The 122,947-nt window shown below is 41.6% G+C and overlaps 2 protein-coding genes across 2 annotated transcripts; one reads left to right on the forward strand and one right to left on the reverse strand.

Annotated features, from left to right (window-relative positions):
* The first annotated feature begins 54,603 nt into the window (after positions 1 to 54,603).
* Positions 54,604 to 65,592, forward strand: Ptger4 (prostaglandin E receptor 4). Its single transcript, XM_041631354.1, has 3 exons — positions 54,604 to 55,149; positions 55,599 to 56,518; positions 63,779 to 65,592. Exons 2-3 carry the CDS (start codon positions 55,646 to 55,648, stop codon positions 64,367 to 64,369), a joined length of 1,464 nt encoding a protein of 487 aa, XP_041487288.1. The 5' UTR covers positions 54,604 to 55,149; positions 55,599 to 55,645; the 3' UTR covers positions 64,370 to 65,592.
* A 14,951-nt stretch (positions 65,593 to 80,543) lies between these two features.
* On the reverse strand, positions 80,544 to 120,861 carry Ttc33 (tetratricopeptide repeat domain 33). The gene is made up of 5 exons (XM_041631208.1): positions 120,627 to 120,861; positions 117,170 to 117,391; positions 89,609 to 89,690; positions 85,029 to 85,160; positions 80,544 to 81,657 (listed from the first exon to the last, which is right to left on the reverse strand). Exons 2-5 carry the CDS (start codon positions 117,388 to 117,390, stop codon positions 81,304 to 81,306), a joined length of 789 nt encoding a protein of 262 aa, XP_041487142.1. The 5' UTR covers position 117,391; positions 120,627 to 120,861; the 3' UTR covers positions 80,544 to 81,303.
* Between the last annotated feature and the right edge of the window lie 2,086 nt (positions 120,862 to 122,947).

A 122,947-nucleotide genomic window follows, 5' to 3' on the forward strand; every position in this document is an offset into this window, starting at 1 on the left:
CTTAACATAACTAAAAGTAGTAATCTGTCCTCCACACGTTACAGATTTACTCTTAGCCTTCAGTTGTAAAAATCTTTAAAGGCTTCCAGGTTTCAAAATATAAAGGCAATTGTGGAAATGAAAGAGGAGTTAGATTAGACATGAGAGACTAAAACCAAGGCAGATATGACTGTCCTAGAACTTTCTTAGAACGTAAATACTAATATATTTCTGTTTCTACCTGTTTTAGACATTTCTCTTTGCAGATGGACGAGGACAGACAAGGTGAGCTGATCACAGAATGTGTTCTTTAACTCAAGACAAATACCAGTTTCCATTCCTATGATGACCCCGGTACTAAGCACCAGAGACCCTCATGGGAGAAAGTAATCCTCTTTCATCTCAAAATATTTTATCTTTTCTGACAATTAAAAATCATGCCCTACACAATAAATTGCCAGCAACATTCCTTAAAAAGAAGATATAGAGAGAGAAACAACTCAGCACAACAAGAGGCAATGGGTGTGGAAGGTAACAGTAGCGTCTGAATCCACAGCGCAACTGTTGAGGACTGAGGGTCTTAGTAGGTGTGAGGCAGATGAGGATAATATCTCTTCCCGCACTGGTCAGTTCTTAATCATTGTTGAAGTATTGATAACCTCTGATTTAAAAAAAACAAAAAACAAAAACTTGTTATTAACGAAGGAGGGGAGAACAGGAGTATGGAGGAGAACAGGAGGGATCAGAAAAGTCGAGTTGGGAGAAGGACATAGAAGGAGAGCAAGGAAAGAAATATCTTGATAGAAGGAGCCATTATGGGATTAATGAGAAACCTGGTACTAGGGAATATCCCAGGAATCCACAAAGGGGACCCCAGCCAAGAACCTAATTAATAGGGGGAAGGTTCTTGAACTGCCCTTCCCCTATAATCAGATTGAGGACTATCTTAGTTGACGTCATAGAACCCTCATCTAGAAAGTGATGGAAGCAGATGCAGAGATCCACAACTAATGACGTGGTCCAGATCCCAAAGTACAATCAAGGGAAGGGAGGAACCTCAATATGAACAAAGGGATCAAGACCACGATGGAGAAAACCATAGAATCATGTGACCCGAACTAGTGGGAGCTCACTGACTTCGATCTGACAACCGAGGAACCTGCATAGGACCGAAGTAGGCCCCCTGAAGCAGGGGACAATGCTGGAGCTTGGGCAGAATGTGGGGCCACTGACAGTGGGACCAGGGTCTCCCCTAGTGCATCAACTGACTTCATAGATCCAATTGTCTATGGAGAGATACCTTGCTCAGCCTAGGCACAGGGGCGGGAGTGTCCTGCCTCAAGGAGATGATGGAATAGACTTAGTTGACTTCCCAGGGGAGGCCTTACCCTCTCTGAGAAACAGATGGGGTGGAGTGGGAGGAAGAGGAAAAGAGGAGGGAGGCGGAACTGGGATTGGTTTGTAAAACAAATTCCTTATTTTATATCATAACCATTCCTTTTGTTGTCCGTTTTCCTGTAAATGAGCATCCTGCGCATGGTGTAAGCTGATTCTCTCATTAGCAACTATTGAACTCTTACTTGCTTCCTTGTCTGACCTGTGGGACTGGACTATTGGTACAAAAGCCAACCTAGCTACTTTAATACTAAAACTATCATTTTGGAATCTCCCATGCATGCCTTGAGACAAGTACACAAAAATTGCCCCTGGTGCAATCCTGAAGGTGCAGCTTCCAACGGGAATGTTTGTGGCCAAGTATACAGACTTTTTCTATCACACGTCTCAGAGAACCCTAGCTGACCTTACAACAATTTCTACCTTGATAAGAAAGGAAACACTTCCCCTGGTAGAGGGGCTACTGTGGTTGGAGCTAACGGAAAGACTGTGCTTTGTCCAAACATTTTCTGTTGCAACTGACGCTAAGAATGTCAAAATGAATGGCTGTTAGTAGGACCATTTCTTCTATAAAGTTGTTTTTGATGTTGATAGAATATCATACCAGAAAAGCAACTAAGATAGCATTTGCACTGGAAGAGGGATATTGCTGCAAAGAACCCAACCATGATGGTTTATGGAAGAATATAGAAGACTTTAGGGTTCCAGCTCAGTACTATAAGCAGAGCTTAAAGAGTTGTCCCAGTTATTTTAGTTGTTGCCTGGAGGACAACCATGCTGAGAGTTATGTGTCCTGTAGAAGATCAGCTAGTGAGATTTTGGAAAGAGCCAAGGACTTCAAAAGCAACTGGGCTAGAGGCCGTTTGTATATGGTGTTTTGGCAAAGAATTTAGCTGCTTTTTGCCCTTGTCCTAAGATCTTTCCTAAGATTGATCTGAATACCTCTTTTCAGGTTATGTAACAGTCTGCTAAGATTTACTCAAGAAATCTGCTGAAAGAGACACTCCTGGGCAACCTCCCATGGTGTTGCAAACTTAGGTCCAATAAAGGTTTCTTATAAGCTGTATTTCTTTACCAACTTTTAGTATGAAGGGATAAGTTCACTACACAAAGAAGTATCAGAGACAATAAACAGTGACGGTGACAGAGCACCATCCAGAATGATGGGAGCGGCTGCGGCAATGGCTTACACCCAGCTTCTAAGTTCTCAGCAGCCCACTGATATATATCCAGTGTCTCTTCTCAAAGCCTCAAGCCCCAGCTCCTGTGTGCAATCTGGGAGCAAGCACTTGTTGAGAGCTGAGGATACAGTGTGAGATAGCATGCTGCCATCAATCCCAACAGCCTACCAGTGGTCCTGTTTATACACTGGGATCCTACCCACAGAAACATCACCAAGACAGTAGATTCCCGGGCCTGGAAACTACTGACCATTCCTGATGCTCACCTTACACTTGTTCTGGTTTTAATGAGAAACGCCTCCCATGGGCTTATCTATTTGAACTGGTCCGCAGTCGGTGGCAATGTTAGGGGAGGTGGTGAAACATTAGACAGTGTTGCTGAAGGAAGGTCACTACTAACAGTGCACTCTGACAGTTTATATCCTTGCCTAACTTCCAGTTCAATCTCTCTTAGTGTTTGCACTTGAAGATAGGATCTCTGAACTTCATGCTCTGGCTGCCTGCTGAGTTCTTCCCCTGCAGTTATGGGCTGTCGCTGTTGAACTGCTAGTGAAAATAAACTCTTTTTTCATAAGTTGCTTTCTTGGGTGTTGGTACTATAGCACTACAGAAAAATAACTAATACAGAATTGGTACCAGAAGTGGGGCGTTATTGTAAAGAACCTGCCCATGTTGGTATATGGAGACTAATGTGTTAGAAGATGCCAGAGTCATGAGACACTAGCCAATAAGAGCTGAATGCCAGGAGGGTTCACTGAGGGGAACCATCCCAAGAGAAAGATTTATACTAAAGGCAGCCAAGCTGAAAGGGCAGAGCCATCTAAACTCTTTAAAACTAAAGTCCCATATAATGGAGTACAACACAGCAGAAAAAAATAACAACATCTTGAGTTTTGCAGGCAAATGGATGGAGCTAGAAAACATTATTTTGAGTGAGGTAACCCAGACCCAGAAAGACAATTATCACATATACTCATAAAAGGTTTTTAAACATAAAACAAAGAAAACCAGCCCACAAATCACAATCCCAGAGAACTTAGACAACAATGAGGACCCTAAGAGAGACTTACATAGATCTAATCTACATGGGAAGTAGAAAAAGAAAAGATCTCCTGAGTAAACTGGGAGCACGGGGACCTTGGGGGAAGGTTGAAGGGGAGGGAAGAGGCAGGGAGGGGAGCAAAGAAAAATGTAGAGCTCAATAAAAATCAATTAAAAAGAGAAAATTGAAAAGAAACTGGATGAAATGAGCTTTGCCATGAGGCCTATGAGCGGTGGGGAGCAAAAAGTTGTGGTTTAAATGAGAAAGTCCTCCAAAGATTTATGTATTTAAACACTTGGTCCCCCATTGGTGCTGCTGCTTGTGTGGCTGAAGAACCTTTGTAGGTATGGTCTTGCTGCAGGAACCATGTCAGTGTCATGGAATTTGGGTTTATAGCCTTCCCCACTCACAGTTCACTTCCTGCTTCAAGTTTTACAGGGACAATGTGATTCTTCAGATTCCTGTTCCAGCCAGCTGCTGACATGCTGCCCTTACTGTGAACTGTGGCTTCTACAACAGAAAAGTAACTTTACAACACTAGAGCTTCAGGACACAGTCTGAACAAGCCTCCCACAGTAGTCACTGCCCTCTGTGAGGGGTGGCTCTCTGACACCTGGAACGACAATTGAACAGTTTCAGAGGGGTCAGGGCAGGTAGAAGAAGGGAATAGAGAAAGAGACAATGAAGAGCCGAGAACTGACTGGAAAGGTTCCGCTATGTGCAAGGCTTTAAGGAAGAGAGTCTCTAGTCAGGGGGGGGGTGGGACCAAGGAGTTTTAGGAGTTTGTCAGGTTTTCAGTATCAAGGATTTCAGACTCTGAACTGTACTGTGACAGTGACCACTGTGCAGGCCTTAGAGCCCCAATCTCCAAGGCCTGCAGGGAACTGCAACACTTGGTGCTGCCAAACACTAAAGGAAAGGGGAAAACTACTAGAAACCATCATTTAAGTAGCTTCTCCTTGCCTGCCCATGATTTCTACACAGATAGAGAAAAGGGAGCCTCCACCATCTGATTGTTGATAAGCATCTACGAAAGCCTATTATTTGAAAGTTGATAAGTATAAAGGTTGGTATTGACTATCAGCTTGTGTGGACTGAGAAGTGCTTAGGGGGTTGACAAAGCACATCCCTCTGCATCCATAAGTGTATAAGTGTATATCCGTAGAGAATTAACTAAACGGATGGATTGTCACTGAATTGAGCAGCACCATTGCATCCTATTAGGGTTCTATTGCTGTGATAAAACACCACGACCATAAGAAACCTGTGGAAGAGAGAATTTGTTTTATCTTGTAGCCTGTAGTCTGAAATCTGGGTAATTCAGGGCAGGAACGTGAAGACAGGAACGAATATGATGGCTGTGGAGGTATGCTTCTCACTGGCTTGCTCTCTGAGGACTTCTTATGCCAGCCAGGACCACCAGCCAGAGGTGGCACTGCCCAAAGGGAACTGGGCCCTCCCACAGGCCAATCTGATGGACATATTTTATCCATTGAGGTTCCCTCTTCCAAAATGACTTTGGCTCGTGTCAAGTTGGCACAGATCTATTGAGCATACATGCCAATGCCAAGTATGATAGTTTTCTGGTTCTGCAATTTTAAGCAAATATAATATTATTTATCATTTTTATGTTACAAGTAGCACAGTGATTACTGAACCAAATGAAAGATTTGAAAAGCTAGGTCTAATTGCACCATTTGTTTAGTTCTTACTTGAACCCAATTAACTTCAGAAGAAAAAATCAGCTGGGAAAAACAATGCAGTTTTAGTTTGGAGGAAGAACACTCTGTTCTTGAAATAGTCAATTGAAATAGTCAAAAAGCAGAATGTTTGAATAATACATTTAAGAGAAACTGGTACTTGCGTCTTAGTGTAGCTTTTATCATAGCAAACCCTAGCATTAATTTTAATTCATTAATTTTTAGCATCACATGATAATATGATCAAGTCAATGATTACATTTGTTTTTTTTTTTTGACTTGGAAAATGTAAGTTTCTTTCATTTGTCCACATTTCACATCTGACTTTTTCAGTCATTTGGGACCCAGAATTATCTGCAGTCAAAACTGCACTTTTTGAACATTTTAAGTCATTGAAACCAGCCTGAGTTCAAGATAATTTAGTTGGCAGCTTGATCTTCTCATCCTACCTAGGCCATTCATTGTGTCTTTGCCAACTGTAAGATGGTTGCTGCTCTCTGAGAGGATAGCACTGAAATTTAACCTCTAGTAAAGGGGGAAACAAGGACCCAAAGTAGAGTGTTCAAGACGGAAATGAGAATTGTCCCTTTCTGCTCAGTTTAGCCAAACCAAAAGGACTGAGTCTCAGCTATTTTGCTAAGGTTGGTTCACGCTCTCAAGCTCACTCAGTTGCATGTAAGTAAAACAGGTTTCTAAAAGCACTATCTTAGCACAGGGGGACCTAGGGGACCTAAGGTACCTGGGGGACAGGCATAAGTAGAGATGATTCGTCCTTCAAGCTAAAAATGTTTAGAATTGTTCACATTTTCTCTCTGCCTCAAACCCTAAGAGGCCACTTTTCCTGTAGGCCACCCATAATTTTCTGTTGTTGACCACAGTAAAACATGTCTGAGAAAAGCTTCGTTCTAGAAACCATTCTGGGAAAGGGAAGAAGGATGAAAACAAAACACATTTACAGATACCGCAAATGACCGGGGACATCGCTGGCCAGAGGTGCCCTTTCCCATCGGAGTAAATGAGTTAAGAAACCATCTCATCAGATCAGCGGAACAAATGAAAAGCCACAATTATGAGCCAACAGGTATTGATTTACCTCCGCCGTGCTTTAATGACATCTCAGATGAAAATTTCTAGCTCAACAGAAGCACACAATCGCCAGAAGCTAGCTTTCGGGACAGACCCATCCAGAGTCCCTCACATGAATTGCCTAAAACTGACAGCAGGGATATTTTTGTTTACACTGAATTGAGATGGAAATCTAGTTTTTCATGATAGGGTTATGAAACCAAAGTATTTGGTCTCTTCAACTCATTAAGTAGTTAATATCTTAGTAATTCAATAAGTGAGCCAACTGAAGCATTGCCGAGAGTTGTGAAGGAGCCGGAAGGCCCATAAATCTTTCACAGCGAGAAACAAGCTAGACATTGAAAGGTTATTTTGCCCTAAAACACTTAAGATGCTTTAACTAGTCAGGAAACATTTAAAATTATTTAGTACCAAAGACAGGACATGTTTAATTAAATACGTGTTTTATATTCCTGCTGGATACACAAATTTTCTCCAAATAAATGAAGGAACTACAATTACATTATGTTGGTGAAAGAAAAAAAAAAGTGACTTTGACCAAGCAGTGGTGGTGCATGCTTTTAATCTCAGCACTCAGGAGGCAGAGGCAGTCGGGTCTCTGAGTTCAAGGCCAGCCTGGTCTACAGGGTGATACAAAGTGAGTGTCAGGACTGTTACACAGAGAAACTCTGCCTTGAAAAAACAAAATCAACAACAAAAACAAACTCCAGCATATTTAACAAAAGTGGTATGATTACTTTCAGTATAGCTACTGCAGGAAAAAATAATGGTTCAAGCCGTGGACCCCGAAGTGGTCAACAGGAACAGAAACTACAGCAACATACAGCAACCACAAAAGTCAGTGTTGGCATAACATGGAATGCCTTTTTTTTAGCTTCCTTTTATCAGCTGAAATTAATTTATCAGTTTCACAGTGACCTTCTTGGCACTTCCATGAGGACACAGTGAGGTATGTTGATGTCTCAAAACTTTCCCATCATTCTCAGCAAATGATGTTAAATCTCAAGCCATTAAATCTAAGCTTGCAAAGCCAACAACTAAGAATGACTACGAAATATGTTTCTGCAAATTCCGGGGCCAAAGGCCTGCAGGCCGGACTTCAAAAGGCACCATTTATGAAAAACATACACATGTCCACCGACTCCCATCTGAACATGCACTCTGAAAACAGCAAAGAGGATATTAACAACACAAGCAGGGGATCTCCTGTCGCTAAGCAAATACTCATTTCGCAGGAAAAGGGAAAAGGAATAGAAGTAAGGCACAACAAAGGTGGTTATTAGCCAACACATTATATCACAAGAGTGTGTGTACGTGTGTGTGTGTGTGTGTGTGTGTGTGTGTGTGTGTGTGTGTGTATGCCTTCTGGAGGTTTATATACCAAAAAGACACCTCTGGCCAGCGTTGTCCTTAGCCATTTTTTGTATCTATAAATTGGTCTTGTTACTTCATATTTTTTTGACCCAGATATTACATACACACACACACACACACACACACACACACACACACACACACACACCTTTTAGAGGACCCTGAATTCATGCAAAGAGAGGAAGACCATCTTTCATGGGAAAGCCAGGCATTCCTATGCTAACCATTAATCAGTTCATAGGAAAGTTGTTTTCCATTTTTAGTTACGTTGAAGCACTTCTTCCAAGAAGTCTTCACTCTGACTAAAAGGAAGACAACTGTAGTTAGGTCCATTGTAAAGTTCATTCTTTGGGAAAAGTGGAAAATCTGGTAAACTACGTTTATAGACTCTTCAATTCTTCCTCAATTCTCAGTTTGTTACAATACCTTATGCCTCCTGTGGACTGTACCAAGAACCTTACTAGCCCGACTATCCTGGATGTTCCCAGACTCTGACTATCTTCCTACTTTTACTCTCCTTTATAAAATGTATTCCATTTCCCTGTTCCTTTCTTTAACAAAAATCAAAATGAGTTTTCCATACAAATTATCCAGCCCATGTGTAACACCTCTCACCTAGAAAAACAATAATCTTGTTTAAATGCATGGACTAAATGATATTTGCTTGGACTGCTTGACATTCATATTCTCTGCACAGTCTGATATAACATTTGATGAGTAACACTGGCATAAATTTTTTAACTCTTCAACTAGGCAAGATTGGTAGCCTATCCTTTTGAAATTAGGCCCCTAGAAACTGGATCCTTTGTATTGGTATGGGGCATAAGCACATCACATTCATTGGTTGACCCTTAATTTACAAGTTTAATAGCAGTTCCTAAGGACTGTGAGTACATTCTGAATAAATTTTGTGTCCTGTGGTGAATTAACTTCAACTCCAACATTTTACCATTGCTTCTTGTTAGTGTTTCTGTTGTTTTGGAGAGACACTATGACCATGGCAACTCGTATACAGGAAAAACATTTAATTGGGGTGCTTTATATTTTCAGAGGTTTAGTCCATTGACATCGTGGTGAGACATGGTGGTGTGAGGGTAAGTATGGTGCTGGAGACAGAGCTGAGGGGCCTATGTGTTGACTTGCAGGCAACAGGAAGTGGTCTGAGACACTGAATGTGGCTTGAGCATATATGAAATCTCAAAGCCCGCCTCTACAGTGTGACACACTTCCTCCAACAAGGCCACACCCATTCCAACAAAGCTACACTTTCTGATAGTGACATTCCCCCTTAGGGACCATTTTCTTTCAAGCTACATAAACATCCTCTCTGTGTTACAGGAACCTCTGTGCAGATGGGCAAACATCCAGTTTACAGCTGTCGCAAACAACTCAACTGAAGTGACCAGAGTCTGAGTCAAACCACTGAAGACGACTTCAGCCATAGAACATCTCCAAATAACAGCAAACTATAAGGACAACACCAGTGAAAGCCAGAAGAACCATCCACCTGAGCTCAGGCCACAGAGGGCTGTTGTCATGGGTTACTAAGCTGGGGGGGTGCCTGTAATACTGCAGTCGATAGCTGATACACCCTTAACACCTGCTCTAGTCCTTTCTTTGAACAAGGTAACAAATAATAAGGAAAAATGTTTTAATGAAGTTTTTAGTTTATTTTCATCGTTTCACCCACCAGGATAGAGATTAATTAACATCTGTGGAGAAAAAAACCACTAGGGAATGGGAATGTGGGAGTTGAGATGGGGTCTCATGAAGGACAGGCTGGCCTCAAACTCACCCTACAGGTAAGGCTAGTCTTGCACTTATGATTCTCCTGCCTCAGCTTCTTATGTAGTGGGCTTATAACCATGTGTCAGCCTAGCTGACTTTAAAATTTCTTTTAATGCATTTGTCAGCTTAGGCATGGTGGCACACACCTGTAATTCCTGCACTTGGGAATCTAAGGTAGGCTCAAGGCTAATTCAAGCTGCAAAGCTTGAATTACTAGAAGGCCACCCTGACTTTAAAAAAAAAAAAAGTATTTTTTTTTCATTCTCACAAGAATGGTCATAGTATAAATCAAAAAACTGGGTGTGTCGTGAAGGTAGGAAGACTCATTACATATATCATAACAGACTGTAATCCTCATGTTTTAACAATTTATTTATAAATGTTCTACAATTACACTAAACCTTTTTCCTATGGCACTTCGTTAATCTTCACATCAGACAACCAACCAATGCCTGGATAAGGCAAGATGCCAGTGTTTCTTCCATAAATTATCTCTCAAAAATATCCCCTTGAAAATCAAAAGGCTACCTTCTACCCCAGAGCCCTTCTCTACTGCCTTCATCTCTACTTTTCTCGCGAAAGCAATTTTTCCAGTTGAGCTGTATGCCTTTTGTGGGCCTCTTCTAAATACAAACTGTGGTTCTTTAGGGAGTTGGTGAGTTAATATGTAAAAATCAGTGTTTGTGCCAGATTAAGCCACTATAATCAAGGCCAATCTCAAGTAACCTCGTTAAATAATGTTCCCAGTGATTGATTTTGTTTTCTCCATGGTGAGCTCACACCACCATTTATACAGTGATCACAGTTGCCTCTATAATGTGTTCAACACCCATGATCAAACGGATTTAGCAGGTAGCATTTGCCACATGCCTTTTCTAATGTATATACAACACTAAAACCTACAGTTTTCCTTTTTCATGGATCTGGAAACAGGTCCAGCAGCACAGGTGATTTACCGAAGCTCCCATGCTTCATAAAAAGCAAAGTCAGGGTTCTAAGCAGAGCTCCAGAAGCCACAGCCGTACACTCTCCTTCTTGTCCTGCTAATTCTTCTGGCCAATAGAGTGCTGGGCCGTGCTATACTTATGAAATCTGCTCCCTTCTGAGGGAAATTCTTCACAGCCATCTGCTTGCCTTCTCGGGCCACTTGTTTGCCTACCCAGACCGTCCCTGTCAATACCTCTCCTCAAGCTCTAGCCCTTAGCTCTACCACTGTCCTTTCCAATGCACCCTGGCTACTCTAACCTAATTATAGCTCTCAGAAGCCGCTCTAACTTACAAGATAATAAAAACATCCTGTTGAGCGCAAACAAAATATATTTTTAAGAACAAAGTTAATTGCACATCAAGGTGTTTATAATAATCAGGAGGATAATAGCCCTTTAAACACGTGGAGCGGATACGCTTCTTTCTCAAAGAGCTGTACAACCACTGACTAATTGGTGTTTCAAAGTAATAGTATCCTTTAACTTGGGGAAGCAAGAGGCAAGAGTAGCTTACAGAGAAGCAAGCCTGTGCCTCGCATGATAGCACAGGAGGGTCCGCCTCTCATTCCCTGGGGAGCAGTGTCCTGGACACAGGGCAGAGTGAGAACAAAGGCTGGGGTACATAGAGATCTTCCCGCCCACTCACCATGTCACTCACAGCACTTTCTTAGATTCCCTTAGCTGCATAATTTATTATTTTAGAACATGGCTTCCATCCACTATTATGTTGGGGAAAAACAAAGTCCTAGTGAATTATTAGACAAGAGCTGACTTCATGCAGATGAAGACAAAGCTGAGAGACGTGCATGAGTTTGCTCCCGGCAGCCATCTCCCACCTAGGGAAGTGCTTCATATGACTGACTGATAATGCCAACTTTCAAAAAGAACTGTGGGTATCCATCTTTTAGTATATCAAACGTCCTAATTGTTAGATCACGGCGTTTCTCTGTTACTCTGGCTATTATTTGAACACTGCCTTTAAGAAATTCCAAATGGGGTTATTTGTCATTTTGTTTTGTTTGGGGGTCTTGTTTGATTTTGGTTTTGTTTTGGGGGTGGTTTTTTGGGGGGACTTCTGTTTTTTGTTTGTTTGTTTGTTTTTGCATAAAAAACATGTCTCCAGCCGGGCGGTGGTGGCGCAAGCCTTTAATCCCAGCACTTGGGAGGCAGAGGCAGGCGGATCTCTGTGAGTTCAAGACCAGCCTGGTCTACAAGAGCTAGTTCCAGGACAGGCTCCAAAACCACAGAGAAACCCTGTCTCAAAAAAAAAAAAAAAAAAAAAAAAAAAAAAAAAAAAAAACATGTCTCCAAGATACAACCTTGAAAACGACGCTGGAGAAATCCATTCTCAGGTTCCCACATCTCAAAGATTCTCAAGAACAATACAAACTAAATGGAATATACCATCGGGAAACACTATGCAATGTTTCAGATACTAGCTGTCAATAATAATAAAGAAGAAAGGGACCAAATCCACCTACTAGCAAAGGGTAGACTTTTAAAATGAAAACACCTGAATTAGTTTCCTCAGACTCTCTCTCTCTCTCTCTCTCTCTCTCTCTCTCTCTCTCTCTCTCTCTGTGTGTGTGTGTGTGTGTGTGTGTGTGTGTGTGTGTGCTCACGTGCACACTCATGTAAGACAGAGGTGCAGGGAGGTAGAGAGAGATATGTGTGCGTGTACCAGAAGTCGTTCTTCAAGTACCCTCCACCTTGTTTGTCTGAGGCAGCATTCCCCCCACACACACACACACACTGGCCTCCAACTTGCTAAGGAAGCTAGGCTGGCCCTACAGTAAGCACCGGCAGTACATCTATCTCCACCTCCCCAAGGCTTAGACTACAAGGGCAAGCTACCAGAGCCAAGTTTTTTTTCTATGTGGGTTCTGGAGATCAAATTTAGGCCCATGCGTTTGCAAGGCGTATATGACTGAGCTGCTTTCCCCACCCAAAGACTGTTTTCAGTGTTCCGAAAAACGACATGGAAACCCAGACTGAGTCATGACTGCTGGTCTTTGGTCTCCTCCTAGGAGGGGTTCTCTGACACGAAATTATGAAGGAAAAGAAGTGCAGCGATTTCATGACAATCAGACAGCAAAAGAATAGTTGCTATTTAAAATCCTGCCAATGAGCTGCTTTTCATAGAATTCAGCTAAGTTTTCAAGGAAGAAATAGAAAACCTAGCACTGCATGACAACAAGGCAAACTTAAAAGTCTCCTCAAACATACTTGGTACATTTCATTTATTTCAATAGGACACAGATATAGCTGTCACACTCATCTACGGGTTTATATTCTTCAACATTCATAGCTTAAACAATCTATGGCTCCAGAAGAGAGCATCATCACTTCAAATACTATAACTTCATTTAAAACTAATGCATAAACAGAAACATATAAATATTATTTATGTATTCCTATGTGAATATCATTTTAAATGTTTTTTAAAAGCCATTGGGAGACATTAACATTTTAGTACAATTTTATGCTTGAATATTGCCTTCAACTAGTCTTCAAACTTTCAATAGAGCATACAGTACTGGCTGGATAATGAATCAGCAATTGAGTAAGGAGTATAAACACCAGTGTCTCCATAGGAGACAATTCCTAAACTCCTCCTATACCCTTAGTACTCCAGGGAAACGGGAGAAAGGAAGATACAATTTAGACTCTTACAGTGCTCCGAGTGCTGTTTTTCAATCAGGTTTCATCCAGAGTCTTACCTGTTACATAGGCTGTTTACTACTACCTATGGGCTGGGTTGATTGAGGATTCACACAGTTGTGCCATACCAAGTTTTATGGGCACCTAGACTGATAGTCCTGCTTTTTTGTTTGTTTTGGGGGGTTTTGGATTTTTGGTTGTTATTTTTGTGGTTGTTGTTTTGTCTACTTGATGTAAGATAGAATCACCTGGAGAGAAGAACCTCAGCTGAGAAGACGTCTCCATCCAATGGGCCTACAAGCAAGCCTGTGAGGCATTTTCTTAATTATTGACTGTCGTGGGAAGGCCCAGGCCACTCTAAGTGGTGCTGCCCCTGAGCAGGCTGTCCTGAGTGGTATGAAGACAGCAATCTGAGTGAGCCGTGGAGGGAAAGCCAGTAAACAGCACTTTGCTCTACTCTCTGCTCCCAAGTTCCTACCTTGAGTTCCTGTCCTCACTTCAGTGATGGGGGATGATAGAGAAATGAAGCCAAATAAACCCTTTCCTCCCCAAGTGTTTTCATAGCAACAGAAAGCAAACCAGAACAGTGAACACATGAAAGCAGGATAAGAAATAAGGATGTGGAGGGGAGCGTTGTCCCACTAATTAAGCACACTTGCCGCACTTGGGAAGGACCGAAGTTTGGTACCCTACCCTCACTGGCAGTTTACAAACCTCTGTACTACAATTCCAGAGGATCCAGTGTCCTCTTCTGATCTCTGCAGGCATCACGCATGCATGGGATGCACATACAGACGAGCCAACACAACACTCATACACATAAAAAATGAATTGTGGCTTTCAACTCTAATTAGAGAATAAGATCCATAATTTGATCTATAGTGACTTCCCACCATACACTCGCCACAATGTAATAAGTCATCAATGAAAAAGGTGCTAATTGAAACATTAATCTGGCACTAGATAAGTAAATACATACCCTGTCAATGGTACATTCACATCTTATTCCAAAACCAGGACAGCATCTTTCATCTTTCACCTCCTTCCTAATGACATGGAAGTCCCCAGTCACCAGAAGAGACTGAAGCCCACAGACCACAGAGGTTTGCAGGGCTGGGTCGCCTCAGCGCTGATGGTCTGAGTCCTAAACCATCTTCAGAGATGTCACTCACTAATTCTCAGAAGGTGAAGGTCTGTTTTGCTTTTTGTTGTCCCTGCTGTTTGTTGTATTGTTTTCTCATTTGGCTCTATGGTACCTTACCTCCCTGTTGTCTTTGAACAGGCTCTCTCATTGACCTCCGCTGGTGTGGCTTTGGAGGGGACAGAAAAAGAGAACAATTGACTTACCCTTTGTACTCTCGAAGAGTTAATAAAATCTTCATTTTCCGTCCTGACTCAGAAATGTGTCAAAGGTATGAACTGATTGATTTATATCCGGCCAACTTCTGGAATCTCCCTTGACTCAAAATATCTTCTTTGAAATGGCTAAAGGTGGCCTGTTGAGTGAAGTGTTTTAACCCTGTCTTCTACAAGACCTTGATTGGAGAGGAAAATAGTCATGCGATCGAGGAAGTGTTATTACTATCATGCAGGTGAAGGTCCAGGGGTTATAGGGAAAACATGCACAGCTATTAAAATGGCAAGAAAAGTTACACAAAAGATGCACATATGACCAATAACTTCAAAGATGGATACCTTTTTGTGTAAAGTACCTCAAACCGTCCCAACTTTAACAGAGTTTTCTGCCTTCATGATTCCTTACAGATGAGTGCTGTAATCAACACGGTCATGGCCCTAAATAACATTTGCCTCTGTCTACATAGCAGTGATCTAGTTGCCAGAAAAAGAAAAGGTTTCTTCCTTTGTTTTGGCCTGAGAAGGATCCACAAGATTCCATTGGAATATGAAGCTAGTCTAAATATACAGAGTCAATGCGTCCTCCAAAGGACCTCCAGCTCCTGCGTCTCAAAAGACACTCCAGTTTTTTAAAGGGGACTAGTGTAGAGGAGGAAAGGGGTCAGAAAGAATGGGAAGCAGACAAGAGAGGATGATGAGGGAGAGGATGATCAAAGCGCATCACATACCAGTATGAAACTGCTATTGTTTACAATTCACACATGCTAATAAAACATTTAAAAAGAAACTATGTTTAAGTGCCTTCTGGCCAGGATCTGATGCTACAGCCAGGGCTGTGTACTCGGACCGGTCTCTCTTGGCCCTGAAGCCAAACCGAGTAACCTGTTTGTACAGTTTGACAGCCGTATCAGGGCAGGTTTGGTGTGTAAAAGTTCACAAGTTGGTGTGACAATATGCTTAAGTACATGGAATAAAATATAAAGTAGACCACTCATGGGGATGTTTGATAAAAAGTGATATTTTATTTTTAAAAAATTTCTTAGGAGCTTATATTGATGTGTGTGTGTGTGTGTCTGCCTATATACATATATATGTATACATATATGTGTGTATGACAATATATATGTATCAGTTATATATATATACATATACATATATATCAGTATTTAAAGAAGAGGTCATAAATTTGAGAAGAGGACATGCAGGAAACTTTCATTAAAAAGTTTAGTTTTAAATAAATAAGTTCTCAAGGAGATAAGAGTCCCTGGCCATGGAGAAATACCCTGGGCTGGAGGATGGCCCAGAGGGGAAGAGCACTTGCTACTTCTGCAGAGGACCTGAGTCTGGGTCCCAGAAACCATATGAAGCAGCTCACAGTTGTTTATGACTCCAGAGCCAGACGTTCTAATACCTCAGACTGCTGTGGGCATCTACATGCATGTCCACATGCCCACACGCAGCCACATTCTCCGTAAATAATCAAAAAGAACAAAAATAAATATTAAAAAAAGAAGTGGGGACTACTCATGCATCCCTGGAAATTCAAGTATGAGAGTATTGCTTAATAAAACCACTGCACATGTACTAATTGATTTATTCAGTAGTGCTCTAGAAATTATTCATAAAGCACTGCAAGATCATTTATAATATCAAAGAATTACACAAAAATATATAATTAAATGCAGATTTTAGATTAAAACATGCATTTTTAAATGGATAGAGGAAAAGATTGGCAGAAATTATATAAGCATTTCCCAATGAGTGTCTTTTGTTGAAATAAGTTAATCAATATCTATGTTATTTTACTTTCTAATGTTTTTCAAAAGAGCCCATGCATTAAGTGTGATATCTTAGATTGTTCGTGCTTAGGCATGCTATTATCCATAGACAAATAGACAGCCAGACAGATCAACGGCTAGCAAAAGTCAAAGGTCCAAAGAGATGTTGGCAAAGTATAGAGCTCCAGTGAAAGGGAACAAGGGAGCTAAATTCTTAGAACACACAAGTAATAGATAAACGTGCCAGGCAGTGGCAGTGCACTCCTTTAATCCCAGCACTCAGGAGACAGAGGCAGGAGGATCTCTGTGAGTTAGAGGCTAGCTTGGTCTATAGAGTTCCAGGACAGTCAGGACTACACAGAACAATCCTGTTTTAAAAAACAAAAACACAGCAACAAAAAAAAAAGATAAATGTGTATAAAATAGTAATAGAAATGCGTGTGATTTTCAAAATCGCCAGCATGAGAAAGGACTTTATAAACTATCTATTAATGAAACAATTTAACCAGATAAGTAATTCAATTAATTCAATAAAGCTTTATTTGTAACCTACTATGTGCCAGGTACTTGTGCTTGAGATACAAAGATAAATATGGTAAGGTCTGTCTTCAAGAGGAAGTATATACTATGTCATGCTGTGACTTGATAATGCAGGGTCCGTAAAATCTATCCAAAGATTAAAATTTTTATGCTTCATGTTCCACTAGTGAAAAATGAAAGATTAAATTCCAAATACTTGGCTGAAGAAAAGGATGAAAATTTGCAGCTAGAGATTCAAGACTTCAAAAAGCAGTGACTCGTGTTGGTGTCCCACAGATGGCCAAACTGCACTAGGGTAGAGGAAGAGGTCAGCTTTGCAGAAGTGAGGCCGTTGGCCACGACCAGTGCTGCCCGTTGTGGTCAGAAGCAATGTAAAGCTCACCGTGAGACAAGAATAATAACAAAACCAGAACATGCCATCTCTTCCACGAGAAGCTTAGACACCAATGTAAAAAGCAAAATATACAAAAGGCATGGTTTTAGAAAGCTGTTTTTTTTTTTCTTCCAATCACCCTTGTCCAATAAGCTCAGATGATAAGATAGTACAGAGAACTAAAACAGGAAATGAACTGAACAAGGGGAAGAACACACTGTGGGCATCGTGGAAGGTTGACCCGAAGCTGCATTCTGAAGGTCACAGATGCTGAGAAAGGGATGGTGTGCTTGATGGATGGATGTGAAGCAAAATAAAGTAAGGACCAGCCAAGTTTGGGCTCACTTTAGCCCAATCCTGTGGCCCTTGGGAGGTTTTTAATTACACACAAATCCACAAATTCTGACTCAACTAAGGTTCTTGGGGCCCAGGGATTAGTATTTTGAAAAGAATTTTTCCAAATAGAGTTGATGTTCTGCCCACGTGACTCGTAGTTAGCAAACCACAGGACTGAACAACAGGAGATGATACCCTGAGCATGGTTATTTTAGACTTAAGGAATATTTCAAACGTCATAATTAATTTGGACGATTAGACTAAATTTAGAAGTAAGAATCATGCACTTTTCAAATCTGAGTCATACTGAGGAAATATGTAATGAATGAACGAATACAAAATGTAAATTTTTAAAACCACTTGAGCACTTCAGCCAATAGGAAAGGTGATGACGAAAGAAGTTGTTGCAACATCAAAACAGAAGAATGGCAAACATCAGCAAGCACCCTTCTGCCAAGTGCCTCACACACAGCGTGTCACCTCAGACACGAGCCTCACAAGCAGACACAATCATCCAAAATAGGTAGCTGAGGCCCAAGATCGCTAGCAAAGCTTGGAATCTGGATTTCTGAATACTCGTCGCTGTGGGTTGTATTGGTAGATGCTTAACTATGTATGAAGAGGCGCCATAGCAACCAACACCGGCTCAAATTTCTGAGAAGAATTCCAGCTTTGGATGCACTCTACTGGAAACTGAAATGACACGTGATTTAATTAAGATATTTACCTAACTACAAGATTAGAGCTCTGGGCAGTAATCAGACAGGTGGACAAACATCTGATGTTTCTGTAAAATCATTTGACTCTTCTCATGTAGGATCCCCTTAGAAATGAAACAGCAAAGAAAATATCCCCCCCCCCCATGTTTTATTTTGAAATAGGAAAGGCAATTAACTGCCTCTTAAAATCGGGGGGAATTTCTCAGTTTTTGTTATTTCTCTGTTTTCATCTGAGGTAACCTTTTGCTTTAATTTTATAAAGATTGTCCAAAAAGAAATATCTTTACATGATGTTATGTATCAGGCAGAACAGCAGATTGTGTCAGCTGATATTATAACAAATAAAGAGAACACGGCATCTCACATGGGATAGTCACTGTTATGATGAAAAGGAGGTTCTTTCTAGAAAACACCCTACTCAACACCACCAAAGAACCAAGCACCAAACCGTAAGTTTAAGAAGTAAAACAATGGTCCTGAGTTCCTTGCTCGTGCTCCGTCTCCTTCTGCTCCTGATTTGGACCTTGAGATTTCTAAGGGGTGCACCCACACACTAAGACAATGGGGATGTTCTATTGGGATCTCACCAAGGCCAGCTGGCCTAGGTCTGAAAAAGCATGGGATAAATCCGGACTAGCTGAACATAGCGGACAATGAGGAATACTGAGAATTCAAGAACAATTGCAGTGAGTTTTTGATCCTACTGCACTTACTGGCTTTGTGGGAGCCTAGGCAGTTTGGATGCTCACCTTACGAGACCTGGATAGAGGTGGGCAGTCCTTGGGCTTCCCACAGGTCAGGGAACCCTGATTGCTCTTCGAGCAGATGAGGGAGGGGGACTTGATCGGGGGAGGGGGAGGGAAATGGGAAGCGGTTGTGGGGACGAGGCAGAAATCCTTAATAAATAAATAAATTTAAATAAAAAAAAGAAAAGTGCATACATTTCTAACTTCATTGACTGATAATATATGACATTGTAATGTGAAAAAAAAAAGAAGTAAAACAATGGGGCTGGAGAGATGGCTCAGAGGTTAAGAGCACTGCCTGCTCTTCCAAAGGTCCTGAGTTCAATTCCCAGCAACCACATGGTGGCTCACAACCATCTGTAATGAGGTCTGGTGCCCTCTTCTGGCCTGCAGGCATACACACAGACAGAATATTGTATACATAATAAATAAATAAATATTTTTTTAAAAAAGAAGTAAAACAAGACAAATGATGATGCGTTCTCTCATATGCAAAATCTAGGTTTTATCAGAATAAAGCAGGGACGTGAAATGGGACAACAGCAAAGAGGACAAGAACAGGCAGGAGACGGAAGAAAGGGGCTGGCACGATGGCTCAGGGGGTGGAGATACCCGCCATCACAGCTGCTGACAAGGTTACAGGACCCTCGTGGTTGGAGGAAAGAACCAGCCTCCAAAAGTTGTCCTCTGACCTCCCTCCACACCAGCACGTGACTTTCTCTGTCCTGTGTGTGTTCATACGCACAGAGATAAAAATAAATGTAATTTATAGTTTTGAATTTGGAAAGGACTAAGGAACAAGTACGTAATTAGGGAGTAGATATGATCTAAGGACACGATACAAATGCTTGAAAATGTCAAGAAACCTACTACTTTATAAAATATAGAAGTATCAATGAAAAGTAAGACAGATGTAGAGGACATTTTATGTAATGTCGTCTCCTCTGGTGTTAGCAGAAGCCTTCAATTTAAAGAGGAACTGTTTAGCTGCCCCAAGGAGGAAATGGGGAGCCATCCTACCAATCCGAGTGATTTCGGAGTGAAAAACTGACAAAAATAAACGAGATTAGCATATTACTTGCCTTGTGGCTCCTTGGGAAACCAGAAATGAAATCTTTTGTGCTCTGTGTTTGAGTATAACCAAAGCCAATTCACTTAACAGTCTGCCATATATTGTGAACTGGAAACACAGCTGGATTATCTGACCCTTCCAACATATTTACTTTGTCATTTCAAGAACAAAAGCCTTATACCCTAGACACACTTCCCATTTTACCCCCGTTTTTCATCTGTGACCTTATTTCTTCAAGCCCCAAATGCACTGTCAGAATTTACTGTGCAAGCTCAAATCCAGCTGCTCTCTGAAATCCTTGCTCATTTACTAATTGTGCTGTGCCTGTGGTTTTAAAAAGCCAAAATTAATATCCCCCTCTCTTGGATCTCTGTATGCGGGTAGCACAAACGCCATGGTTTGTTCTGGGCATCCAGAGTTTTGCATCTGTCTGGCTATGTACCTGTGATGCTCAGGAAAGTTCCCACTTTAGTCTCTAGAGTGTTCTGAAACAAACAAACAGAGGAAAACAATCATCCACAACTATCTTCTAGCTGTCTTTAGATCTTTACGACTAGCTCACAGTTCTTTGACAGATCTCTTGGGGTATCTGAAAGAGCACTCGGTGATTTGGAAAGGTCCTTCTGCCTCATTCATAGAAAAACAAGCTGACAAAATCGCTCAGTAGTTCAGTATTTCTCTTATGTGCACAGGGCCCTGAGTTCAATACCCAGTGCTGTAGATGAGAGATACTTCTGCATGGGCCAGCCAGGAGGGCTGTTCTGAGGATGACAGAATGAAGGCAGGACTGTCTGGAGGAAACAGATGTCTTCCCTTATGTTATTAACACTTCATATAAAGATTTTCTTGCCGTTACTCTGTTTTCCTTCTTTGAGTCTCTTGGCACTTTACTCTGCAACTTATTCTAAATTTCAAAATGGAAGATAAAAGGGAAGTGAACAATGATAAAACAGTTCAAAGATTATGTAATCAAAGGCAGAACTCAGAATTTGAAACAAGTTTCTACAATAAAGCCCCAAACTCCTAACAGACTGCAAACACTACCAAAGAAGGCCAAGTCCTATGACAAAATCAATTCTTTGAAAGAAATCATTCTTCTTGGAATCAAGGCTGAATAAATGTGCTCGTCCAGAAAGGTGAAAGCAGCCCACCCCCAAAAGCCTAGAGAAGGCTAAGGGCAGCCCATAAAACACCCAACATATTGTCCAGATTTTTCTTTTCACAATCAGTTGAGCATACACAATGTTCTTACTCCATCCTTTTGTTTCTTTAATTGCTACTTCGAACATTTTAGTCATCTGTGTCCCTGCAACACAATGCTTCAGAGACATTTTCATTGAACTAACTAAAAGCCTTATCTGGAGGCTGCCCTATTAAATACAAATTTTCTAAAACATAGTGGAAAGACCTACTTAGATGAACACAGGTTAGTTGGAAAGCCTACTTCATAGGAGACAAATACAGTAAATTGTTATTTAAGGTATTTATCTTAAGTGTAATACTTTGTTTATGGTATTCTAAAAACAGATGCCAATGTATTATCCCTCAAACTTGTTATTTTTTAAGAGTTGTTTTACTCCACATCCTACCCTTGGCCATTTATGATTTATTTTATTTTAATTGTATGAGAGGGGTGTGTGCATGTTCAGGTGTCCATCGGTACATTGGATTTCCTGGAGTTGGAGTTACAGGCAATTGTAAGATACCCAAAATGGGTTCTGGGAATAATTAGGTCCTTTATAAGAGCAGTACACAGTTCTGATCCAGTCCATCTCCATTTTATTCTATACCAAGTAAAAAACTAAAGTCAGTGGGAAATAGTAATTATGCCTCTTATAATCAATACGCATGAAAATACTTTAATTCAGTACACATAAATATTGACATCTTTCACATTTGAAATTTTTAGTTAGAATTTCTACTTTAAGACTGAACAAGCCGGGCGGTGGTGGTGCACGCCTTTAATCCCAGCACTCGGGAGGCAGAGGCAGGCGGATCTCTGTGAGTTCGAGACCAGCCTGGTCTACAAGAGCTAGTTCCAGGACAGGCTCCAAAACCACAGAGAAACCCTGTCTCGAAAAAAAAAAAAAAAAGACTGAACAAACAGAAAATAATTCCTTTCATTTCCAAGCCAACCCAGACTGAGAAAAAAAAATCTAAATATATTTTTCCATAGTAGCTTCAGTTGGTAACCTTGTGTTTTTGAGTTATCTCTACATCCATTTTCCTAAAACAAAAAGAAAGGATTTGGGGGCCAAAAGCACAACGCTACAAATTCCATTGTTGTTATTTAAGAACTTCAAGTGAGAGAAAACATTTCCACACACAACCTTCTGCTTTCGCCTCCTTTGCACATGAGACCATGGTCCAAACACAGTGGTGATGATTAGAGCAATCAGAAGAGACGGCCAACAACCACGACGCCTGCCATCAGCGAGGAGAGACATCATTACGGAGCTCAGGTGAGGTGACTGCTGGACTGTAGCGCTTAAGAGGACCTTCCGAAAAGAACAAAATTACTTAATGTATAAGGGGAAAGAGACAAAATCGAACATCCTCAAAAACCTCCAGCAAACCTGAACCTCACACAAAATTATAACATTACCTGTAGACATTACTGGCTCGAATCCTTAACTAGAACAGCTAACTGTACGGTGCCCTGGCAACTGGTGTATATTTTTGATGCTTTTATATATCTTATTCTGTCAGGTAATCGCCAAGCAAACTGAGGAGAGTTTTCTGCTGCAAAAGTAGAATAACTATCAAAACTGAAGAGAGAGCCAAGCTACCGTCAGAGCAGCACCAGCTCATCAAATGATGTGCACTTGAGCCAGTTTGGAGATGAGTCAAAGAAGGAAGGCTGCAAAGGGGATCTTACTCCAGGCCAGGATGCTCGCTTTATGATTAGAGCAACCACACCAATTCCTAACCACACGCTCAAACAGCCAAGCATATCAAGAGTTGGTTCAAATGGCATGGACATTTGTAAATGATAGACCATCCCTGCCTACTTTGTCACTCCATAGAAACTAGAGTTCACAGCTGAACAACGGTGGATCTCACACAATACTTGTGCAAGTCTGAAACACGAGACTGCGCATCTCCATGCACAGTGAATTGCTTTCTAGAAATCGGCGCCTATTTCTCCCAGAAACTCCATTTTAATAACCCTGTCCTATCTACAGTCACAGTTTTGTCATTTTAATTCAGTGGCCCTTCTCCCATTGCTTCCAGAAGGTCAGGTAGGCTACCACTTGATGAATAGCTACCTAAATCCTATGTACCCAGTCATCTTGAAGGAGCCAAGCCATTGGGTGGACTTTAATTCTTTCTCCATGGACAAAGAAAGAAATGTATTTTGAAAGTAATGTATGTTTACATCTCTTCATATTGCTATATGGACAGGTATGCTTTCACACATCCATCTTGGCTTTAAAATTTCCAATGAACAATATATTTTAGTCTTGTACGAGAGCTCTTTCTCAATGATCAAAGTCCAGTGTGCTTGCTGGATAGATAGATCAGGGGTTAAGAGCCATGCTGCCTTTGCAGAGGACCCAGCATCTACACCCACAGCTGTCTCTAACTCTACTTCCACAGTACCTGACACCATCTTCTGGTTCTGCAGGCACCAGGTGCACACCAGGGGCACATACACATATGTAGACAAAACATACATACCAAAAAAAAGGATAAATCTTTTTTCATACAATGCACTTAGAGCACAGATTTTAAATATTTAAAATAGAGCTAAAAATATGGCTCAGGAGTTCAAAACACTGGTTACTCTTCCAGAGGACCTGGGTTCAGTTCCCAGCACTCACATGGAGGCTCACAACTGTCTGTAACTCAAGTCTCAAGGGATTGAACACCTTCTGACCTCTGAAGGCACTATGTACCTATGTGGTGCACAGATATACATTCAGACAAAACACATACGCATAAAAATATGTTTTAATCTTAATACTTAAAGTATGTCCAAGTCGTGGGGACCAACAAAATGCTGCAGCAGGTAATCACCTACGCCACCAATTCTGACAACCGCCCTTTGTTTCCCCAAACCAATGTAAAGATAAAAGAAGCACACAGATCACATAACCTCACTTTTGTGGGGAATCTGAAAACACTGACCTCGTATAGAATTGGAGGTCACAGGAGGCTGCAAAGAATGGTGAGAAGGTGGGGATGGGACAAGGTTGGTCAACGAGTATTAAGCTGCATTTAGATAGAAGACAGGCCAGGTAAGGTACCATGGCAAAGGAGCGTGCCCAAAGTTAACACTAACGCACTGCATAGTTGAGGAGCTAGAAAGGGCTCCAAACATTTACACCACAAAGAAATGCAAGGTCCTTAAGGAAACAGACACATTTAAAATGATTGCTTTGTACTGCATCACATACTTCAGAAACTAACCCACTTTACACCATCCTCCAATGGCTTCCTTTTATTTCAGAAGTTAGAGTCATGAAATTATCTTAATGGGTTATGAATAACACATCTTAAAATTAATAATGCTGATAATAAGTTAATATATTTCCTTTTGTTGCTCACATATCTTCATGTGGTGGTGATAGAAAACGTATTTCTTAGTGCAGCATCATCAAAAGGGCTTGAAAGCATTACTATAGCAACATTGGAAACTCCAATAATAGTGGCTAAGATAATTTTAAGTTTTTTTAGTATCTCTAAATTTTGGTCCAGCTCTTCAAAACTGAATTAGTATCAGCTTGGTAAGTTTTTCCTTCCTTTTAGCAAGGACAATATTGGAAATATCCTTGCAACCTCTGCTCACCTGTTGGCTTGCACCATCACAATCTAACATAACTCTGTTTAACAAAGAAAAAATATAATTAACTGTCTGTTGTGGGGAAACAGCCTCAGATTCTTTAATCAACAAGCCCATCTTCAAATCCATAAACCCAAACAATTTCAAAAAGACCCTAGGGGTAACGAGACCCAACCTCTCTAGAAAGTGGTTTGAGAACTATTTAATTGTAGTTTCTTGAACACACTCCTCAAAACATCACTTTTTAGGCACATGTCTTACTAAAAATATTTGTTCCGGACAAATTTGGTAGCCGTTTAGGAAGTACTTTCTTCTGTCTTGGTCATTTCTGGTAACAGGCAGCTTCTTGGAGAAATGATCTTTCCCAGAGCAGCCCAGCTGACTTATCACTTAGCCACCTGAGCCGAGCTCTTTGTTGTGAAAAGCTGATCTACAGCCAACAGCTGGGAATGTCTGTCCTTGCCTTGCAAAAAAAAAAAAAAAAACACACACACACACACACACACACACACACACACTTTGGGCATTTTATTTAGACTCCCTTTTCTTCATGTACAAACAAGAGGTGCTCCCTGCCTTTAGGGAATCCCATGCTTTTTCTAAATCTATAGCCCCTACCAAGAATGGTTTTCCCATGACCCCCAAAGAGTAGGTTAGTACTTATGAAGGGCAGAATATAGAACTCAAGACCATGCCATCCTCTCACCACTGATAAAAAGGTTCTATCATAGGGTGAGGAGTGTAGCTCGGGGGTACGTCACGTGTCTAGCATGTTCAGACCTTGGTTCTAAACCTTAGGAACATAAGAAAGGGAAGTGCTACCATGATTGTTTCATTCATTAAATGCTTATATTTCGTTAGGATTAAGGTTCCCTGGAAAGATAACAAATATAATAAGCAATCAATTTCTTTCACACACTTGTTGGGTAGCCTCTACATGTCTTTCATAGTACGGCATATGGCATTTTCTTATGAACAGTAAAGGGCCAGTTCCTACAACGCTGAGTTCTCCACTGAATAGTTACATGAAAGAAATTTGTGAACTTTAAAACATGATAAAAGGTCAATATGTGTACATACATTAACTGGACGCGATCTCATTTTTAAAACCTCTTAATTTACATCAAAGCATTCTTTCAAAACTAGGATTATTGGTAGGCGGTATTAAGAAAACCACAGCTGAAAATATCTATGTAGCTAACTGTAAAAAGAAAGACACTTGATGAAGATAGCTGAGTTTCTGTGAACTACATCTTACCAAACAAGATTAAGTGAAATATCACAGCGTTTCCTTTCGAAGAAGGAAGTTCTGAATATCCATGTCATTACAAGGTGAAAGTGTAACCAACTAAGAACAGGAAGAGGTATTGATCCTCTCCATAACAGCCTGCGATATTTCTGAGGGCAAGACACAGAGCTGTCACACATCACTGAACTCAGGGAGCTAACACTCCACTGTCCCCTCTGTGGTAAATAGAGTAGATGAACTGGTTTACGCTTAAAGTGATGGTGTCACTTAAGTCCTATTTACAAAGCAAGGAATCACAGGTTTGCCCAGTTGTAAGCCTCAGTCACAATCATTCTGCATTTTGGTTACTTTTTATTTGTTTATTAATTTTATTTCTTCTTTGAGTCTTTCACATCATGCTTCCCCATCCCATCCATCTCCTGTCCCACCCCAAAATAAAACAAAATCAAATTTAGGAGAAAATGTGGGGGAAGGAAGGAGGAGAAAATCTCATCATCGAAGTTCTAGTAGTGTGAGTCATATGATAAACCTTTTATCCATATATTTTTACATGCAGGCGTTTATCAAAAAGAACCATTGGTCTGGTTTGAGACCCTGGTATCTGCTGCACCATCACTGCTGGGCCCTCACTGGAACCCTTCCTGAACATCCCGTTGCTGCCCTGTGTCTTGCAGATCCTGCAGCCGTGGGTCCACAGAAATGACAGCCCCTTCCCATGCTCCAGCAGGTCACAGATGGGTCCGTGTTTGGGTGGTTCTGAGCCTGGGTAGCCGCTGGGTTGATCAGCCTACCAACTCTCCCCTGTCTTCCCCACCGGGATAGGCTCTTCAGCATTGCCCTGACTAATTCACCCCGTAGAGCAATGAGTAAGGCGTGGGGCCAGTTCTCTTGCTTTCACATCATCAGGGTCAGTTCTCCAACACCTATGCTTCCAGGGCCGGCTCTACTATGTTGTCCAGGCAAAGTGTAGGGGCCACTCTCCTGATTGCTGCAACCAATGAGGGACAAGGGACCGCTCTCCTGCTCTTAGGATCTCAGGGCCAACTCTTCTGCCTCAGGCATTGATGGGCTGTGAGGCATCTCTCCCCTACCCAGGCCACCACAAAGAGATGAGTAATGGGGACAACTCTCCCTTGCTCACAGCCTCAGAGCTGGAGCTCGCCCATGCAGCCACCAACAGGGTCAGTTCTACAATGTTGCCCAGGCAAGATGCAGGGCCTGCTGTCCTAAATGCTGCAACTGATGAGGGACAGGGACAGCTCTCCCTCCTGCCTCAGACATTGATGGGCAGGGAGATGAAGGAGATGGGAGGGGGTGTCAATTATTTTTAAGGTAAGAAATTCCAGGACCTTCTCACCTAAATGCCAGATTTCATTTTACTCTATGGAGACGCAGATTAAATATAATCGCTGAGAATATTTCCTGTTCAACCTCTTCACAGGATCTCGGGACAGCCGCAGTCCTTAGAGAAAGAAGATCTCTTTGAAAGACTGAGATACATTTCTTGCCCTATGAGGACAAAAACACCAACAAACTTGACTAACGGGCAAGTCCCAAGTTAACAGTATCATTTGGAGGGAACCTTTCACCTAAATCCTGATGATGCTGAAACTCTGGAGGCCGGATAAACCCTGCTGCCTGTCACATCCAGAGATTTAGGAAGATAATTGGATCACATCTGTTAATGACTTTGAGTTCCATAGAAACGGATGCCAGAGAAATTCCTGACATTGTTAGAAGAATGTCACAAAGGGCAGGAGGTAGAACAATTTCTCAACAGCTAAACTTTAGGGGACTTTCTCTTCACATGGGTTTCTGTTTCCACCACACACACACAGACACAGACACAGACACACACACACGCACACACACCCCACCCCACAGTGGCACTGTGATGTCTACCCACCTGTGACCTACCCACACAGCAGACCTGTGAAAATGAAGAGGAACAAAAGGTTGGTGACAATGGTGGTATGTGGCAATTATTTAAGGAAATTACTGGGTTGCTTTTTTGGGGGATTGGGGGGTTAATAGAGAGTAAACTTGAAGAAGAACAAAGCAAACGCAGACTACATCATCTGTATTTGCAAAACTGAAGCTCAGATGAGGGTGAGAGTCATGGACTTCTCGTGTCTAATCCTGGTTGGGCCTGAGAGTGGTTTCCACAGTTCTATGGCAGCACAACACATGCTGGATGCCCTTAAGAGAATGTCTAGCCTGTCTTCTTCCCAGGTAGTGCCCACAAAGCCCTAGAAATCCAGAATTAGATCCAAAGAAATCTAGGAATTTCAATATGACCATAGAGGAAATCTAAGGTAGATTCTCCCTCAAGGTACTCTCAAGGACAGAATCACCTGGACTTACATAATGGTACATACGCCTGGCTCAGTTCCCAGCACATAATGGCACGCTAATTGTCCTTCCTTCCTCTTTCCTTTGTGTTTCTTTATTACTATCTCGCTTTCTACTCAAAAGGGACGGGTCATTTACCTCTCCATACTTTCGCTTCTTCTCCACAAAAATTGACGGGGCCCTTAGGGATGGGGTCTGATCTGATCATACCATTGATGAGCCTTGAAGTTTCTTCATGGAACAAAAGGATGGCTCCCATCACTGCACCCCAGCCATCCTGGCAGAGCAGGAGACCAAGGTGAGGGGAGGCTGCAGCAGAAACATCAAAAGCCAGCTCCAGCTGTTGCTACAACAAAGAGTGGTTGTGGTATAATCAGAGCCATCCAGGCTCCATAAAATACTTCATTTACCCCATAATACTCATTCCTGTTCCTTCCCAGTTCCTCTCCTCTACCCTCCACTTGGAGATACAGGGGTCAAGGAGACTCGGCCATTTACTGCCCTTAAGCTATTGCTTCCATCCTTCACACCCACATAAGACGTAAGGTTAGAAGAATTCAAGCATCCTCCCAAACAGTAAGCAACCTGTGGCCTCCATGCCGTCATCAAACCCATACACTGAAGCTTTGGTCACTGTGAACATTAACACTCCTTCTGACTCTGGAACTAGCTCTAGTCTTCTAAAATGTCTGACTCCTTTACATCCCTTCCCTTCTGCTTTCCTATGATTCTGTGTCCCGAGCTCCTACATATGTAGTCACCAGGCAGAGGCAGAGGAGCCTAACACTAAGAAGGGAAAATCCACAGTCCTATTTCATACAGGCTCTGTGTAGGTGAGAACTAATTTTCACAATTTGCTAATCCGCAAAATGAGGTTGTGAGGATTACAGGAAACACCGCATGCCCAAGGCTCAACACATACGCATTCAGTTGCTCACGCCTTGGATATGTGATGGACTCTGAGAAGGAAGGGCTGAGCAAAGCAGAGCTGCTGCCAGCACAGGTTACCATCCGGTGAGCTGTCAGGCCCTGGAGCTAAAGCAGAGAGTGCTATATGATAAGGAGCTACAGCCATGAGCAATACAGTGTCGAAATAATTTTTGCTCATAATATAGAAGGAAAACTTTCTTTAAAGAAACTTTAAGTGGAATGAGGTCCAGAAAAAAAAAACTGAGAACAAATCCATGGCTGTGTTAGGAAAGGAGTATGAAAAGACTCTAAAGCAGTGGTTCTCAGCCTGTGGGCCGCGACCCCTTTGACAAACTTCTGTCTCCAAAAAATAGTTGCATTATGACTCATAACAAAGCAAGATTATAATAACTAAGTAGCAATGAAGACGATTTTATGGTTGGGGTCACCACAACATGAGGAACTGTATTAAAGGGTCACAGCATTAGGAAGGTTGGGAACCACTGTTCTAAATCTTTTATTTTTTTATTTTGATTTTTTGATTTTTGATTTCCTTTCAAGATGGGGTCTTTCTGTGTGTAGCCCTGGGATGTCCTGGAACTCATTCTGAAGACCTGGCTGGCCTCGAACTCCCAGAGATTCACCTGCCTCTGCCTCCCCAGTGCTGGGATTAAAGGCATATGCCACCACCACCCTGCTCTAGCTCTAAATCTTAAAGGGGTCGAAGTGGCCAGAAATCTTGAATAGAGGGAAGCAGGATAGAGAAAGGGCTGAAGTAAATGATCATGCAAATGTCAGTGGTTATGATTAGCTCTGCCATGTCAGTTTAATACATCCTAAACAGAAACTCTCTTTTCAATGTAAGTCCTCTCTCCTGCTTTTCCTTTTGTATTGTCATTAGTAATTCCCAATCTGATGACTAATATAATAATAATAGTTTCTGGGGGGACTTTTCTTTGCCTTCCATTTCTACCTTCTTGCTGAAGATACATAATGCAACATCTCAGGTCTTTAGACTCCCTTCCACCCTGTGTTCTCACTTCTTTTCCCACGGCTTCTACACAAACCCTCTGACCCCATGCCCAAGTTCTAGCAGGAACCTGTTTACTAAAGCCTTATCATCATGTTTTATCAACTCAAGGAAGCCCTGCCCTCACATTAAACATCCCAAAACATTACTTTGTGAATAACAATAGTAAGACTTTTTAAAAAATCAATGGCCTCTGATCGACTTTGAGCTGACACAAGGTTTATGAAGTTCTTCAAGACATTGCCTTCTGCCCATGAGCTGGCCTGAAGGTAGTGTGTGAAGAGAGATGAGCATTCTCACCAAAATGGCTGAGAATCCCCAAAAACTGAAGGCCCATTTGTAGTAATTGGAGCGGCGGGGCTAATTCTCACATATTAATTTAGCCCATTTCTAATCTTCTATGTGTAGCACCCCAAGGTGCGCTTACCAGGAAGATTCTAGCCTATGTCCATCCTGGGTCGGAGCTTCATCCCGGGAGCGGGACATGGCGTCTCTCTCAGGCGTCTGCTCCCGAGAGGAGAGCTGTCGAGACTGCTCACTTCCTCTTCCTCCCAGCGTCCTGTTCTACATACTCCTCCCACCTATCTTTCAACCAATAAAATGGGCCAAGGCAGTTCCTTTATTAGCCAATGACCTTCCTCCACCATTTCCCCTTTTTCGGTTTAAACAAACAAACAAAAAAAAGGCTTTAACTTTAACATAGCAAAATTACATATAACAAAACAGTTATCAAGTAAAAGTTACAATAATCTTTATCATAACTAAGGAAAACTATAACTAACTATTCTTAACTCCATCAAAGACTCCAGAAAGATACAATACTACCTAAGCAAACAAGAAAAAAGCAACTTTTAAAACTCTAGAAATGACAGAGACATCTCACTGCCTGGACAGTCACCCAAAGTTCCTCTGTACCGTTGGGGCATCCATCTTCAGCCTTCAGGCCCATGGTATCCAGCAGACATTTCCATAAAGCAGGAAAATTCAAAGTCAGTTCAGTCACTATCTGTTGTGTCCTGCAGAATGTCTCGCAGACTCTTTCATGAATCAGGAACCCCGAAAGATCATCTCACCTTAGGCAAGTTCAGTAGTCCTCTCTCTGCGGGTTCTCTGTGTCCAGTTTATGCAATAGTCCAGGCGAGAGCAGTTTCTTGCCCAAATGGCTATCAAACTCCATAAGGTGCCTCTTCGATGCCCATCTTCCTCTTGAAGTAGATTGGTGCTGCCAGGAGCAGAGTGTCTCATTGTCATGAAATGTCCTCAGTTATTAAAACATTAAATGTCCTATTCTGTAATCTTTGAAAGACATGAAGAATGTCTATCTAAAATATACCTCTATATATCTAGAAAATCTAACTAACATGACTACAAGCTTTACTATTTATGATTATCCATCAACAACCTATATTTCCTAATTATACATTACATATTTAAATGAACTACACAATCACAATACCTTAATCAAAATCAGAAACACTTATACATATAACAAAATTGACCTTCAATCTCTATCAATAAAGCAAAATCTATACTAATGCAAATTATTCATATCTATATCATATCCCCCTTTAAATGTAAAATAACATTTATAAACATTTTTTGGGAATATGGGCACAGTTATTTCTCTCCAAACTGCTTCCTGCTGAATGGGGGCGTCGTTAATTAGGTCTTTCATGGTATAACCTGTGTGCTAGTTTCATCTCAGTTGGCAGTTGAGTGAAGCAATTTTCTGAAGGTGTTCACACCAACCCTTTGGGAGGGCGTGGTCCATCATACCAAATCAGAATAGAAGAAATGAACAGGGTCTCATCCTCTGTGAAAACAAAATAAGAAATTCCTTTCCAAAGCATCATGTCCTTAGATCCAAATTTCAAAGTCAAGGCATCAAAATATCTATGTTGGATTAGTTCAGCAGCATTTATAAATAAATATCTTTTAGCATCTGTTGCTCCTTCCTCAGCATTTAAATAATTTAAAGAGAGCATAATAGCATACAGTATCAAAATTCTCTGTCTATTTTCCATCTTTGTACAGCTTTGTTTTAACCTCTATTTCGTTTATTTTTATTTTTAACTTTTTGCTTTTTGAGACAGGTTCTCCGTATCTTTGACCTGAAGTAACTCTGTAAACCAGGTTGTCTTTGAACTCTCAGAGATCCGCCTGTCTCTGCCTCCCAGGCATTCGGGATTAAAGGTGTACGCTACTACACCTTGAACTCACAGAGATCTGTTTGTCTCTGCCTTCTAGGCACTGGGATTAAAGGTGTAAGCTACTACACCTTGAACTCACAGAGATCTGTTTGCCTCTGCCTTCTAGGCACTGGGATTAAAGGTGTGTGCTACCACACACAACAACTCTCTTCCTTTTTTTGTTTTTTACTTTAAGAACTTCAACTTTTAGTCTGCATATATTTTTAACACACTTTAAACCATTCAGAAATTTTCTCTGTCTTTGAATCTCTCTTTACTGTATATCTCTCTTTTTCTGACCACATGAATCTTTAATTTACCAAGCAATATCAGTAGGACTGAAGGCGTGGCTTTGCCAGCTAGATCCAGTCCATTCCTTAGCTTTCAGCCTCATGGCGGATTTACAGGCTGTAGCCATGTTTACTGCAACAATGTATGGCATTTCAAGGTCCCTGCCAGCAAGTGAGCTACAACAGACAACACACAAGTCCTCTCTCGGTAGCCGGCCCTCCTGCCTCAAACAGTCAGAGTTTGCCCTGGCAGGATGGCCCAGAAAGTCGGCATTTTTAAACGGCTCAGCTTTTTTCCTGTGACGGCTGAAAACCGAAAAGCATGAGTTCAGCTTTTCGTCAACACTGTTTAAGTGTTTCGTGGCAGGACCTCTTAATGAGCTGCAGGCTTTGCAGCTAAAGCTGAGTCAGGAAGCCTCTCTTAGATGAGGCGCTTGCTTGCCTCTGGCAAGCAGAGTAGAACCGAGAAATTGCTGCTACCAAGAAACCAGGCACAATGCTTTCATTTTGTTTTAAAATTACTTCCCAAGCTGTCTCAGGCTTTATGTGGAAGCAGTTGTCCACGTGGGCGCCATATGTAGTAATTGGAGCGCGGGGCTAATTCTCACATATTAATTTAGCCCATTTCTAATCTTCTATGTGTAGCACCCCAAGGTGCGCTTACCAGGAAGATTCTAGCCTATGTCCATCCTGGGTCGGAGCTTCATCCCGGGAGCGGGACATGGCGTCTCTCTCAGGCATCTGCTCCCGAGAGGAGAGCTGTCGAGACTGCTCACTTCCTCTTCCTCCCATCATCCTGTTCTACATACTCCTCCCACCTATCTTTCAACCAATAAAATGGGCCAAGGCAGTTCCTTTATTAGCCAATGACCTTCCTCCACTACCCATTCCACACTCTGACCCCTTGTGTCTCACTGCCATCCCCTAAAAAAGAGTTTATGATTCTGGATACAAGATGGATATGGTCAGTACTTTTTGAACCCAATCAGAGTATTCAAATGTACTTGGAGTGTTGAAAGGCACTGTGTGATGTATTCTCTAAGGCATTTCACTAGGATGCCTGTTATGCTTCATCCCCCAATGCTAGCTCCTCTACCCTCTAGGTCCAACAGTTCTGTCTCTCTGTCTGCTCCTTTATTTCACCCTTCTCAAGAACTTTACAGTATTATCGGTTTGGATTTTTGTTTATGGCAATAAGGAAGCTAAACGGAAACTATAATTTGGGACCTTTGGTATATTTTGGATTAAATGACTAACATGGACCAGTCAAGGAAAACAACTACTACAAAATTCCATCAGTGGGAAGGCAAATCTGCTCCGACTGAAGACGCTAATGGCCATTAGAGAAATGAATTCAGATTTCCAATTTGGCCCACAAAGCACACATCCTTTCCCTTGATGCTCTATGGGAATGGAGCATTTTATTTCCACAGCCTCTTACAGACTGGCAGAAAAACAAAACCTTTGAGGCCCTGCTATTGGCTCCTATGCTCTGAGGCAGCTTCCACCCTACGGAGAACTTACCCCTTTGCTGAGCATGCAGGGCTGCAATCTCTTCTGGTCTTGGAACAAAGCGATTACTACAGATGTATTTTCTAAGAAGCCTATGGTTATCTGTCCTCATCTACAAAATAGTTAATCATTTTATTATGCTCTTTACTGAATAAAGTAAGTAGGTGGAAATTGATGGAGAAAGGTTATTGGTTAAGTAATAAAGAAACTGCTTGGCCTCATAGGTTAAAACGTAGGTGGGAAGAGTAAACAGAACAGAATGCTCGGAGGAAGAGGAAGTGAGCTCAGACTCCACAGCTCTCCTCTCGGGAGCAGACGCCTCAGAGAGACGCCATGCCCCGCTCCCGGGCAGGCACACGCAATGAAGCTCCGACCCAGGATGGACGTAGGCTAGAATCTTCCCGGTAAGCGCACCTTGGGGTGTTACACACAGATGATTAGAAATGGGCTAAATTAATATGTGAGAATTAGCCTAGAAGAGGCTAGATAGAAATGGGCCAAGCAGTGTTTAAATGAATACAGTTTGTGTGTTGTTATTTCGGGTAAAGCTAGCCAGTGGCCGGGGTGCTGGGGACGCAGTTCCGCCACTCCTATTACAACAGGAAATCGTTTTTGTCAGTGAAGGTCTTATCCTAAACTTACAAATGTATGTGCTATCATACACATCCCCGGAAAAGGTTTCACAGTATCTAAACTTTATCCTCAGGCATATTCAATTGACATATACAACCAACAGGAGGAAAAGTGTTAAAGTAATGACTGCCTGTCATCTGCCTGATCATTGCTGTGCATGCCCCACCCCCTGGCCAAAACAAAGCCTTGCTATGTCTATTCTGAAAGAAAGTCTGAGGGTGACTCCTTATCAGACTATGGTGGCAAATATTTTACTCCTTGCTTAGTGCTATTGCTTGGGAGATAGTTAGCTTTAAGAAGCCTAAACTGAAATGTATGTGAAGGAGGAATCTTCTTGTAGGGTGACAGGTGATTTCCTTGCATTGATTATGGAAGTGATTGAGGTTTTGAGGAGGAAAATGGCAGTGGCCTTCAAGTGAGTGAGAATTCCACAGCAGGCAAAACAGACAACATCTTCTCCTACCCTCGTCTAATGACAAAACATAAAAATCGAAGTTGCTTGCTATCAACTCAGCATGTTTAAAATGCTGTCGTCACCCCCAAATGCACAGCTATATCACTGAATATGTTTCATGAGCCCCAGATAACAAAGACTCACTATTGACTAGTTATACCCCTATATAGCTTCGGGGACTCTTTCAAAGGACACATCCCCAAATAAAATATGTTTCATATCTAATCCAAAGATAGCTCCCACATCTAGCAAATTATCAGGGACATCAATCATGATATTTATTTGTCCTAACTAATAATCTTTCTGGTTGCTGAACTTGTGGTATCGTAATGTATGTATTTTCTTCCTGCCTCTGCTATTGCTCTTCCTCAAAGAAAAACAAACGATTATAACAATAATCAAAGCTATTTCTATAGCTACACAGTTGGATGGCACCTTTCTAAGTGCACAGATACCCTTGTGGAATTTTTGCTGGGTCTCTCTCTCCTCACCCCATTGTTCAGGGACATTTGAAAAGAAAGTGATTCAGCAGGAGAAGCTGCTGCACTTAAGGCAATTTGTGATCTGGTTTATAATTCATGCATCAGGGCCTGAGGGAGCTTAAGTGCTTAACTCCTGCTTTAGGATAAAAGCATGAGTAACGGCATCTCTCACTTGCATCTGATTCGGCTTGTTCATTGGATCCAAATCTAACACCTTGAATAAGTTCTCACTCAACACTGATGTCACCAGCAGCATCTTAATCCTCAAGTGTGGTGCTACAATCAAATATTTGTGGTTATCCGAAAGGCCTTCTTTTTAGCTCCAAGGCAAATCATATCACGGTCTCTTTGAATAGTCTCAGAAGGCAGTACTCTGGTGTTAAACAGCTTTAGCCAACGTGATTGCTTATAAAGGAACTATGCAGGGGAAAGAAGGAAGCAGGAAGTAGGGCAGAATACAACAGGCACATGGCTGTGATCTTCTAGACTACTAGTCAACTATTTCCCAGATTTTCTATTTGTAGCTTTGAGATTGTCACATCTAATGAGATTGTCACATTCTCTCTATGGCTTTCCATTGGGGATATTAGCCATACTTAAGGGTATGCCCCATGCCCAGCAGTAAATGTCTAATACAAAATGAACTCAATGGTATTTTTTGTAGACTTTTCATCTCATAATGCTCTATTTAGACATTTTTTACTTAATGGTGGTTTTATATTATGATACGCAATTTTGTATATTTATAGGTTTGTATGTGTGCATGTGTGCACACATATGCAAGTGTGGATGTGCTTTTGTCTACGCATGTGAATGCGATGTGGGGTTGTATGCTAGTGTTTTTGGGTATGCACACATGTGTCTGTGTATGTGCTTCTTGTGTTTTCTCTCTTTTTTTCTTAATTCTTATTTGTTTGCCTGTTAGTTTTCCAAAGAAAGCAAAAGAGAACACAGGGAACTTGGTGTATGGGTGGACTCTGGAAGGAGTTGGGAGAATGGAAATTGTAATATATTGGGTGGGAAAAAAAATATTTTCAGTTAAAAAAAAAACACCTCTTTTCCCTCACTTATTCATTGGGAAGCTGAGGTCCAAAGAAGCTAAGCAATAAGTTTATAAGTCTGTAGAAGTCACATATTTTCAGAATCAATAATAAACTCTTGGTGGTCCAACCTAGCCATCAGAGGAGACAACCTCCACAGGCTAGCTCTGCTATCAGTCAAGACCCATGAGTGTAGGGATGTAATTTTTTAATTGCTGAGAATTGCCCCGAGGGTGCTGAGATGTTACCATGTCCATGCTAAGATGACCGGCAGCATCCAAGTTCAATAACTCACATGACGCACATCTATGGTCTGCTGAGAAAATTTCCTTCTGAACTACTCAGATGGTTAAAGTGATTCTTTCCTCGGAAATGACAACCAATCCTACCTAGATGTCACTGTCACCAGCTCAGTTTTCGAGAATTGACCGCACATAACACTTGCTGTTCACCATCTGGGGAGATGCCATGACTGGACTCGGAGATGCTCAGGTGAAGACATTTCTCAGATTCAATCTGGAGACCACGTCTTAATACCCCCAAATCACCAGCTTCATTTCTTATGTAATAAAATTTGTCATTGAAATTCTTCTTTGTTTGTTTGCTAACTGTGCAGCCGTACATTGCAGAGGGGTGGCAAAATGTATGTCCAAGTACTAAGAATTTTTTTTAATTTGAAATTAATAAAAGGCAAAAGTACTACAGAAGTTCTTGCACTTTTATTATAATTGTGGCAATACTGATTTTCAGATTTTAATAAAAATACCAGGTTAACAATGGGCGTGCATCCTTCTGAGCACTTTCGACAACGACTCCATTTAATCCTGAAGCGACACTAAAAGTAGGTGTTAGTGCAACCCCAGACAATTCCACAGACAAGGACTCGACACACAAGCACATTAGGTACCTTGCCGAGAGTTGTCACATCAAATAAATGTGAGACCAGAATTAAATGCCCAGCAGCTGCATGCATGTTTGCCGCTATATACCTAACAATACCTCTCTCTCTCTCTCTCTCTTTCCCTCTCTCTCTCTCTCTCTCTCTCTCTCTCTCTTCCTCCCTCCCTCCCTCCCTCCCTCCTTCCCTCCCTCCTTCTTCTTAATTTCAAGCTTAAGTATTTTGGAGTCTGAGGAAATTCTTTGGGTGACAAATTATATAAATAAAGACTGAGTCAACCGGCTCACAGTTTTTGGAGTTCAACTAACAGCTTTACAAAATCTGACCAGGCCCAGTTGAGTGTGTGAGAAATTTTCTCTTCCACACGACCTCAAAAGTAATCTAATTCACAAGCTCTTTATCATATGCTGAGCCCTAGAACAATGCCAGGTGTTAGATACGGTCATTCTGCCCTGGTGACAAAAACGAGAGCTAGACATTTTTTTAAAAATGTAATGTCTTTTTAAAGGGCAATGTATGGTATATGTCAAATTGACAAGCTGACAGTGAATACATTTTTTAAAAGTTCTTCTACAAGTATTTGAACAGTCAGCATTCCAAGTACTAAGACTTTTTTTTAATTTTAAATTAATAAAAGGCAAAAATCTACAAAAGCTTTTTGTAATTTTATTATAATTATGGCAATATTGATTTTCAGATTTTAATAAAATGAAAGAAGGATTTTACTAGATGCCTCCTTTAATTAAATATTTTGATTACATTTTTAAAAGATTATGAATTAGATACCAGGTAAATATTTCCTTAACAACTTCAATTAGAGCTTCATTTTGTTTAATGTTTACACTTTCTTTCCATGGCTGCTTTTCTTCCAAAAATAATAAAGGAAGTACCATAAATCCCTTTGACTATAAATTGTAGGAAGACTCCAAAACAAACCACGCAAACATGACAGATACAAGCAACTTCGACAAGTCCATTCTCCCGGGCTGCAGATGCGCGGCTTCTCTCATTCACTGCTCACCACACATGCACTGTGCGGCCCAAAGCTGCTTCCACTTCCTTTCAATGTGCTCGCTTTCTCCATTTGCATCATGTGTTCATCATTACCCGTCGTTCTTCAATAACTATCTCCAGTTATTTTCTGTCTGAGCGTCTGTAGTCATTTTCATCCTCAGTTCATTTTCAGTGAATTCTGTCAGAATAAAAAGAAGCCCTGCAAGAATTTACTTCTGGATTGTGCTCCCCACTCTGAAATTCAAACTGGAGTCCCAGCCTCAGAACTTGACTGTATGTAAAGAGAGACAAGGCTTTCCCAGGAGGGATCAAGGTGACATGGGTTAGGGTCAGCTCTAACTCAGTGTCTCTAGGATTCTCACAGGGGAAGAGCCTCTGGGGGCACAGAAGCTACAGGCACACAGGAACGTGTGGCAAGGAACAAAGAGCCTGGCCCACAAAGAGCACAGCAAGGAGATGTGTCTGAATCTAAACCTGCCAATACTTTGATTTAAGACTTGCAGCTTCCATCACGGTAAGAAAGTACATTTATTTTTGTTTAAGCCATACCAGGTGTGGTGTTTTGTTACTGCAGGACAAGCCGACCATGGAACCATGGAGAACCTTGCTCTGCTCTCTCCCACAGAGCTAATTCCATTGAGGCACAGCCTCAAGAATTCAGGTTTGTTTCTGCTGGCTCATTTTATGCCTTTCTTTTCATGGCACGTTTCTTCTCTTTTCTAGTCAACCATACCAAAAATAAACACAAGGCTTTATAACAATAGCAAAGTAGATCAGTTGAGAAACACATGCTCAATTGGTTTGACAATTGGTTTGTTTTTAACAAGAAGATGACAGGAAGTGGGTTAGCCAAAACCAAGGATATAGGAAGAAACCTTATGGAAATAGATTTTTGTGTTGCTCCCAACTTTGGTCCGAGAAGCTTCTTTTTACCCTGGGCAGTGGTTGATTCAGAGATTCGTAATTGGTAACAGCGTCTAATCTAAGTACCAGTGAGTGCTCAGCTGTGAATGATTGTCTGTGTCAGCCTTGCTCTATGGAGGGATCAGGTCACATGGTGGGGCGGGGGGACAGAAGGGAAGAGCTGACAGATGAGGAAGGGAATTGTGAAGCGCTGATGGCTGGACGCAACGTGGCGACAGATGCAGCACTTTTGGTACCTCCACAAGATCAAACCCGTCCAGATCCCAGCATGGATGGGATAGTAGCCTTTGAATCCCCACCCTTGGTGAATAAATTTTGGCAGCCAATAGTTGACAAGGGAGGGTCACTGTCCTTAGGACATGGTCATGGGGAGGTGAACACGCCCCAGTGAATAGCCCCACTTTCCTTGCACTCACTCGACTCAAAGGGTTATTGAGAACAACAACAAAGAGAGAACATGAAGTTAGAAAGAAATGGAATGGGGATGTTACAGGGGCAGCTGTGGATGGATGCGATCAAGATGGATGCAAAAATATCAAAAAAATGAATGAAATATTTTAAAGGCAAAAAAGTAAATAGAGGTTAGGAGGAAACTTCTGCAGCTTGTGGGTGTGTTTCAAGCATTAACTGTGGTGATGCTTCCATGGGGATTTGTCTTCAGAGTCATCATATTGTAGACCCTAAATGTGGACAGTTCTCTTATATGTCAATCTTTATCTCAGTAAAGTTGTTTTGTTTTGTTTTGCTTTGCTTTGCTGTGGGTACTTTTCCTCGATGCTTATTTTATAATTTAATACACTTATATGATGGATTTAGACCACATATACTCCCCACAAACACCCTCCAGTTCCTCCCAACTCCTTCTCAGCTCCCTCACAACTTGCCTCCAACTCCTCCCAAATCCCACCACCACAACTTCCTCCAAACTTCATGACTTTTTCTTTTTCTCCTTTTTAACCAACCCACTGAGTTCAGTTAGTGCTTCCCATATGTGCATGGGTGTAGGACCACCCATGAAACCACAGGCAACCTACCATAAGCCAGTTTTCTTCAAAAACAGAGTTTAGTTTTTCAAAATCGAGTCTAACTAAGTAGCCCAGGTTAGCCTCAAACTTGAGAGGCTCCTGCCTTGGCCTCTGAGTACTGGCATTACAGGAGTATACCACCACACCCAGCACATATACAGTATGTTTTACACAGTCAAAGGGGTCTTTGTAGAAACATTTGTGTAACTCTGTAGGCTGCTTCCTCACCCTGTGCCGATGTCTCCCACCCTGAATCAAAATGGCTCCTTCCTCGAGAGGCCAGTGACTCAGTCATGCCTGCATAGATGCCGTCGTTCGCTTTCTATTGCTGTGATAAGGGCCACGACCAAAAGCTTCTCAAGAAGGAAAGGGTTTGTTTATCTTACACTCCCACATCCCAATCCATTATTGAGAGAATTCTGGGCAGGAACGGAGTTGGTCAGTGTTCAGAAACTGAAGCAGAGACGACGGAGGAATGCTACTTACTGACTTCCTGTTCTTATACAACCCAGCGACTCCTACTCAGAGGTGGCACTATCCGCTGTAGGCTCAGCCCTCCCATATTAATCACTAAGGCAGAAAAGGCCCCATAGTTTTGCCTACACAGTCCAGTCTGCTGGGGACATTTTCTCAACTGAGGCTCCTTCTTCCCAGATGATAGGAAAGTCTCAAACTGACAAAATAAAATAAAATAAAGCAGTCAGCTCGATAACCCAGGCATCTGCCAGCCAGAGAAGAATACCAGCCTTAACTGCTGACACTTTTCCGTGAAGTCCTCATAAAAGCTGCGTGGAATTGCTTAAACATTAGTTAAGTACGATTCAGATTTATTTGTTCCTGACACAATGTGCCAATCCCTGCCGTTGAAAATTAAACTATAATATATTTCCCCTTCTGCCTCACAAAGCAATGGTCTGTTTCCCTGGGGTATAATCAGAGGCCAAAGGGTGGGTAATTTGTCATAAGGGAGAAATGGGAGCATTGCCAACAGTAACAAAGGAGCAATGATATGGCAGGTCTTGCTGCACTGGTTTAATTAAGGTGAAGCCGATAAACTTCACTCCTGATTCTCAACAGCAGGAGGTCAAGTTCAGTCTTCTCTCTCAGACGGCCAGTCAGATCCCAGAATACATGCAGGAAGTAACTGATACCACACCAATCATCTTTTTATGACCAAGAGCTGTATTCTTAGGCACTGCAAGACTAGTGTGTCACAGTCTGGCAGATTTAAGAATCTGCGATGTCTCATAGAGTCACACTAATTAGTGGAGGCCATGCTAACAGAAGTCAGGACAAGTTTCACACGAAAATAAATAGGCATTAAGGAAACCAAGCCATGTGTTTTCTAAAAGGAAATCATTTGTGGATAATATTTCACAAGTGGTATATGTGTGTGTGCATGTATGTGTGTGTATGTGTGTGTGCATGTGTATGTGCATGTGTGTGTGCGTGTGTGTACATATGTGCATTGAGGGGTGGGGTATAGAACTTTCTGTGCTCACTCTTACAATCATGTAGGACCTGAGTCTGTGTAGTGACTTGTTGGAAAGAGAAAATAGGAAGGAGATAATGGTGTGGATAAACAGGGGAGAGGCTCGTTCTAGTCTCATTTCTGTTGCTGTGACCAGACAAGGAAGAAGAACTTACTCTGCTTACAACTCCAGGTTATAGACCAGTTGTTTCCAACCTGTGCATGGCGACCCCTTTGAAGGACACATACCAGACACTGCGTAGCGATATTTACGTCAGAATTCACCCCAACAGCAAAACTACAGTTATGAAGTGATAACAAAATTTTATGGTTGGTGGTCACCATAACACAAGGAACTGTATTAAAGGTATCACAGTGTTAGGAAGGTTGATAACCCCTAGTCCAACATGTCTAGGAATTTAAGACAGGGACTTGAAACAGCTGTTTCAGTCCAAGAGAAAAAAACAGCCAAGAGAAAAAAAAACAAACAAAAAACAAAAAGAGTCAATGCCTGCATGTCTGCTTGTGTTCCATCCACTCTTTACTCTCAAAACAGTCTCAGACCGAAAGCCCAGGGAATGGTGTCATCCACGATGGACTTAACCCTTCCACCTTAACCAATGTAATCAAGACACTCCCCCACAGACACGCCCACAGGCCAACCTGACCTAGACAGTCCTGAGCCTCTTCCCAAGTGGCTCTAGGTTGTGTCACCTTGACAATAAAATTATCACCGAGGTCACCCAACTTCTGCAACTGCTAAATTCGTTTTACAGCTTCAAACGTGCACACATAGAAAGGGTGACTGGGGCCATACAAACAAAATGAATCATAAGTCAGTACTTCAAAACTAAAGAAAAATCTCTATAAAAATATTATATGCGTTCTTGAGTGGAGGAAAAGCTCTACTTTTTGATTTAGGTATTAGTTATGAAGTGACGTTTCTCCCATGAGAATCCATCAGGCAAAATTCTTGTGTTGTATGGCTATTTCTTCCAAAAATAGAGTTGATTTTTAAAACTGCAAGTTACTGAAAGTAACAGTAACATATGACACGCCGTACCTTCCTTCTTTTTCAATTTTATTCATTTGTTTTGTGTTGCTATTTTGTATGTGTCATATCACACATGTGACAGCCAGGGGACAACACTGGGGATCCCAGGGACCAAACTCAGGTTGTTAGGTGTATTAGTTGCATTCCTAGCTCTGTGATGAAATACTGTGGTGAAAAGCAAATTAGGAAAGAGCAAGTTTATCTCGGCTTCTGGTTCCAAAAGGGATATAGTCCCCCACAGAATAGAAGGCATAGCAGTAGGAGTCCTGCGGTGAGACCAGCCTGGCAGATAAGGAACAGAGGATCACATTTCATGGGCACCTAGGAAGTAGGATGACAGAACAGGAAGTAGGGTGATAGAACAGGAAGTAGGGTGATAGAACAGGAAGTAGGGCCAAGCTATAAAACCACAAAGCCTGTCCTTTGGTGAGAGTACTTTATCCATCAAGGTACTACCTGCTGGGAGAGTTCATAACCATCCCAAAGAGCCCCCACCAGGTAGGGACAAAATGCTCAAGCATAGGAGCCTGTGGAGGACAGTTTATATTCAAATCATAGCAGGGTTGGCGGCGGGTGCTTCACCCTCCTGCAGGCGCACTTCTTGTCTTTCAAGTGGACCACTGAAGTATTAACTGGTATCCTGAGATAAGCTGCTTTGTGATAATACAAGCTGAACAAACCATGAACAACACTTGTCCAAAGCTCTGAAAATTGTCCTCCTGGTCTGGTAATTGCATTTCTCAGAATCTATCTCAAGGAGCTAATCTTCAATAGGAGAGAACTCTATCAACCAAAGATGGCAACCTGTAAAAAGAATCACAGAAGCTCCAGCCATGGAGTCCTACCAACAGGACTCAACATGAGCTGAACAAGAATATCAACAGATGTGCCAAAGTGGTCAGGGAAAGCCCACAAGGCCCCAACTCTACACGAAGAACTACAGGACACAAAGGGATGCTGAGAGTCGGAGAAACAGACTTCCTCGGGGAGGAGCACACCAGTTGGTTACCCAATAGCAAAGGGTCAGCGCTGAAAACACACATACAGGAAACGTTGTACAGACTAAGCAGGTTATATTAAGAATATGTAACAGTAATCGATGAGAAAAGAGGTCAGAAATTTGAAAGTGAGAAAAGAGGGGTATGTGGGAGGGTTTGGAGGAAGAAAAGGGAAGGAAAAGATTTTATAATTATAATTTCAAAATTAAAAGAAATGTGAAAATAGTTATTATAGTTGGTGAATTACTAGGTAATTTTAGCATTAACCTAAGGAGTCATTTATATAGGCTAAGATAAAACTAGAAAAACCAAAAAAAAAAAAAAAAAGGGACCCAGTGAGGGAAAAAGAAAACACTGGAGGGCAGTGGGGGAGGAGGACAATTAAGAATAAAGTTTGGTGACACACATGAATAAAAATGCCATTCTGGAACCCATTGCTTTATATGCTAACCCAAAAATAAATTTTGAAAAATACAAAAACCAAAAAGCAAGTAAATGCCTCACAGAATTCCCCAAGCAACTGGAGAGGAGCACTTTATATAAAACAGTGTCTGGCAACATTCTATTTTAGCTGGGTGGCACATATACAGATATTTCTACCACTACCTTATAAAGCAACATACACATGCTAATGTGTAAATGCTATAGTTTTATAGTACTCAATTACTGATACATCCCAGACGAGAAAATCTTCACAAAACATTATCGAGATGAAGATGCTCATGTCAGAAAGATAATTTTTTTTAATTGATATAGTATACAGGTCATGTAGAAGGAAGTTAGTCAAGACCAACTTGATTAACAGGTATTATTCTCAAGATTCCAATCAAGGGGACTCCAGGCAAGATCCCTCTGAACTGGGAGTCAAGGTCAGTGGGGAAGCACTTGCCAGCATTGAAACCATGCTCAAAGCTATATTAATTTCAAAAAGTTACAAGCTCTCTTTTTGAGAGCTTAAATGAGAAAAATAATTATCATTTATAATATTTTGTTATCCTTATAAACATAGTTCCAATATTTGTGAATGAAAGAAGCAGAAAGGAAACTATAGTTTCTTTTTATCATTTTCTTTTTTTGGGGGGGGGGGGTTTCAAGACAGGGTTTCTCTGTGGCTCTGGAGCCTGTCCTGGCACTAGCTCTGTAGACCAGGCTGGTCTCGAACTCACAGAGATCCGCCTGCCTCTGCCTCCCGAGTGCTGGGATTAAAGGCGTGCACCACCATCGCCCGGCTCTTTTTATCATTTTCAAAGAGTCAACTTCCTGCAGTTAGGTAACTACTTTATTCATCAGAAAGTGTCTTACAAACTTAAGCCTTCCAACAAATAAGTAAACTCTACCAATAAATCTGAATAACCCTTGAAAGGAACAGTGAGATTATTGATTAGTAATGTCTCCAATGTGCACAGGAGGAATACAAAACTTAGATAATCGATTCTGCCCTCCATATCATCCCTGAGTTGATGCTAATTCGTCATGTCCATTCTTACTCTACCCCTCATAAAATAAGAAATAATGGGGGGGGGGTGTAGAGCTGAAGAGATGACTAAGTGGGTAAGGTTCTTTATTGCTCTTCTTATACTGTGTCCCAGAGTTTGGTTCCCTGTACCCACAGAGAAGCTGATAATCACCTCATAATTCCAGTTCCAGAGGACCTGGCACACCTTCTGACTTCTGCAGGCTCCCACACATATCTGGTGCAAATAAACTCACAAAGTTTCACACGTATACACATAAATAAAAATTAAATACTTTGCTTTTAATTTTAAAAAAGAGGAAGTGGAAATTTTATTGCTGCATTTACATCTAGATGGAGATACAGGTGGCAAGCTTATTTTCTCCAAGAACCTAAATCCTAGTGGTCTGTGCACAGACTCATGGTATGTGTTAAAGTCATGAATAAGCAAACATGATCAATTTAGTGATGATGAGAACAGGGAGGAGCTAGGGATACAGCTCCACTGGTCAAGTGTGTGCCTACCATGTACAAAGTCTTGGTTTTCATTCCCAGCATCACAGAGAGCGTTTATTTTATGTTACTATTATTGGAGGTGGCCATGGCAATGACATTTGCTGACAGAGCAAGGAACCTAGAAGGTATGCCCCATAGAAACTAACAGCACAAGACTTTCAGGAAGTTAATCTATATAAAATTCACACAGCTAAGGATGGCTGAGGCTTGATGTCCCATTTCTTCCTGTAACAGCAATTAGGAAACCAATTTCTGGCCCCTTTCCTTCTACTGCCATCGGGAAGAATGTCTTTCTAAGGCTCAGTTTATATTCTGTGAAAGTAAGGCTATACTGTTACTTACTCCACTTGTATATTTAGTTAAGAAAAAGTTGAATGTTAAATGCAGTCCCAGAATATAGCCTGCGCATGTGCAACGAATCTCCATATTAACACTGACGAAAGCATGAGTCTTTGTCACCAGACACAGGCCCAACCTACGCTGCAAAGTTGACTTTGGCTGTGTGTTTGTGAACAGAATAAACCCAAGAGTCACAAGGAAATCCAACTGTTTAACTGTTACAGAAATAGGTATCAACCCTGCCAGCAGCTTCGGAAGAGGTAGCTTTCTGCACATAAGACAATAAGTTAAAAGACAAGGCCATCCCATCAAATTGAGGGCTTCATGCCTCCTGTTTCCGGCAACAGCTTCTTGGGGACATAGAGATAAGGGGTAGATAGCACGACTATGCCATTGCTGTCCACAAAAGTTTCACCTTTATTGGTTTAATGACATGCTGCGCTTTCTGTTCGCTTTGTTGTTGTTGTGTAATGTTTTATGGATGGATGCGAGGCATTTAAGAGCAGGACAGCATCATCCAGTGACCAGTTACACATACTCCCTGTCGTAGCACTACTGAACTCCGTGACCTGAGAACAATTACTTGGGTCTTCTTTGTCGCAATAGCCTCACTTGTGAAACAAGGGGAATGATTCAATAGGTACTTCACACATTTCCTGGTGCATGACTGGTGGTCCTTAAAGGTTAGTTGTGAGGTCATTCAGGAAGAGTTCCTGGGTAGCTGACTCGTGGCTCACTCCAGAGATGCTCGACTACTGGAGGATGACAGGAGCATCCCTGATGCAGAACATGTTCACCAGGGGAGAGCAGCATTGCAGGCAAGCTTCCATAGTGTTTGTTTTAATTGATTTTTATTGAGCTCTACATTTTTCTCTGCTCCCCTCCCTGCCTCTCACCTCCCCTTCAGCCCTCTCCCAAGATCCCCATGCTCCCAGTTTACTCAGGAGATCTTGTCTATTTCTACTTCCCATGTAGATTAGATCCATGTATGTCTCTCTTAGAATCCTCATTGTTGTCTAGGCTCTCTGGGGTTTGTGATTGGTAGGCTGGTTTTCTTTGTTTTATATTTAAGAACCACTTGTGAGTGAGTATATATGATAATTGTCTTTCTGGGTCTGAGTTGCCTCACTCAAAATGATGTTTTCTAGCTCCACCCATTTGCCTGAAAAGTTCAAAATGTCATTATTTTTTCTGCTGTGTAGTTCTCCATTGTGTAAATGTACCATATTTTTCTTATCCATTCTTCAATCAAGGGGCATTTAGGTTGTTTCCTGGTTCTGTCTATGGCAAACAAAACTGCTATGAACATAGTTGAGCACATGTCCTTGTGGTATGATTGAGTATCCTTTGGAAATATACCCAAAAGTGGTATTACTGGGTCTTGAGGAAGGTTGTTTCCTAATTTTCTGAAAAATCACCACACTGATATCCAAAGAGGTTGTACCAGCTTGCACTCCCACCAGCAATGGAGGAGTGTTCCCTTTACCCCACAACCTCTCCAGCATAAGCTGTCATTAGTGTTTTTGATCTTGGCCATTCTTTCAGGTATAAGGTAGAATTTCAGAGTTGTTTTGATTTGCATTTCTCTGATGACTATGGATGTTGAGCATTCCCTTAAGTGTCTTTCAGCCATTTTAGATTCCTCTGTTGAGAGTACTCTGTTTGGGTCTGTATTCCATTTTTTTTTTTGATTAATTGTCCTTTTGATGACGAAATTCTTGAGTTCTTTGTATATTTTGGAAATCTGACCTCCGTCTGACGTGGGGTTAGTGATGATCTTTTCCCATTCTGTAGGCTAAGTTTTGAATTGTTGACTGTGTCCTTTGCTTTACAGAAGCTTTTCAGTTTCAGGAGGTTCCACTTATTAATTGTTTCTCTCAGTGTCTGTGCTGCTGGGGTTATATTTAGGAAGTGGTCTCCTGTGCCAACGCATTCAAGTATATTTCTCACTTTCTCTTATAAGAGGTTCAGTGTGGCTAACTTTATGTTGAGGTCTTTGATCCAACATGGACTTGAGTCTTATGCGTGGTGATAGATATTCCATAGTGTTTTTAACTTTAACTTTCAGAAAGGTTGAAAGGGATGAGATGTCAGTATCACCATCTTATGTAAAATAGCACACAATTAACATAATAACTTAAAGATCATAGGTTGATAACAGCTTTGCAAAGGCAATGATTTGCCAAGGATCCTAGAAACAAACACCCCCCCCCCACACACACACACACAACCTCCTGACAGCTCATTTGGGATTAGCTGCAAAGAACACACACTTTCTGATAAGAAAAACATTCTTGAAGCCACTGAATCAGAAATCTTTCTCTCAAGGTGAATGTGTGGGGAAATGTACAAAAGAGCAAGCTGTAACTTGTAACTTATAACTCTTTTCATAAAAAAAAAAAAACATGTTAGAAAAGTAAGGTAACAGACTAGAGGAGCTAGCTCTCGGCCTTGGGCAGAGAAGCCCATTTTTGGAGCAAATGTTAACTAGAGCAAAAACCCAAGGCTAGTCAAGGTGCTGAGAATAAGTGTGCGTCATCCCTTTCAAAAAAGATCAAGCAAGAGCAGAAAAAAACGGAAAAGCGAGATGATGTGGAGGAGGGCCTTGAATTATTGTCTCCTGGGTATAACACAGTCACTCTGTGTGCTACATCCCCAGTCTCATGGGCTGCACTTGACCGTCAAAGACAATGCGGGTTAACTGGATGTGGGTTAACATCCAGTCGTGTGTTTAAGAGGAAGCTGGAACGGGGCCTGGTTATTCCTGTCAGACACTGTCTCATCCACCTCACATCCTCCAGGAAGTTCTCATAAAGCCATGCAGCAATGCAGATATGAAAGTGGAAAGCCGTGGGCCATGATGAGCTACACATGACACTGGTGGTGACCAGCTGGAGAGTTCCTGTAATCTTCTTCTTCCTTTTATTTTTTTGAGATTATAATTTAATTCCAATATTTTTCCCTTCCCTTTTCTCCCTCCAAATCGTCCTTATAACCTTCACTGCTTTCCTTCAAATAATTGACTCTTTTGTCACTAATTGATATTGAATGCATATAATATATATGTATGTATATAATAAGATATATATATATATATTCCTAAATATAACCTGTTCAGTCCACATAGTGTTACTTGGCACTGGACTACCAATTGGTGTGTCCTTCCCCCTTCATGGCTTTTCCCCATCCAGTTTGATGTCTATGATGTCATCCTTGTTCAGCTCATGTTTGTACACATAATTCCGTGCATAAATATATAGTTTTATTGAACCTTTCTCATCTACGCTGATGGTGCTCCCTCCAAGAGTCAAAAATCCCATAACAACAATTCAAACACCAGACATGACAAGTCCTCTTTTGAGCTGTTAGCCAGGGCTGTGCAAGAGTCTCCCAAACCATAAAACCTTTTACTGTTCAACTTGGTTACTCCCCAGAAGTGAAGTAAGGTAAGTCCCCATTGCTGTGTATCTTTTACACGGTTATAAACAGAGATTTTGGAGAGAAAAAAATATAAACTGAAACATAATGCAAAGCCCCTCCATCCTCTAGAAAAGAACCCTGAATTAATAATGTGTACACTTCGTTCGGACCTTCAAATACAGGCAGCAACCAAAGGTTGCCACCGGCATAAACCACAACAGAGGTGTGGCAGGAGTATTTGAAGGAAAACCAGAGTGGGAATGGAGGAAGAGAAAGCCTGTGCTTTGAGAAGAGCAACTGCCGGAGCAGAAGGCAGCCTGAAGCAATCACTCGTGATGCGCAAGCCTCCATGGTGTGGTTTGTTGACACAGAAAGATAGTGGGGGAGTCAGCCATAGCACTGACATGTGTCACGGCTCCAGGCAATGGACTCAGCAAGGAGTTCACACTTAGAAAATGAAGACAGTAGAGGAGCACGCACTGGCAATGCCACTAAAGAGGGGCAGCCACCATTAGGGCCATAGCCATACCCAGGGTCCAATCAGTGTCATTTTTGTAACGCACCGAACCCCCTGAAAGTCAACTGTGTCTAAAGAGACTGCATTGTTGAGCCAGAAAGATGCCTGTGACCCTGTTTTGGGTCACAAAAGGCAGGCAGAAACAAACACAGCCAGTGCAGACCTCCTGTTATTTTTAACCATATTAAAGTTAGCACTTGGGGAGTGCATTGAGAACTTATTAAAGGGTCGGGACCAGAGGCATCGGTGATGGCTCAGCAGGTAAGAACTCTTGCTTCTCCTCCACTGGAGCAGGGTTTGGTTCCCAGCATCCATGTCAGGTGGCTCTCAAACACCTACTACTCCAGTTCCAGGGGTTAGCTAAAGCTTCTAACCTCCTCCAGTATTAGCGCATGCTCATAGTCACCACAGACACACACAAACATGTAGTTAAAAAAATAATAAAATAACCATGCTTCTGTGAGTGTATAGATGACACAAATTGGACTTGATTTTCTGTTGTCTCTTGTTTTATTTTTATTTTTACTCTTTGGGGCAGTCACAGACTGGACACGGAAGGACTAGGAAGTCATTATGATCGATGTGCACGATGTGCAATTCCCAGAGAATCAATAAAAATGTTGTGTTGGAATAATAATAATAATATAAATTTTAAAGGAGGTTGGGGCATACCTGATTCCCCTTCCTGCCCAGAAGTCATTCCTTTCCTTTCTCCAATCCTGGTGGCTGAATCTGGCTTGTCCCACAGTCCCTTTCATCCAGGGACGATCCAAACCTGTTCCTTCACACATTGGCTGAAGGGCACATGGGTGGCGGTGTACCACAGCCTTTGGGTTTAAATGGCTTTTCACTTGAAGTTATTTATTTGACAGAGTAGTCAGACAATTAACCGGAACAGGAAATCACACAATCAGTTCTTGAACTACTTCAACCCTTCGGGGAGGGTTTAATGACAGTTCCAAAGGACTGAAGCTTCAGTGCAGAGAGGTAGGGACGAGACAGAAACGGCAAGGGAAACAAAGAACGAAGATCAGAATAAAGATCTCGTCATTGAAATATACAAACAATAACAAGAATTACCCACATGATTATAGCAAGTCTTCCCTTTTGCAATGTGAGTTCCTGGCAGAATGTGAGGGAAACTGGACTCCACTGCCCCAGTTTCCCAAACCAAGGAAATAAAGTGTTTCCCAAACTTCAAATTTCTCCCTTTCCAAGTACTAACTGGCCTGTCCCTGCTTAGCTTCCTAAGCATAGATGTGTTGGAGGTCATTATGGCTGAAGACCAAACTTTCAATTTTTAATCTCTGAAGACTAACTTTATGGCTTAGGGGACAAAAGCACTTGCTGCTCTTGCAGAAGATCTGGATTTGAGTCCCAGCATCCACATAGCAGCTCACAGCCTTTTTTTCTGTAGCACCAGGCTCAAGGGATCCAACGATCTCTTCTGATCTCCACAGGCAGCAGGCACACATGTGGTACCCAAGCAAACATGCAGGCAAAACACTCAACACAGTGAAAATAAATAAATCTTAAAGAGGAAGAGCAGGCAACTCCTTAGAGTTACAGTACACCAGAGGTAGCATTGTACTTTTTAAAATAGTGGAGCAAAGAAGAGGTAGATAAGCTTCATGGCATTTTGTTTTAGCTTTGAGAACTGGATTCTTATTTTTTATCATCTTAAAAATACTGGGAAGAAAATTGAAAGGATTAGTAAGCAAATGCTTCAGTTGATAACAAATCTAGTAAGAGATACTGATTTTCTCAACATCGTACCTCAGGACACTTAATAATATTTTTAGGTTTTTTTTAAAAAAAGAAAAAAAAACAAGTTCTCATAATAAAGTTCATATTGGCCTTGAACTCACAATTCTACTTCAGTTTCCCAAATTTTACGAATGCAAGTCTGTACTGCAATGCCCAGCTTAATATACTCTCCATTGTGAAAAATTCATACCACCAATCTTCTTTAATCAAAGTTTTCTTTACAATTTCATAACTATATATAATGCATTCTTATTATTCTCTTCCCATACCCTCTTCTAGCTCCTCTCTCTGTGTCTGTCCCCTTCCCCTCTTTACCAATCTCATCCCAACCAATCCCTGTCCAAGATTTGTGAGTTTGGGCTTGCTTTGTGAACCATCTAGTTTAGCCAAAACCATCTGTGTGGACTGAAACTACCTGCAGTTACTATACCAATCCTAACTTTTTCGTTTCAGGAACTTCGGGGGGGGGGGGGAGTATATTAACAGGCTATGGGAACCGTCCTCTCTTTCCTTCGTGTGTTTTCTGACAACCAGCTAACACGAGTAAGTATCATGCAATGTGGTTAGTGAGGAACAGGGGTGCAGGGTACAGTTTCTGTCTTGTTATTCTTCTGGCGTTGATTTGTGTCCTGTGCTGAGATCATTCTAGAGATTGCTATCCGACGGACGCACAGACAACAGAAATGACTATGCAGTGGTAACAGCACACTGAGAAAAAAAATGAACCACCACCACTGACTTTTCCATCAGCTAAGAACGCCTTCCCTTCTGAGGTTCATGATGAAAAGCTTTACACACACTTAATGCCATAATACTATGCCCACATTTCCTTATGCAAATAAACACAATTCTGGGTACTTTTATAGACTTAAGTTAGCTAAAATCAGGTATGCTCTTTGGTTCTCTTATTTTTCATTTGTTACTGAGACTAGCTAAAGTATTGGATAAATTCTTAGCAGATTTATTTTTCATGAAGTGATACTTAAGATTCAACCCACCTAGTTACCGTATAAGATGCTAAGTATGCATGCTTCAGCAGGATAGAGGTTTTTCTAAGAATTTGAATTGCTTGGAAAACTATATTGTGTAGTTTTTAGAGAGTAGGGTGAAGCGGTTTTAATTGGCCTTGGTGTTTTCCTATCTTAAATCTGTTTCCTAGAAGAAAAGTAGATAATTAAGAAATGATTATTCCTCATCAAATAAGCCGAACAAACTATAAACCAAAGAATAAGGGAAGACAAATAGACCTTTTCTGAGTTAACAAAGAGGCAACGCCTGGAAAATCTGCTTATTTACTTATCAAACCTCGTCTCATCCTGCAGGTGAAGGCATCTACCAGAAAGCTAACAGGAAGGCGGAAGCTGCTCAGTCTACCCCTGTTTCAGAGCTCAGAAGTCCTCCTAAGGAAGAATGCTTTCCCAGTTAATCCCGGGACCTCAACTAAAGTCTCAGGTGTACCTGCTGCCACCACGTCTCTCCAAAGTCCCAAGGGCCCTCCCACCTAAACCAGGAGAAGTTGCAGTTCGGTGTCGCTCGCCTTCCTCCCCGCCCCCGCTTTGGTGCCCTACTGAGGGCAGCTAGGGCACTGCCAACTCCTTTTATGGTGAGAGGATGGATTCTTCGTCGTCTCCCCGCCCAAGCCTGGTACCTACCCACCCGTCCACCCACGCGTCTGCCAAGTCTCACCCGGAGCTCTCGGGCGTACACACCCACATACAACCACACACCCACATATTCGCTCTGCCGCTCCCGGGTAGAATCCTAAAGCAATTGTCCTGATAGCCCAAGACCCACAAACTAGGTCCGCGGGTGGAAGGTGAGAGAATTAATGCCCTCCATACTGCAGAGTGACGTAGACCAGACGCTGGTCCCAGCAGCATCCCCACTAAATGCTCAGCTAAGGAGTGGCAAAAGCGCGTGCAGGGACTTCCCTGGGACTCGGCCCGGGTGCTCTCAGTATCTCTGAGAGACGGAAAGCACTGGAGCCACCTCCGCTGCGCGGTGGCACCCCCTCGGGTCCCTTCAGACCTCCCCAGGCTTTCCGCTCCGCCCTCTATCACCAGGCTCCCGGGCGGTGCCATAGGAAGACTCACTCCGCCCTTTCTGTGTCAGCCAATGGGCGCCCGGGCCGCGCGCCGACTGTCTCCGCCTTCGCCAGGGAAACTTGCGGGGAGGAGAAAAGTTTGTACAGAGTCTGGAAAGGCGAGAGCCAAGCTCGAAACCCGGCAGCGGGAGAGGAAGATGAGCAGCCCCAGATCAGAGCCCCAGGCCCAAGGGACCCAGCGCCGCCCCCAGAGCACAAGGAGCGGCCTCAACGGCAGCCCCCTTCTCCGGTAGCTGCCCCTTCAGCCCACGGCAGGGGAGGAGGGAACCCAGACCTACGCTCCGTTCCACCTGCACGCGTGGCGGCACACCTGGACGCTGACCTCCCGCACCAGACCTGCGGGCTCTGCAAAGCTGAGACTCGCCCTGGGAAGGGATAAATCAAACAAGAAAGCCAAGACCTGTCTTCAACTGAGCCTCGCTTGCTTTCTAAGCTTTTTGAAAGCTCTGACCTCAGTTCCGGAAAGTTGGCAGACCAGGTTCCGAGGAGGGCAAAGGCTTGACAAGTTCCGCACTGAGCGGGAAGAAACTGATGGCTGAGGTTAGAGGCAGGTCCAGATCGTCTGCGGCCTGAGCCTTGGAACGCACCCAGCTCCTAAACCCACCCTACAGGTAAGTTGGGATGAATGTTTTTTGCAAGGATGGCACAGGAGCCAGGCTCTTTCGGGGAACCAAAGAATAGAATGTGCTTCCCAAATCGTCCATAACTTGTTTCAATGAGAATTTTATCGACTCCGTCGGCAATAGCACTAGCAAGTCACTTTTCCCTTGAGAAGGGTCTTACTCATCTTGGCGATGGAATGAGTTGGGAGTGGGGGCGGTAGGCGGGAAAGGCAGTTATCAGTTTATAAATATTAATGTCAGCAGAGTGGTGCTCTTGGCAGGACGCATTCAGAGCTTGGGGATTTGAGTAGCCACAGTTAGTAAGTGGCTACAGATCAGGAAGTCGGATCCGGTTGCTCTCCCTTGTCTCATAGACACAGCAATTTTGGCCATGGGTCGAACACCTTGCAAGTGGTAAATGGCTCACCTCTCCCTTTCCTGTCTTTCACCATCTCCAGATCGAACCGTGAGCTCCAAAGCTGTGAACAGTATACTGACCACCAGCATGTCCACTCCTGGGGTCAATGCGTCCTTCTCCGCTTCGGAGAGGCTGAACAGCCCAGTGACCATTCCGGCAGTGATGTTCATCTTCGGGGTCGTGGGCAACCTGGTGGCCATCATAGTGCTGTGCAAGTCGCGCAAGGAGCAGAAGGAGACGACCTTCTACACTCTCGTATGTGGGTTGGCTGTCACTGACCTACTAGGCACGTTGCTGGTAAGCCCAGTGACCATCGCCACATACATGAAGGGCCAATGGCCCGGAGACCAGGCACTGTGTGACTACAGCACCTTCATCCTACTCTTTTTTGGCCTGTCGGGTCTCAGCATCATCTGTGCCATGAGCATTGAGCGCTACCTGGCCATCAACCACGCCTACTTCTACAGCCACTATGTGGACAAGCGGCTGGCCGGCCTCACACTCTTCGCGGTCTATGCATCCAACGTGCTGTTCTGCGCACTGCCTAACATGGGCCTGGGCAGGTCTGAGCGACAGTACCCCGGCACCTGGTGTTTCATCGACTGGACCAGCAACGTGACGGCCTATGCCGCCTTCTCTTACATGTACGCGGGCTTCAGCTCCTTCCTCATCCTAGCCACCGTGCTCTGTAATGTGCTCGTGTGCGGCGCGCTGCTCCGCATGCACCGCCAGTTCATGCGCCGCACCTCGCTGGGCACCGAGCAGCACCACGCGGCCGCCGCCGCAGCAGTGGCTTCGGCGGCCAGTCGGGGCCACGCGGGTGCCTCCCCAGCCCTGCAGCGCCTCAGCGATTTTCGCCGCCGCAGGAGCTTCCGGCGCATCGCGGGCGCTGAGATCCAGATGGTCATCTTACTCATCGCCACCTCTCTGGTGGTGCTCATCTGTTCCATTCCGCTGGTGGTGAGTGTCTGGGGCTGGGGTCCACTCGGTCCTTCTCCTGCGTCCACTTCTCTCCCCTCGCTCCCCGCTATCTCCCTGAGTCCTTGGCGGGGACAAGTTTCCTCCAGGTCTGGACTGGGACCTGCTCATGGCTTCCCTAGAAGACCCAGGCTTTTCTTCTAAGTCCTGACCCTAAGGACTTGGCGGGTGATTTCCCCCGAGCTCCCCCGAGATTCTTTCCCCGAAAGCATGGGTTCTGAGGTCCGCTGGACAGCCCCCTGCGCTCCCCTCACAGCCTGTTGTTTTGCTTTGTATCTTCCCAGAGCCCTCACTTGCAGGCTCAGTCAGATGGGGGTGGAGACAACTCACTTATAGGGTTACTTACTCTAGCGCTCCACTCTGTGGCCCCCAGAACACTGCAAACCAGGGGTGATAAGCCCTGTTGAATTCATCCCTTAGGGGAATTGTGGGTTTGGTTGTTTTGATTTCTGTAGGCCTTTTGCTCTTTCTAGATTATGCAGCATTTTAAAGTTAGAATAGATGAGATGCTTTTTTAGTTTAAAAGCCAGACAGAAGAGAAAGAGTGACTTGTTTAGAATAGTTTTGCAGACAGGTTCAAGCTGCTCGCTGCTCCCCACTCCCCTCCCTCAGTGCCTTCCCACCCATCCACCCCCGCCCCCACAGACACACACAAAACCATGGCATGCTTGAGAAGACACTGGAACAGGGTAACGTCCAAATTCAAGTTCCTTATTCTTTTTGCAAGCCAAGAAAGCACGGTGGAGTTGGGAAGTATGGACAAGTTGATGTGATCGGGCTGGCGTTGTATTTTAATTCTCAATGACCAGGACAGGTCCGGTTTCTCCTTTATGCAGATGGCTTCCCTTCGGCCACCAGACTCCTGTCCCCATTACTGTCATACTGCAGTTACTTCTAGTTTGGGCTTTTGTGGAGAAAGTGTCCGTTGGTGCTTTGGTGCACGTCATCTTTGAAGCAACACACTCTTTGAAAATGCCTTCTGTGTGCTTACCATATAAACAGAGAGGGGTAGACGCCTCTTAAGGTCTCTGCTTTTACCTGCCCTTGGTAGAATGCACTAGAAACAGGTCAGTGGTAGAACATGATTCTTCATCTAGAATTTATCTTGTTCCAAGTTCTGTCTCTCCAAATACTGCATTCCTGGAAATTCTAAACCACCTATTCAAAAAGAAATTACTATCCATGTTTACTGGAACCAAGTGGAAATAAATTTAATGGGCTATTATTCTTTTCTTTCGCTCATTAATACTACTAGGGATCTCTGATATAAAATATTTTTATCTCTTACCAAAGTGACTGTAAATGGAAGAAACTTAGCGGTGTCTGAGAGGGGTAGACGCCAGCATACAGTAGCTTCTTGCCAATCTGTATAAACAGAAGTCAATATGACTGGCCAGCAGGGCCTGCAAGCCATCCCAGAACCTAATGTAATTTACAGAGTTAGGTCACACTTGAGCCACATAAATATATTTTACTGTCTGCAAATGTCAACCCAAAATAAAGTGTGAGCTGGAAGGGAAGAACCCTGCTTCTGCCTCCAGTCTCTCTGCCTCCTTCTTCACGGGACGGTAAATGACCAAGTGAGCGGTTGTAATTCACAGGACGTCCACTTCGTGGAACTGAGGAATGGAGCTAGGCCATTAGTAACCACACACGTACTTTCTAAAGGTTTTGGTTACAAGTGAGCATGTCACGCTACTGATTCACATGAAGCTACCCATAAAGTGATCTCTGTCGTCCGCAGAGCCATACAGAACTAATTCTACAGGCTGACCCGGCCCTCAGGTTCAGGGCCATTTATGACAAAGCGTGAGGACCTGGAGCTATATTTATGGCTGGCAGGTTAATTACATTTTAGCGAATGAAAAATAGCGTCCAGTCTAAAGGAAGTCAGAACTAGGTATGCATGTTAAGTCATCTCTATTTGAAAGCTGGGACTGACTCAGCTAAGCTCAGCTAAGGGCTGCTCCTGTCGGTCAAGAGCCCGAATGCTTTTGTGAGAAAGAACTAATCAGGAAATAAGAGCAGCTTCCGATTCTAGCCTTGAGTTTGAGCTACGAAAAAAAAAAAAAGCAATCTTTTTCAGAGGCCAGTTTAAATTAAAATCTGTGGCAAGTGATGGGAAGCCATAGAACCCACATACTCACCCACGGTTCCGTAATTATTGGAATAATCAAAAGAAACTTTCAGTTACCGTCTTTCTTGGCTTATTGTACAGCCCCGCCCCCACGTTTCTCATATATTCAGAGAAGAAATGAGATTCAAGCTGTGAGAGCTCCCTGCTGGTGAAAGCGGCTGGGCATACCTTCAGCTCGAGACAGAAGATGAAGCACCTGCTTTTAACATTATTGAATAAAACTGAGTGCTAATTCCATTGGAGGAATTGAAGCCCTCTGGGTCATTTTCAGTGCTTTCGAAAAGCTACCTGGCCGAGCAAACCCAGCTTGCTTGGACTTTGAGAGAGCTACATACAATACAGACGGAAGGCAAAGCAGGCAAGAGTCTGCCTTTTGGACCCGTGGGAAGAGGCCAGATTAGCTCTTACAACATCTATTTAATATGAAAAGCAAATTTTAATTTGTTGTACAAAATGGAGCCTTGAAAACTAAAGTTGAGACAGGCAGAGAATTCCGTGGTGGACATAATGGATGTGCCAAACCTGCGAAGTTCTCCGTGGGTCACAATCAGTGAGCAGAGGAAGCGTGAGCACACTCATGTAGCACAAACAACATTTGGTCGGAATGTGGGTTTTGTCATTTTGTCCTTTCTGCTATTTATAACTTGTCGTGGGGTTGGGTTTGTTTTGTTTTTTCAAAGCAGGAGAAGCTAAAGAAACGAAAGTACATGCTTAAGATAAATATCTTGCATTCTGTAGGAACATGCCATCAAAACTAGATCGATTTCTGGTACTTAATTGTGCAGTTCTAATACTAATGTTGAGATAACAGTTCTAATCAGATCTTTTGCCTTGGGGCTAAAGAGCTAGGGTGTCAGGTTTGGAACCGCATTTCCCTCCACACAAAGGCAAGCCACGGGCATATTTATTGCTTATTTGTTCCTTTTCGTTCTTCTTCCTCTGAGCTACCAGTAGGATAGCAAATTAATCATCTGTCTTGGTCAGGTAAATTTACGTCCTTAGGGAAACAGTTTCCTGGGTTTCTTTCTTTGCTTACTGTAAATCAGTTGTCGCAATAAAGGCATCCACAAGAGCTTACAAAAGCAGATAGGACAGTAAGCAGGAACTGGAAGGGAGCCCACTAAATGATCATATGAACAAAAAGCGCATGCACAGGTAAAATTGATTAATTTAGATGCCACTATAGTGAAATCAAAAACATTTGATCCCCTGCCTAATAAACGCAGCTAATTTTTTAAAAGAACTTCCTAGAAGCAATGTTTGAGTCACAGCTTGAAATGGCAGGCCTTTTAGAAGTGCTGGGATGGCTGCAGAAAAGCACATAAACATGATTTCCCAAAACCCAACAGCTCATTGCAGTCTTCTCAGTGAAGCTTCCTCCCACTCAGCACCTCAGTTTCCCCAGGCACGGATGAAGAACAGCGACTAACTGGGTGGCTGGGAGTGCCTCCTTCTTCAGTTCTTCTGACCAGCTTTACTGACATCTCAAGCTTTAGTTTTATTAAACATTTATAACATGACATTTTTCTCCCCTAGAGCTAAAGTGTTGAAGCTGTGAATTAGGAGGAAAAGAAAAACCTTTACAATGAAGATAGATATTAGCCACCAGGGATGAAGTAACTAGCACGCAGTGAATGGCCAGTGAGTGAGCTAGAAGGAACACAAAATACAAACTCTTATACCGCCACTCAGTCAAGAATATTCATTTCCCCCCTGTCTTTAAAGGGGGGGAGTAAGAACTTCTAGTAGCAGCTGTGTCAATTCTGGACTCCTCCCAAGGCCGTGAGATAACTGGGTACACAGAGACAATTCCATTCATGTGCTTGGAACAGAACAAGTAGCCTGCATGCTCAGATCCAGTTACAGAGCCTGCCATTTACTGGACCGCATCTCAATTCAGACAACTAATTCTTGCGCTGGTCTAGTCAAGAGTCCAACATATCAGTCCAACATTCTCAAAACAAGACTATTAAGTGGGAAGTACATGTTTTTAATAGCAGCCAAGAACTATATCCCAAAGCTACCTTTTCCTGAGCTATCAGAGTAGCCCAGAGTGGCCACATTTCCACATCTATATTCAAAGGAAAGTAGTAAGTGGCAAAATAAATGTTAAATCCCAGGCCCTATACTAAGCACTTTAAGAATTTACGTACAGCCCGAACCGGTGGTGCTCGCCTTTCATCCCAGCACTAGGTAAGCAGAGGCAGGCAAAGCTTTGTGGGTTCAAGATCAGCCAGTTTCAGGCCATCCTGGGCTACAAAAAGGGGCCCTAACCTTTATGCATAAATGGTAAAGGCCACAGCCATACTATGGAGTCATTTGTTTGGTAGCAAATCATGGGCATTCACCACGCTACCATATGCCCTCCCATTAGCTTTCCTGCAGTCACCTTCTAGTTTTTATCGCGTCCTCTCCCAGTTCTATGTTGTTGCTTCTAAGCTGAACGTCTGGTCCGTCTTCAGCAGTTCAGAATCCTGGAGTCACTGCCAATAGCAGGCACCAGTTACATCCACCAAGTCTGCAGTTGCTCATCGTCAAAAGGCAAGAAAGTTAGGGGCCTTGTTTGTATCCAGTAAGGTTTTCAGAATTTTTCCCCTCTCTTGACTCAGACATTCTGTTTTGTCAGCAACACATGCTGCCGTAACTGCAGACTGCCCGAACTTATTTATTTATATAACATCTAGGGCTTGCTGGAGAAGGGGCATAGAAAAAGTGCTGCCATGGGTATTCCTGTCGAGCCTGTCGCTGCTCTTCAGGGACAGGAAAGCAAGAGGTCTTTTCTGTGTTTTGCTTTATGTTGGGTTTTTTTATTTGGTTTTGTTTTGGGTTTTGTTGGTGGTGGTGGTGGTGGTTGGTGTTTCAAGACAGAGTTTCTCTGTGTAGCTCTGTCTGTCCTGGGACTCATTCTGTAGGGCTATTGGTGGCTTTTAAAGTGAAGTCAGAGCTGCTGTGTTTTTTTCAAGCGCTATTAAATGCCTCAGGTTTTGTTTTTGCTTCTTTTTCCTTACTCTACTCGAAACTAAACTGAGACTAGGCGGCAAAGTCAAGCCCATCCATTTGGGTTCTCTGAAAATAATTTGATTGACTTCTGAGAATTTTTATGTGAATTTAGAATTGGGGCGTATGTACTGAATTTATTCTGAAGCTTTGGGAACTAAGCCTGAGGCTTATGCATGCTAGCCAAGTGCTCTCCCCCTGCACCTCCCCTAGCCCAGAACGTTGTGCTTTATACTTCGGTCTTCTCCATATGCTGCCCCTGAACGACACTAAGTGATGAGACCCAGAGGCCTGTATTAATGTAAGCACCCAGCCCCCATAGAACTCTAAATAGAACTTTAAAAAAATTACAGCTTCTTTCATTCCCTTGTGCGGTAGTCAGATTCAATTATGGCTGCAGATAAAATGAAATACAAAGGTGCTTTCTCCCTTGCTCCTTGTTAGTTTTGATAATAAAAACACCAATAATTTTTCACAACATTGACTTTTTAAAATAGCACAGAAATCTGGAAACAAAATGTGAATTGCTTTAAGTAACTACAGCTTTTTTGTTTGTTTGTTTTAACTGTTCAGAAATTTCCTCTTTTCAGGGGTAACTGTGTTTCCTTTGAGGTTGTGGAGAGCCGACCAACAGAAAAACATGTTAATGTTAATATATAATATATATAATAGATGATAATACATGATATACAATATATTATGCATATATACATGAAATTCAAAGTCCAAACTTGACAAAACTATTCTGAAAGCTTCTTGTAAAGTACCTGTGCAAAATGCATCCGAGAGATGCTAGGTACTAGCCGCTCCAAAGTAGAGCAACACTGCCCTCTAGAGGTTGAAGTGTCAGGTTCACATAAACCCTGCCACAGATGGGGCTTGCTGCTAACAGGCTCAGGCGCATCACTTCCTTCATCTTTGAAACATAAAGTACAGTGTGAGTAAAATACAGACGGCAATATTTTCTAGTGATGACCTCACTACTAAGAATAAATTCTAAACGTAAATCCAGCCTGGGAGAACGAATAACGCCACGTGAAATTCATCTGGAGACTAGAGCCCAGAACAGACCTGATTATCAATAGGATAAGAGAGAGCTTGAAAAGTTCAGTACTTTTCAGGTCTCTAGTTTATGCCTGTTTATCCCAGCACTTGGGAAGTTGAGGTAAGGATAGCCAGAATGGCAAAAATTGCCCTGCCTCAAACACACACACACGCGCGCGCGCACACACACACACACACACACACACACACACGCATGCACACACCCATGCACACACACACAAGCACACACAAGCACACACACACACATGCACACACAACCTTCCAGGTCCAGGTAACAAGCATCAGTTGACAAAGAAGGAACTCCTCCAGCTACCATGGATCACTAAGGACTTTAGTAAAGTGTCTGGAAGGAGGAAACCAAGACACATTTTTTTTTTTTTGCGTGCTTGTTTTTGAGGCTTTTGAAGCAGAGGAGGGGTGGGTTCTCAATAGAGTAGTCGAAGAGTCTCTGAATTCAGCTGAACCCTATCTGGAAGATTCACAAAACTATAGCTCACGGGGAGCTACGGGAGGCTTTTTTTTTTTTTTTTAGCAGCCAAACTGCATAAAGGACATATACTTCAGAAATAATCTGGGGCAGTATGGAGGAGGGATTGCAGGGGAAAATGTTATTTGGTTGGCTACTGCAATGTTATCTTCCTTGAGAAATGCTGTTGAGGAAATGGATCAGAAAAAAGTCTGGATTCAAGACACAGCAACACCGGATTATTATGGAGAGTGGGGGAGTGCCACAGAGGAAAACCACACTCTGGCCATTCTGGCTAACAGGAGACACTGATATTAGTTCAAAAGTATGAAGTATTTTCTCTTAACGTAAAGGCATAGGCGCCTCGGTAATTTTGTAATGATTACATGGTTAATTGACTTACAAAGTCTCTTTTAAAATATATAGTAACTGACTTGTGTAAACTGCCGTTGGAAAGTAGGCAATACCACCTAAGAGCAGCTACATCACGTCACTGCAAAGGTAAATGCAACACTTAAAAGTGTTTTGCCAAATTGCTTAATTATAAAATCTCAACGTGGGCCTCTCGTTTGTGCAGGTGCGAGTGTTTATCAACCAGTTGTATCAGCCAAGTGTGGTGAAAGACATCAGCAGAAACCCCGACTTGCAGGCCATCAGAATCGCTTCCGTGAACCCCATTCTGGACCCCTGGATCTACATCCTTCTGCGGAAGACTGTACTCAGTAAAGCCATCGAGAAGATCAAGTGCCTCTTCTGCCGCATAGGTGGGTCCGGCAGAGATGGGTCAACGCAGCACTGCTCAGAGAGTCGGAGGACATCTTCCGCCATGTCTAGCCACTCCCGCTCCTTCCTCTCCCGGGAGCTGAGGGAGATCAGCAGCACATCTCAGACTCTGCTGTACCTACCAGACCTAAGCGAAAGCAGCCTGGGAGGCAGGAATTTGCTTCCGGGCGTGCATGGCGTGGGCCTGACCCAAGCAGACACCACCTCGCTGAGAACTTTGCGAGTATCAGAGACCTCAGACTCCTCCCAGGGCCAGGACTCAGAGAGCGTCTTGTTGGTGGATGAGGTTGGTGGGAGTGGCAGGGAGGAGCCTGCCTCTAAAGGAAACTCTCTGCAAGTCACGTTCCCCAGTGAAACGCTGAACTTATCTGAAAAATGTATATAGTAGCTACAGGGGTTGGGGGAGCATTGTTTGGGGAACTTCTCAAAGTCCTGTGCAATAGACATACACGTGTTTAGCTGTACTCGGAAGGGCTGTCTCTGTCCGCGACTCCTAGCAGAGAACATTCGAGTTTGAGTGCTCTTCCTTCAGTGCGGCAGGCGAGCCCCTTGAGTGCCAAGGCCTGACGCACACTGGCCCTCACTCTGATGTGACTCAAGATTGCAGCGGCTGCAGCTGGCCACCTTTTTCTACTGGATAGGAAGATGGCAGAAGCTATGCTACTTTCAGAACATCAGAACTTTGGATTTGGCACCTACCGGAGGTCCGGATACTGGAAGGGCTCTACCCCAAACTCAAAGGACTATCTTACAGCCGATTTAAGTGTCTCACTAAAGCATGAAATGTGAATTTTTATTGTTAGAAATATAATTTAAGGTATTTATGTTCTTCTCTGTGAGAAGGTTTATTGTTAATACAAGGTATAAAAAAAATTATGATATGCCCTCTCCTGCCAGTATAACCAGCTAATATTGTCAATGTTATTTTTTTTCCATAAACAAGTCAGGCCAAAGTATTGAAAACAGAATGAAACTATTATCTATAAAATAGATATAAATTTTTAAAAGAGTTTAGCATAATCAAAGGAAAAAAAGAAAGATTATTTAAGATGTGAAAATTAAACAACCTAAAATATATTTTCCAAGCTATATATAAGAAAAATTAGAAATATAATATTACATTTATTTATCCAGAAAACTGTGATTTCAGGAGTACCTAACATTGCTGGTAAATATTTTCAACTTTTGCCCCCACTAATTGGTATTTTTAAAGATGTAACATACTTTTTTAAAAGTCTCTGGCTGCCCATAATTGAAGTGTGTAGTATAAAAAGTCTAAGTGGCTTGTTCTGTCCTGAAAGTGTGTGTAGTTTTAGCCAACAGAATGTCTGACAGCGTCCTTTCCAATCTAAAGAGGAAGATGGCGCTCTGGCGTGGTTTCCACTCTCTTATGTGTGTCAACAGAAACTGACAGTTTTGTGTGACACCCAAGAATGCTGTGCCTGTGCTCGGAGGCGCTTTCTCCGAGAAATATTAAGCATGTTTTGTTAACGTGTTCCTGTGAATTGCTTGGTTGTGACCGACTTCTGAGCCTGACACTAGGAGGGTATAAAGAGCAGCTGAACCGACTGAAATTACTCCGGAGATTACAATAAATAATTGTATTGATCTGCGTCCCACAGCCTCAATTTGGGAAATGGTGCATGGGGTTTTGTGCTGCTCTTTTGTTTTGGGGTGCCTTCTATATATATATCCTTTTAAAATGAAAGGGTTCTTCTTGATGATTGTTTTTCTTTGGTCTGAAGCTTGAAGACACTTTTATTAGATTTTGAAGAAAAACTCCAAGGCAGCAAGCTGTCAATCTTACCAGCTGCCCAGAGGAGGACAGAAGAGAGAAGGGGCCACAGCATCTCAGCTGAGTGGGCATGGAGGTCAACCACATGGCAGGCAACAGCCACACGGTAGGAAGTAGAGCTTTCAAAAGGGAGCCCAGTGTAACAGAAAATGCACACTCAGGCTCTGGCTAGCCTCTGAAAGAACGAGACAGAGAAGACGAGAAAGGAAAAGTCACGTCTCTCTGCGTGAGGATTTCAGCAGGTGGGCAGACCCGGCAGAAGCTCGTGGCAGCCAAGAATCAGTTTCACACAGGGAGGGAATGCACAGAGGTGTGTTGTCTCTAAGTACAGAGTGGAGACATGCCGTGTCAAACACCTGGCCAAGAGACATACCCTCAGGAGGTAGAGGCCACCCTAAACTTGGCTAAAGAAATAGGAAGATTAATTACCCCCTTAATGAGATGAACATTTTAAAACAGTGCTATTTTTAAGATGTCAAGCATAATATAAAGCCTATATCTGCTTAGTGGAGAATGAATGGTACTGAGGAACTGTGATCCAAGTGACAGACAATTAGTACTAAATGTCACCAGTGTATGTTGCTGGTGGGAGAAGCAATGTTAGACTTAACTAGCTGCAGGCTCAGTATCCCAAATAGTTATCACTAACTACTGACATCAACACTTCCTATTAGCGTTTTCTGTATCAGCATATCAGCATTCCTGAGACAGCAGCCTGAACAAGTCCTCAACAGAACCTACAGAAATTTTTTCTTTCTTCCTTACCCTTTTTCTTTTTCCTTCCTCCCCTCCCCCTCTCTTTCTTCTTTTCTTTCTTTCTTTCTTGCCTGTCTGTCTGTCTGTCCATCTGTCTTTCTTGACAGAATCTTGCTGTATGGCTCAAGCTGGCCTGTCACTCTTATGGCATTCTGAGATTAGAGAAGTGCACCAGCACACCCAGCAGAGGTCTCTGATTCAGTAAGATAGACATTTCCTCAGCTTTCCTGGGTGACAATGACGCTGCCTGTTTTAGGATTACTTTAGCAACAGTCTCTAGGCCTGAGGTCATGGTTTGCTATTTGCAAATATTAAAGATATTTTAGATAGTGTCAGAAAAGCGAGACACCATCTTTGCAGGCCTGTTGGCTCTGGCATTCAGATAAGGATGGCAAGAAAGGAGCATGCAGACTTAACTTCTAAAATGCTTTCTGTCGTCATCTGAATGAATGCCTAACAAACAATGGTTTCAGAAAATGTGTTGGGAATAAGAATTTTGTTTCACTTCCATGACCATGATCCACAGAGATCACCCATCCCTAGATTTAAATATAAATTAACGTGTGTGTGTGTGTAACTTCATTTGTGTCCCTGGGGCAAGCACAACCTCACTCATGAATTAGCATTAGTAATATGTAAGACATATCTCACCCATGTTTACTTCAGGCTCAGTACCAAGAACACTGACTTGGCTTAATCTTGTTTACTGAAATATTTACATACTATGACATTTATTCTTCAAAGGACATATCCTTTAAAATGTTTTAGTAAATTCAACTAAAAAATACATCCATCACTGACTTCCAATTCCCAAACATTTGCATCATCCCAAGAAGAAATCACAAGCCATATGCAATCAGTCCACACTGTTCTCAGCCCTAGCCCGAGAACCAATATATGCCTATTGATTTCTCTATTGTGAACTTTCTATACAAAGGAAATAATGCAGTAACTGGAATTTTTGTGGGCCATCTTTGTGTCAGAAGAACATTTTCATGGTTTGTTAATATGGCAACATTAATCAATACTTTATTCCTTTTTATATCTGAATAATACCCCATGAAATGGACATACCACTTTTTAAAATCCACACACTAATTGGCCAGTGTTGCACTGATCTAACATTCTGGCTATTTTAAATAATGCTAAGAACTTTTTTGTGTGTGTTTTTAAGACTTTTGGGCTCATAACTGAAATTGCTGGGACATATAGTAATTCTAAGATCAGTATTTTGAGGCAATGTTGAACTCTTTTCGACGTGACTAAAACACTTTACATTCCCACCAACAATGTATAAAGTCCTTGATTTTTTTCAATAACCTTGCAAAACTTACTACTGTATTTTTATTATAGCCATCTGATGGGTGTGAAGTAGTTTAACTGCATGTCTGTTGAAGTACGGAGCGGCGGGCTGTGTCCCGCCACCCGGCTAGCTTTACCCGAAATAATTACACGGAAACTGTATTCTTTTAAACATTGCCTGACCCATTAGTTTTAGTTTCTTATTGGCTAGCTTTTACATATTGATCTAACCCATTTCTATTAATCTGTGTAGCCCAAGAGCTGGCTTACCAGGAATGATCTTAACCTGCGTCTGTCTGGAGTGGGAGAAACATGGCGACTCCCTGACTCAGCTTCTTTCTCCCAGCATTCCGTTCTGTTTACTCCGCCTACCTAAGGGTTGGCCTATCAAATGGGTCTAGGCAGTTTCTTTATTAATAAGAAATCACTCCCACATCATTTCCCCTTTTTCTGTTTAAACAAAAAAGAAAGGCTTTAACTTTAACATAGTAAAATTACATATAGCAAAACAGTTATCAAGCAAGAATTACAGTTACAATATTTATATCTATTTTATCTTTTATCATAACTAAGGAAAACTATAACTATCTATTCATTCTTCAACTCCATCAAAGACTCCAGAAGGATATAATACTACTTAAGTAAACAAGAAATAAGAAAACTCTAGAAATGACAGAGACATCTTGCTGCCTGGACAGTCACCCAAAGTTCTTTTGTACCTTTGGGGCATCCATCTTCAGCCTTTAGGCCCAAAGTATCTAGCAGACATTTCCATGAAGCAGGAAATTCCAAAGACAGTTCAGTCACTATCTGCTGTGTCCTGCAGAATGTCTCGCAGACTCTTTCATGAGTCAGGAACCCCGAAAGACCATCTCACCTTTAGGCAAGTTTAGCAGTCCTCTCTCTGAGGGTTCTCTGTGTCCATTTTATGCAACAGTCCAGGCAAGAGCAGTTTCTTGCCCAAATGGCTATCCAACTCCATAAGGATCCTCTTCGATGCCCATCTTCCTCTCGAAATAGATTGGTGCCACCAGGAGCAGATATGTCTCATTGTCATGAAAAGTCCTAAGTTATTAAAACATTAAATGCCATATTCTGCAGTCTTTGAAAGATATGAAGAATGTCTATCTAACTGAAATGTATCTCTATATATCTAGAAAATCTAACTAACATGAATACAAGCTTGACTATTATTGATGATTAACCATTAACCTATATTTCTTAGTTATACATTACATTTTTAAATGAACTACACAATCACAATACCTTAATCAAGATCAGAAATACATATACATATAACAAAATTGACTGTAAAATCCACACCAATGCAAATTACTCATACCTATATCATTTCCCCCTTTAAATGTAAAAGAACATTTACAAACAATATTTTGGGAACATGGGCGCAGTTTTTTCTCTCCAAACTGCTTCCTGCTGAATGGGGGCGCTGTTAATCAGATCATTTAGGGTGTAACCTGTGTGCCAGGTTTATCTCAGTTGGCAGTTGAGTGAAGTAATTTTTTGAGGGTGTTCACAGGAACTTTTCGGGAGGTCGTGGTCTATCATACCATATCGGGATAGATGCAATCCACAGGGTCTGGTCCTCTGTGAAAACAAAAGAAGACCCTCTCCAAAGCATCATATCCTTAGACCCAAATTTTGAAATCGTAGTACCCTTATATCCATTCTGGTTTAGCTTGGCAGCCCATGTAATGAAATGTCTCTCTGTACTTAGCTCCTTCACAGTCAAAAATTTTAAAGAAAACACAATGTACATAATCCAGACTCTCTGTGAATTTTCCATTTTTACGTGGCTTATTTTTCTTCTTTTAATCTCTTAACTATCTGTACTCTGTCTCTTTAAAGACTTTACCTTTTTTTTTTAAACCATTAACTTTATTCTCTATATTTTTTTTTCTTCTCTCTCTCAAGCCTATGTACATTCATCCAACAGTGTGGTCTTTTATGTCTGAATCTGTTTTATTGTGAATCTGTAACATTTTTTTACTATCCAGGAGCATTTATTAAAATGTTAAGCAGTTCTTAAAAACTTAAGTTGCACCATGTACAGGTAATACGGTACCGCCTGTGTCCTGCCCAGTTGAAACCTTAAATGCGCTGTTTTTATGGTAATTACGGTAGTTCCTGCCTGAGACCAGCACAGTTCAGCATGGCAGAGCTGAGCCAAGCTGCTCCTGCCTCAGAGCCATTTGGTGCCTCTGAGCCACACACAGTTTCAGGCACACAGCAGTCCACATTGCCATCAAGCAAGCCGTAGCACATTATTCCAAATGCTCCATTTAAAACCTCTGTCTCCCGCAGGATCCAGACAGAGATCGCAATGGCGGCACAGCCCAGAAAACCGGCATTTTAAAACAGCCAGTTTTTTCCTGCTGCTGAGTCAGGACAATTTCTTTGTGGCATGCAACCCACAAACAGCAAAAAGCTGTCTTAAATTCTCTCTCTCTCCTTTTTAAGCCCTCTCAGGTTTTACGTGGAGTTCATTAGCACGTTGGGTACCACTCTGTTGAAGTACGGAGCGGCGGGCTGTGTCCCGCCACCCGGCTAGCTTTACCCGAAATAATTACACGGAAACTGTATTCTTTTAAACATTGCCTGACCCATTAGTTTTAGTTTCTTATTGGCTAGCTTTTACATATTGATCTAACCCATTTCTATTAATCTGTGTAGCCCAAGAGCTGGCTTACCAGGAATGATCTTAACCTGCGTCTGTCTGGAGTGGGAGAAACATGGCGACTCCCTGACTCAGCTTCTTTCTCCCAGCATTCCGTTCTGTTTACTCCGCCTACCTAAGGGTTGGCCTATCAAATGGGTCTAGGCAGTTTCTTTATTAATAAGAAATCACTCCCACATCACATGTCCTTAATGAATGATATTGTGAAAGTACATACATATAGTTACTGACTAACTTTATATTTTAGAGAAATGTCCATTGGAGATTTTTTCCCATTTTTAGTGGTTTATATGGCTATGATAATCTGCCAAAGCTGCCACGGACTAGATGGCTTAACCAACAGAAATTTATTTTCTCGGAGTTCTATTGGTTTTAAGTTTAAGATAAAGGTGCTGGCAGGGCTGGCTTCTCGTGAGACTTCTCTTTCTCCATGTGTCCTCACATGGCCTTTGTCTGTATTTCCACGCTGTGTACACATCTCCACTCACACATACAAGCCCATTATAAAGACACCAGGCACACCAGGGAGGACCTCTTATAAGCTTTATCTCCGAATGGAATTTGAAAGCCAACAAATGAACTTGACAGATGGACAATTTATTGCTGAATCTAGTATATGCTTTAAAGAACAGCCAAAGAAGGCTGCCATTTTTCCGTCATCTGTTCCACGTGGTTTATAAGATTTAATAGTTCAATGGTAAAGACTATATGTTCTTCGTGTTCCTTGCTGTAGAGCACTTGTGGATTGTCTGACTGGTATAGAATCCTATCTCGTCCCAGTCACGATAAACAAGCAGGTAAATGTAACCAACTAGGTCAAGTTCAAGAAAGAAATGTAACTGCTAGAGCTGCTGAAAGGCAACCAACCGGTGTCATGGAATCAGTGTTATTTTCCCAAACATTCCTCTCTACAGGTTTCCTCTTGGAGACAAAACATGAAGGACCATGGTAAAACCCAGGCACTCTGATATTTACTGTTAGCTATACTTTTTAGTCTTGAATATGAAGTTAGAAAAATCCATGCTATACAAGACATTTTCTATAAACTACCTAAACTAGTTTCAGAGCAAAAACAAACGATACTTTCTCCATCCTCCCACTGTCTCCAGCCTCCTGACTCCACATCCACACCGGAGCCTGATTCTGAAGTCAGGATCTCATGATTGCCTTCCAGGTGCATGGGAAAAGGAACTAGATAGCAAAGCTTTACAACACGACAAATGAATTAATCTCATTGCGCATGAAGTTGCCATGGGCCACAGTTGGTGCTTTAGAGCCAAACTAGAACCACATGGGGTAAAGGAAGAGGGGAAGATTAACTGTTTCCCCAGTTCTCAGATCAGCGTCAACATCTCTGCCATCCATCCATTCATTCAGTACCTTGCCTTGCCATTCTCTCCAGTCCCCACCATGGATGAAGGGGACAGAAGAGAACACCAAACTTACCAATGCCTTAGACAACACTCACTCACAATCTCAACAGGTAAATTATTACTTTTCTTTCCAGAGAAGAATAAACCAGGACCTATTACAAAGAAAAAATAATTCAAATTCCATGAATGATGAAAGCACTTGGGAGCTGCTCTGCAGCAGGTCAGGAACACAGTGAAGTCAGCAGGGAAGAACTCTAGGCCATTCTAAGACTTTTTTTAAGGTGGATTGTTTGATATGTCGCATTACTAAAAGGAAAATTGTAAATCCATCATACAGTTGGGGTATTTTTCTAATATATACATAGAAAAAAAAACAAAAACAAAAATCAAGATGCTTACTGACTCCAGGAAAAACAAAGAGGGGTCCAGGAATGGAAAGATAAATACTATAGTCTAACTCAACTCTATGTAGCAATCATATACACAGTCACTAAATATTGACTTTAGAATGAACCAAATCATAATAAATTACAAGGGAGACAGTAAATATATATACCATAAGCTAGACTTACCTGCAGCAAAGGAAAAAAAAAAACCCAAAAATGTCTTAAGTGCTAAAAAACAAATTAAAACACAGTAAGAACATAAGTTAGAGAACACCAAGTACACTTTAGAAAATCTCCCACATGGTTGGCAGAAGTGCAAAATTTATACAACCACCTTGAAAATTAACTTGCATAGCAGGTTTAAGAACTGAAATACATAAAAAAAATATGTCTTAATTCATGGCTTTATAAGATGCAACAAAACTAATCAGTTCATTGGTCACCACTGGAGAACGCTAGGGAACCAACCTATTATTTTAAATGTCAAGAAAGACATGTGTGGGAACATGGACAGAACCAGAGACCACTGCATTAAGGGGAGTAAGCTAGATTCAGAAAGACAAATACTTTTATTTCATATGCAGATGAGAGAGAGAGAGTTGGGGGTGTCTGTCTGTACAAGGTGTGGAATATGTAACTAGGGACTATGAGAAGGAAGATACATTAAGGGAAGTCAAGTGGGACAAAATGGACTCTATGTGACAAGAAAAAAGAAAAGGGGATGGTTTGGGGGAGGGAAGGGAGAAGTAAAGGAGGCAATGAGAAGGAACAAAGAATAAGAAGAAAGCATAGTGGCATATATATATGAAAACGCCATAATGAAACCCATCAATTTGTATGCTAACTTCAAATTTTAAATTTTAAATGAAAAAGAGTCAGGTCTTTACTCCTAAATGGCTTTACTATATAAATTATTTCCCAGAGAAAGAAAATACAGTTGACTCACAGAGTGTCTCTTTAGAGTTTTCTGGGACTAAAAGACAAACAGAATGATCACTATCATTATGTGAAAGAATGACCCAGATCGGACGGCTAAGCTCGTCAGCTTATTGCTATGTGGAATCATCTAGGACACAGGCTTTCGGGTATATCTATGAGATGTTACCAGAAGAAACACCCTCCCTGAATGTGGATGAGCCATCCCACAGGCTGGATCCTGGACTGCACAGAAAGGAGAAGCAAGCTGGGCATCCGCATTGGCTCTTTCTGCTTACTGACTGCAGATGCCACATGACCAGCTAGCTACCTGGTGCTGCTGCCACCCTGCCTTCCACTCCATGATGGACTGGATCTTCAAATCATGAGCCCAAACAATGCCTTCCTTCTTCAGGTTTCTCTGGGAGGTCTTTTATCCCTGCAACAAGGAAAGCACACCAGACAAAGGCAATCAATAAATGCTGATAAGACTAAGAAGTCATAGCTAGTAATATTTAACTTCCGGTAGAAGTAGTCAAGGCTATAAACCTCCTCCTCTACCCCCGCTAAGAAAATGAATCTTACCAGCCTCCAGAATTAAGAACCCATTTATTAGCCATACAAACACAGAAGAAAACTAATAGTATCAAGTAGGATGAGATAATCAAAATCTAAAATGTGAAAAATACTAAAGAAAAATGACTAATTCCTTTTTAAAGTAACGGGGGACCAGAGGTGGAAGGGAAGTGGTCCCTATTGCTGAAGACACTATGCACTGTGGAAACAGGACCAAGAGACCCCTGAGCTGGGACTGGCCTGAGGACTAGCTGTCCTGGCACCAGAAGGCACCATGGAGGCGTCTAAAGGAGGGAGACAACCAACAGTCCTACCCAGCTACGCCTATAAACCACGGCAATGACCAGCAGGCCCTGATAACCCTAAGGATACGGCACCAGCACACACACCTTGGCAGGGACCAACAGCTCTCTAATTAAACTTATGACCCACTCAACAAGAGATCTCATGCCTGGCACTGGAATCCTAGTCAATTGCCCAGGAACACGAAGGCATGGCTCTTAGAACCATCTTCAACCACCACTTTACTAAGCCAGCATAATCCTTAACTAAAGCCTAAATGACTTATAACCAAAGAGAAGGGTAGTCTTCACCCCTCATCAAGGAAACTTCTCTTTGTAAAAGATGGAGGACCACTACAGAAAACCACAACCAATCAAAATGCAGAGTTGTGGAGCCCAATCCCAATGGCTACATCTACAAAACATTCCTGTACCTAAAGCTCAAGGAACATTGCAGAAGAAGGGGCAGAAAGATTGTTAAGAACCAGAAGATCAGGCTGGAGAGATGGTACTCAGCTGTTAAGAACACTGGCTGCTCTTCCAGAGGACCTAGGTTCAATTCCCAGCACCCACCTAGCAGCTCACAACTGTCTCTACCTCCAGTTCCAGGGAATTGACACCCTCGCAAACATATATGCAAAACGCCAATGCACATAAAATTTTTAAAAAGGAAGAACCAGAAGATTAAGGAGTTTGTTCTGAGATTGTGTCTCCTAGTAACATCAGAAGCTACATGAATGCCCAAATGCAAGCAGAGCAAGGGTGACAGCAGTGGACAATGTCAAACTGAACAGAGAAAAGCCCACAGGCCTCAATCCTACACAGGGACTGCTGGCAACTGAGGCTGGGAGCAGAAGTGTTCTTCCCAGGGAAGAGAACACCAATTGGTTGTCCAGTGCCAAATGGTCAGCCCTGAAAACATACAAACAAGTAACACTACACAGACTGGACAGGTTATGTTAAAGAATGTGCATGTGTGTGTGCGCGCACACGCACGTGCATGCATGTATGTGTGTGTGTGTGTACATATATATACAATTAGTGAAAAGAGGCCATGGATTTGAAGGAGAATGGGGGGAGGGGTTAAGAGAGCATTTGGAGGGAGGAAAGGGAAGAATTGTTGATTATGTTATAATAATTTATCCTCAAAATTAAAAAATGAAAATAGTAGTGGGAGAGGAAGGAGACTTTCAAGTACTAAAGAACTGTGAGACATATCAACACAGCAGCAAACAGGCTCTTTCAGTCTTTAATATTATCACGCAATATCACATAATACATATACTAGCTATTTTTAAAACTGAATTTGTAATTAAAAATCTTCTCCTAAAGAAAAATCTAGGCCCAAGTGACTTCATGTGTGATCTCTATTAAGAGAAGAAAAGTAGGAGAGATATTTCTCATTTGTATGGGGCTCAGCATCATTCCTATTTGAAAACTGAACATAGACATTAAAATATAAGCCAAAATCCTGTATGAACAGACACAAAAATCCTTACTGTAATATTACCAAATTGAATTGAGCAGTACTTAAAATGGATAAGCCATCATGAGTAAGAGAAGTCTAGCCCAGAAATATAATTGATTTGAGCTGGAGAGATGGCTTAGCCTTTAAAAGCTAGGATCCCAACCAAAATTTTAAGAAATTTAATTGATTTGACATTTGTAAAATAACTGTAACTTATCATAAAAAGAGATAATTTAGTTTTATTTTATTCACTTATTTATTTACATACATCCTTGCTTATTTTTTGAGGCAGCTCCTGCTGTGTGGCTCCAGCTGGCCTGGATGTCACAATCTTGCCCCTGCTCCCAAGTGCTGAGATGACAGGCATATCAGGTAGGAAAGGACAGTTTCTCAGTGAGCAGCATTAACAATCAGACATCAAATGAGCCTCAGCTTCTACCATAGATTACATATAAAATGAACTTAGTAGGAACAAACCTAGTCCCAAAAGCTAAAACTCTAAAATAACTAACAGAAAATATAGAAATTCTTTGTGACTTAGAAGGGCTGAGAAAAACCCTGTATACACACTGACCTTCACCCAGAACAGTGTTTGAAGAGAACCACAGGAGAGAAAACATTCACATTACCAACTCATCAAGACTTCTATCCAGTGTTAGTTACAAGACTGAGTAATGGAACCAAAGTTTAAAATGGCGAAATCGGAACATACACTCCCCCCCCCCAAAAAAAAAGATAATGTCAAGGAAGCCCATGAAAAACAGCACCAGAGACTGGGATGCAGGCCAGCTGGGAGTGTTTACCAGTGTAAACCAGGTGTGGTCGCATGCCTATAATCCCAACATTTGGGAGGTGGCAAGAGGGAGAGCGGTCGTTCAAGTTCATCCTTAAGGACACAGCAGTCAACTACAGAGCAAGTGCAAAAAAAAAGAAAAAAGAAGGGAAGGAGGGAGTGAGAAGGAAGGACGGAAGGAAGGAAGGAAGGAAGGAAGGAAGGAAGGAAGGAAGGACGGGCAGCCAGGGAAATACATACTTAGAACAAAAACATCCACTAACCTGAAGAGATTGATAAAAATGGACAATACCAAGATTGACAAATGTGTGGGAAAACACCTTCTTCAGCAACTGCTGGGAAATACAAACTAAGGGAAATTGGGGGAAATAGTTTGGAAGATCCTTAAAGGCTTCATATACTATGCTCCACACACAGCAAGAATCAGCCTTTATCCTATGCATTTACCCAAAAGAAAGTAATGCATATGGCCATAAACGGAATGTGTCACTTGTACAAAGCAGCTTTATTCATAAAGCAAAACTTGAAACAACCTAAGTGTTCATCCTCACCAGCAGTTAAACAAACTGTGGTATATTCCTAAAAGAGAATAGTAGAGGAACAGAACAGAACAGAAAACATTGCTGACATGTAAAAATCAGGGATCAATCTGAGCATGGAAGAACAAAATACACTGTTCTAATCAAAATATGCCAGACATGAGAGTACATACTGCATGATCTATTCATTTATAATTTCACGAAAGAAAAATCTAATTTATAGTCACAGAAAGCAGATAGGTCACTGAATAGAGCAGGGTACGGGGGGAGAAGAGGTGAACTAGACACTTCTGATTTGTAGAGACCTTTTGGGTGGGCACAAACTACTCACAGTGACGGGCAGAGATAAGCAGATATTCACACGTTTGTCAAGAACTTTTCAAACTGCAAACTTATAGCGGCTGCCTTTTCCTCTGTCTGAATGATCGTCATGTAAGAAAACCGACGGAAGTGGGTGAGGATATAATTCACCCCACGTTCCTTCCTTCAGCTTTGTGGTTTACTACTATTCCCAGGCAGCAGACTTTAAAATAGTATAAGCAAAATTTCCTGGTGCCTTGTAACAGACATTATTCATTTTCAATAAAATCTCCACAACTTAAAAAAATTAGGACTTTGACATTTTGCTTCTGCTAAATTTCATACTTAATTTGAAATAAATTCAAATCTTTGTTAGGGCTTAAGGGAGTCCTAAACGATCTGTGCTCCCTTGTAGCCTAACGACCCAAGAGACAAGTCGGGGACACAGAGATGACACCAAATGACAGCATATAATGACCGAGTAATACTGAACCCAGACCTAGAGAGGCCTCGCTGAGCTATGGGCAGCTCTGAAGCAAAGGCTTCCCCTTTCCTGCAAAATTCACAATGTAGCTGAAAGGAGGCTTGACCAACGCAGAGAAAAGGGAGAAAGGGACCAGTGTGTCCAGCCCTGTTTCCCATGCTCCTTCCTCTCCTTGGAAGGTGTGAGGGGATCAGGATTTCCCAAGAAACTGCCCATTTATCAGCTTTCCACGGCTCTCCAAGTACAACACTGGTAGCTCACACATAACACTCAAGAAGGCACTGTGCACTGGCTGCAGGGTCACTGTGGCTCTTGCTTTCGTAGTGGCCCAACTCAACTGCACGTGGCTAAGGTCCGTGACTTCAGATATGATCTCCTTCATTTCATTTTAACTTCCATAGGTCGAGAGGCCATTCACAAACCGTCATGCTTTCTTACTGGTTGAAAAGAGTTTCTGTATGCTAACATGGCACCAATCAGCGACACCTTTGTTGGGTTAAAGTCATCTCAGAAAATCACATTCTAACACACACACTGAAGACGATGATGATGATGGTTCTTGTGTTCACTCCTAACTCATCCAGACGCAGCCTAGAGTGTCTGTCACCAAGCGGGTTTTGAAAGGTTTCCCACAGAAGGGAATTAAAGAGCTGATTAATAATTCCCTTACTGCAGGAAAGGGGAGCCAGCCTGTGAGTCACTGCGTGAAGCATAATATGCAAACTGACGGGGCTGCGCGGTCCTGCTACAATTGTGGAAGTATCGGTTTTCTAAGACAATCCCTTCTAACTCAGTAGCTTTAGCCAAACAACAAGAGCAATCTAGAATACTTGCGTGCTTACACTGTCACCATCCTGTGTTGTCCATGGGCCCCAGCTTAGTAGATAGGAGTTATGAAATGCCTCCCGCACAACTTAATTTAAAATACAACACTTTATCACCCAGGCGCCTGCATTCTAGAGATTAACAGGAGTCTCAAGTTTTCAGGTATGGTCTCTATTCTCATTCTCTAACAAGTATCTATACCGTACAATTTTGAAACTAGAACCATACAAATCATATTCGATATAATTTTAACACTAATACTGCTGCTTAAGATAATTAAACATAATTATATCATTATCATGAGTGTCATTTTTCTCCAGGTTCATAAGAATACATTATTCTAATTAACAAGCTCAGTGAACTTTTACATACCATTACTCACATCCCAGCAAAATAACCAATGCAGTTTTCTCTTCCTGCAAGGAAGTGTTAGCTAAAGTACCTTTGGTGGTCTGGAAAAAAATGAGCCTTTCTCCATAACTAAGTCTTCCTTTTTCTCCTCATCTTGTCTATTTTGCATCTTAGATCTGAGTAATAAAGAGACTAGCATGACCCACTAACACCGAAACAGTTGAGACAACAGGTTTAGCGGTCTGGAAGCAGCACGCAGGCCACGTACAGTCTCGCCTATTTTGAGGTTGAGGCACAGACTCCATGCCGAGAGCAATCTGTAACTGACAACTGCCTTTCAGTATCACAAGCCGTGACTTCATTCAGATAAAAGGTTATGAAAAAATCTTTCCTAAAATCAGAAGGAAATGAGAGGAAGTATTCCCAAACTAAGACAAGTTCTTCCTAGAAATGGCTAGCATTGACTAAGCAGTGCACGTGGGGAACCATACAGATGTTTCATGTATACTTTTACACACAGAAAAATAAAATCTACCTAATTCTCAAAATCCAAGAGGAAAATCTCCAAGACACAAGGGAAAGGCTATTCTTTCACAAGTTACACAATAGACAGATATCCATATGTAACGTAGCAACTGTACTCACCTCTCTAGCCATCTGTCCCCTGAGAATATCCCTTGCTATTTAACAAAGTACTTTTTTTCACTCATTCTAAAGCTGACCTCTCCATCCAGGGCTTATTTCTGGATGATAGATAGAATTTAGGGGGATATAACACTATTTAAAGCAACTGCTGATTTCTCCAACCGGAAAGAAAAAAAACATGAACATTCCCCTAAAATACCTTCTAAAACATATCATCCTCGCAAAAATGCTGCCCATAATTACATGTTCCAACTGGTTTTGTTAAGATTTCATAACACAACAGAAATAACTTTCATCTCTAATGGAAAAAAATTACATCAATTATATCTTCGTGAGTATCAGGAAGAACAGCACCTGACAGTTGCATATGTTTTGTTTGTACTACAATATACATAATAGAAACAGTCACCCACGGTAATAATAGTATTGGTTTGTAACTGTGAATGAGGATTTTAATAAGCTTTTTTTCTTTGGTTGCTTTATTTTCCACTGTTTTTATTTTGTTCTGAGGCAAGGTCTTACTATGTGTCTCCCCGGCTGGCCGTGAGTTCACGAGTCCTCTGCCTTGCCTTCGACAGGACTGGGATGAGAGGCATCTGCTTCCTTACTGCTCCACACGTGGGTTTACACTACCAATCACATTCCAGTTCCCTGCTTGTCAGTCATATACTGACACCCTAATAATATCAATGCCTTTTTACTTTAAAGATTTTGACTGCTATTTTATACTGATGTGAAACTGTAACAATTTTTTCATTTCATTGACTACTTCCACAAAAGCATCTTTGGAAAGACATTTATAAACTGTCCACTGCAAAGTTACAAGCGAGAAATACTCGTCAGCTGTGGCAGCCCCCGCCTGTATTCCCAGTAGTTCCGAATGCCAAGGCAGTCTTGAGGCTAGCCTGAGTTAAAAAGGAAGACTTGTCTTACTATTTGTTTGCTGGGCTCTGCATACTTGTAAAAATCAGAAAAGAAATAGGAGGATTTTGCTCAGCAACAGAGGTACTAGCCTAGCATGCTGGGGGCCTAGCTACACCCTCCCCCGTAAAAGGAAAAAAGGAAAGAAACTCTGTTTTGACCAGGATAATGTAAGCGTAGAATTTACTGACAATCTCCAAATGCCATTCACCTGTACAAATGAATGACTTGTGACAAAGATGACTTGACCTTGACAATGAAGTGAAAGGTCACTCTGACATCAGTATTCACAGTTAGCAAGTACTGAAGAAAACAGTTACCACCTTCTAACTTTAAAGTCAAAACATAAGCACAAATTAGAACAAAAATTCAAGGAAATGTTCAGGATACACACATCTGCATGCATTTTTAGGCAAACTTCCAAATATATCAAATTACAACCAAATGATAACTTTGAATCAAGATGAATGTCAAAAATATTTAAGCTTGCACTAGTGCAGCAAGAAAAATGGAAAAGAGACAAATGGCAGATTTCTAGGAGGGAGAGAAATCACACGCTTCCTTTATCATAGAACAAAAGTCTGCAAGTCTACATTGTAATAACACTGCCTGTCAAGTCAATCTCTATTCAAGAACACAATTTCCAAATTGTATCTTCAAATGCCCTCTCCCAACAGTCCAATCAATGCTCAACAGTCAAAACACATTTCACTTAAGATGTGAACCTTAAGTATAATTTGCTTGTCCAATCACTAAAGAATTCCACTACTTGATTTTTATATGCTTCATCTGAAAAATTCAAGTTTTGCCCTCCTCCTCCAAGGTGGATATCGAATGTCATCTAAGCATTAAGTAGCAACCAAAACCAAACAAAAAAAAAACCTAGATTCAAACATCTTTTCACCACGTATGCTTCATCGGGCTTTGATAAAGACAGCGCCATCTGGGGTGGAGGCGCCCTCTTCCTTCTCATTGACTATCTCCACAGTTCCAGAAGCTGACACGATAACCATGGTTTTATTTGCAGACACCAACTTCTGTTTCTCTGCGACAGCTGCACAAACAGCAACAATCTCGTCGCTTTCAAAGTCATAGTCAGGGATTGGCTCTGGGGAGATGTCTGTTCCTTCGGGTGCAATTTCTTTTTTTTCAATCCTCCGAGCTACTTTCTGCTGTTCCTGGAGTTTTCTTGCCCAGGAAAGGTCCTCCTTCCATATTTCTGGGTTCATTGGATATATGTGGAGGGCTACTTGAAAACTTCGAATTGCCTGGAGGAAAAAGAATTTTTTCATTTGTCTTATTTCTAAAAATCACCATGTTAGCTACAATTACATACATACAAGTGAGTATAGGTATATATGCATCCATACATGTCTACTCTAGCATACTACTATAGTTAATTTTAGCACAAAAGACAGGCCATCTGTCCAGATGATTATGGTAGAGAAAAATACAGATGTGAGAGGGAAAGACTGAGAAAACACCAATGGGCTAAAATTAGAGGCACTGGTACTAAGGGCTTGAGCACCTTAGCAGAATCTTATACTGTGATCACATAAGGTTTATCCCTCAGAGGTGGATCACACAGTTCAACATGGACAACTGGTATAACAAACAACACACATAAAAAATAAAAATCACAGCATTTGTCCCAATAGGTGAAGAAAAACAATATGACAAAATTCAGTGTCTTTTTGTGATTAAAAAGTCAACAATCTAGGAATACATGAAAATAAAAGCCATGCAATAGAACACCCAAAACCAACATCACATTCAACAATGAAAAACTGAGTGATTTCCTGCAAGATCAGAACGAGGCCAGTCTTTCCATTTCTCTTTTTTAAATTTATTTTAGAGATTATAATATAATTACATCATTTCTCCCTTCCCTGTCCTCCCTCCAAATGCTTTCATATGCTCTTTCTTACTCTTTAAAATTCAACAGTGCTTTTTTCATTGTTATACATATATATATATATGTATGTATATATATATGTATATATTCCTAAATATAACCTCCTCAGTCTATATAATGTTACTTGCATGTATGTTTTCAGGGATGATCATTTGGTATTAGACAAGCTGGCATGCCCTTCCCATTTATGTTCAAAACAGAACTTTAAATTAAGCCAGAGAATTAAAAATATGTATATATAAATCATCAAAATGAAAAGGAAGAGGTAAAATTAACCCATTTGCAGGTGACATTATCTACTTATAGAAAGACTCCGCAAGATAACTATAGAGACAGGTGCCCGAGTCCTCGCTCACTCAGGAAACTAAAACAGGAGGATGATTTGCACTAAGGAGGTCAAGGCTAGCCTGGACAAAATAGTCAATCTCAAACAAACAAACAAACAAACAAAAAACTGTGAAGACTAATAAGCTCCAAAAAGCTGCAATATATGAAATCAACAACAAAACACACACATACATATATGGCTTAAACAATATTATGCTGCTCAGACTAATAATGCTCCCCACAAGAGTCACAGACTGTAAAAGAAATTCCAGTACCGGGCATGAGCAACCCAGTCACAGTGTTGGTCAGGGTAATCCTAGAGACTCCTAAGACATTATAGGCTATTGATGTTGCCTCTGGTTGTCCCTCAGAGGTGTAATGTTAAGTCGCTATTGCTGAGAAATCATACACTTCAGATACAGGACTCAAGATCTGAGCTAAACTGACTCAAAAGTCTGCTCCATGAAGATAAGCTTTCATAGCACCACAAGGCACTAAATAACTTGCTAAGGAAGGGAAGCAACCAAAAGTCCTATGTAGTGTGATGCCTCTGAACAAGAACAAGGGCCATTGTGGCAAAATACTGCACCCTAGGGGCACACCTCATATCTTGGTGGTAACCAATAGTTACCTAATAGGATTTAAGGCCAGCTCAACAGCAAGGAAGAGGTGCCTGGAACTGGAAACCTAGCCAACTTCCTGGGGCTGATGAGTCATGGATCTTAGAGGAGACTCTACTACTACTACTTTAATAAATCAACACAGTTTATAACTGCACTTTAAATGCTTATTCTTATGCCCACAGATAAGTGTAGTTCTCACCATTCATCAAAGAAACTTCTCTGCAACAGAGGGAGACCATTACAGAAAGCTACAACTGGTCAAAAGTTGAGGTTCCCGGCCCCAGTACATAGCCACAACACAACGTCTGAAACTAAGGCCCAGGGCCAGCAAGAAGAAAGGAATAAAAGACTACAGGTCATAAAACTAGGAAATATGCTGTGAGACTGTATTTCCTAGAAAAGATAGAAAAGCTTCATCCATCGTAACTCAACAATATGGATGCCTAAACAAGACCAAGTACAACACCAATAGACATGGTAACATGGAAGAGGTCATTCTCACAGGGCTCCACCACTAGAAAAAGAACTACAGGCGAATAAGAAATCCTGAAAGAGGGAGGCATAGTCATCCCCAGAAATGAACACCCTAACTGGCTATCTGATACCAACTGGTCAGCCTTAAAATGACATCATGCAATTAACACTAAACGGACTGAGCAGATTATATTTATGTACTTGTGAATTCACATATAATAAGCACACATACACACAGAGATACAACAACAAAAAAGAAGAGATCATCAATTTGAGAAGGAGCAAGTGGATGGATATAGGAAGGGTTGGAGGAAAGAAAGAAAAAAGGAAAATGATGTAATCACAATTAATTTTTTTAAAAAAAGATTTATTTATTTATTTATTTATTTATTATTCATTCATTCAGTCAGTCAGTCAAGTATCCTGCCTGTAGGCCAGAAGAGGGCACCAGATCTCATTATAGGTGGTTGTGAGCCACCATATGGTTGCTGGGAATTGAACTCAGGGCCTTTGGAAGAGCAGTCAGTGCTTTTAACGGCTGAGCCATCTCTCCAGCCCATCACAATTAATTTTTAAAATGTCAAATTAGAAAAAGATGAAATATAAATGGCCAATATAAACATGAAAGAACGTTCAGCCTCATTAGCTATCAGAGAACACAAATCAAAACCCAGTGAGAATCTTTCATGAAAAGCATACAGGGATTTTAGGGGGGAAAACAAATTAGAAACTGATCTATTATTTGGCCCAGTTTTGATCCCACTACAGCACTCCTGGGTATTTACTCAAAGGACACCAAATAGACACATCACAGAGATATTTACACATTGATATTTATGCACAATTTTCACAAGAGCTAAGTAGGAAACAGCCCAGGTATACAACAACGAGAAATGAATTGTGGTGGGTATAGATAAACAATGCATTTTTTAGCTATAAAGAATGAAGTTATATTGTTTTTAGGAAGATGAATGTGACTAGAGACAGTCATATTCAGGACATTAAGTTAGTCTCAGAAAGACAAATAGGTATTTTCTGTCACCTATTGGTCCTAGATTTTATAAAATCACACAAAACAATCTATGTATATATTAAATGGAAATAAGAGCAAATTTATGTAGAGGAACAATGTGGACTAACAGGGTCAGATAATTGAGAAAAAAGGGGATAGAGAGAATACAGTAACACAAGATGAGGCAGTAAACGGTATACTCAATATACAACATGCATATAGAAGAAACTTATTCTAAAAATCAAAATATAATTAAATTTGAGCATTATAACAATTAAATTTCTTTACCAGGACTATCTCTCCTAATCCAAGCTGAGCACGACCTAAAGTCTGCCAAGACTCCCATGAGTGTGGGTTACGTTTGACAGCCATTTCGGCTGCATGTACTGCTGGAAACATTTCATGAAGGGACATCAGGACCTATGTGCCAAAAAGAAGAAGAAACAAAACCCGTCATGAGCTTATGCAGTATAAACTAACAAACTACTGGTAGGTAATTTATATGCAAGCAATGATTTTCCTTTACAAAATCTATTTTAATCCGGCATACAGCATTTCCATGGATTTTATCCCCTAATTTACATTCAGTATCAGAAATTCTAGACCTTTTTTTACTCCCCAAATAAGTGAAAATATAAAGTGTCTCTATGTCCATCTGATCGAAACCAGTGGTTGTGCTCCGGCCACAGCAGCTCAAGGCTGTCTGAAGGCCAGCTTCACTACAGTTACTCTAGGACAATGTAATTTTTAGGAAACACACAAGTCTTGCTGTTAAACCTAGATAAATGAATTTGTTCAACCAGTCATTCAACAATAACAGTTTACCTGCTGTGAGAATTAAACACCCTGCAGGCCTCACAACTCGGCTTTTTAAGCCAGCCACACATATCAGAAAATTCACAGAACTAGAGATCCAAACGCCCATGGGAAACAGTTGTACTTCATTTGTACCCTTTGAGTCCATGAACATTTTGGAACATTCTTGACACGAACACCATTTTTAGGTTCTAAATTAAACTTTTCGTATAGTTCCCACGAATCTTCCCCTAACCTGCACGTATTTTAGCCCTGAATGTGAAAGCTTTCAAATGAAGGGCTTTAAGGAACCTGCTTCAGTGGAACTAATTTGTGTTCTTCCTCAATAAAATAAAGCTATTAAAGCATGTGACTTTCATTTCAGAGTATTATGTGTTAAAAATACTTGTTAATATACATCAAGGCTGAACTGCAATCACTTTTTAGAGGCTGTTTTGCTGCTTTAATTTTGAGAGTTTCCCTATGGAGCTCAAGCTCCTGGAACTCCTGACTCTCCTTGCCTTAGTCTCCCAGAGTGCTGGGATGGCAGCATGTGCCACCACACCCAGCTGTCTGAGACAGTCAGTATTCCTTAGATAACTAGTTCAGGTGCTCGGAGGCTCTCTATACAGAGGGTCGCCACTAAGTACTAGAAATGCATATTTAATACAAATGCCAGTTTCTTAACTGGTAATCACACCTTTCCCAGCCTTTTTGCCCAGATCTATGCAATTTAGTTTCTTTTCATTTCATCTGTATTTACCTCTTAGGCAGATGTGACTTGGGACCTCTACTTCCACTCATAAGCCTTACTTAGTTGCTGTTGGGTTGGCTTAATGAGACCTAGAGAGGTTAAATGTCTTGTTCTTCAGTACTTCTTTTGGGCAACAAGCCCTGTGGGGAATTCTTCCTATCAAGTTGATTTAGCTTACATACTGAATTATGTAAGATTAGTACATGCAGAAATAACTAGAGGGGATGGAAACGTTGAAAAGGGGATCCAAGAAGATGAACTCAATGCATTTTAACATTTTTTTTTCTTTTAAACATCAAGATAAATATCTCAGAACACTTCAGTGGCGAGATTCAGTCTAGGAATTCAGCTTGCTATCAACCACGGAACAGGTTATCCTACTTCCTACAACAAATGTTCCACTAACCTGTTCAAATAGGCCAAGGAGAAACCTTTAATACCCAAGGAGAAAAAACCTTATCTTCCCGAGTTATCATGCCACAATGATATTTTAAATATTAACAAAAGTAAACCAAACACTCCTATAAAACAGAAGAAAAGAAGGTGAGCATTGAAGATGTAGCTACATGCTTCTTCTGATGAAGCTGCCCTCCTTATCTGCTCCCAGGGTGACATCTCTTCAGTTACAGCAGCAGGACCATCTTAGACTGAGTTTGTTCATCCTCCGAATCCTGTTAGCATGTGTCTGGGGATTTTCCAGACTGAAAGCAGAAGCCAGAAGTACAGTTTTGTGCAGCAAGATGACCAGACACTTGGAGATGGGTCATTCCTGTCAGCCTCCACCTTCTGCTTTTCAGAAATGGAGTGGTCAGGGTGCACCCATAGGTGATATTGCTGCCGTGTCACTCACTGTTGATCTGTCTCTTAAGGCTGTCCTCTTTCATGTTTGCTGTCCACTCCTATGTGGTTGTGACATACAGCCTGGGAAGTTACCAGTAGGTCTGATATGACTGCCTTTTCCACCTTTATCTCCAAAATGTCTTTCCATAATTTAGTAGAAATTTTGTCTTTTCCTCCTCTTTTATCTATTTTTTTCTTTCTTTCCCTCTTCTTCTTCTTCTGGAAGTTCCACTCCCTCCCTCTTTGGTGACTGACACTAAAACTCCCCTGCTCCAATCCCTTCAGCTGTTGGACACAGCCCTTATCAATGGGTTTTATCAGCTGGCACAGTTCTAAATCAGTTCTCTAAGCTTTTGGAGACTTTCACCAAGGCCAAGTAGCTACAAAGTACTTGGTCTCACCTGTGCCGAAACAGAAACGTTTCTAGTTTTCCTTTATGCTGGTACTACAGCCGTCCTAGGAAAATGACCTCACCCCCAGGGCAGATGTGGAGCACTGTAACAGTTCTGAAAGGCTCTTGCAATTTTGAGTCTTCAATGATTTCTAAGTTATATTTTTTCAAGAACTGTTTATTAAAGTTTTATCTTCTGCCAGGTCACTGAGCAATTCTAAGCAATTTTTGAGCAATTCCTTTTTACAACATTAAGTTTTGCTTTGCTACAACTTACCACAGTTGTAATATCTCCCTATTTAGAGTCTGCCAGTCCTGTAATGGCAATCAGATACTCTGGAATTAACTCTTTATAGGTAGACATGAAGGAAATAGCATATATACAATTTAATGTTAATCTTTTTCCCCCGTTTTCAAATAGATCAAAAGAAACATGTCTCAGGAAAAAAATCAGCACTTAGAATTCCAAAAGTCCTTCAACAGAAAAGTGCTTCACTGCCAAGTGTGCATCCCAATCACTAGTCAAGCTCTTATAAACCTTTCCATGCCCCTCATTAATAATGTCATCAGGATTTCTGGTCCAAATAGGATTTGCTTGGTTGAGTGCTTCTTGATCGATGCACCTTTCCTTAATCTTCTTCTAGTCACTATTCTCTGTCCCCTCCCTCCTCCTCACTCCCACTCCCTCTCCACTCCCTCCTCCCCCTTCTCCTGCATGAACAGCTTCTATTTAAGGAAGGTTTGTCACCAGGCTTCTTTTCTTCCTTGTCTTCAGCCTTATAATCACTGACTTCTTCACCAAACTCTTCCACAAAGAGAGCAACAGGCTAGTCAATAAACTGAGAATGCTTCTTCATAATCTCTTTTATTACTCTTTCCTCTGAGAACTCAGTTTGGTCTTCTTTCAGAGATAGGCTAGTCTTTGCTCCAAGGCTCACAAGTCCCCTGTGACCGACGCTAAACTCCTTTGGTCCAATCCCTCCAGCTGTTGGACACAGCCCTTATCAGCTGCCGCAGTTCTAAACCAGTTCTCTAAGCTTTTGAAGATGTTTCACCAAGGCCATACTGTGAATGATCCCTCTGCTAAAGATTCCCAGGCATGCTGCTCACCATTACATGCTTGGTGACCATAATCACTTTCTGAGCAATGAAATACACAGTAAAAACCAAAACCAAACTGGCCAATCACAAAAGTATCTGCACCAGCCTGCAAAGCACCCATAAAGGCTTTCACAAATGTACTTTTGGCAACCTTACCAAAGTAGCTGATCAAGTCAACACTGGTCATTCTAATTCCAGTATCTGCAATAGTGAGAGTTTGATCCTGTTTGTTAGGAATAAGAATTGACAAGGAACTCCTTCCCATAGTCTTGTTACCGGGATCTGATATGCTCTCACATTTGATTTATACAAAGCATCTGATAAATCTGAAATGAATGCCCCAAAAAAGATCTGTTTCATTAGAAATCATTGATAATCAAGTGACATTAGATGGGCAATTTGTATATGAAAGGCAGTTTCAACCTCTGCTTCTCCATTGGTCAGGCTTAGGTCTGGGTTTCCTCAAACATCTTCACTGAGTGACTAGTACACACTCCACTAGGAGTAGCTCTAGGTATGCTGGAGCAGCAGATGCATACATTCAAATACATATATAGGTATGTGTGTGCATATACATACACACACATACACACATGTATACCTGTATGTGTGCATATATATATATATATATATATATATATATATATATATATACACATATTCCAAATACAATGCATCCTCATTTTGAAGAAAAATTAGCTACTGGTAGACAATTAATTTACAACCCAAGTAGAAACTTGTCATCTATTTTAAAAATGTACTAATAATTTTATCCATGTTATATCTTCTCAAAGCTAGGTTGAAATAACAGTTGACCTCATTGCAAAAGCAAATGCATTTCTAACTTTATATACAATACAACATTTTAAATATTTTTAAAAATAAATTGTATTGAGAGAAATGAGAGCAGACATATTTGTTTAGCACTGCTCACCAAACAAACACAGCCTAATTATATAGAAAAATCAAATTCCTTTTGGTTGGTACCTGTGATTTCATCTCATAAAGGGTGGCATCATCTGGGGTCAGCTGCAGTGCTTCGTCCCACTTCTGGATTGCCTCCTGGTACCTGTAATTGTTAACGTTGCATTAATATCACTTTGATTCGTTTTGTTTTTCGAGACAGGGTTTCTCTGTAGCTTTGGAGCCTGTCCTGGAACTCGCTCTTGAGATCAAGCTGGTCTCAAAATCACAGAGATCCGCCTCTGCCTCCAGAGTGCTGGGATTAAAGCTGTGCACCACCACCACCCAAATTTTTTTAATTTTAACTAAATCTTTGAGAGTACATGTTAATTTGAAAACTGGGGACTTGAAAATAATTACTAAGAAAATTTCCTATTTAGAAATTGATAATAATACTGTTTTAAAAAAAAAACCTTAGGCAAATTAAAGAAATGAAGGAAAAAAGCAACAAGAGAAAAGGACAGAATATAAATAAGAGATCTTACAAATCTCTTTCTAAGATTTTGGAGCTCAGGCTAGCAAGATGGCTCAGAGGGGTAAAGCCTAACCCCTGAGTTCAATCCCTGTATTCCACAGAGAGGTTAAAAAAAACTAACTCTACGAACTTGTCCTCTGACCTACACACACACCATAACAGGTATAAACACATAATTAATAGTAATAATAAAAATACATTTTAAAAGAGCTTTGTGAGCTGAGAAATCGCTACCAAAATGTCTTTTTTTATTTAACTTCACTGATGGGATCTGTACTCTAACAAACTTGTTTTAAATATTTGCAACCATGCCTAAGTTCTCCTATAGAAATCTACTTGGTAGAGATGTCAGTCTGTCCTGGCTAGTTTTATGACAATTTGACACATCTGAATTCATCTGAGAGGAAGGAACCTCAACTGAGCAAATGCCTCCATATAACTAAATTGTAGGTAGGCAAACCTGTAGGGCATTTCTTAATTAACGGTTGTTGGGGGAGGACCAAGAGCATTGTGGGTGAGGCCACGTCTGGGGTGGTAGTCTTGGGTTCCGTAAGAAAGCAGGCTGAGCAAGCCAGTAAGCAGCACACCTGCATGGCCTCTGCATCAGCTCCTGCCTCCAAGTTCTGTCTTGTTTGAGTTCCTGCCCTGAAGCAGTGATGTGGAAATGTATGCAAAATAAACCTTTTCCTCCCCAAATTGCTTTTGGTCATGGAAAGGACAACTGTCTATTTTTGTTCATAAGTATACATATATGGCGAGCTTAAGAGATAGGGAAATGCACCTAAAATAATATGCAGATGACAGGCTTCTAGTGTGCTGCGGTTTGAATGTGTTGTGTCCCTTAAAGGTGTCTATGTGAACACTTAGTCCAGATGGCTGCACTAACTAAAGTTGTGGAACCTTTAAGAAATAGATCACTAGGGGCTGACCCAAAACAGAGTACACAGCCCTTTATCCTCTTCCACCAGGACGTGAGACATGAGGAGTCCAGCTGCACACTCCTGCCAGTGTGGCACTACCTTCCTGCTCCCTAGGCAATGCTGCTGAGCACTATTCCTATTCCAACTACCTGCACCTGTCTGCAGCCCAGGGCTGTGAATCACTGACAATGTATGCCACAGTCAAGATTATCATGCACTAAATTCTCTTACATCATTTCTTGCTACTTGTTTTCCAGACCCTTCATTTCCTCATATGTGTTCTGTATGTACAATACTCAGTGATAACTGTTATTGATTGGATGGATGGATAGATGGATGGATGGATGGAGATGTATGCAAGTGTTGATGTGTGTGGAGGTCATAGGAAGGTATCCTTTATTGCTCCTGCCTTCTTCATTTGAGCTAGGTACATTCTGAGCCTGAAACATTCCATTTCTGTCACAGTAGCTGGCCAGGGAGCTTCTGGGATCCACTATCTCCCAGCCAACAATGCTGGGGTTCCAGGTACACATTGTCATGTCCAGTCTTAAGTGAGTGCTGGAGATCTGGACTGGGTCCTCATGTGTATTCAGTAAGCATTCTTCCAGACTCAGTCACCTCCCCATCTAACCCACATAGTGTTATTGCTATTTTAGAGTGCTTCAGAGAACAAGCTTACTGTAAGAGATTACTGTACATTACACCCAAAGCAAAACTGCACACTCTTCGTTATCACTGAGTCTCTTGACTTTATCAAAAGCCACATCAAGAGACTGGCCTAAACCACTCAGGTTTTTTATTTTTATTCTAATTATTTTTATTTACATGCATAATTACACTGGCCTGAAATATATTTCTCATTTTCACATTATACTACTTGGAAAAGACAAGTGATTAGTTAATTATAAATTATACACTACCAAAGGTGAACAGTCTCTGAGCACTGACCACGATGCCAGTTACTTCACACGCATTATTTTACTTGACCCTCACCAGAACCCCAGGTGGCATTAATTATTATCTCCATTTTATAAATAAGAAAGCTGAAGATTAAAAGGGAAGCTAATTTGCCAAAGGCAGATAACACTGCAGCTACAAGGGAGAAGCAGGATGGGAAGGCAACAATTGTAACATCACAGCCAAATGCTAAGCCAAAACTTGATCCTATTTCCTCACTAGTACTCTGCTATGGCAAACAAAAGTGAGTAAACAGGCTTCCCAGTGAGATAGGAAAGGACTGATGGAGGGAGAGACAGGTAAAGCTCATCAACCCTACCGACTGTAAGGGGAATTTAAGATGCAGTCCTGGGGTCAAGTGAGCCAGCAGCATCACTTGCACAGTGTGTATGGGTAGCAAGGAAAGCTGAGAATAAAATCTAAGTTTGGTATGGTAACACATGCCTGTAATCCCTGCACTCAGAAGGCAGGGACAGGGAGATCGCTCCAATTTCCAGGCCACTGTGTGTTACATAGTAATCTCCAGGCAACCAGGTATACATTGAAAAACCTTGTCTTACAAAAACAAAACATATCTCACTAGGCATCCTTTTTGAGTAGCCTTTAAGTTTTTCTAAGTATACTCTACTGTGTACACACAATTAAGCTCTTGTTTGAAATGTATCTATGTAATGTTCTGGACTACTCAGAGAAATCACGAGGAGACATTGACGGAGATTTTGTATGTTGTGTGAAGGACTAGGGGATAAACAAGACACTAAAATGATACATGAAAAGGAATTCCTTTATGTGCGAGGCTAAATTTAAAGGGAAACTATAAAAAATGTTGGAGATTTAACCATGTTAATTCTGGTTGATTTTCGTCATTAAAAAGCCTGGTGATTCTTCACTACAGAATAGTTATTTATGTTAATAATGAGATTGTGTTCTTTAAAGGTAAAAGAAGGATTAAGGTCCTATATAAAAGTTAATAATTAATCATCATATTGTAGCCCTCTGAGTTACAGGGTTCTATATGATTGGCCTCCTATAAAATGACAAGGCTAAAGCTCTTAGCTATTCAGACTTTCACAGAGAAATTCAAACATGTTTATTAAAAAATTCAACATCTATGGTCGGTAAATGAAAATTACAGTCTAACTGTTACTATAATGGTTAATAATAGGACAAGAAGTTAATATTATGAGTTTATATTAATTCTGAGGGTATAAAAAATATACAGGCCTGAGGACATCAATACAGGTTGTAAGGGTCTGTCTGAGGCATAAAAGTTTGGATTATATAGGTCTGAGAGGATATTCTGAAAAATATAAATACAATTTATAAGAAATAATGGCTTAAGATGTATTTAAAAATTATTACAAGATTTATTTCCCCTTCCACAGTATTATTATAATAGGACTTCAAAATGTTCAGCAAACTGATAGAACAATGACTGCTTACTGTTTGGGTCACAAGCTTAAGACGTTAAATTTCTTTTCATTGCCTTCTAAATACAGGCTTATATGCTGTTTAACCCAAATCTACAGTTTTTGCTAGGACTTAAGGATGTGAGTCACTCCTACTGTTTTACTGATACCTGTTACCTGCTTTTTCTACAATATGGATTTCAGTACAGATTGATAATGCTAATATATCTAAAACTTGTATTTTTTATAAAATGGAGATTCATATAAACTTCAGAAAATTGAGAAAATTATAAAACTTGGATCTACTTCTCATGAGTTAAAAGAATTATGGTATTTTTTATCTCTCCTGGTCTTGGGACTCTTCCCCTTCCTTAATTATTGAGACTGTGAGTTCATAACTTTAACTTCTGTTCCCAGTTTGTATCTGTCTCACCAGGTTCCCACTTGGGGGACAAGCACATCCAAGCATCAACTACTGATAACAATCTGCTCCAAATGACTTTGAGTCCTGAACTCTCTGAAACCTGATGTGGACCAGTCCAGCCAATGTGATTGCTGTCTGTTTAGCTTGTCAGTGAACCAGATGCTTCTAAGTTCCCTCATTGCCTTTGACTAACACTGTAGTCTTCCAGGGCCCTGAGAGCAATGTCCTAAGGTCAGCAGGAAGTAATTACAGAAATAAATACGTTGTCCCTGTTCCCTCCCTGGAATGTTAGATAAAAAGAAAATTTCTCTGTCAGTCATCACAGGGATTTTGGTCAATTATGCCTTTAATAAATGATAACTCCTGTCTGGGTACCATTAAGTTAATGATGCTAAAACCTCAATTTCAGCCTCTGGAACAAACTCATCTCAGAGATTTTAGATGACGCACTATGCAAAAGCAGAAATCCTAAAGGGGCATATGGGAGTCTTAAGACTCAATTAAAAATATAATTAAAAAGGGGGAGTTAGGGCTATACCCACAGTCATCATATGTGTATTTTATTTTAAAATTTTAAATATTTAAAATGTAAATGTCTGTGAGCAATCTGCCATGAATAGATTTTGGCATGAAAGCACCACCACATAATTTACCCAGGTCTAATGCGTAAATTAATGGTGTAAATCCATCTACTGGTTTATGAAAGGATCCCGACAAGGTTTTGATATAGGGAAAGAGCATATTTGTGTTTTTTCACAGGATAAAATTGAAGCTCAAGGCCAGGCGATGGTGCCGCGCACCTTTAATCCCAGCACTTGTGAGGCAGAGGCAGGCGGATCTCTGTGAGTTCGAGACCAGCCTGGTCTACAGAGCTAGTTCCAGGACAGGCTCCAAAACCACAGAGAAACCCTGTCTCGAAAAACCAAAAAAAAAAAAAAAAAAAATTGAAGCTCAATTGATCTGGTGTGTGGAACCAAAAAATACTGATCCTGATGTTGCTGATAATAATCCAGAAAAGCCAGAGTGAGACCTACTGGGCCTTTGTCCCTGATCCACCCAGTTTACACCCTGCTGTTTGGAAGGAAAGGAGACTATGTTGGCAGTCAATGATAACACAACTTTTAGATTGACCTGCCACACAAGAGTTCCAGATTACTTGAAAATTTTATGTTGGCAAAGGAATTCCTGTATGTTTTGCAAAGAATGCTGCTTTAGAGAGATGGCCTTGGAGTGCTTCCAAACTAATAATGGGACATGATAAACAATGTACATATTATACCAAGTTATTACTTCCTCAAGGTAATTGGGTAAATGGTACTTCACCCCCTCAACGATTTCCTCCACACACAAAGGAACTGCGAGAGTCTAACAGGACTCTGTTGTGGAGACAATGTACTAATATTATCCCATTAAAGGACATCTCAGTACACTCTTGACTGGTCTGGAAATTAAGATTGTAGTGACTCTTATCCTTTATCTGCAGCAGAATCTTGGAACCGAGAACTGTCAGGTAGAATCTGGTATTCCAATACAAAATTTTACAGACTTATGTTTGGGAACTTGCTGCTGCCATGGGAACAGTGCCAGGACAATCCAGTTCCACAAAATCTGTTCCTCCCCCCCCCCCAAAAGAAACTGTTTTGGCTTATGTCAAAAGCCTTACGTTCTTTTAGTGGAAGAGATAAAAATCTCCATAAATGGTATTGTATTTAATGTTATCATGCCCTGATTGTATTTTGACTAATTGTATTTCTCAAGTGGAGTGGATGACCGTGTATTGATTTAAAACAACCTTCTTTTGTAATGTTGCCTGTGCATGTAAATGATCCATGGTTTGATGACAACGGGTTACAAGTAATTGAAGAAATTAAGAAAGCTTTAGGTAGACAGAAACGTGCTGCTGGATTAGTTGTAGCAGGAATTTCTGCTCTTGTTGTTATGCTAACTACGACTGCAGTTGCTTCAGTGGCTTTGTCTCATCTATCAATTTGTTAATCAATTATCTAAGAACGTTTCTATGACATTTGAGACACAAGAAGACACAGATGTAAAAATGGAATATAAGCTGAATGCCTCCACCACCGCACCCCAGAAAGGGTAAGGTCTCCCTGGGAGAATCAACAAAGTCTGACATACCAAGTTGAGGCAGGACCAAGTCCCTCCCCGCTATACCAAGGTTGAGAAAGGTATCCCATGAACTGACTTTTTGGAAGGCTTTTAAGACAGGAACTTACTACATACCAGGCTGGCCACAAACTCACACAGGCCTTCCTCTGCCTCCTGAGTACTGAGATTGCAGGCGTGTACCACCAAGTCCAGCTCCTTCATAGCTTTTAATACAACTACCTGAACACTATGTTTAATTTTAGGTGTAAGGCTACTCAAACTTTAGGAGTTCCTTTCTAATAATGTGAAAATAGTACAGCCATCTTACCGCTCATTACTCAAACTTCTTCATTCACCTCAGTTTTATCTTTTGTAAATATCATATTTACTATGTTTTCTTTTTTCTTGATAATTCCTTTCATGTACACAATGGCATATGATCATATCCTCTCCCTTTGCCCTCGTCCAGCACTCCTCACCCCTTAACAACCCCCCTCCTGAATTTTTCCTCTACCTCCTCTTCTTCATAATCCATTAAGTCCAATCAGTGCTGCCCATATGAGCATGGTTGTGGGGCTGTACAGAAGGATGAGCAATCTATCAGTTCTACCCCAAGTTTATGAAGTGTCATCACAATTCTGAGTATTTTCTACTAGCTCTACCTTTACCAACAATAAATCACAAATCTGGGTTTTTAATGTATTGTACTTCTCATATGCATATGAAACATTTCTTAGTGTCTTTAGATCACAAAATGATTCCCTGTAGCAAGCATACTAGAGTGTATATAAACATATATAGTACTTTTATTGATAGATATAAAAAACTGGATTTAACCACTCATTTTTTCAAGGCAAGGTGACCACAAGTTTTTCCACCCAGGCCATAGCTGACTGGAACAAAGGAAAATAGGCAATCCAAATAAACCAATCCAAGGTCTAGTTGACTATGTATAATTTCTATGGCCTGGTCCAACTGACATAAACCTATCAGATTCTTTGTGGAATCTGAAAATAGGAAACTGGAGAGTGAAAACTCTGGGAGGAGCAAACTGAAAACACAGGGAAATTGAGCAGCAGTAGGGCACAGCAGAGAAACTCAAGAGGAAGTCAATAATTCTCAACTTTATTGAGAATAAATGCCTGTGGTGCTCTGAATAAAAATGGCCCAAAAAGGCTCATATATTTGGATGCTTAGTCAGCAGAGAGTGGTACTATTTGAAAAGATTAGAAAGATTAGGAAGACTTGTGCTTTCTCTCTCACAGAATGTAGCTCTCAGCTACTTCTCTAGCGCCCATTTGCATGTTACCATACTCCCTGACGTGATGAAACTCTGATACTGCAAGTAAGTCCCCAATTAAATGCTTTCTCTTATTAGAGCTGTGCTGTGAGAAGTCCTTCTGTCTATGTGTTGCTTTTATTGGTTAATGAATAAAGAAACTGTTTTGACCTGTGATAGGGTAGAATAGAGCTAGGCGGAGAAAATTAAATTGAAGGCTGGGAGAAAGAAGGCAGAGTCAGGAGAAGCCATGTGGCTGACACTGGGGACAGACGTGCCAGAAGCTTGCTGGTAAGCCACAGCCACATGGCATTACACAGATGAACAGAAATGGGTTAATTTAAGATACAAGAGTAAACCAAAAATACACTTAAGTTATTGGCCAAACATTATTGCAAATCATATAGTTTCTCTGTGACTATTTCAAGGTCTGGGCAGCTGGGAATGAACAAGAGGCTTCTGCCATCAGAGTTGCATTAGTCATAGCGTCTCGTCAAATCAATAGAACAGTGACTGAGACAATGTCCAAATCCTTAACAAGGTCTACAAAGCCTGGCGACCTTTTCTGTCTCTGACCTGACCCCTTTCCATGATACACATCAATTATACTTTGGTCATATTCTGCTATTCCTCAGGTACATCAGGCAAACATCTGCTGTTAGGGCATTTTTAATGTTGTTTCCCCTGCCTGGACTTTTCTTTCCCTGAATAACTATACTACGAATACTCTAGACTTTTTCTTTGATTCCAACATATCGCAAGACACCCTTGCCTATATAGCCTAGATATTATTGACTAGCTAGTTCAACAAACTCAAATCTCAGTCGCCTCTCTGCCAAAAACATTACTTCTCTAACTTCTGACCAAATCAATTTTCAGAATTCTTTGTTTCTAACAAAGCATGGTGAATCCTGCTAAGAACATCATCAGAACAGATTGATGTGGCCTCACATTCACAACGTCAATCAAATGTATACTCAACACACATTAGGAGCTACAGGCTGCGCACACAGCAATGAAGGAGACAAAATGTCTACTTTAATAGAGCTTACACTCCAATACAAAAAACAGACATCAAATGAGTAATTGAATGAATATGACTGCTATAAAAAAGATATAGACAATTAGAAGACTAAAAGTAACCCACACTGTCTCAGTAGTTTAAAAAGGCCTGCCTGAAATGGTATTATTTGGGTAATTGCTGAAAGACAAAAATTAGTTGGCCATATGAAAATCTGAACAAAAAAATATTCTAAAGAGAGAATGCAAGAGCAGACAGGAGTATTTGTGAATGTGTTTGATATTATTTGGGAGAGGAGGATGAAATTCAGCCTGGTTTAAGCACAGTGGTAAAGAGATAAAGAAACATGCAGGGTCCTGAAATTTAAAAATAATACTTAAATTATATTTAAGTCTTAGTGTTGAGTTGATACTGATATTAATACTTTCATACAATTACAGGCACACTATAAAATTCAGACAATTATGTTAATCCACTAAGAATCCTTTTTAGCATAGTAAGAAATAGAAGTTTCAGATGCTTAGATTTTAAGTTAAGACTAGCATCATTAATTTCTCATTAACAAAGTAATTTCTAGAGCTGGGAGACAGCTTGTTTGGTAACGTGCCATCCTCACAGCCCACAGATCTCCTGGCTCTCTCGAGACACTACTCTGCCCCCTTGCTTTGATGCTCTTCTCACCTGCAAACCTTCGCAAGCATTCTTCACTCAGCCCTAACCCTGCTCCTCTATTTAATATCTTGTCTTTATATGATCCAATAAACCTGCTTAAATAATATAGCATTCAGGAACTACATCTTTTGGTGAATGTAAATAGACATAAATCAACAAAAAGCATAAAACTCTGGAAAATGGTGCTAAATACCACAAAGAGGATACCAAATACAAGAGTAACAACTGGAGCAATGGTAGACCATAGCCTTGTTTGACCTCAGCTGAGAATATACTTATCAGAAGACTCCCTGTTTTTGTCTCTCTATGCTTATCCACTAGTAAAGATGGACCACAGATAAAATTCATTTTAGTGGAAGGGAGTGGGATGAATAGGGGAGTGGAGAGTAGAAGTAATGAATGGAAATGATACATTACATAATATGTGAATTTCAAAAGCAAATTTAAAATACTGTTTAAAAATAATAAAATACATGTTAGTAAGCAGGTAAATTTAAAACACAGATAAGACAGTCACATATAGGAGACAGGAAACTGGACCATAGACAGTGCATCAGAGGTCTCGATGGTCCTACTAGGCAAAGGAAAGGTATAAATATGTCTTAAAATAAATCCTAAACTGTTCCGAGTTTCAGTTCGTATCTCATACTGAAATTATACAGTTAGAGGGGATTAATCATAAGTCCACTTCCAGTAATTAGGCTGCTTATTTACACAAATGGGTAAATATGCCCTCAGTAGTTTCTAATTAAGTATGGGCAGAACCAAGTCATCTATGGCAGATTAACCATGAGAACAGCAGAAAGAGCTGACATGGCATGAGGGTGGACACAGCACTGCATGAAGGCCATTTCTCAAAGCAATGGCAGTTTCTACCTAGTGCAAGAAACTTGAGTTTTACCACACTAACCGTAACCACACAGTCCTATTAGTCTTTACATACCTACGAGAGATGGCTTTTCTGAGACATGTGAGAAGTCAGTTTCAATCTTCCAAGTTTGACTTCTGATAATGGAACAATTAAATTATTTACTGCCCACATTCACTTCCCACATAAATGTCAGGAAAACCAAGTCAGCAGAAATTAGTACCAATATCACAGAATAATTTTGACCAAATAAAGGAAGAAAATAAACTATATGATCATAGCAAGCTGTCTTGTCTTCTTTTAATGATAAGACCACAAAGTATGCAAAGGGAAAAGCATAAATGGAATTCATTCCCTCCCCAGAGTAAATCCAATCCCTTTCTCCTTAGAAAAGCCCCTTATCAAATTTATTCTAGGAACATGCCAAGAAGGGGGCTCTGCAATAAAGGTACTTTCCCCAAACCTAATGACCTGAGTTTGATTTCCAATACCTTCATGGGGAAAAGAAAGAATCAAGTCCCACAAGTTGCCCTCTGACCTCCACATGTGAACAATGGCACATGCCTACTATGCACATGTCATACTGAATGGTTGAATGGTTATCAAAATTACTCTGGTAAATACTGCTTACAGCACTATGGAAACTTCTCTATAGATTAATTTGAAAATCTGAATTTGTTTCTGTGTTTGTTCTATGCATTGAATATCTCTTGGAAGGGGAAATAGAAACAATCTCCTGTGTAAACTTGGAGTAGGGGCAGGCAGATGAAGGGATGGGAACTTGAGAAAGTGGGTTGTGGGGGTTGGGTTCAGGAGGCAGGTTGGAAACAGGACAGAGAGTAAGGAAAAAGACATCTTCATGGGAGGAGTGGCATTTTGGGGTTAGGAAGAAACCTGGCACCAGGAAAACTCCTGGGGAATGCACAAGGATAACTCCAGCTAAGACTCTAGCAATAGTGGAGAGGGTGCCTGAACTGGCCCATCTACTGTAATCAGACTGGTGACTGCCCTAATTGTCATCAGAGATACTCTATCCAGTAACTGATGGAAGCAGATGCAGAGATCCACAGATAAGCACTGTGCTGAGCTCTGGAAGTCTTGCTGAAGAAAGAGAGGAGGAAATATAAGAGCCAGGGAGCTCATGATGGGGGAACCCACAGAGACAGCAGACCTATCCTCGTGGGAACTCATGGACTCTGAACCAACAGGGAGTCTCCATGAAACTGACCTAGGCCCTCTGAATGTGTTTGACAGTTGTGTATCTTGGTCTCTTTGTAAGGCTCCTAGCAATGAGAACAGATTGCTGGATTACATTGCCCAGCCTTGATGCAAGGAGAGAAGCTTGGCCCTGCCTCAACTTGATGCACCATGCTTTGTTCAAGTCCATGAGAGACACGCCCCTTTCTGAACGGAGGAGGAATAGAGAAAAGAGGGTACATGGGAAGAGGGGAATGACACTGAGAGGCTAGGAGGGATGGGAAACTGTGGTCGATATGTAAAAAAAAAAAAAAATTTTAAATCTATTCAGGCAGTGGCATTGGTACTCATTTCCCCTAACAGGAATCATCATTCCTGGAGGAGAAAGGTAGATACAGGAGTAGTCTAGATTCTTTATGTTATAGCATGAGATGATATAGAATAGGCCAAAAACCTGCTGCGTCTACCTAATCTGAAGTGTTAAATTTCACAATTAAACTTTAACCTGGGTTAGTGATGGAGCTCAGGGTCCTACCATCACTTCCGCTTATTTAGAGAATTTAACAATAGATGGAAGGCGCATTTTTGTTATAAGAGCGAATCTGTCCTAAAGATTTCACGTCTATCAAATGAATATGAAAATCCTAAGCAGAAGATTAGTAAATTACATCCAGAAACTTACAATACAAAATCCATACGTAACATAATGTACAGTGCAGAACATTAGAAATGTGGCTGTATGAAATGGAAAACAGAGGAAAAACATGAGCCAGTCAAAAGCCAGAAACAGCACCAGTTTCTGGTTATATATACCTCTGTGAGGTCATACACATATACATGCATATATATGGTATCAAATGGTATATACAGTATCAAATACTCTGTTGGTACCATTATGCACTAAGTTTGCATGACTTATCCAAAAAACATCACACGAATATTAAGTGCTTGTGCTTATTTAGGTAGACCGAGTAATCCCAGGCCTTTCCAAACAATGTTGGTGTATAACTCCTGACAACATGAGGAGCTGGAATCTGCAAAGTTCTGTTCCTTCTCTGGAATTCACAACGAGCCTTCCTTTGCCTGCAAATACTACAGCAATAAATATTCTAAGATACAGTGGTAGCAAATACCATTCCTTTAGCACTTCCATTCTGCCCAATCTTCTGTCTATACGGCCTACGCCATCTCTGCTCAACTGGAGTTTTACCCTGAAACCAGCCATATATTATGTCTTTTCACAGAGCTCCTAATGAACACCACATCAGAACTGTCTTTCCCCTCTTCATCTATCAATATATAAAGAAGTCTCTAGTAAATTAAAATACTCTGCTCTTCCTGGTGGCTCAAAATCACCAGCCATGAGTACCATTTGACTGACTCCATAGTAACTCATTTTTAAAGTATATTATAGTTTGGTTGTTTTTTTTTTTTACTTTTTAATGTATATTATGTTTTATGACTTTCTGGAAAGGGATAGAGATAATACGATTATTTAACATACAACTGATTTTACTACTCAAAGTCCTATAAAATGGCATGACTCACTCTCCTTTTACAGAGCAAAGGCTGAGAGCGACTACAAGACCAGTCCCAAGCTACACTGATGAAACCTGCCAACCCAAGCTACACTGATGAAACCTGCCAAAGCTAGTAAGTAAGGTGGCTCTTACAAACCCACAGTGCCTTCTACAACTACCTCAACAATGTCTCCCAATTTTTCTAGTCCTTCTGTATACTTTTTTATTAATTTGGAAATCAGAGTAGGTTTGATTTTTGGTTTGTTTTGAGTCAGGACGTCGTCACTCTGTAACCCTGGCTGGCTTGGAACTTGCTTTTGTAGACCAAGCTGGCCGTGAACTCCGAAGTCTGCCTGCCTTTTCCTCCTGACTGTGCCACCACATCTGGCCTGAGTAGGTGTTTTGTTCCTTTTTTTTTTATTATTATTCTTTTAAGCCACAGAAAATTTCTGTGCACGTAGAAGACACTACTATCACAGTCATCTCCATCTACCCCAATTTTCCTACCTGTCCCGGGAGAGAAGCATGGAACACACGCTAACAAAGGACAGGAAGTGATGAGGGGGAGTTAAAACAAGTTCTTCCCTGAAATAAAGTAAGTAATTTTAATTTTTACTTTATCCCATCTCATTATTTCAGTAATAGAAAGTAAAAGGGATCCTATGACTAGAGAACTGTGATTAGAGATAAGAAGAGAGAAGACAGAGGGCGAGGAGGAGAAAGAGGAAGAGGAAGGCAGGAGGGCAGGGAGACTAGGTATGACAGAGAGGCCTTAGCTCTTGGATGTCCAAGGTTCCAAGCATCTTTCCAGCCTTTCAGCTCCATGGAGGACTCTGGTCTCTAGAGCAGGGATGACAGGGCGACAGCCCTAGCTAGCAAATATTGTAGACTTTGTGGGCTTTGTAGACTTGTAGACTATAGTTTCTGTCACAACTACTCAGTTCTACCGTTGTGCCATAAAATCAGCCACAGACACGACATGAGCAAATATGACCATGGCTCTGTCAGAATAAAACATTTTACTTTCAAAAACAAGCAATGGTTTGCTCACCAATCTCTGCCTGGTTTGGCTACTGATGAAAGTTTGTCATGTTAGCCAAATGTTCTTTTTACTTCAAATTCTACACTCTGCCTTAATAAACTAGAGGCAGTTATTACAACACAACACAATGTCATTTATGGGAATTCAGAGAGGTATTTTCAACTGTCACTATGAGTTTAAGGAATTAGTGGCATGAGCCACACAGAGCCAAGGATGTCCACAGCCTGTAAGGAAAACAGCAATCCTGTACTACAGAGGTTGTCCTGCCCAAAAATGTCACTGACCCTACTGCTGAGAAGGAAGATGGTTTATCCTATCATCCAAGAAAGTTGTCCATATACAAAGAGCAAGATAAACTAAGAAATTTAAGAGAACACTAACCACAACTCCTTCTACTGCGTTAGGCAGATAGGCACGCATGCTTATACACAGAGACGTGTACATGTGCAAACACACCTCCCACAGATCTGTTAGGAATACAAATTGCAAAACAAAAAGAAAAGCATGTCTTCTCCTCACCCAACACTTTTATTTTGAAAATACAATCAATACTTCCAGATGAGTCTTTTCTTGCCTAAGTACACAAATATTTAAAGAGCAAATGAGCTGGCTCCCAGTGGTTAAAGTGAAGCAAGCAATGAAAAGTAATTCACTCCTGGCAGGCCGCTGGGCCCCTCCCACTCTCTTCTCCCACTCTGCTTCATTTCCCTGCCCTACAGGTAAATGGTGGCACCACTTAGTTCCTCCACTTGGGAAGTATTAGAAAGTTGGCACCTAATAAGTCAATAGATGGTCTCTCCCAACCCCATGGCCTATCTTCTAATTCAACTTCAGTCTGGAACAAACTGCAAAGACACAGCCCTGTTGCAGCTGTTGGATAGGAAACATTAAAAGATAAAAACTTGGTTTAAAGTCACTGTGGTTAATAAATGACTGAAGTCTGATTCAGCCAGTTTAAAGGCAGCCTTAAGAGCATGGAACTAATTTAGCACAAGGAAGGAAGCAGAGAGAACAGCTCAGGGATTACACAGGGCAGGGTGAGATAATGCCCCACAACGAAGCAAAGAACAGCTGGTGACCAAGCCAACTCAGTTAGCTAGCATGCTCACTCACCAGATGGAAATGTCACAGTGGTCAGTTCCTTTGCTCCCAATTACATTTCTAATTTACTACTGTTCAAATCTAATGAGCTATTTAGTTAATGGCATATTTTATAAATATTTATAGGTCATTTTCTCTGGTTGAGGTAGCATTCTAGATACTGAGAATGCTGCATTCTACAAGATATGAAGGTCCCTACTATTCCTCTAGAACATTCTAAATACTATATGGGAAGAAGGGGACATGGAGAAAAAGACAAGGTCCAAATGTATATATGATTTAAAACCAAGAGTCTTCTCACAGTGAGACAATGGGGGAACAGGAGATTCCTCTTAGGCATGCATCTGAACTGAGACTGGAAATGACAAGAGAGGACAACAATCTGAAAATCTGGAGAAACTCCATTCCAGACAAAGGCAAGAACCCAAGAAGGACTAAGCACTCCATGTTAAGGGGACAGAAAGGTCAAACCAGTATGGTTATGTTATAAGGAAAGGGAAAGCAATATTAGAGAAGTAGGTTAAGCCATGATCACAGAGAAACCTAACAGGCTATGGCTGGAAGGGTTGATTTAATGTAGGTGTGATGGAGATTTCATAGGTTTTATCAACACTGACATAATTTACACTTCTAAAAGATTTCAAGATCAAGGAAGAGGAATAAATTATTAGGATATAAAAACTTATCCAGATATCAGGAAAACAATGCAGGTTTATTAAGAAACTCAGTGACAATGTACCTACCAAATGGACCAGGATAACTGAAGAGAAAACTGAAGGTGAGTAAGAGAGCGTATGTGGTGTAGGAACTCAGCTTGGGCTGGGCATGAGGAGTGAAGGAAAGAAAGGAATCTAGAATGAAGTCCGTGGTCAAAGCTTGCTGGCTAACTTAACTGGGATCTCAAGTAAGCAAGATGGGGGCCAGGGCAAAGGAAAGAAGAATAAATACAAGGTCTATAAGAAGATGCCAACAGCTCTACAAATAAACTAGATGACCACTCTCTTGAGAAACTTCTTCAAAGACACCTATGAAATCACTGTGCATTGGAAGCAGTCCATGTACTGGGGTGAGGGAGGTAATCTACAGGCTCTTTCTCATATGCTGTTCTCCCACAAATCAAAGCCTCTTCCATACAGCCTTAACCCACCACTCTCTCTAGAACTCACCAAGTCAGCCTCATCTGGTCGGTGTCAAGGGGTGGTGGCCTTTCTATCATTACATTATGGACTAGTGAGAGGCTCACTACTCTATAACGGCACCAGAAAGGCACGGCTACAGGAACAGAGAGCTGTCAGGCAACAGTGACTTACAGGCCAGTGGGACAGAACAGCCCTACAAAGGGGAGTAAGCCAGCAGAGCTGACTCCTAACAGGCAACTGGGGAAAATGCAAGTGCCTTTCACCTACAAGAAAGCAGCAGATGTTTGGGTAAAAACTCAGATGTTCTCTGCTTTGTTAAGTCTGATACATTTTACATATCCAAGTAGGTACAAAGACACTTCAACAGCTGGGGAGGATAACACGGACACATATATTTGATACTGTCAACATTCAAACACTAAATGAAGGAAACTACACAAGTTTAAGGAACGAAAACAATAACCAAGCATCATGGCACATGCCTATAATCCCAGGACTCAAGATGTGACAGCATAAGGATCAAGAGTTCAAGGCCAGCCTCACTACATAGAGAATCTGAGGCCACCATGAGCTTAGGAACACTTTTTTCTTTTATTCTTGAGATTATAATATAACTACATCATTTCTCCCTTCCTTATCTGCCCTCCAAACCCTCTCATATACCCCTCCTTGCTCTCTTCATAGACCTTCTTGTTCATGCTCTTTTTTCATTATTTGTTACATGCATACATGTATATGTGTGTGTGTTTCTAAATATAACCTGCTCAGTCCGTATGACAGTTGTATGTATGTATGACTGTTTCAGTGGATTAATGGGAACAGAATCTGAATGGTCAAAAAGGATACTACATCAGGAAAATGAGTTTGTAGCAAAAGTGATCCAAGAATTGCTAGAACGTGTGACATCAAATATGCCTTGTTCTAAAGCATGCCAGTAAGTTAGAGAAGGCATAAGAGGGAGAAACAGATGACACAAAGACACTGGGAGATATTTAGGGAAATGTTCCTGCAAAGGCAAGAAGTGATGAATCCTGGTGCATAAGTGAGAAGGTGGATCCCTCACGAGAATTTGTATTCCTTACAGCAGAGTAAAGACAAATACTCTACAGATACAATATATTTGAAGGACATCAGAGTAGGAAAATAAGCACACCGCACTGACTACACCCACTTTTTTTCTAGAGATGTGAAGCAAAATCACTGACTTTAAATACACTGCAGTTGAAATCAGAGCTTATGCATCACATGGTGAAAACACTCAAAAGTCACTTCAGTCATTATACCTTCCTAAATGATGTTCATAGTGAATTCTAATTACTCTTGGCCTTCACACACACATATACACCTGTGCCACAAGAACAAAGAAAAACTAGTCACTTAGCTATGCAAGTATCACCATCTAGTGGTTGACACTATATACTAATTTTAAAATGTTGGGAGCTTAAGAAGGCAAATCCTAGTTAGAAATAAGTCTACAAGTATCTAGAGAAACAAACTCCTGGAAAACTTAACAGTACATGATAGAAACCAGTAACGTAAAATCCTAATACAGAGATTCTACCACACATTTACGTAGGGGTGACATAACGTGCTAGATTCTCTTTACATGGACTTGCTCTGTAATCGTTCAATAATCTTTAAGACATGTATCATCATTTATATATGAGGAAACCAGAAACTGGCAGAGAAGCTAATGACCTGCCCAAAACTTATACAGAAAGAGATGATAATTAGGGTAGGATCTGAACGGAGGTAAAATGACTTCAAATCCATACTCTTAACCACTATATTAAGTAGCCTGTCTTAAAAGCAAAAAACTACCTTGGGGATGAACAGAAAGTAACTCAGTCTTCTATTATGAAGAATCATTAGTACTAAAGGGAAAAAATTCAAATTGCAAAATAAATCTAAGAGTAGTCTTGCCAGCTGGAATCAGGGACATCTCTGGGGTGAGATAGAAACCTAGTGCAATGGAAACTCCCAGGAATCCATGAGGGTGACCCTAGCTAAGACCCCTAGCAACGGGGGGATACAGAGCCTGAACCAGTCATCTCCTGTAACCAGGCAAGACTGCCAGTGAAATGACTGGGACCTCGACACAGCCATATAACCCCTGACCTTCAATTTGCACTGTCTACAAGATATGCTGGAACAAAGGTGGTACAGAAATTATGGGAGAGGCCAGCCAATGACTGGTCCAATTTGAGACCCACTCTTGAAAACGCCTAGAGGGCTAGGAACTAGAGGCTGGACAGCTCAGAGACCTAGGATAGAACCAAACATGACTGGCAAAAAAGAAAAAAAAAGTTAATGAAATGATTCCTGATCATATTCTGTTATACTCCTGATCATGCATGATCTAATTGTCATCAGAGAGGCTTCGCCCAACAACTAATGGGAACAGATGCAGAGATCCACAGTCAAACATTCAGGGGGCCTTGAGAAATCTTGTGGGAGAGAGGGATGAAAGATTATGGGAGCCAGAGATGCCAAGAACACCACGGGAAAACACACAAAGTCAACTGACCTGGGCTCATGGGGACTCACAGAGACTGAACCATCAACCAGAGAACTTGCATAGGACTGACCTGGGTTCTCTGCACATGTGTTCAGTTGCATGACTTCATCTTCCTGTGGGACTCCTGGCAGCAGGAGCAGAAGTTGCCTCTGCCTCAGTTGCCTGCTCTTAGCACCCTTTCCTCCTGCTGTCCAGCATTAATGAGGCACCTAGTCTCACTGCAACTTGATAAACTGTGACTGGTCGATATACATGGATGACCTGCACTTTTCTGAAAAAAAGGGAGAGGGGTAGATGGGGAGAGGGAGTGAGGTTTCAGGGAGGAACTGGGAAGAGAGGAAGGAGGTAGGGGAAACTAACCCGAGTGGGAAAAATTAAATAATTTTAAAAATGAAATTAATTTAAAAATAAAGCAGAAAAGAGTAGTCTTGTTATGATCAAACAAGCTATAAAAGACAGATACTAAAGAATGAAACCTTCACTAGAGAAGAGATAATAGTAACCTATTTGAATAAGGCCATATTAATATATTCAGATAACTCTATATGCTCAATAAAACTCAGTGAGAAAATATAAAGAATTTAAAAAAACAAAAGAAAATCACAAGGACATATAAACAAGTAACTTAGTATTTAAAGTAACTTCAAAACAGAAGTTACTACAAAACTGGAAAAAAATGTTGGGGGGGGGTACTCAGAGTGCTACCACAGAACAGACTGCCTACCAAGGAGCCAGGGAAGAGGGAGCCCAGGGTGCTACAGCAGAACAGACTGCCTACCAGAAAGGAGCTTTGACCAAGACATGGGCAGAACGGGCAGGAAAACACCAGAAAGGGGAGAAAAGAGCTCCTCACACAATCACAGAAGAACTATGGTGACGAGAGGCTGGGCAGACAGCTCCGTCAGTAAATGCTTGTCAAACAGGCAGCAGGACCTTAATTCAGTCTGGCTCTACACTCACACAGACAAACAGGCATACACAGCCACATATATGAATGTACATGTATAAACACATGAAATTGTGTCGACAAAGAAACGCAAGGCAAGTGTGGCGTGAGGCAGTGAGAACTGTAAAGCTGCTTTGATAGGAAGATGCTGGGCACTGTGGTTGTTGTTAGTTTCAATGTCACTGCTGCTCCTTACGTTGCTTTAGGCATTTTAAACTATTACTTCTATCTTTGCTTGGCTTTGAATAGCCAAATTTCTTAATTCCACTAGATTTCCTTAATTCTCCTTATTTTCCAAATATCCTATATAATTCTAAATTATACTATATTATGCTAACAGGGGGAAAAAACCCTTCATGATTCTAAAGTGTTCTCCATTCAAAACCAGGCATCCTGCCTAGCTGATTTTAGTGATGTGACTCAATGCTCTGATGTGGGCAGAAAACATGAATTATTTTGTTTACCTTTAAAGCTGAAACCTCAGAAAATCCTACAGGAATGTCCTGACAGTAATCAATGGCTTTTCCCTCTGCACATTATTGTGGTATCGAGAAAAGGTAACACAATGATATTAATGAACTTTACCAGGAGTTTACTAAAATTTCTAAAGATGTTTTAATAGATGTTCTAGAAGCAATTTCATAAATGTGAAAAACTTGAAATTAGTTTTCTTCTAAGACCCAATGGTTAATCTGCAAAGTTCTGCAAGAGAAAACTCTTTATCCCTAAAGCACCACAAACAACAATCACGACCTAGTATTCTGCTGTTAAGATCTTAACTGCAGTCATCCAGGCACGATGGCTCACGCCTGTATTTCCAGCAATCTGCAAACTACAAGAGGAGAACTGACCTCAGTGTGAGATCATCCTGCCTCGTACACAACCTTATCTCAAAAACAAAAGCCGGGTGTGATGGCACACACTTTTAATCCAGCACTCGGGAAGCAGAGGCAGGAGGATCTCTATGAGTTTGAGGCCAGGTCAGTCTACATAGCGTGTTACAAGCCAGCGAAAGCTGTATTTATAAAGTGAGGGCATCTCAAAATAAACAAATAGATAGACAGAAATACAAATAAAAACTTGATTTATGTTGATTGCTATTTATTTCTACCTTTTTGTCCCTAGCAATTTGATATGCTAACATAGTTGATGCACGACTTATGCTTTCTGTTAAAATATAGGAAAAGATTCCCAAAGAATCAAAAAGAAAAGCAGACCTAGAAACTAGTATATTACTGCCTCAGTTGACTCATTTATTATAAAAATAACTGGCAAAAATACCTCAAATCATTTTTTTTTACCAGTTCAAAGAAAAAAGAAGGAAGAAAATCAAAGCATTCCTTTAGTTTGCCTGCTGCCGACAAGGCCCAGGATCTCAGCAGAAAGGGAGTAGAAGTGTCTAAGGTATGTAGATGACCACAGGCAAGAGTATCTTCTCAACACCGCAGAGTAGCTGCACGTAGCTACTCACGGCAGTTATGACAGCATGCTTAAGACGTGCACAGGCTCAAGTCAGACAGAATCCCAACACAGGAGAGGTGGACACGTGTGCGCATACATGTACATGAATGTGTGTGGCTGTGCATGCATATTTGTCTGTGAGACTATGGAGCCAAACTGAATTAAGCATTTACTGACTGAACCGTCTCCCCTGTCTCTTGTCACCTATCTCTACCTCCTAGCTAAGGAGCTATTGGATACTGGCAACTAGTATCTGCTGGAAAAAAAGTCGGTTTTTTTTAGGGTGTGGCCCCTAGTAAATTGATCAAACTTTTCACACCACACGGATGATACAGTCAGCAGCACACAGGCCGAACTTTATCACATCTTGAGGTGAAATGAGCAGCATTCTATCTCACAGATACCACTCCTAGGGTAGGAGTACAGTTCAGGGGTGTAACACAAGCTTAGCATGCAAAAGGCCCTAGCCAAAAAATACATACAATAAAAACTAGATATTACTCCTTCTGGTCACTTATACATCTTATAAGAATCACAGTAAGTGAAAACATATCAAAAGTTGTCAGAATAATAACACTAAGTTTTCTAAGGTATTTTCTTCACCAAGGACAAATGACTAAGATTTGATCCATAAAACAAAAAAGGAAAACAACTCTTTATCTTTCTATGTATGTAGCGGGGTGTTCATGCGACTCGTGTGTAGGTGTATACTCACGTGTGTATGTGCACATGGAGGCCACAGGTTCAGGCACTGATACCGTTCCTCCATCACAATTCTGGGACAGGGTCTCGCATTAGGACTTCACTGATGTGGCCAGCTGGCCAGCAAGCTCCAATAACCTTCTGATCTATCTCTACCTCCTCGATACTAGGATTAAAAGTACAAGCCAGGACATATGACTGTTGAGTGACAGTTTCCTCCAAGATTCAAACCTTTCATGCTGCAGGGAAGGACTGTAAGCAGGAAGGTAAACCACTCGAAATAGCCTCAGGAAGTCCCTGAAACTGGCCAGATCCCCTAGGCCCCTTCCTGGCAGAGAAAGTAATTAAAGCTGAGAGTCCCTCTCAGACAAGTCGGTGTGCAAAGACTGTGAGACCAGACCAGCGGCCTGGAAGCAGACACTAGCAGAGCTACCTGGAAGAGGCTTAAACCAACCGAGGCCCCTAGAAAAAACATTCTCCAAACTTTTGAGCAGCCTGTGGACTGTGCAGTGTGCTCCAGCTTCCTAGCTTTGTGAGCTGTCACCCATGCAGGGGCGGGCTTTGGTGATGCAGCTTTCTTTGAGTCATTTTGCCTTTAGTCCTGTAAGTAACCCCTCACCCATATTTCTGTAACTCCTATGAAACTCATCGTTCACCAAGCTAGATTTTGGTGGTATCTGTCCTTTGGTTTGTCTCAGGTTCCCGATCTGAGGTGAGGTAAGCAGGCTCACACGTGTGGCATGCATGTGTGCACACATGTGTGTGTTTTATCTCTCACAAAACAGCTGCTTATGTAGGTGCTGGGAAATCAAACCCCAGTCTTCAAGTTTGTATGGAGAGCAAGTTACCACCTGAGATACCACCTCGGCTTCAAAATAAAAAGATTTTAATTAAACGTATCTCTGAATAGTTCTCAAAGCAAACAGATATAGGCACAATGTCATTCTGACAGCTGCTCCAACAGAAGGCCATGCTACTTATCTCCCCATAAGAAGAGGTATCCAGAACAAGGTTTACCAAAAATGACTACTCTCCATCAAATCTTTACATCCAACTAACAATTTACAAAAAGTACGTGAGCCAGAGGGATAAATTAAATACAGACACAAGGGAAGAAGCAAATAGAAAAGTTAACTGGGTGGTGGTGGCACACACCACACCTTTAATGCATCGCTTGGGTGGTAGAGGCAGGCAGATCTCTGTGAGTGTGAGACCAGCCTGAGCTAAAAAGCGAGTTCCAGGACAGGCTTCAAAGCTACAGAGAAAGCCTGTCTCAAAAAGTTTAAAAAAAAAAAAAAAAAAGACAGAAAAAAAGAAAAGTTGGTAACTACTCTCTAAAACTCTTAGATGTTTAGAAAGGGATCCTTGGGACTAGAGAGACAGCTCAGCAGTTAAAAACACTGGCTACTCTCCCAGAGGACCAGAGCTTGTTTCTCAGGCCCCACATGGAGGCTCACACCCATCTGCAGCTCCAGTTCTAAGGAATCCAGTGCTCTCCTCCAGACTCTGAGGCACAAGGTACACATGTATGCACACAGGCAAAACACCCGTACATATTAAATAGGATAATGACTTTTTTAATTACTAGGAACACTGAGGCTGGAGAGAAGGTCAGAGGTTAAGGGGTGCTCTTAGAGAAAGCCCAGGTGTGGGTCTCAGGACCCACATGCTGGCCCACAGCCATCTGTAACGCCAGTTCCAAAAGATCCAACATGCTCTTCTAACCTCCGAGGGCACTAGGCACAAATGTGGTACAGATACAAACATGTAGGCAAAAAAAAAAAATTCATATACACAAAAATAAATAAATTAGAAAACATTTTAAAAATTAATGGAGGAACTGGAGAGCAAGCTCAGTGGTGAAGAGCACTGGACACTCTTGAGGAAGACCCAGGTTCAGTCCCCAGGACCCACACCGCAGCCCACACTGCCTCTTCCTCCTGTTCCTGTTTCTTCTAGCGTCCATCAACACTGGGCATGCACCTGGTGTACAAATACATACACAGGCAAAACTCATACACATAAAATAAAAATAAATCTTTAAAAAAGGGGAAAGGGCAGTGGTTAAGAGCATTGTCTGCTCTTCCAAAGGTCCTGAGTTCAATTCCCGGCAACCACATGGTGGCTCACAACCACCTGTAAAGAGGTCTGGTGCCCTCTTCTGGCCTGCAGACATACACACAGACAGAATATTGTATACATAAATAAATAAATGTAAAAAAAAAAGGGGGGGAAAGGGGGGCTGGAGAGATGGCTCAGCCGTTAAGAGCACTGCCTGCTCTTCCAAAGGTCCTGAGTTCAATTCCCAGCAACCATATGGTGGCTCACAGCCATCTGTAATGACGTCTGGTGCCCTCTTCTGGCATGCAGGCATACACGCAGACAGAATATTGTATACATAATAAATAAATAAAAATAAAATAAAAAAGGGAAAGGGATCCAAACAGATTTAAAGACACCAATAAAGATACACAATAACCAAATACAATCTACGAACTCTATTTAAGCCATGGTTTTAAATGTATATATAGAAAAAGAAATTCCTGAAGCTGGAAAAATTTAAGTATAAACTAAGATTATAGAATTGTTACTCTTCATATATTTGATAATGGCATGTCAGGCAAGGGAATATTCTTATTCTTTGAAGAATAGTGCTGAATGAAAGGTGTCTGCAACTTACTCTCAAAGATTATTATTAAAAAAACCGAAATACATAATTATTTGTAGTGTGTGTATGTGTATGTCCACACATGTACATGTGTGTATGTTCATACATGTACACGTATGTGTTTGTGTGTGTGCATGTACTAAAGCAAATATCAAGCATTTCTGAGTAGGGGGCTCATGAGGCCCCACTTCCTGAAGATCTGCAGGTCATTAATGGTTGCTAGAGAAGGGAGTTGGTTGCTTGCTTCAGGAGTAACCAAATGCCTATAAATAACCACTTACCCCATGCACCTATAGGCAACCCTAAGGTAACCAATTGCCTATAAATAACCACTGACCCTAAGCACGTATAGGCAACCCTAATGAAATTCACTGGGTCATCAGGGTGTAAGGACTACCTGGGAAAGGGAAGGAGATCATCAGGAGTTGGGGAATGGAGGGGATAGGAGAGGCTAGCAGGAGGTGATTAGGACCACAATACATTATATGCACATAGAATATGGTCATAATGAACCCCATTATTATGTATAGTTAATACATGATAATAAAAAGTTTTGTCTAGGAATACAGAATATAGGGTTGCGGGGGCTGGAGAGATGGCTCAGAGGTTAAGAGCGTTGCCTGCTCTTCCAAAGGTCCTGAGTTCAATTCCCAGCAACCACATGGTGGCTCATAACCATCTGTAATGGGGTCTGGTGCCCTCTTCTGGCCTTCGGACATACACACAGACAGAATATTGTATACATAATAAATAAATATAAAAAAAACAGAATATAGGGTTGTAATATTCTTTCAATTTTAATATAGATAGAACATTTTTCACAGTAAAAAGTTGTAATGGTTCGGTGAATGGTGACACCTGCCTATGACCCCAGCACTCAGGAGGGAGAAACAAGATCACAAGCTCCAACCAGCCTAAGCTATAAGACCTTGTCATCCTGTCTCAAACACTGCTAAAAATATTCTCCCTGCTTGAGGCTTCTTCTATTACCTATAAACTTTATATTTACACTTTACAGGGCTGGAGGTGCAGCTCAGTTTATAAACTGCTTGACTACTGTTGCCAGCACCAGAGAAAACTAGATTAAATGGAGCACACCTGTAATCACAGTACTTGGGAGGTAGAGACAGGAAGAGGGTCAGAAGTTCAAGGCCAACCTGGGTTATAGGAGCCTAATCTCAGAAATAAAGACAATCTTCCTTTTGATTAGACTTTAGGTTTTCAAGGCCCTGTCTCTTATGTGGCATTATTAATAAAGGTCCACCTTTATCTTCTTCTGATCTTGTTTTCCAACATACTTCATGAAACATCTGTCTTTTCTCCCCTGACTTGTGAAGGAATTTTCATTCCCACTGAAATTTCTTTTTTTTTTTTAATATTTATTTATTTATTATGTATACAATAGTCTGTCTGTGTGTATGCCTGCAGGCCAGAAGAGGGCACCAGACCTTATTACAGATGGTTGTGAGCCACCATGTGGTTGCCGGAAATTGAACTCAGGACCTTTGGAAGAGCAGGCAGTGCTCTTAACCACTGAGCCATCTCTCCAGCCCCCCTCCCACTGAAATTTCTAAGCGAAGGAAAGATGATAAAAAGTAAGAAATCAATAGGGGGAAGGGAGAAAAGAAGAAATACATAAGGGAAAAAATATGTAATTTAGCTAGGGAAGAACTATAAATAAAAGATGCTATTATCAGGGGCTGGAGAGATGGCCCAGCAGTTAAGAGCACTGTCTGCTCCTCTAGAGGACCCAAGTTCAATTCTCAGGGCCCATGAGGCCGCTCACAACCATCTGTAACTCCAGTTCCAGGGATCTGACAACTTCAGAACAATGCACATATAATAAATTTAAATAAATTATTGTTTTAAAAAAGATACTATTATCAGGTTCCTGAGTACCCACCATGTTTACAAAAGTACACAAGAAGTCAATGGCAAGCAGTATGGCTGCATATCTCTATGATCCCAGCACTTCAGAGACTGATGTAGGAAGCAGGGAGTTGAGTCTGAGCCTCACCTAGGCCACACACTTTGTCTCAAAAAGCAAAGAAAAAGTAAAAGGATAATTCAGTCATTTTTTTCCCTACTAAGCAACACACTGCACTAAGGCTTCACGAACACTCCCCTAGACAGAACAAAGGAGGAAAAAGTTGTACATGCATCTTAATGTGACTATTACAAACTCATTTTCCTTGAAAATGGGAGTTTTGCAAGTGAGCCTGAAACATCTCTCTCTTTTTTTTTTTTTTTTGGTTTTTTTTTTTTTTTGGTTTTTCAAGACAGGGTTTCTCTGTAGCTTTGGTGCCTGTCCTGGAACTAGCTCTTGTAGACCAGGCTGGCCTCGAACTCCCAGAGATCTGCCTGCCTCTGCCTCTGCCTCCCGAGTGCTGGGATTAAAGGGAAACATCTCTTTTTAAAAATGAAATCAGATATATAAAACGTGAATCTATAAGATACAGCTGTGCTGACTAGTTTTATATCAACTTGACACAAGCCACAATCATGTTGCAAGAGGGAATCTCAGTTGAGAAAATGCCCCCACCAGATTGGCCTGTGGGCAAGCCTGTGCTACATTTTCTTTCTTTTTTTTTTTGTTTGTTTGTTTGTTTGTTTTTCGAGACAGGGTTTCTGTGTGGGACTCACGCTAGAACTCACACTGTAGACCAAGTTGGCCTTAAACTCATAGAAATCCACCTGTCTCTGCCTCCCGAGTGCTGGGATTAAATGCATGCATCACCACCACCCAGGACCTGTGGTACATTTTCTTGACCGATGTTTGATAGGAGAAGGCCCAGATCACTATGGGTAGTGCCCCCCCGAGATTGGTGGTTCTGGATCATATAAGAAAGCAGGGTGGGCAAGCCAAGAGGAGAAAGACAGCAAGCTGCTCTCCTCCATGGAGTCTGCTTCAGCTCCTGCCGCCAGGTTCCTGCCTGGCGTCCCTGCCTGGAGTTCCTGCCCTGACTTTCCTCAATGATAGACTGTTACCTAGAAGAGAAAGAAGAAATAAACCCCTTTCTTCTCAAGTTGCTTTTGGTCAGGGTGTTTCATCACATCAATAGAAACCCTATCTGAGACAATAGTTCTTTATTCCATTAGATACCATGAATCAAAAAGGAAACTAGCCTCCATCAGTCATCATCATCATCCAAACGCATACCTTTTCTTTTCAGCCAGATTAGCACCTTCGTCCTTCAGCTGCTTGCTCTTCAGTTTACAGCCTTCCTGGAGGGTTTCCTTCCTCCGTTTGCTGGCATGAACCCAGCTCCCATCCTCGTTCTCAGCCGCATCCTTCTCATCGGCAGCTTCAGCTTCAAACTGCTGCGATGTGGCCTTGGATACCTTCTCACCAATCTTCCTCTTCCACCCAAAGGAAGCCATTCTGGAAAATTTCAGAAACCGCTTTAAAATGCTACAAAGGTAATGACCAGGTGGAGACAGACTGACACAAGGAGACCACAGCCTTGCTAGCACCTCCTCAGGGATCAAGGGAATAACCACCAGCAACTCTAAGACTTCACAGATGGCACCTAGGCACTATTGTTTACCTCATCGCCTAATGGATGTGCTGTGCTCTAGTAGACTAACCCTGGATCCCAACAGGCCTCTGCCAATTTATACAGAACCCACGACAGATTAAAGCAGGATAGTAACACATCAGATGTGGCAATGGCAAGCAGAACCTGAAGAAAAACAGAACTGTTTGGATGAAAGAATAAACCACAACGCTGGCTGAACAACTGACAATATAAGTCACTCCTATTTTTCAGCTGTTTTAATAGTATGATTGAATTTCAAAAAAAAAAAAAACAACCTTTCCTTTAAGAACTACAAGCAAAGTATTTATTATAAAATTGAATGGGAATCTGAATACAGCTGTCCTAGAACTAAAAATTCTAGCTCAGAGTGGATTCATGATCCTCCTATCTCAGCCTCCCATGTGCTAAAACTACAAACGTGTGCCGCTACACCTGGCTATAGAATAGTTTTTAAAGATATAAACAGGTAATGACTCAACAAAACTTTTGGGTAAGTAAATATATATATAATGGCTTTGTAAATCTATCATGATATTCGAAAGCTAAGGAAAAGAAAGGGCGGCTGATAGAATAAAGATGAATACTGGAAGTCTTCAACAGTACTCACTGACAGGATTAACTAATACATCCAGTAATTCCCTAGCTACACAGGTGGACTTTAAGATACAGAAGAATCCGAGCCAGTAGTGGTGTCCCAGGCCTTATCCCAGCACTGGGGGGGGCATTATCAGGTGAGTTCATTATCTCTGTGAGTTCAAGGGCAGCCTGGTCTACAGAGTGAGTTCCAGGACTGTAGCACAAATTCTAGTTGGTCTCAATTAATCAAAACAAAGAGTAGGATATAGGGGCTAAAGTTGAAGATCAGAGAAGCAGAGCAGTAAGACACTAGAGAGACCTTTTATGTCTACCAGTGCTGAGACTTGAAGGGGCAATCCTCAGACTAACCAGACTGCACTGTATCTCTCAAACCTCAGACTCCACTGAGCTATCACCTCCTCCTTCTATACCTCTCTTTGCCCAGCCGTATCACTCCTGTCTCCACCTCCCTAGTGCTGGGATTAAAGGCATGGGATTCCAAGGGCTGGGATCACCTTTGTGTGAGTTCTATTTCTCTTCTTAGACAGATTCAATCTTGCGTGGCTCAGGGTGGCCTTGAGTCTTGGGATTAACTCTGCACTCTAATCTTCAAGCAAGCTTTATTTATTAAAATACAAACAAAATATTACTATACAGGCCGGCAGGGCTATTACATAGAAAAATCCTGTCTTGAAAAACCAAGATAAATAAATAACTGTATATCTTATATGGCATGTAGCTTATATGTTGTGTATATTCAGGAGTGTCTAAGAGTCTATCCATTCTTAGAGGAATCTGTAACCTTAAGGAGACAAGCAAAAAGCAATAACTCAGAGGTCTTTTGAAATTATCAAACAATCGGTATTAAGGGAGGGAGGAAGGAAGGCAGGCAATGAATGGTAAGGTTCTAGCAGTATGAAGGGATTCGTTACTGATGCACGTGACTGAAGTGGAATATAAGTAGACAGGAGGAGAAAAAAGTGAGGGTGGATAAAAGCCGTTCCCACACAAAATCCCAAGTTACTATCAGCCTTGAGAAAATTGTGGGTCACAGGCCTGTTACTACACTAGAGAAACCGCATCCGGTCACCGCAATCACCAAGCACATGGACCGCTGCAGGCAAACCACGTGCTTTCCACAGAGCAGTGAATTTTGGGAAATCCTGGGTACATTGTGGAGTATAATCTGCACCAGGGAATTAGGACAATGGGAACTTCCTCCTTGGCTTCATCTTGTCATGGGGAAATGTATTTCCTCTGTCTGAAAAATCACTTTATATATCCCAGGAGAAGACCAGGAAATGGCTAAAAATAGAAGAATGGTTACTATGGATCACAAATCCAGAGGCACAGAGTGAAGACAGCCTGCGGAAATGGATGCTTGGGGTGCCTTCAAAAGATACTAAAATATAAGTAGAGGAGGAGGTGGTGGTGGTGGTCGCTCTCTTGCATTTATGACTATCCCTAAAAGTAATGACAAAGATGATCACGTTGTCTGGTTTCAACTTCCCAAATGGACCTTACTTTACCAATTACCAATTTGGGGGACCAGGCAGTGTAATAGCTATATTAACATTACCGAAACCTGCTGTGTTTACTGAAGGTAAATTCATTCTAAATCACCGGTCAAATCTGTTAGTAGAAGCAGAAGATAGGATGAGGAGAAAAAGAATGAGGGGCCCTCGTGTGTGTGTGTAGCAATAAACGCTACTGAGTCACGCAATCTATATGAGGGGCATTGTAATAACGTGCCAGTTACATCTCAACTAAACTGTTTTCATTTTAAACTACTAGTTTCTTGTACCTCTAAGATTGTGTTTTTAATTAGCTTATCACTAAAAAACCCTAACAAGAGGGGCTTTGGTAGATCTGGACTTGGATGGAAAAGGCGCCAAGATCCTAAACACTTTTTTTCACCAGGATTAAGAAACCAAGTGAGTAGATCACAACTGTACAGGTTTCGCGTTAATGCATGATTCAAGTCTGGTATTAAAGTCAACATGTTCTACAGAATTAATGAGTGGGGTCAAAATTCTAAACAATGGCACCTGCGTTCTAAATTTATGTACAACGATCCCCACAGAGATCGCTAGACTTGACACTTGACCCAGCCACAAGCTGGCGGGTGCTTGCCACAGAGTAAACGTTTTCTTGCACCGACTGCGTGAGAGGATGCGGCGCCCAGGATGGAAAAACACCGGCTGGGACGTAGAGCATCCCACCGAGCAGAAGAGACGTATTCGGAGGCGAAGAATTAAAAGACACGGTTTATCTCAAAATGCTACCAAAGGAGAATTCATTCCCCTTCCTAGGCCGACAATAACCACGAGCCCGCAGCCGTAGCTCCTCAGGCCGTCGGCCACCGCGCCCCGCGCCCGGGACAGCAGCAAACGTGCGGGCTCCGTGGACCTCACCGGGCCGCGCTCGTCCCCCTCTCCCGCACGCAGCACCCTCTCGCCTCGCTTCCCTCCCCTCTGTCTTCTACCGCCTACTAGCAGTTACCTGAAAGCCACTCCGCGGTCCCGTGTTTACATTCCACGTGCCCTTTGGCACCGGAAGCAGAAATGATCCCGCCAGCCCCCTAACAGACCTTGCCTGCCTGTGCGTTTTAATTCTCAATTAAATACGCATGAAGTCGTCCGGGGACGTTCGAACAACCCAGAAAAGCGGATAGAAGAAAAGAGGACTTTCTTATCCGCCAGCACCTTCTACAAGCCCCCTGATCCCAGAAGTCACTGCGGCGCCAAAGGTACTATGGGATTTGTAGTAGGGCCACCAGACCAGCGCGCCCTCTAGCAGCAGCCGCGAGTGGCTGACTTGGGGCTGGAGGCTCGGGCAGTAATCACTTGTAATACACACAGTCATCAGGTGAGGGGCTTAGCCTAGCCTAGCCAGGCCTAGCAGGTGAGGGCCAGTGAGACGCAGAAAAAAAAGAGGGAAAAAATGAGCTGGAAACAAGTTCAGGGGACCTGCGCTGATTTATTTTTATCAACTTGACACAAACCTAAACATGGCTGGCAAGAGAAAATCTTAATTAGGAAAATGCCTCCATAAGACTGGCCTCTAGGTAAATCTTAATGATTGGTGTGGGAGGGTGTGGGAGGACCCCATCCCCACCCCCACCCTCTCCCATGATGAATGGTATCATCCTCCGGGCAGGTGGTTCCTGGTCGGTATTAGGAAGCAAACTGAGCTGAGCAAGTCTGGAGGAGCAAACCAATAAGGAGCCTCCCACCAGGGCATCAATTCCTTCCTACCTCCAAGTTCCTGCCCTTCTTGAGTTCCTGCCCCTGCCTTCCTGCTATGATGTGGAACTATAAACTGAAGTAACCCTTTCCTCCCCCAAGTAGACTCTGGTCGTGGTGTTTTAGCCCAGCAATTGAAAACTGAGACGCAAGCTGATCAGGGAGGGCCAAGGCTAAACTGCAGACTTCCAGTGAGAATCTACAACACAGCTTGCAAGTAGCACTAGGCCATTTCTTAAAAGAATATTACAGGCAAATGTTAACACTGGTGTATACTGAGGAGATTGAAAACCGTTAAGTTTTTATCCACATAGCTGCGGTACGCAAAGGAAGACCCATTTTTGGAAACTACGCTTTTTCAACCTCAGCACTTAGCATTTCTTACCGGTTAGTTATTTGTTGGGAGAAACATTTTAGGGTGCTGAGATGCCATTAAGTAACACTCCCCATGCCCCAGTCATGAACAAGACCAACAAACTGTTTCTCTCAGAAATATCAAACATGCCCTGGAAGAAAAATCCTACCCCGATCACTGGCACCAAAAGCACTGACTCAATGCTGTAAAGGCTTGCTGCTCCTGCAGAGGGCTCAGTTCTCAACACTCATGGTCCAAACAGCACACCATAACTCCAGCTAAGGGATCTGTCCCCCACCTCTGGCCTCCATGCTAATATGCAGGCAAAACACTCCACAATGAGATCTGGTGCCCTCTTCTGGCCTACAGGCAGAATACTGTATCCATAATTAATAAAATCTTTTTTATATATAGATATATCAGGCAATGATGGTACACACCTTTAATCCCAGCACTCTGGGAGGCAGAGACAGGTAGATCTCTGTGAGTTCGAGGCCAGCCCGGTCTACAAAATGAGTATCAGGAAAGCCAAGGCTGTTACAGAGAAACCCTGTCTCAAAAAAAAAAACACTTCACAAATTCAAGCCAGTGTTTCTTAGCCTATATGAATTAAGACCCTTCCATCATCCATCACCAACATTCTTAGATGTTGCCATTTCTCACAAACGATGCTGCATTGGTTTAAGGCAAGGATGCCAAGCTGCAATGGCAGCGATGCAGTCCTCTATCACACCCATGCAGTGTAACTCTGGGGTACAGTGTTCTTTTGAGATGAGGCCTGTGGTACCTGGCTAGACTCCAACTTTCAGGCTCACTTTAATAAACCAATTATCCCGGCTTCCTCAAGGACCTTTCTGAATGATGGCCTTTATTTTTCTACTGGACCAAGTACTTTGCTGCTACTGAGAGTTGACTAGACAAGACAGCCCAGCGGTTGAGAACACTGGCTCCTGCTTTGCAAGAGACCCAAGTTCAGTTCCCAACACCACCACGTGATGGCTCACCCTAGGGGATCCCAACACTGTGTTCTGGCCTCTGCAGGAGCCTGCGCACAATCACATACACACCACTAAGAATAAAATCAGTTCTTCAAGACTATTATAAGTTGAAGTTCTACTTTCTTATGGAACACAACTTTTTTTTGGAGCCACTGATGGACTGATTATTCACACTTGGGTATTTGACCTTTTCTTGAAATGAGCAAAGCAAGGGGTTTGTGAGAT

Source organism: Microtus oregoni, unplaced genomic scaffold, assembly GCF_018167655.1.
Source record: "Microtus oregoni isolate MIOR12 unplaced genomic scaffold, Mior012 000036F_ref0000092, whole genome shotgun sequence".
NCBI classification, from domain to species: Eukaryota; Metazoa; Chordata; class Mammalia; order Rodentia; family Cricetidae; genus Microtus; species Microtus oregoni.

Coding starts and splice junctions, on each gene's coding strand:
- Ttc33 (XM_041631208.1), bottom strand. CDS start 117,390: ATGGCTTCCTTTGGGTGGAAGAGGAAGATTGGTGAGAAGGTATCCAAG. Junction 89,691..117,169: donor AATCTGGCTGAAAAGAAAAG/GTATGCGTTTGG, acceptor TAACAATTACAG/GTACCAGGAGGCAATCCAGA. Junction 85,161..89,608: donor TTTATGAGATGAAATCACAG/GTACCAACCAAA, acceptor TTTGGCACATAG/GTCCTGATGTCCCTTCATGA.
- Ptger4 (XM_041631354.1), top strand. CDS start 55,646: ATGTCCACTCCTGGGGTCAATGCGTCCTTCTCCGCTTCGGAGAGGCTG. Junction 56,519..63,778: donor TCTGTTCCATTCCGCTGGTG/GTGAGTGTCTGG, acceptor TCGTTTGTGCAG/GTGCGAGTGTTTATCAACCA.